Raw genomic sequence first — 144179 nt, forward strand, 5'->3', positions numbered from 1 at the left:
ATACTTCTTGCTTCATCTCATCTTCCCTCCTACTTGTTTAACTTTGGTGGCATCCTCCATTAAGGAGGTTGGTCCCTTCACTGATGTTTCTCAATAGAAAAAAGTTCAACTGGTGTTTATTAATTTACTGTCCTCACACTCACTAACTCCGTCAAACCACAATATCATCATTAGCACTAACTATTTAAACCAAAATATGAAAAAAAATCAATGGAACTAGACGGAAAAGAGTATTACGATTTTAAAGTTAATCGTGATTCTTTGAGAGATTTCTTTTTTTAAAGGGGACATCTTTTGCGTCCAATTTTCTAGCCTTTTCTTTTCTGCTGAAGGTGTTGGGTTATAGTAACACAAGAGCCAACAGCGCTCTGGTATCTCATCCAAGTGACCACCTTTCAGCCGTAAGTCTAGACAGTGGAAATCGTTGCTTAATTAGCTCAGGGAGACAAGGTTTCCCCTGAGCCTGCTGCCACTCTAAGGGCCAAGTGAGAACTGGTGAATAATGAAGAATTAAAAAACTGACCTGTTTAGGTAAACAGTTGACAAGATTCACATTTGCAAAGATCAGAATGGAAGAAATTAATCTGTTGCTTAAGCAACCATAGAAGTGCAACACTGCACGTTAATGAAAGTGACCCTCATTATTAGACACTTAATAGGACAAAAATTGAAGTGTGTTGGGGGACAATTTCAAACACTTAAAAAAAAAGGGTATATGCTTTAACAAGTGTGCATCAACACCAACAGCTTTCACCTTTAACGTGGTAAAAATGTCCCAAGGTGCTCCACAGGAGCGATTATCAAACAAAATTTGACACCGAGCCACATAAAGAGATATCAGGACAGGTGACCAAAAGCTTGGTCAAAGAGGTAGGTTTTAAGGAGCGTCTTAAAGGAAGAGAGAGAGGTAGAGAGGTATAGGAAGGGAATTCCAGAGCTTAGGACCTAGGCAGCTGAAGGCATGGCCGCCAATGGTGGAGCGATTAAAATCTGGGATGCGCAAAAGGCCAGAATTGGAGCGCTGAGATCTAGGAGGGTTGTAGGGCTGAAGGAGGTTACAGAGATAGGGAGGAGTGTATTTACCAAAAGGGCCCTGATCATGGGTAATATGTATTGCTTATCAGGTCAAAACCCCCTATTAGCAAGACATTCACAGAGCCTGGTGGATATCAGGCATGTTGGAACGGAGTTGCAGTTGCTCTGGTAACCCACTGGACTGCTAAAAGCCGCTACATGATTTGCACTACCTGCTAACTGCTCCCCACCCTCAAGCGAGGTATTGAAGTGCAGGCTATTAGAACTGTCTCATAACATAATATTAAATGTAACAAAGTGTCGTGCCTGGATGTGGTTCTACAGGTGCCACTACGTAGGTTTGTCAACCCTCCAGGATTAGAATCATAGAATGGTTACAGCACAGAAGGAGGCCATTCGGCCCATCAAGCCTGTGCCAGCTCTTTGTAAGAGCAATCCAGTTAGACCCATTCTACTGCTCTTTCCCTGTAGGCCTGTAAATTTTTTCCCTTCAAATATTAGTCCAATTCCTTTTTGAAAGCCATGATTGAATCTGCATCTACCACCCTGTCAGGCAGCACATTCCAGATCATAACTACTCGCTGCGTAAAAAAGATTTTCATCACGTCACCTTTGGTTCTTTTGCCAATCACCTTAAATCTGTGTCCTCTGGTTCTTGACCCTTACAACAATGGGAACAGTTTCTCTTTATTTACTTACTTAAGAAGTAAGGAGGATTGTCCTGGAGTCTCCAGGAATTTAAGACTAATCTCCAGGACACTGCTGCAAGCAACCCGGGAGAAAAATCATAGGGGTGTTAAAGAAAATGGTGTTGTTTTTCTCTTCTTCGAAAATTTTCATTTATTAGTTGTAAAAAATATTGGAGATGGGGGGAGAACAAAGGCAGTTTGACCAACAGTCAAGATGAATCCAATTGGGTAATAAAGAGTCTGCTCGCTTTCCAATTGGCCGTTGGAAGGCAGTAGCGTCCTGAGAATAGACCAGTGGCGGGAGTGTGGGGCGGGACGGTTTGAGGCGGGAGGTCATGTGATAAAACCTCCAGGAATATATCCAACCAGAGTTGGCAACCCCTCTACCAAGTAGTCATTCTTTAAGTATGACCATAGACTATGAGAGTTGCCAGGCTATTCACCAGTGATAGCTGTTAAAACCAAGCCCAATGCTGGCTTCACTGGATAGCAATCAGGCTACTGATTCTTCCCTTCCTAGCCCAGGCACACTGAGGCCAATTACAGCACTGAGGCCAATTACAGATCAATAAAAGGCACGGTGAGAGTGGACCTGAGTGTTAAATAAAAAGAGCAGCGAGAGCGGACCTGAGTGGTGAAATCAAGAACAAGACAAAAAGTGATGTCACAGAGAAGCGCTGAGGGTAAGTCAGTGTAAATATTCTTCCTTTACAGTAGGGGACACAAAAAATATACCAGAAATAGTGTGGAACCAAGGGTCTAACAAGAGTGAAGAACTTAAAGTAATTAACATTTAGTAAAGAAAAAGTACTGGAGAAATTAATGGGACTAAAAGCCGACAAATCCCCTGGACCTGATGGCCTACATCCTCGGGTTCAAAAGAGGTGGCTGCAGTGATAGTGGATGCATTGCTTGTGATCTTCCATAATTCCCTAGATTTTAGAATGGTCCCAGTGGATTGGAAGGTAGCAAATTTAACATCACTATTCAGGAAAGGAGGGAGAGAGAAAACAGGGAAGTACAGGCCAGTTAGCCTGACGTCAGTAGTCGGGAAGATGCAGGAATCCATTATTAAGGATATAGTAGCAGGGCACTTAAAAAATCACAATATGATTAGGCAGAGCCAACATGGTTTTATGAAAGGGAAATTGTGTTTGACAAATTTACTGGAGTTTTTTGAGGATGCAACTAACAGGGTAGATAAAGGGGAACCAATGGATGTCGTATATTTGGATTTTCAAAAGGCATTTGATAAAGTGCCACACAAAAGGTTGTTAGACAAGACAAGGGCTCATGGGGTTGGGGATAATATATTAGCATGGATAGAGGATTGATTAACGGACAGAAAACAGATAGTGGGAATAAATGGGTCATTTTCAGGTTGGCAGGCTGTAACTAGTGGGGTGCCGCAAGGAACGGTGCTGGGGCCTCAGCTATTTACAATCTATATTAACGACTTAGACGAAGGGACTGAGTGTAATGTATCCAAGTTTGCTGACGATACAAAGCTAGTGGGAAAGTAAGCTGTGAGGAGGACACAGAGTCTGCAAAGGGATACGAAACACAGAAAGTTAACATGCAGGTACAGCAAGCAATTAGGAAGACAAATGGTATGTTGGCCTTTATTGCAAGGGGGTCAGAGTACAAGAGTAAGGAAGTCTTGCTGCAATTGTACAGAGTTTTGGTGAGTCCACACCTGGAGTACTGTGTACAGTTTTGGTCTCTTTACCTAAGGAAAGATATATTTGCCTTAGAGGGGGTGCAATGAAGGTTCACTAGATTGATTCCTGGGATGAGAGGGTTATCCTATGAGGAGAGATTGAGTAGAATGGGCCTATACTCTCTGGAGTTTGGAAGAATGAGAAGTGAGGTCATTGAAACATATAGGATTCTGAGAGGGCTTGACAGGATAGATGCTGAGAGGCTGTTTCCCCTGGCTGGAGAGTGTCTAGAACTAGGGATCATAGTCTCAAGATAAGGGGTCGGCCATTTAGGACTGAGATGAGGAGGAATTTCTTCACTCAGAAGGTTGTGAATCTTTGGAATTCTCTACTCCAGAGGGCTGTGGATGCTCAGTTGTTGAGTATAATGAAGGCTGAGATCGATAGATTTTTGGACTCTGGGGGAATCAAGGGATATGGGGATCGGGCAGGAAAGTGGAGTTGAGGTTGAAGATCAGCCATGATCTTATTGAATGGCAGAGCAGGCTCGAGGGGCCATATGGCCTACTCCTGCTCCTATTTCTTGTGTTCTTACCTCATTTCTGTGCCAGCTGAGATGAGCTAAATCAGCACAGAACAGGGATCAAACCTGGAATGATCCTGGTCCGTATTGCTCAGTACTCACAGACCAGTATTTTTTTATCACAGGCCTGGTGAGATGGGATGTATAGAAAAATTCATGTATTCTGGTTAAAAATGTCAATATTTAAAGTAAATCAAAAATACAGTGTAAATAGTAAAGAATGGATTAATCACAAAGAAAAGAACATGTATTTATTAAGTACCTTTCATGACCTCAAAATATCCCAAAGTGCAATTAATTAATTATTTTTGAAGTGTGGTCACTATTGTTATGTAGGCAAACATGGCAGCCAATTCACACACAGCAAGGTCCTACATACACCAATGAGGTGTAACCAGATAATCTGTTTTAGCGATGTTGGTTGAGGGATAAATATTGTCCAGGACACCAGGAGAATTCTTATGTTCTTCAAATAATGCCATAGGATCTTTTACAACCAATTGAGAGGGCAGACGTGGTCCCGGTTTAACACCTCATCCGAAAGACAGGACCTCCAACAGTGCAGCACTCCCTCAGTACCGCACTGAAGTGTCAGCCTGGATTATGTGCTCAAGGCTCTGGAGTGGGGCTTGAACTGACAACCTTCTGACTCAGAGGCGAGAGTGCTACCCACTGAGCTAAGGCTGATGCATTATTGAAGTTAGTAATGTAAATGATTACATTCAGACATCCTGGGAGCAAACACGTTGGTGCCTAACCCAGACAGTGGCAGGACATATGGTTCAGTTCTGTGATTTCATCTCAGTTGTTGACCATGGTCCTGCCATCACAGGGCAGTGGTGAGCAGGGCCTGGGCAATAATCTACAAGGAGCTATGAAAAATCACGTGCTTAGGCATCTAGGGCTACTCTTACATGCCTTTGAGTGCCCATCTCAGAGATCTGAGGCAGGTTGGAGAACACGCTAACATGAGAACATTCAGTAGAGCCCCCGTGCCCCCTCCTTTCACTGCTCAATAGGCAAATACACTGTGCCGTACAGACCAGGAAAGTCCCAGGTTCAGTCCCCGGCCTTTGCAGCGTTGTCTCAGCTGCTTGTCAGTGGACACACTACAACTGGCCTCAGTGCCCCTGAACTACGGGGGAGAAAAAAATTGGCATGGGTTTCCGTGCCAAGTGAGGGCAGGGTCTGTCGTCGTGCCTTCCGTGGTCTAATAACCTGCTGACACTCACCATCTTTGGTCAGACATCTTGAGTAAGGTACTGTCACCTGTGGAACCACGAGAGGTTTTGGTAGAGTAGATAGGAAGAAAGTGAATCCACTGGCAGGAGGGTGGGTAACCAAAGGACACAGATTTAAGATAATTCGTAAAAAAGGCAGAGGGGAGATGAGGAGTAAATTTTTTACTTGGCGAGTTGTTATGATCTGGAATGCACTGACTGATAGGGTGGTGGAAGCAGATTCAATAGTAACTTTCAAAAGGGAATTGGATATATACTAAAAAAGGAAAGATTTGGAGTGCTATGGGGAAAGAGCAAGGGAGTGGGACTAATTGGTAGCTCTTTCAGTGAGCTGGCACAGGCACGGTGGGCCGAATGGCCGCCTTCTGTGCCGTATGATTTTATGACCCTTTAGGAGAGAAAGAGAGAAAACCAGTGTGGAAAATAAAGTTTGAATATCTTGCTGTGCCAGGCAAGCAGAAAAAAAAAATCCATTAGACATTAGGGATTTCAAAAAATCATGCTACTACGTCAGAATTTCCTTCAAAGCACAAACTATACTGTAGAACAAGGTATAAATCTGTGTGCTGTCCACAGTGCTGTTGCTCCCAGACGAATGTTTTAGTCGCAAAACACTCTGCTAAAATGATTCCATCAGATTCTTTGTTTTCTTCATTCCAGTGGCTTCAAGCATGACAGAGAGGTTAATAACAGATACAGGACCTAATAAGTTAAAGCCTGGCACCGCAACACATCACAATGTGACAATTAGAAACCCGTGCTGAATACAAATCACCAGCAGCCCGATAGACTTCAAACCAATCCATTGGATTTTGCATTCTCTCTCTCCGACTCATTTATCATTTTCCTGACAGCCTACAAAGCTCACACTGAACATTAGGATCACTTCCTGACTCCACTGTGAATGATCTATGCAATAAGAAAATGGGATAAAATCAGTTCTCCTCCGTTGAATATTTATTACGTGCTTTTTCTCTTGCAGCCTAAGGGCCTTTAAAAGAAGGGGGTTATGAGGGTTATGCTGCGGCTATCTGTCATGCAAGTATGTCTACTGATTGTGTTATTAAGACTGTCCATTTATTGTAAGTCATTTTTTCAAATGCAGATAAAAGAACAGTTTGCTATGCAGGTGATGGTATAAAATTCTCTTGGATATCAACAAAATAATATCACAAAGAAATTGTGAAAGTCGGGGGAACAAAGGAATGAATTATGGATTTTTTAAAAAATCGATCTGATTTTTGGTGTGGGTTTCTCACATTGTTCTCTAAGATGCCATTTTTCAAGCTGCAGTGTTTAAAGTTTCTGTCATGTCTGACACTTGATCTGTCCACCTCGAGAATGATTAAAGAGTGAGCTCGGCCAGGGCAGTAGTTGGGGCACTACAATTGACCTCAGTACCTCCGTGCTAGGATGTGGGGGAGGGGGCAATCAGCCAGGGTGCCTGCTTCTGATCTCTATCCAGTAATCCATGCTGGAAAGTGCACACTTGTGGATGTTGGGTGAGAACAGGATCTGGTTTAGTTGTGATTATCCCTCCCCTCCCCCTGCAATGGGTGAGTTAGCTTCTAACACTCACTGTCTGGACTCACACTTGACGAATTGCCGTTTGGGTAAGGTAGCTGGGATTGCCAGCACCTGTGGACAAATACCTCGGCATAAATCAGTACTTCCAGGACAGGAGGGGAGATGAATGGAAATAAAAGATCCCAAATTCTAGAGCAGCATATTTAAGATGCTATTTATCACACGATGGTATGAAGCTTCGGCCCAGAATATTTGCTGGAGCGGGGCATTTCCTGTTAGTTAGACTTTTTCCCTCACCCTTCAGCTCAAATTTTTTTGGGCTGCAAATTGCTGGAAGTGCGAGCTGATAACGGTGCGGTGAAGGCAACGGGGCATCGGAGACCTCGGTGAACGACAGGACCTACAGTCTATATCCTTAACCAATGAGATTTAAGGATTGAGAAAGAAACAGGAACGACGGAGAAGGAAATGGGTGAATTGGGGTCAAATGAGGCACAAAAAGAGAAATAGAGAGGGAAAGACTAGATTAAGAGAGAAAGAAAAAGTAAGAAAAAAAAAGTTCAATTCAAATTTTAAAAATCTCTAAGAACAATTTACTACTTGCAGGAATGAGACTCTATAGTTTCAATGGTTCCCTTTCTGGGCTGAAGAGGTTGAGTGGCATTGCAGGAACATAAATCTCTCATTACAAAGGTCCTTAAGCTGTTAAGTACCAGCCCTAACTTTCTGCGGCGAGTTTAATTGGCAATTAATGTGCAAATGCAGCAATTTTTTGAAACTCACGGGGTGGTTGCGGGCGAGCTGCAGTTTTTGCAAGGCTAACGGTGGAGTGGTACAAATCGTCCAGCGACTTGTGGCGATTCGCAATTCACAGCGTATCTCTTCCTCGACACAAGTTACTGGACGATTTACACATTAATAATGACATGTGCATTAAATTTACTGTTATTTTGCCAGCAAATTCTGGCCCTTCATGTTGTGCCTAACATTTGATCTGCCTACTTTAGGTGTGATTAAAGATGGGGGTCTTACCAATTGCGACCCTTTAAAAAATAGGATGATTGTTAGCTTCAGCATCTTTTCGGGTTTTTGTGTGTAAATAATTTTGTTATTAATGCAATTTGTTGTTTAAGTAGTGAGAAACGATGACCTCAGTGGGGGAACTCAGTGGGAAAGGACCTACTGAACCCAGTAACACGAGGGACCTGAATTACCTTCAGTAGATGTAGTCATTAAGCCAGGGTGCTTCAGCGATCTTGTCATTTCAACTGTGTGCACGTTAATTCAGCTCTATCATGCTGTCATGCCGTTGGACATTACTGTGAGCCAGTTTCCATGATGATAGCAGTGGTGCTCATGATTTACATTTAAATGTTTTTTTAAAAAATTACATTTAAACAAAAAAATAATTTTAAAAAAAATCAAAGGACAGAAAACGTCGAGAGATTGGAGTGAGCAATTTGTTTTGAATTTGACTTCTGCCCACACAATGTGGCTCAGCCCTAACCTCAGAACATGGTCCTGCTGCACCAGTTCGACATTTTACAATTTCTCAGAGTAAGACACGCAATGTAGTGTCAAATTAGGGGTAGTTCCGTGCTCTAAACCCGTGCCCACTAAGAGGTGGATTGACGCTCCGTTTATACCAACAATCATGTCATTTCAACGGTGTGCAAATTAATTCAGTTTCTTCTAGTTTTTGGAGGCAATAAAACATTCCTGGGTTTTCACTCCCTGCCTCCAACTAAAAGTGCCACAGTCCCGCCTCCCGTAGAGACCATCAATACATGTTCAGCATTGCTGACCTGGATTTCCCTTCTGTCCGCAGCAGTCACTGCCACTCCCGGGGGCCGCCAAGGGGTAGGTGGCAGTTGGCCCTGGGAAGTGGTGGGAACAACCCTGAGTTCCTCTCATGGGACTTGTAGCAGCTTCCTTTCTCTCCAATCTTGCTCCCCACTTACCTTTATTGTGTGGCCGTCGGCTCCTCCGCCCCTTCAGCTGCCTGGCCACTTCTTATAGGAAGTTTGCGGCAGGGCAACGCGGGGTCTCTCTTGGCGGCAGGAATCCCGCCGTGCGTGTGGGATGAACTGGCAGTGACACAGAGGTAGGTGGATGGAAGTCCCAGCCTGCTGGAATAGCACGGCTGGGAGGACAATCCCAGCCTAAGTGTTGACAGGCTATTTTACCATGGAAGGCATCACAGTTTTGCCCAATCCTGCTCTCATCAGATGTCTACATATATGCCTTTTCTAGCAGAAGCCAATGGTAGCAACTAGGAGTGGTAACCCTGATGGATTTATCCCCCTCTCAAACGAGGGACACTGGCATCAATTACAACCAATCCCTCCCGTGCCCGAGATTAGCTAACTCAGTGCAGACCTGGGATTGGATGTGGTCTGAATGGCTCAGTTCCACACCAGTTGGTGCACTTACCAACTGAGCCACTGACCCAGATTTCTGATTCTGAAAGTGGAACATGTTTGGAATCAGAATCCCACAGTCATTCTAAGTGGGATGTAAAGACCCATACAGCCAACAAAATCAGGAAATAGTCATCCCATCATTCTGGGCTGCATTCAATTCCAGGTCACAGATGTAAAAAGACAGGGTTATTTCTGCATAAGTCTTCTCCCAGTTTCATATATATTGAAATAAATTCCTGAGTTGAATTTTCTAGGTGCACGTACCAGACCTGCATCTGCTGGGAAAATAAAGGCAAGATTGGTTTCAGTATTTTCAATGAGCAATAGAAGTTTTATCCATTAAATCCAAGATTGCTGTGGATATTGGTGGCTTGTATTGTATTAACGAATATAAACTGTTCAATCATGGGCAGGAAAGCCTAAGAAACTCTGGGGAAAGACATCCTCATGTGCAAACTTGTTGAGAGTACCATATGAGCAGTCCGAGCCCGCATGCAGCAAGACCTGGACAACATCCAGGCTTGGGCTCATAAGTGGCAAGTAACATTCGCGCCAGATAAGTGCCAGGCAATGACCATCTCCAACAAGAGAGAGTCTAACCACCTCTCCTTGACATTCAACGGCATTACCATCGCCGAATCCCCCACCATCAACATCCTGGGGGTCACCATTGACCAGAAACTTAACTGGACCAGCCATATAAATACTGTGGCTACGAGAGCAGGTCAGAGGCTGGGTAGTCTGTGGCAAGTGACTCACCTCCTGACTCCCCAAAGCCTTTCCACCATCCACAAGGCACAAGTCAGGAGTGTGATGGAATACTCTCCACTTGCCTGGATGAGTGCAGCTCCAACAACACTCAAGAAGCTCGACACCATCCAGGACAAAGCAGCCTGCTTGATTGGCACCCAATCCACCACCCTAAACATTCACTCCCTTCACCACCGGCGCACAGTGGCTGCAGTGTGTACCATCCACAGGATGCACTGCAGCAACTCGCCTAGGCTTCTTCGACAGCTCCTCCCAAACCCGCGACCTCTACCACCTAGAAGGACAAGAGCAGCAGGCACATGGGAACAACACCGCCTGCACGTTCCCCTCCAAGTCACAGACTATCCGGACTTGGAAATGTATCGCCGTTCCTTCATCGACGCTGGGTCAAAATCCTGGAACTCCCTTCCTAACAGCACTGTGGGAGAACCGTCACCACATGGACTGCAGCAGTTCAAGAAGGCGGCTCACCACCACCTTCTCAAGGGCAATTAGGGATGGGCAATAAATGCCGGCCTCGCCAGCGACGCCCACATCCCATGAACGAATAAAAAAATGAAAAAGATATTGTTACAGAAATGTTCTAAAAGGTGAAAAAACAATATTAGACAACGAGAAGGAGAAAGTATGAGGACATCTGAAAAACTAACATTGTCCATCATGTCCAATCCTCACTTTGTGAAGTGTCTTGATGTTTTGTTACACCAAAGATGCTATACAAATACAAGTTGTTGTGGGTTGGGAGATGAAGACCCATGTTCTCCCTAACGTTGAAAAGAAGAAAAAGGAGCCAAGTGTCCCCAAGAGATTATAATCTGCTCTGAGGAACATCCAAAGGTAAAGAAAGATTGAAGCTCCTGGGTTGTCCATCGGTGATGTTGCAAACCAACATTGAATAATGCAGCCCAGAATGATGGGATGACTAATTTCCTGATTTTGTTGGCTGTATGGGTCTTTACATCCCACTTAGAATGACTGTGGGATTCTGATTCCAAACATGTTCCACTTTCAGAATCAGAAATCTGGGTCAGTGGCTCAGTTGGTAAGTGCACCAACTGGTGTGGAACTGAGCCATACAGACCACATCCAATCCTAGGTGACACAGATCTGGTCCACAGATAAGCAACTGTTGGAGTAGCTAAACTAAAAGAAAAATACAAAGCTCCCCCAATGGGCTCTGTTGGCAAGGCGCCATGTAGTTAAGCCAGGAGCTCTCATATTTAATTCTTGGACTGTGCTGAGCTAGTTGATCTCAGTCAGCGTGGCAGTTCGGGTGCTGCAATTCACCTCAATGCCCTCCGCCAGGATTCCTGCTTCTGATCGCTATCCAGCAACCCCAGCTAGAAAGTACTGGATGAACACATGATCAGGTTTATCTGTGATGCCTTCCACTGTTAAATAGTCTGCCAACCACTCGCTGCCTGGCCTCACACATGAAGATTGGTCGCTTTGGCAAAGTGCTGCAGGGAATCGACCACCCATGAAAAGTACCCCAGCAGAAGTTGGGGCTGACTTTTCCCCTCCTGGTCCAAAGGTGCTGAAGCTAATTGTAACATCCCAACCGTTACCCTGGGTGAGATCAGCTAACTTAGCACAGACCAGGGGATGAACCTGGGATCTTCCTGTTGTCTGATTGAGTTTCATGGTGGGAGTTGCACTTCCCAACTCAGCCATCAAGGAAGCAGTTATTGTGGGGAGTTTAAACCCTCCCACGATGGGCAGGAGAGGGTCGGGGGGGAGGGGGGGGGGGGGCGATGGGTCTGAGGGCGTCCGAGTAATCCGCTCTGGAGAGGCGGGTCTGTCATTATAATATGTAAATGAGGCTCCGCTCCAGATATTTTGGCAACCATTTAAATTTAACGCTGGCCGGCTGTGTTTCCCAGAGCTCTGGAAGCCTGGCTGCTAAAGGCAGAGCAGGAGCAGCCGGATCCAGCAGGTAAGTCCTTTTTATAGCACTGCTTGTGGGCCAGGAGGAGCAGGAATGCTCGCTCAGGCCCCTCAAGCAAATCTTCTGCCTCAATCGGCTGGCTCCCTCCCTCTAAACCCACAATGTTTCCTGGTCCTCCTGCCTTCCCGATTGCCGGTCCAATTTCCGCTCCCCTCCCTCCACCAACCCACGATGTTTCCTGGTTCCCCCCTTCCTCCCGATTGCTGCTCCAACTCCCCCCCCCCCACCCCCACACCACCCCCCCGCACCCACCCATCCCCCCTCCCCTGCACCCACCTGCGATGTTTCCCGGTTGCCGGAGACCGTCCCCAATGGACCCCGGCTGCGGCCTTCCACCGATGGCTTTCCCATCTGGCAGCCTGTCAGTCTGGCCGGCTGCTGGTGGGAAACAGAGTACAAAAATGATGACGAGGTTCTGCCGTTAAATTCAGCAAGACCTCCGCGTTCCCGGCATTTCCGGGTTTCCCCCCGGCAAACACTGCTCCCTCCTTGCCTCCCCATAAATATCGGGGCCATTGTCTCCTTAATGTTTTGTCTTAATCTTTCACTGAAAAGTTTGCAGCAGCAAAAAAAGTTTTTGGCATGCAGTTAATATCTGTGCTTACGGATTTTCTAGATCTCCACACAAGACCTCATTAAATGTGATGGCGAGCTTCTCACTGTTTGGTGGAGTTGATAAACATTTTCTTTTTAATAGAACAATCAAATGATGAAACAGCACAAATAACTTGGAGTTTAAAAGGGTATCAATGTTTCTGCTGACCTGGATTTAAATATTATCAAATCTATAGTCTATGCTTCTCCCAGACTAGAAATACACCAATTACATGTTGTTTGTTCCCCTACAGCATCACTGCGTTGAAATCAAATCATCTCACAGTTTTCTACTCCTCCTCATTCTTTTGCAGGAGCACAAAACCATGTAGCTCATTGTTTCTCTCAGAGGTGTTAATTTTAACTTTTGGCGACAGTGTAAAATCGGCCGCCAATTGTACACCTTTTCCGATATTGCTTTCCATTGGAGAGGGTAATCAGGAGATGTGTATAATGAATGGGCAGCCGATCCGATTTCGCCCATTTTACACTATCTCCAAATGTTGAAATTACTCTCAGTAATTCTTTCTGTCCACAATCCTCACACTTCTCAAACCCAAGCTTAGCATCATCTAATCACAATTTTTTAAAATTTATCTCTTTTATATTTGAACCTTGGTGGTGGGGCTCACTATAGGTATTATTGGCCTTTCACTTTGGTTTCTCAATTCAAAAAAAATTACCTCCCGTCTAGTTCAAAACATTGAGTTAAATTCCATAAACTTTGACGCTGTAAACTTCAGGTGAGAGGGTATGTGCAATTTGTAAAGCACATGCAATGGTTTAGTGAGGATTTGCGCCTGCAATCCCCCAGACAGCTAGTTCCCAATCTCAGCCAGGCTGTTAAACGGAATTGGCAAATGATAAGGAAACATGTTGCTGTAGTTAAATGGTGACACTTTTTCTGAAAAATCCATGTTGTAAATCACACCAATTTAGAAGTTGCCCTATGTTTTAACAAAAAGCTAAGATTGCATTAATGCACGAGTCAATTACCTATACTTAGAGAATGTTCAAAATGTGTATGACGATGCAATTCGATTGTATGGTACAATTATATATGAGATTCATGATGGATGCTGGAAACATGCACTGATGTCAGCATTAATTAAATGACAAGGACAAGAAAATAATTGCAGGTTTGAATTGTCACTAGCATCTTATTACAAAATTATGCAAATAACTTTTGGTATAATGTGTAATATGATCCATCTTCACATACATTTTGAATAATTACATATTGCACTACAGAGCTGTACAAGCCAATTTCTTTTGTGATTATTTTTCTCCCCCATTCTCTCTTGCATTATGATATTATTTAGGGTTATTTATTGACTGTTTCCCCACTGGCTCTGTGGGTAGGTGCAAAACCTAGTGTGGAACCGAGCCATGAAGATCAAGAGAGTGCTAGGCTAGCGGTTCTCTGCCAGTGTGTGGAAGAAGCACCACAACTGACCAGTGACTCTTCAATTAGTGAGGTGAAAAACAATCAGCTCCTGATCGCTATTCAATGACCACGGCTGAAAGATGCAGATCTTTGAATGTTAAGTGGGGACAGATTTAGTTCAGATGTTTCTCCCCAAATCTAATAAAAAGAAATACTTGCATTTGGATAGTGCCTTTCATGACCTCAGGGCATCCCAAAGTGCTTTACAGCCAATGAAGTACTTTTTGAAGTGTGGTCACTGTTGTAATGTGGGAAACATTAATACCCTACTGCCATTCACTGTCTAGGCTCAAACATGAAGAATGACTACCAACATGAGGAGGTACATGAGGACTGCTGGCACCCATAGGGGTAATGGGCATAATTCACTGCCTTCAGGATAGACAGGGAAATAATTGGGGAAAGTACATTCTTTTAATTCATATATATATGGCTGAAAATTACGGGTGGGGGCGGAACAGATGTTAACATTCACTGGTTTCATCTCATTTTCATCTCATATTCTTAAAAAGAAGTATTATTGAGGCTACATAATTTTTTATGGAAATAATGAGAGAAAAATTTACAGACCACACCAGATGCTGCCTGCAGGTGTAGGTGAAAGAGGTACATGGACCAAATCTCATGAGACTCTCGCAAAAGACAGGATTTTACAAAATCATGTGGGTCAGCAAGTCTATCAATTTGCAAATTGAATTATTAAAAAGCTGATTAAGGATGATCTAGAGGTGCAGGAATTTATTGGTGAAAACTGGAAATGAAGAACTTTAATTTTTTTAAAAGTTTTTTTGCAATTTTTCGTCCTCATTCCTTTTTTTTATATCTCTTCGCAGTCCTATTATAGGAAAACAGGTAAGTAGTCAGCCTTAAACACTTCCACAGATTCCTACACCAATTCTGCTTTGGGGACTGGGTAAGGTTAGGGTCTGCTGACACAGGGAAAGAAAAGAAAATAATTATTCTCTCTTCCTCCTCGGGTCCCCTCCCACTCCTTGAATACATATCATGAGCACAGCTAATAGTTCAGCTCTGGCTGAAGGTGCATTAAGTGAACTATCATAATTGGGCTGATGCAACAAAAACACTTTGAATGATGGAAATGTGAAATTAAACGAGAAAATGCTGGAACTGCACAGCAAGTTTGTCAGCATCTGAAAGAGCGGCTAACCTTTCATTGGAATTGATGATGGGTCCCATCTGAAACGTTAATCTGCCTGTTCCAATTCAGATTCTGTTGGTCTGTCTGCATTTGCAATATGTTCTATCATTACTGCTGGTTTAAGCCTGTAATTTGAAGTGTTGTGAACCGACCAGGTCCAATTCTGCAGGACCAAATTGATTCTGTCTTTTTAGTGCTTGTCATTTCCTGCTTAATTTCATAGCACTGGGACTGGAGACTTTAATATAATTAAGTCAGTTGTAAAATTAGTCAATCTCCAATGAAATGAGTGGGGGGCAGGGAATCAGTCTTGCCTTACAACCAATTAATACAAACATTTACATTTCCATACTTCTAAATAATATCAGGCAAAACAGAACAAAATATTGAAGCTACTTGCTTTTATATGGGTTTTCGTGGAGATCTACTGCTGCCAACTCCCAACGCACAGGTCCTATGCAGCTGGCAACAAGCCTCGAGTGAACCTGCTGGATGTGCTAAATCCAGTCACAGTCAATGGAAAAAAATTGGGTCTTCCCAATGGTCTTACCATATCAGTAAGTTTACTCTTAGGTTGCTGTGGCTGCGCTAAACTCACATGTTGCGAACCAGTGACACCAATGCCCACTAAAACCAATATAAAAGCACCTGATGAAACACTTTGCAAGTGCAGCAAGCAGGTAGGAAGGCAAATGGTATGTTGGCCTGCATTGCAAGAGGATTTGATTACAGGAGCAAGGATGTCTTACTGCAGTTATACAGGGCCTTGGTGAGACCACACCTGGAGTATTGTGTGAAGTTTAAGAAAGGATATACTTGCCGTAGAGGGACTGCAGTGAAGGTTCACCAGACTGATTCCTGGGGTGGCAGGAGTGTCGTATGAGGAGATATTGGGTCAACTCTGCCTGTATTCACTCGAGTTTAGAAGAATGAGAAGGGATTTCATTGAAACATATAAAATTCTGACAGGGCTAGACCGACTGGAAGCAGGGAGGATGTTTCCCCTGGGAGGTTCAGAACGGGGTCACAGTCTCAGGATACGGGGTAGGACATTTAGGACTGAGATGAGGAGAAATTTCTTCACTCAGAGAGTGGTGAACCTCTGGAATTCTCTGCCACAGAAGGCTGTGGAGGCCAAGTCACTATTTAAGAAGGAGCTAGATAGATTTCTAGACCGAAAAGGCATCAAGGGGTATGGGGAGAGAGCGGGAATATGATATTGAGATAGAGGATCAGCCATGATCGTGTTGAATGGCTGAGCAGGCTCGAAGGGCCGAATGGCCTACTCCTGCTCCTATTTTCTATGTTTCTATGTTTAATTAAGCCACGGTCAACTGCTGGGAAGACTCATTTTTTTTCAGTGGCTCTTACCTAGGTTTGTCAACTCTGGTTGGATGTATTCCTGGAGGTTTCATCATAAGACCTCCCGCCTCAAACCGTCCCACTTTCACACTTCCGCCATTGGTCCATCCTCCAGGCGACGGCCTTCCCATGGCCAATTGGAAAGCAATCAAACACTTTATTATCCAATTGGATTCATCGTGACTGTTGGTCAAACAGCCTTTTTTCCCTCATCTCCAATATTTTTGCAACTAATAAATTAAAATGTTCAAAGAAAATGAGAAAAACACTTTTTTTTTAATGCCTCATGATTTTTCTCCTGAGTTGCTTGCAGCAGGGTCCTGGAGATTAACCTTCAATTCCTGGAGACCCTAGAACAATTCTGGAGGGTAGACAACCCTAGTCTTGCCTATGGCTGGCTTTAGTACATCCAGCAGGTTTTCTCTGGGCTTGCTTCCAGCTCCATGGGACCTGTGCGTTGGGAGTTAGCAGCACTAGATCTCCATGAAAAAGAGGCTACTTTCAATATTTTGTTCTGTTTTGCCTGACATTGTTTAGAAGTATAGGAATGTAAATGTTTGCATTAATGGACTGCTATGCAAGACTGATCCTCCCACTCATTTAATTGGAGATTGAGTAATTTTACAACTTACTTAATTGTGTTAAAGTCTCTAGTTCCAACGCTATGAAGTTAAGCAGGAAATGACAAGCACTAAAAAGACAGAATCAATTTGGCATTGTAGCAATGGACTTGGTTGATTCATAACTCTTCAAATTAATCAATCAATTTTTCATTCTGCATTTTAACTTTTGTATCTCTCAAAATTGTACAGTCAGCTGTCCTAAATCTCATTGATCTGACAGTCAGATCAGAAGAGCAAGCCTATGATAAAGCAGATAAATTTGAAGGTGCATCAATAGGTTATGCACATAATTTATTTAATTCTACAAGTTAGGTTAAATTAATACAAGTAGAAAAATCTGGAATTTAGACTCATGCAATTAAGCAGGAGGGCTGTAGTTTTTATTTTTATTTTTGTAGTTCCTTTTTCTCCTTGCTTTTTTATTTTTCAATAACTTTTCTCTGACTGTTTGGGAGAGTGGGATAACCTGTTATGCTACTTAATGGTTGAACAGCAGGAAGTAAACATGTATGAAGACAGAAATTGTCCAATTGGCCTTTCCAGATTAAAAACCCTGCCGTGGTGGGAAGGCATGATGTGGAGATGCCAGTGATGGACTGGGGTGAACAAATGTAAGGAATCTTACAACACCAGGTTATAGTCCAACAGTTTTATTTGAAAATCCCACACTCACCTGACGAAGGAGAAAGCCTCCGAAAGCTTGTGATTTTCAAATAAAACTGTTGGACTATAACCTGGTGTTGTAAGATTCCTTACAGTGGTGGGAAGAGGGAAGATCCATTCAGTAACCCCTTCAAAAGATGACTACACTTTTTCCCAACAGTAGCGGTTGGTTTAGAGTGACTGGCGGTCATAGAATTTAGACTCTCACCATCAGGCTGAGCACCAGATATTTCATTGTCAGTGCCACAGTTGTAGCCTCAATTCTCTGACTCACACATCCTACCAATGGGTTCCCTGCTGGGAGTGCAGAATTATCCTTGTATTTCTTACTGGTTATCGTGTTTGAATTTTATATTGGAGTTTTGCAAAGCAGTTTTCTGAGTGCCGTTGCCTCAATCGGTGGAGTAAGCCTCCATCGGAACCTGTTACTATCAGCAATGTGGAAATTAATGAGGATATTGGTTCAAACCTTGGTTGTGGCCCCTGAAGCTCCAAAGAATGCACCTACCGAACTAGCATACAGACAAAATGTGAGCACTCCTGGTCTAAGGGTAGGCACCATTCCTCCTGCTACTTTGAAAAATCGAGAATAGTCTCTAGGTGACCTGGAATATTGGTGCTATAATTTATTAGTACATTAAGATTCTTGGGAACAGAAAAAAGATCATTAGGTCTAACAAATCTGTCCCTTTTTGATGAATCAAAACCGCATGCCACTGAATGACGAGACGGGTCATGCTTTCCATTCATAATAAGGGCCTTGAAATGACACCCTGCAATGTACACACAATGCATCTGTATGAAACTCCTTTGTCTGGTATTTTAACTGAGTTGTTAAACCACTCAACATTAACGGATTATTTCCTCCATTAAAATAGCAAAGGAATTACATCTAAATGCATTAAGTATTCGTGCACTAATATTGTGCAGTGTAATTTCAAGGTCATGTAGAATTTCTAATCTAAGTGAAGCCACTGGGAGAGAGTGTACAGTGGAGATAAGCTGCTTCCACCAAAAGGAAGGGGTGAAAATTAGAACTGAAGTTAATTCACTTTACTGTAGCATATCTGCAATCACCAGGCAAAGTGTTGTTGGTAAAGGAGAGTGACTGAGTTGCCTGCCAACTTCTTGTCTTATCAATGGTGTATGTGTTGGAGCATGTTCTAAAAAGAGATGACAGAAGACAAATGAAAATTTAATTGGTATAAATTATATTTTGAAAATTGTGTTGGGTAGTCAGGTCTCGAATGGTTAATATATTGAGACAAGGAAGCAGACCCTTATCTCTCTGAAAAACACATTATCTAACCATCAAATGTTTACTCGGTCCTTGTAACAAATGTGTAATTAGAATAATGTCTTAATTAGGTTGATGCAATGCTTTTATTGCCACCACTAATCTAAAATATAGTGCAGAACCGATGCTATAAATTTACATCTGAGACTCATTATTTTCTATATATTTTAATGCTGACTCAAAGCGTTAACATCAAAAGCAAAATACTGTGGATGCTGGAAATCTGAAAAAAAAACTGGAAATGCTGGAAATACTCAGCAGGTCAGATGGCATCTGTGGAGAGAGAAACAGAGTTAACATTTCAAGTCGATGACCTTTCGTCAACAAGTGTTAACATGTTGGGTTCAGTGCTAATATTTAAACCAGGATCAATAGTCTGACACCAGAAATGTTCAAACTTAGCACCAAGACTCACATTAGTATAATAAAAGGTTTAAAACTACACAGATGTGAGGTGTAATTTTGTGCCTCTTTGTGCCTAGTGCTTTCAGCTGTAACAAATTTAACAGATTTTTAGCCTTATGTTTAAGATGACATTTTGCAAACTCTTCCCTCCAATGGCTCAGCTGATTAAGACAATCAGCAGCAGAGCTGTAGAGAGTAGGAAGATTACAGGCTCAATCACTGGTCTGTGTTGAGTTAGATTATCTCATTCGAAGCAGCAGCTCGGAGACTCCCGATGGCCTTATCACTATACAGTCAGCTTAGCTAGAAATGTTGGGACCATAACCCAGCAAGAATTATTACCTTCAGAAAAGAAAAGAAAAACACAATTTAAGAAAATACTTGAACATTTCCAAATGCTGGACTATTGATCTTATTCAAAATAGCACCACTGTACCAATCTCCAAGAAGCGAGAGGAGAGCAGGTGGCCAAATTTTCAATAATCTCTAAGTGTTATAAATAACACTGCAGGAGGTGGTATGTGGAAGGCTGCTCTTGTGGTTTCCCAGTGGGCAGTTTAAGAGCAGCATTGTTGGAGGACTGAGAGCTGTTCGTTCCCCCCCATATCCAGTGATGGTACACAGTGCAGGGAAACGCACTGTAAAGAAAAATGTTACCCTCAAAAAAATAATACTCCTGAATAGAAACCCTTCTTTGGAGCCTCGAGAGTCCCCCAACTGCTGCCTTGACTAAGATCATCTAACTCAGCAGAGACCAGGGATTGAACCTGTGATCTTCCCAATCTCTATAGTTCTGCTATTCACTGCCTTAATCAGCTAAATTATTGTGGGGTGGGGGGAGGGTTTGCAAAATGTCATCAAGAATAAAATTCTATTAGGTTTATTACAGGTGAAAGCATTAGTTACAAACAGGAACAAAATCACATCTCACATCTGTATATTTTTACATCTTTATTATAATAATGAGTCTTGGTCTAAATTAGAACATTTCTGGTTTCAGACTTCAGAACATGAAATGATGGCACCGGTATTAATGGAAAGGCAGGGAGAGTACAGGGGAGCCGGTAATGGGTGAAGAACCCGGCAAGGCCGGGAATGTGGAGAGCCTGTCAATCTTAACGGCAGGGCCTCGTGTGAATAATTTTGGGCCGACAGCCAGCCCAATTGACTGACTGCCTGGCCGGGGGGCGGGAGCAGTAAGTAGCGGCAAGAGGCTGCAGCCACGGACCCGTGGGGATGTTCCCTGGCAGTCAGCACTGAGGCAAAAGCTCCGTCTGGGGCTGGGGGCTGGGAGACGCCGAAGGCTTCCTTGTGAGGCCTGGAGGTGGGGAGCACTCCTGGCCCACAAGGAGTGCGAGAGGTTGCAGATCTTGTACTTAACCTTAGGCAGTCAGTGCCTCCCGCCTCGGATCTGCTGCCGGACATCCCACAGCATGGGCCTTCCCCTGATGTGGAGTTAAGTTTAAATTGCGGCACCAATTCTGTCATCGGGCCGCGACTTTTGAATGTTAATTAGGCCACCGCCTGCCTTTAGCGGGAGCCTCATTGATGACCTGATTTGGGTTTTTAAAAATTTAATCGGCTGGGAATGGGGTCAGGTTGCTTGATCCTGGTATTTTAACTCCTGACCACCCCCCCGCCGACTCTCTCTTTTCCCACCCGTTGGTTGGAGTGGGGTTGGAGGGAAGGGGGTGAAAATCGAGGCCTCTAACTCTGAACTGACACTACCTTTGCTTATCTCCAAGTTATTTATTACAACTGTGGTAAAATGTAATTTTTTTTGGAGTGTAACAGACTAAACTCCAGTGACGTATGAATTAGAAACAAGTTGGCAGATTTTCACAAATTTTCATCTTCATCTCCCAGCAGATGACAAGAAGAGGAGTGCTCTGGGTAGACACATGGTTTACTTTGGTACTCACACCATCATTTATATATATATATTTTAAAAAACTTGAAGAAACCTCCAACTATACTCCCACACGTCATACTATTTTGACAAGTGCGATGTTAGTTCTCTGAGATCAGAAGGGTTTAGAACATTTAATTTCACCAAAATGTAGTTAGTACGGTTAGCAACATGAAGAAAAGCTTTTTTACACAGCGAGTGGTTATGGTCTGGAATGCACTGCCAGAGTGGGTGGTGGAGGCAGATTCATTCGTGGCTTTCAAAAGGGAATTGGATAAGTACTTGAAGGGAAAAAATTTGCAGGGCTACGGCGACAGGGCGGGGCAGTGGGACTAGCTGGATTGCTCTTGCAGAAAGCCGGCATGGACACGATGGGTCAAATGGCCTCCTTCCATGCTGTAACCTTTCTGCGATTCTAGTTTAAAATGTATTACTAGTGCTGTGCAAATAATGAAAATACAAAGACTACAAGTGTATATTTTTATTAATTTAGGGAACTTTGTCGACATCAATATAAGGGACACCAGTGGTGGGGAACGGAACACATTTCCATTTCAGGCACCCAGTGTCAGCAGCAAGTGCTTGCAGTTCAGGTACATCATAGGTACATCAAACAACCTCTGCTAGGTACCTCAGAAGAGCACCTTCTTTTGCAGCAATCTGATATTTTTCAATTTCCCACACAGCCGCTTTGAGGCTGCCAATTAGTTCACAACCTGCAGCAGTTTTGTGCTATGGGCCCATGCTCACCATGAATTGGGTTAAGACTTTTTTTAAAAAAAAATTCTTGAGACGTCAGCAACAACGAAGGAATAGCAATATATGTCCAAGTCAGGAGGTGATGGTGTTCCCATGATCTTGCTGCTTGTGTCCTTCTCAGTGGTGGAGGTGCTGTCAAAGTAAGTTTGGTGAATTGTTGCAATGCATTCTGTAGCTAGTATATACTGCAGCTAGAGCGCACCGATAGTGGATGGGGTGGAATTGATAGAGTGGTGGGGTGCTGATCAAGTGGATTGTTCTGATCTGGATGGTGTCAAGTTACTTGAAGGTTGTTGCAGCTGCATCAGACCATGTGAGTGGTGAGTATTCCATCGCACTCAGACTTGAGCCTTATAGATGATGGAGAGGCTTTGAGGGGGTTTAGGAGGTGAGACACTCATCACAGGGTCTGCAGTCTCTGCCTTAGTCTTATGGGCATGTTATTGATATGGCTGGTCCAGTTAAGATACTGGTCAATGGTTACACAGTGGTGGTGTTGCTACTGAAGGTTGGGGGGAATGGGGATGTGGTTGGTTGGTATATGGACCTGTTCAATGTATTACTTATATCAAATTATATTTGATCTCTTATCTCTGCCACATTTTGCTTCATCAATATTTGTATGAATATTTTGAAAACGCAAATAAAATTTCAAATAAAAGTTTGAAAACTTTCCTGCTGAGAAATAAACTTTTTGATTTGATCCTCTATTGTCACATGGACATTATAAACTGAGGTGCACTATAACAACCTCAGAGTACAAATTTCCATTTCAAACAACTTTCAGTTATTTGATGAATCTGGTTGCTTCATATTCTCCAGGCCACAGAATGATGCAACATTAAAAAGTACTGCATATATGTTTGCAAATGACTCCCCCGCTTTGTTTTCGAGGTTCTGCTGAATGATGTGTGGACCTCACTGAAGAAGATTGGAGGTGACAAAATCAAAGTTGGACTAGTTCATTAATATACTTAGATGGAAAATACGTTGTCCTGTGATGGCAGCTCCCACTATCAGTACTTAGTTGTGTTTATTGAGGGACACTATGGGGCAATTCTAACACCCCCACGAGGGGCGGGAGAGTGTTTGGGGGGGGTGGTGGGGAGGGCGTTATATTGGTAAATATGTGAAACTTCCGGTTCAACTTCCGGGTTGGGGGGCATCCGGGTAACCTGCTCTGGAGAAGCGGGTCCGTGATGATAATATTTAAATGAGGCTCTGTTCCTCAGATTTTGGGAGCCATTTGAATTTAATGGCTGCAGGCCGGGTTTCCAAGGGGCGCACTGGAAACACGGCAACTACAGGGAGGTAGGAGATGCCGAATCCAGCAGGTAAGGGCTTTTCCAGCACTGCTTGTGGGCCAGGAGGAGCAGGAGTGCTCCCCCCAGGACCCCCAAGTAAATCTTCTGCCACGACTTTCCATCTCTCCTCCGCGATCTGCCTACCCCCACCACTATGCCCTGATATTTCCCTCCCTGCTGTGCTCCGAGCCAACCCCCGCCCTGATCTTTTCCAATTGCAAGGGACCGTCCCCAAGGATCCCCAGCTGTGGCCTTGTACTGCAGATTTTCCCACCCGGCAGCAGGCCAGCCTCTCAATGTGAGTATAAAAATGATGATGAGATCCTGCCGAATCCGCGTTGCCGGCATTTCCGGCCGCAAACACGCGCCCCTGCTTCTCCCCCCTCCCCAGTAAATATCAGGGCCTATATCACTACAGAAAGTACCACTTATTTTTGTGTTGGTGGTCAGATATTTTTCAAAACAGCCTCTTATGGACTTTGTGCTTCTGCTTTTCTGGCCCCAGGGGATGAAGATCCAAGAAAGGCAAGGGCGCTCCCAAACGTTTCAACAAATGTCACTGTAGTTGTTAATGGGTATATGAGCCCTCACTTGGTTTCCCGATTATTTTCAGCCTTTCTTTCAGCTCCTTATCAAGGCAGATTTTTAAAAAAAATTTATTCATTCATGGGATGTGGGTGTTGCTGGCAAGGCCAACATATATTTCCCATCCCTAATTGCCCTTGAGAAGATGGTGGTGAGCAGCCTTCTTGAACCGCTGCAGTCCGTGTGGTGAAGGTTCTCCCACAGCGCTGTTAGGAAGGGAGTTCCAGGATTTTGACCCAGTGACAATGAAGGAACAGTAATATATTTCCAAGTCAGGATGGTGTGTGACTTGGAGGAGAACATGCAGCTGGTGGTGTTCCCATATGCCTGCTGCCCTTGTTCTTCTAGGTGGTAGAGGTCGTGGGTTTGGGAGATGCTGTCGAAGATGCCTTGGCGAGTTGCTGCAGTGCATCTTGTAGATGGTACACACTGCAGCCACGGTGGGCTGGTGGTGGATGGGGTACCAATCAAGAGGGCTGCTTTGTCCTGGATGGTGTTGAGCTTCTTGAGTGTTGTTGGAGCTGCACTCAACCAGGTAAGTGGAGAGTATTCCATCACACTCCTAACTTGTGCCTTGTAGATGGTGGAAAAGCTCTGGGGAGTCAGGAGGTGAGTCACTCGCCACAGAATACCCAGCCTCTGACCTGCTCTTGTAGCCACATTATTTATGTGGCTGGTCCAGTTAAGTTTCTCATCAATGGTAACCCCCAGGATGTTGATGGTGGGGGATTCGGCGATGGTAATGCCGTTGAATGTCAAGGGGAGGTGGTTAGACTCTCTCTTGTTGGAGATAGTCATTGCCTGGCACTTATGTTGCTTGTCATTTATCAGCCCAAGCCTGGATGTTGTCCAGGTCTTGCTGCATGCGGGCACGAACTGCTTCATTATGTGAGGGGTTGCAAATGGAACTGTGTACTGTACAATCATCAGTGAACATCCTCACTTATGACCTTATGATGGAGGGAAGGTCATTGATGAAGCAGCTGAAGATGGTTGGGCCTAGGACACTATCTTGAGGAACTCCTGCAGCAATGTCCTGGGGCTGAGATGATTGGCCTCCAACAACCACTACCATCCTTCTTTGTGGTAGGTATGACTCCAGGCACTGGAGAGTTTTCCCCGATTCCTACTGATTTCAATTTTACTTGGGCTCCTTGATGCCACACTCAGTCAAATGCTGTTAATCTCATGGCGCAGAATACCGTAGCCCAATTTGGCCGAATTTTTTCTCATAAGTCTTATTTGTATTTAAAATGTTTCTATTAGAAAAATAAAGCTTAAAAATTAATCTGTGTATTAAAATAGTGCTGCAATGGAGGGAGCAGCAATTGTTGTGTTGTCACGATAGGGGCAGGTACATTATTGCAGCTGGTGTTGGTGACTGGAGCCCTGGACAACATGGCTCCAGGATCCATCAGAACCAAGCCTTAGAGGAAGAATTGTGGGTCCTGAAGAAAGGCAGCTTTGAAGAAACCTTTAACCCATGTTTCTATGGGAACAGGGTACTGAGTTAGACTATCAGCCATGAAGGGCCCGAAGGGCTGAATGGCCTACTCTTGCTCCTATTTTCTACGTTTCTATGTTAAGAACCACTTTTTTTTTAATGGAATTGTGTCCAGCTAGTCGCAAACGATTACCTTAGAGTAAAATGTGTCAAAATGCTGCAACCCAAATTGTGAGGTACTTAAATCAAATTTATTTCACTGGTGAAATTCCCTTTCCAACCCCTCCAGTTGACTATCACTCACCAAAAACCTCCAGCACTGAAACAGCCCTAGCTAAAGTCATGAATAACAACCTCTACAACTGTTATCATGGTGCATTACCTCTCCTTGTTCTCCTGGACCTAACTACAGCATTTGACATGATTAATTGTGCCATCCTAATCCAATACCTCTCCTCTGTCATCAAACTCCTTTACACCAAGCTAGGGTTTTAAAAGCCTGTAGATTGTAGGAGGAAAGGAAAACTGAGAGAGGTAAGATGTTTCATAGGGAGAAGGACGACTGATGTTTGGTGCATTTAGAGCTTAGGTGGCATAAGAGAGGAATGCTCAAAGGAGCAATTACCATAATAGCATTGATAAAATATCAAGACACAAAAAGGTTGCAAATGAGAGGTTGAGGGACAGCAGAGGAAAATGCTAGAATCTATTATAAAGGATGTGATAACAGGAAACTTAGAAAATAATAATAGGATTTAGCAGAGTCAACATGGATTTATGAAAGGGAAATCATGTTTGACAAACTTATTGGAGTTCTTTGAGGATGTAACTAATAGAATAGATAAGGGGGAACCAGTGGGTGTGTATTTGGATTTTCAGAAGGCTTTTGATAAGGTCCCACACAGGAGGTTGGTGAACAAAGTTACAGCACATGGAATTGGGGGTAATATACTGGCATGGATAGAGAATTGATTAACAGACAGAAAACAGAGAGTAGAAATAAATGGGTCTTTTTCAGGTTGGTAGACTGTGACTCGTGGGGTACAGCAGGGATCGGTGCTTGGGCCCCAATCTATATCAATGATTTGGGGATGATGAGGGGACCAAATGTAATATTTCCAAGTTTGCTGATGACACAAAACTAGATAGGAATGTGAGTTGTGAGGAGGATGCAAAGAGGCTTCAAGGGGATATAGACAGGCTATGTGAGTGGGCAAGAACATAGCAGATGGAACATAATGTGAAAAAATGAGAAGTTATCCACTTTGGTAGGAAAAACAGAAATGCAGAGTATTTTTTAAATGGTGAGAGACTGAGAAATGTTGATGTTCAAAGGGACTCGGGATGGTGGGATCGTCGTATGAGGAGAGATTGAGTAGACTAGGCCTGTATTCTCTAGAGTTTAGAAGAATGAGAGGTGATCTCATTGAAACATTCAAAATTCTTACAGGGCTCGACAGGGTAGATGCAGGGAGAATGTTTCCCCTGGCTGGGGAGTCCAGAACCAGGGGTCACAGTCTCAGAATAAGGGGTAGGCCATTTAGGACTGAGATAAGGCGAAATTTCTTCATTCAGAGGGTGGTGAATCTTTGGAATTCTCTACCCAGAGGGCTGTGGAGACTCAGTCATTGAGTACATTCAAAACAGGGATTGATAGATTTCTGGATATTAAAGGCATTAAGAGATATGGGGATAGTGCAGGAAAATGTCGTTGAGGTAGAAGATCAGCCATGATCTTGTTGAATGGCGGAGCAGGCTTGAGGGGCCAGATGGCCTACTCCTGCTCCTATTTCTTATGTTCTTATGTAAGAGACGTGCCTATCAGACAACAGATCTTGTGGTGTTCATTCTACTTGTCAAGCTGAAAAAGTCACTTATTTGTTGACTTAATGGAGGATACACAGAATGGTTATTAGAATCATAGAAAGTTACGGCACAGAAGGAGGCCATTCGGCCCATCGTGTCCATGCCGGCCGAAAAAGAGCTATGCAGCTTAATCCCACTTTCCAGCACTTGGTCCGTAGCCCTGTAGATTACGGCACTTCAAGTGCACATCCACAAAATTTTTAAATGAGTTGAGGGTTTCTGCCTTTGCCACCCTTTCAGGCAGTGAGTTCCAGACCCCCCACCATCCTCTGGGTGAAAAAATTTCTCCTCAGCTTCCCTCTAATCCTTCTACCAATTACTTTAAATCTATGCCCCTCTGCTAAGGGAAACAGGTCCTCCCTATCCACTCTATCTAGTCCCGTCATAATTTTATATACCTCAATTAAATCTCCCCTTAGCCTCCTTTGTTCCAAAGAAAACAAAGCCTAACCAATCTTTTCTCATAGCTAAAATTCTCCAGCCCTGGCAACATCCTCGTAAATCTCCTCTGTACCCTCTCTAGTGCAATCACATCTTTCTTGTAATGTGGTGACCAGAACTGTATGCAGTACTCAAGCTGTGGCCTAACCAATGTTTTATACAGTTCTAGCATAATCTCCCTGCTCTTATATTCTATGCTTCGGCTAATAAAGGAAAGTATCCTGCATGCCTTTTTAACCACCTTATCTACCTGTCCTGCTACCTTCAGGGATCAGTGGACATGCACTCCAAGGTCCCTTTGTTCCTCTACACCTCTCACCTATTGATACCTATGTTGATTTTTGAGCACTGAACATTGACAATTATTTCACAGAAAGGGCATCATATTTTCTTCAGTGCATCCTGCAGTGAATAAGCAAGTAACTGAGATTTTAATGAGGCTGAATCAGTGCACAGCAGCAACTCCTGCCACGGGTGCTCAGGATGAGAGGGAATCAGAGGAACCTCTGCTTCCTGTTTATTTTCCATCCACTTCTTCATTGCACAAGCTGGCCACAACAGGAAGATATGTAAACTGATATATTGCAACAAGCTGATAACCCAAGCTTCTTAAGATTGACTGCTTGCAGCTCATCTTAACTTATTTTCTTGTGAATACGCTGTTATGGAGCCTGCTGATTTAAATGTTTACACCAGCTTTGTAGAATATGTGTCACTTGGAGGAAACTGCCATTTTGACAATAACTAAAATTGAGCTTTTGATTACCTGTTCTAATATATCCTTATGTGGCTCGGTGTCAAATTTTGTTTGGTGACGCTCCTGTGAAGTGCCTTGGGTCGTTTTACCACGTCAATGGAGCTATATAAATGCAAGTTGTTGTTGCTACTGCCAGAATGGTTACCATCCTTGCTCTGTGCAATTGGTCACATGAGATTTCATTATTCTCTCTCACCACTGTGGACCTTGTCCCTTTCAATCGTTGTCGCTGCCTAACATGCCAGTGACCTTGTTTGGTTGGAATCTGTTCCAACTGGTATGTAGCCATTGCATAACAAGCACGATCACTATGTATGCTAGGTCTTAGCCTGAAATGAGTTCTTTGAGTGAATGGACATCAATCATGTCCAAATAATCCGGTTCCAATGAGTATAAAACTCTAACAATTTCTGGGTAATCTTAAAAGTGTTTTAAATGTTAAGCCAGAACACCAGCAAGACTGAAACAATCCTGTTCAGCTCCTGCCAGACACTTTGTGCCTCAGACACCAATTCCATTTCCCTCTCCAGCTACTTGCTCATATTGAAAGCAAAGGTTTGCAACTTTAGTGTCCTTTTCAACCTTGATCTGAGCTTCAAAGCTCACATCTGGTCCCATGTAATCTCCAACAAATGGGTGTTGCAGCAAACATTAGACAATTACAGCTGGTACAAAATGTTGGCACCAAAAACAACAGCTTAAAAGGCTGCCAACACGGTATATCCATGTGTGTTGTGCAATTTTAGAAATTAATTTTCAGTTCACACGTGATGTAATACAAATGTAGTCTTTGACATGTCACTTCATCATTTATTTATTTTGCGAGGAGGTTTCAACTTGGTAAAATTATTTTAATGAATAGAAATATAAAACCAACTAACCCCCTTGATGACACTATGATAAATGCACCATGTGATCTTGTACTGAGCCAGAAAGTCCTGGAAGGTTGGAGATTCAATGTGCTGAGTTATGTGCTGAGTTAGCCAAATTCGCCTGAGGCAGCAGTTGGAGTTCAACAATTGACTTCAGAAACTCTGGGGTGGGATGAAAAAAATCAACCAGAATCCTTTTTCTTGATTTTTTACCAGTGACCCTTGCTGGAAAATGTCTATCTGTGGAAGCCGGGTGATGACAGGATTGGCTGTGATGCCCTCAATTATCAAATAGAACCCATACCCCAGCAAGGAGGCACACCTTTGCTCCACTGCTCCTAACTACTGACACTAATTACCTGGGCTCACATGGTCACTGAGATGAAGTACAGGAGGGCTAGAGGCATCTATGTAACAGCACCTCTGGAAGAGTCAGTGCCCTCGGTAGAGGAAGGGAGAAAAATTTGAAAAAAAATTATTTAAAAAAAGAAATACAAGACCATTCGATCCACCGTTAAAGGGTTTAATTTCCAAATGTTATTCATTTTGTATATTATTGATCTAGGAATGGGATTCAAATACACATTAAGAATATTTCTTCAAAAAACACTTCTCCTTTCTGTCCAATTCCCTCCCCATTTCTCCTAAAGGTTTTGCCTCTTTGCTGGGATATGGTGCTATGGATTACGGGCACCCTCTAGCCAATGTTCTCTTCGCTTCTCAGGAGATGTTGTGGACAATTGTAGTACCTCTGGGATTAGCTACTCAGCACAGATCAGGTTGGCTCAAATACTCACTGAGCCATCGGGGGACACTCAGAAATATTTCTAATACTGTAACTTATCTCTTGATAATACTATATTACAGATCCAAAACATGGAATACAATCATCCATTTCTTTTGAGTGTCAGCCTTGGCTCAACGGTAGCACTGAGTCAGAAGGTTGTGGGTTCAAGTCCCACACCAGAGGCTTGAGCACATAATCCAGGCTGTACTTCAGTGCAGTACTGAGGGAGCGCTGCACTGTTGGAAGTGCATCTTTTGGATAAGATGTTAAACTGAGTCCCCATCTGCTCTCTCAGGTGGACGTAAAAGATCCCATGACACTATTTGAAGAAGAGCAGGGGAGTTCTCCAACAGATTACAAAAACAGATTATCTGCTTTTGTGTGCAATTTGGCTGCCGCGTTTCCTACATTACATCAGTGACTACACTTCAAGAGTACTTCACTGATTGTAAAACGTCTTGGGACGTCCAGAGGTTGTGAAAGACGCTATATAATTGCAAGTCTTTCTTTCTTCTTTCTTTTCACATTGCTTGCTAATAACTCAAATTATCAAAAGAAAAGAACTTCCATTTAATACATCCTCAGAACATCACAAAGCACCTCACAACTAATGAATTGCTTTTTGAAGTGTAATCAATGTTATGCAGGTGAGCACAACAACTTGCACAGAAGGTTCCACAAAGGGCAAATGAGACGAGGGAATCGGTTAATCTGTTTTCTGTTGAGGGAGGAATGTTGGATAGGACAATTATCTGTTCTTTGAAGAGTGCTGATGGAATCTTAACTTCCACTTGAACAATCAGTTAATGTCTTCATGTCTTTTTTGAAAGATGGCATCTCTGTCTTTAGAGCGCTCCCTCAGTATTGCAGAAACATCAGTCTAGATTATGCGTTTAATTTCTTAACTGGGGCTTGAACCCACAAACTTTTGATTCAGAGGCAAGAGTGATACAATTTAGCGAAACTGATCGTATATTAGTCAGAAAAATGCAGCTTCCAATTTTTTTGGGTTCTATGATACACAAGTAATTTTTTCTAATCCAGCCCATTCAGGCCTGTTACCTGTAATGTTATTTCAGCTCAGTTGAGGTGAGATCTTAAATCAAGGCCTTGTCTGCCTGTTCCAGTGCTACATATAGATGTTAAAGATCCCACCTCACTGTTCTAAGAAAAGCAGAATCTTCTCCCAGTGTCCTGGCCAGCATTTCTTTCTCAACTAACATCATCAAAAACAGATTAACTGATCTTTCATCTCAATGCTATTTGTGGGAACTTGCTGACTGCAAAACAGCTGCTGCTCTTGCCCACATAACAATGGCTGCACTTCAAAGTAATTCATTGCATTTTTAAAAAATTCATTCTCTGAATGGCAGCATCGCTGACAAAGCTAGGTATTTATTATCCATCCTTAGTTGCCCTGAGAAAGTGGTGGCGGGCTGCCTTCTTGAACCATTGCGGTCCGTGTGGTATTCTTTGTAGTGGTTTGACACACTTCAGAGGGCAGATAAGAGTCAACCACGTTGGAGTAGGTCTAGAGTCACATATAAGCCAGCAAGGATGGCAGGTTTCCTTCCCTGCAGGATATTAGTGAATCAGTTGGGTTTTTACAACAATCCGTCAGCTTCATTTTCACTTTTACTAATACCAGCTTTTTATTTCCAATTTAAAAAAAAACTGAATTCGTATTCTCAAACTGCCAGGGTGAGATTTGAATCATGTCCAGTAAAATAACCATTACACTACCGTACCCTGATATGTGAGGTACCTGATAAATTCTTCCAATACCATATGCAAGATGGTATAATTGTAGTTGAAGAACAGCCAAATGCTTCCTGTTTTCTTCTTAAATTCAGAAAAGCTGAACGTTGCTTTTCTTTCTCCACTTTAAATTACATAATATTTAAATAGGCTTCTGGAAATGAAGAGCCATGGTATAGTGGCTTAATTGTAAAAAAAATTGCCAAATACTTACAAGGACAGGTTTTAAGATTCTTAAATTAAGAAACTATGAAGTAATTTCCATTTCCCGCTTTTTTTGAAGTCTGAAAACTAAGGGTTTGGACTTCCATGAAGGATCTCAACAGATAACAGAAGCTGCTTTTATCCTTCGTGGGGCCTGAGCTAGAACAGCTGGTTCCTGGCGTATGGGTTCCGTGCAGCCAGCCACAACTGAGGTAAACCTGCTGGATTGGCAAAGGCATCATGGTTAAAATATGTCTTCCTGACCATTGGCCTCAGCAAATCCTAGCAAGTTTACTTTTGGGTTGCAATTGGCTGAGCAGGACTCATGTGTTGGGAGGCAATGCACAGACCTTGTACAGCATAAAAGCAGCTAAAGAATATAAGAAATAGGAGCAGGAGTAGGCCATACGGCCCTCGAACCTGCTCGGCCATTCAATAAGATCATGGCTAATCTTCTACCTCAACTCCACTTCCCCACCCGATCCCCACATCCCTTGATTCCCTTAGTGTCTAAAAATCTATCACTCTCAGTCTTGAATATATTCAACGACTGAGCATCCACAGCCCTCTGGGGTAGAAAATTCCAAAGATTCACAACCCTCTGAATGAAGAAATTTTTCCTCATCTCGGTCCTAAATGTCCGACCCCTTATCTTGAGACCATGACCCCTAGTTCTAGACTCTCCAGTCAGGGGAAACAGCCTCTCAGCATCTATCCTGTCAAGCCCTCTCAGAATCTTATATGTTTCAATGAGATCACCTCTCATTCTTCTAAACTCCAGAGAATATCGGCCTATTCTACTCAGTCTCTCCTCATAAGACAACCCTCTCGTCCCAGGAATCAATCTAGTGAGTCTACACCATTGAAAGACCATTTGGCCCAACTAGCTCATCTCTTCGTAGAAATGAACAGTACCTCTAGCACCGCATCAATCAGAAATAGTAATCTGCCTTTCCTCTTTGGACCTGGAAGCTCTGGAATTCCCTGCGTTAACCTCTCCATCTCTACCGCTCTCTCCTCCTTAAATCCTACATCTTTGACCAAGCTTTTGGTCACCTGTCCTACTATCTCCTTATGGGGCTCAGTGTCAAATTTTTGTTTGATAATCGCTCCTGTGAAGCGCCTTGGGACTTTTCATTAGGTTAAAGGCACTATATAAATGCAAGTTGCTGTTGACCTGCTTTGCATTTGCAGCTGCAGCAATTTCTGTTTCGTTTTATTTCAGGTTCCCAGCATCTGCAGTTTGTCTTCCCCAAGTTCGATTTCCCCCCCCCCCCCAAAAAAAAAAGCTTTTTTCATTTACTTTTCTCTTTAACTAAAGGCATCATCCTCTGCACAATCTGCAATGTGCACCATGCAAACGCCACCTGCCTGTCTTGTGTTGCTCTCTGCTGTTTAGCAGATGCTGCTGCGCCAAGAGCCACGCGCCGTTGCCATTGGCCAGCCGGGCCGACCACTCATCGGCGTTCGCTCGCGTCACCGACGTGATTGACAGCTGGGCCCAGCGCGCCGGCGCCGCCCCAGCAAGACCATCCCCGAGACCCGATTGGCTGGATTCGCCCTTTCAGGAGCCCGCCCCCTCCCCGCGCCTCCTGTCACTCACACCGGCGCCGCGTGACGCTGCCGTTAGTCAAGTTAGGTCGAGCCGCGGCTTGTACATAAAAACTAAAAAGAAAGCCGAGCGTTGCGTTAACACACGCGCCTTCGAGTCGCGGCTTTCTCCTAGAAATCCACCTTTATATATATATATATATATATTTTAAAAAAGAGCATCCGGCTTCACTGTGATGGATATACAAGCAAGCTAGTGTTTTATTTACATTTCAAGAAAGAAAAACCTTACGTGAGCGCCGAGATAATTTTTTTTTTAAAAAAAGGATTTGTTCTTCGGATTACCTTAGGTTCAGGTAGGCCATTCCGACGGTGTGAATGGGACCGATTACTTTTATTCTCTTGTTATGTTTAACGTCTCCCCTTTTCCCTCCCTCTCTGGACCGGGCCGGCGATCTCGCGCGTCAGCCCGCGGCACAACCGTTGGCCTCAGCGAGTTCCCCCGCCTCTTTCGCCGCCGCCGATTGGCTGGTCCCGGCCACGGTGTCCCTCGTGCGGGTGCTTCCCTGGCTGCTGATTGACTGGTTCGGGTGTCAATCAGCGGGGGCTGCTAGGTTAGGTTGTGCGCGCGCGCTCTCTTTCCTCCTCTTTCTCCCCCCCCCCCCCCCCCCCTCGCCGCATCTCTCTTGTGCCTCTCGCTGCCCGTAGATGTAGTTGGCGAGCGGCTCCTGTCTTACCAGCTTGACCGGGTAGGTGTAGCACGCAGAGTTGTTGGTGGGGGGGCTCGGTGTTGTGCTATTCACATCGTGCCCGCTGTATGGATACCTTGCATTCATTTGTAATCCATTTACATTTGCGCAAAATAATTGTGTGCCGAAAAAATCTTCCAAGTAAAACAAACCCATTTTTTTTGGGTGTCAAAATCAGTGTCTCTGTTGTGGTGACTGGACACATCCTGTGGGACTAAAATGTAAAACGTTTGATTTTTAAAAAAAAAATCACTAAAATCAAGTTCTCTGTAGACTAATGGTTCAAAATGCGCTCTCTCTTGTAATGTTTTTCTTTCCATTCCCCCCCCCCCCTCCCCTGCATGAAATATAGTGGTGAGTATTTAACTGATATGCTTGGTTTACCTAGTGCAGTGGAATTAGATTTTTTTTTTAAGATGGTGCTTGTGGAATAGCAATCTCTCAAGTTCGGAATCGTGCTCCAAAAGATTGGACGGGCACGGACATTTAGTAAGGAAGTAACAGGTATGCATATCGAGGCCATAGCACAAGAATATAATTTTTGTTTTGTTCTTTAATGAAAACTCTCTCGTTTAATTCAAACCAGTGTCATTTGTTTACTATGCCAACTTCACACTTTTTTTTGTGTTACCTCGTCCGATGGTTACTACACGTATTTGGAAATCTGTTCTGAGATAGTTAAAATGGGCAAACTTCTGATCTTGTGTATAACCAAATCTGCTTTGAAAATGTTAGCTTTCTGATAGATTTTGGAAATGTAGTAAGTGGAAGATACACAAATTGCATGCCTCGGTTTTATTCTGCCAGTATGATTCCACACAAGTTGAAGTCCCCCAATTTTCACATTTAAAGATTGGGCACTCAACAGTTGATTTCAATTTCTATAACAGTAACTCCTTTTAACCTATATTGCCTTGGTTTGTTTAAAATAGAATACTGTAAAATCATATCATAAATAGTGTATCAACTTTATTGTGATCTGTGGGATTTGGTAACATTATCTAAGGACTAACTAATGTCATTAGGATTTCAGTAAAGCATAATAATGCATGAGTGAAATTTTTGTACAATTTCCATTTGAACTGTGACAAAACAACCACCAGTACAATTCTAGATTTTGACCTTTCAATCATGAGTTGTAATTGGAATGAGCATTTTGAAATGCATACTATTAGGGTGAGGTGTGGTACATGTTGGTTGCAGGTATCACTGGTGGTGGGAACCATTTGAGATGGTATGTTAGGAGTAATGCAAAAAAAAAGGTATGAGTCCAACATTAAAGCATATTTTCTTAAGTGCAGTTTCTGCTGAAGTATATTGCTACCAATATGCTAAATAAATCTCGTGATAACATTGTTCACAAGTGATAATGGACAGTTGTAGCATGGTATGTAAAATGTCTTCCGTATGGAGATCATTCAGTTAAATTAGACCCCTTTTAACATCACCTTGACTCGAGTGTATTGGGGTATGGACTGGCAAAGGCAGCATTCTGAACTCCTTCATGGGAAAAGAAAAAACCCATTTTGAAGGTTTCTCTTTTGCCTAACCGTTCAACTGTTCTGGGTTCTGCTGGTTTTTAAACTGCGAATGTACTATGCGTGTTTATGTCGTGTGCTTTGGAGAAAGGTGAAAGAAAAGGGAAGAAAGACAATATTTTTGAAGATTGGAAAATGGATAATCAGATGTTTTTCTTGTGGGGAAAGTAATTTTGTTTTTATCTGTGCGTTGTACCACAGGCTGTTACTTTTAATATGAATCTTAACATACACAATCTATTTTCAGTTTCCTCTCTCAAATCTTGCAATAGTACAATGTAACATATTCTTAATTGTATTGGAGACATCTCATTATCATGATTATTTGAAAGCAAGGCATTTGTCATAAGCATTTGAATACTTTTTAAATTAAAATTATATTTAATACTGGCTTAATGGTCTGGATGAAATGCATAATTTGCGAGAAGTGATTTAGATCATTACAACCTCCACTTTCATTCACTTCATTATGGTTTGCCTGACTAAATATTTAGATCTCTAATACCTAACAAAAATGTGCTTGGTTGACATAACTTGAGTGGCAAAGTCTTGAGTGAATTATTCTGTTGCCTATGTTTACTTCATAAATGTATGACTATTTGGGGTTTTGCAAATATTTATCTAAAATTTGGATAATTTTTTGTATTAATGAAGAATACATTAATTTATTGCAATTATAAAGCTGTGCTTTATCAGTATGAGAATGTAAATCACACTAACCAAATAATCAATATAATTATAATGTAGTGTGCCATTAATGAGGTAATATAATCCTATTATTTCAATGAAACTGTAAATTAATTCCAATAGTCTTTTAAATTGTTTTATACCTTGGTTATGCTCAGTTGTATTTGGAGTTTCTTCCTTCTGTTGGTGAAGCTGTCCCATTTGTACACTGCAAGGAGGCTTATCAAATGAGGGAGCTAAAAACATGGCCGTTGCAACGAAAAGCGTTATTGTCTACTTTTTGCTCCTCTTCCTGTTGTGGTTTCACAGAATTTGCTTTGGACAGGTTTCTCTTTACACTGGTCTGAAAACAAGCTTATAGAATGTGGGAAGGAAGAAATAAATTACACCCATCATGCATGGGACAGGCTGCTGTTAAAATTTGTTGGCACCTGTGGCTTAAATTTTTTTTGTTTTGTTCTTTGGACGTGGGTGACACTAATGAGGCAGTATTTATTGGCCATCACTAGGTTCCTTGAGGGCATTGAGTCAACCACGTCATGTGGAACTGGAGTCACGCATCAGTCAGACCAGGTAGGGGTGGCAGGCTCCCTTCCCTGAAGGACATTAGCGAGCCAGTTTTTACGATCATTTGCTGGTGCTGGCACACAAATTACTAGGTTTTTTTTTTCACTGTTGGATTTTTAAACTCCTGACCCCTGGGTTGCTAGTCCAGACCCATAATCACCAGGCTACCGTAACCTACATTCAGTTCCCCTCCCAGCTTTCTTTTAAGCAATTTAGATCTACACATTTCCCAGGTAAGTCGTGTGAAGGGTCAGGAGAGCTGGATCCAAGGTAGGTTTTTGCTGGCCCCTGTAGGTAGGTACAAGGACTGTTATGTACTGATTACATTGTTCGCAGCAAAAATTGTTGCTTTGTTTTAAAAGAACACTGTAATCAGTTTTTAAAATTCTAATTAAATGCACTCAATTTATTGAGACCATCCAAGCATAATGTTCTTCTGATAATGCATTACCCCTTATAGATCTATCTACTGTGAACTCTGCTAACTATCTCGTTATTTTGAATACTGATTATTTACAGACCGATTAAGTCAGATGATGGGGAAACAGAATGCTGCATTGAATTAAGCAGGTTTTTAAATGGAATGTTTTCCTTTGGGCAGTGTTCAACATGATTATACCTGCTTTTAGGTTGATCTGTAGAGACTTGCACTTTTTTTAAGAATCTCAAAAGCATCCAATCCACTCAAGCATGCAGGATCTCCCAACCTACTTTTAGTTTTTTATTTTGCATGTAGCTATTTTACTTTGGAGCTGGAATGTTTTCTGCTTGGAGTTGCAAAGGATTAGATCTGAGGTACGACAACAATTGTGTATGTTTAAAATTATCTTTTGATTTAAAACTTCCCATTGCACTGTTCTGGAACAAAAATAAATGACATCTTGGGTTGTACTTTTTAGAAACGATGTCTCTATTGTACTGTACAGACACAGTGCATTTATTAAAATGCTTGAGGTTAGAGGATGCATTTGATGCACATCATGTGTACAAATATCGAACTTAAGAGGCTGCTACTGAAATATCAAATATGTAACAATTGTGGCACTTCGTGTTTTTTTTTAAAATGCCTTAATGGTATTTCTTATGTGTGGAAGACCTGATGACACTTGTCAAATAACTATTAATTATTCCTATAAACTACAGCAATACAAAATGTATCTTCTTTGGAGGAACTTTATTATTTACAATGAAAGGGCTACCTTGTAATTGCTTGAACGTTCAAACATATTTATGCTAGCTATAAGATGATCAGTTGGCAGTTTAATGCTTTCAAATGTTTGAATATCATGTAAATAGAAATAGGCCTATTTTTAGCTGGGTTCTATAGAAATAACAGGTTGCATTTTTAATGCAGCCTATGCATTTACTGAATTTAGATACTTTAATGAAATGGGTAGTATTGCACAGAGGTTTGAAATTGTTACATGCCAAACAGGAATCCAGTAATGCGGGTGACATTTATAAAATTAAACTTTGTGCCTCTTGAGCAGTTGGTGCACAGATCAATGTTGCAAATGAGTTTGCATGCCATTCAAAATTGGCTTACTTCAGTTAGCTGAGTCTTTTCACAACAGAAGAAACTAATAGAAAGATTGACTGTGACTGTGCAACGGTACTGTGATGTTCAGCATGGTGGAGATAGTGCATTAATTGGGATGGCTTGACATTTTTCCCCCACCCCCCAAAATTGTTAGAAAACAAAATATAGTGCACCATTGGTTTCAATTTTCCAAATGAAACTAAATCTATTTTTGCAGGCATTTGATTGGCTAAACATCTAGCAGTTGCTTCCAGGTATTCCCACAAGATGAGGAAGTAGAAAAAAGAAGCTACTGATGCCACATACTGATGAAATGTTGCAAGGCACTTTTACGGGATGGAGTAATCGAGACCTTACAGGAAGTAAAGAGAGAAAGTTTAGGGTACTGACTGAAGAGGTTTTTAAAGACTGGGTGGGGGGGGGGTGGTAGAGGTAGAAAACCTGAGATTTAGGGAGAAAATTGCACACAGTCAACTCCATGGTGGTGGAGTCGATGGTCTCGCTGTAAGCCAGTCCCAGCTGGGATGTAGTTCTGGAGTAGGCCGTGGCAAAGCCATGGAGGGATTTGAAATCCAGGAGAGAGTGACAGTAGAAGGTGTGGTCATAAGGACAGGGGTGGTGGAAATTTGCATATGTTGGAGTTTGTTTGGGGAAGATGAGACTGGTCAGAGCAGCTTAGGAGAAATTAGGCTTTCAGGTCAAAAGTTGTTGAGAGGTGAGTTAGGGTTTTAAACAGACATTGCTTTGGAGGTAGAAGTGAATGGTCTTGCTAATGGACAGTATGTCACATTTGAAGTTTACTTGGAGTCTGACATGGAATGTATTGTGCTTTTATGGAAGGGAGAAGGAATTGGCTGATGTTAAACTGGCTAAAGTTCAATGTTTTAAAACACTATCAGATGAATTTCAGAAACCACTTGTGTCTGAACTTGTTCATGGCATGCTTAATTGATGCCCAAAGGTTTGCATAGTTTGATCAATCATACTGCATTTCCCCACATCTTGTTTTTTCCTTTTTCATTAAAGCTGTTTTTCTGTATAATATAAATTAAAAATTCTTTATTTTCAAATAATAACATTCCAGAGATAAAGCTGTCTTTTTTTAAGGTGCTTGGTTGAGTCACTACATTGTGTTCCAATATGTTTGCAAGATTGCACATTGGTACATGGAGTTCATTGGCAGATTGGTATTAAGTGGGTGAAAGCAAATTGATGCTGGCCAGATAAGTAATGATCAGACAGCAGGCTGGGGCAGTTGGTGCTTATTTAGAGCTAGTGTGTTTTACTAGGTCATGGGGAGGGGGTTTCAGTGGGAAGGAGTCATTGTGTAAGCCTATAGAAAGTGAGCACCTAGTTGTTGCCTACTATATTTCCAGGTCTGCTAGGAGGCTATTATCCAAAGCTTTTTTTCTCTAAAGCACACAACTTCAAGGGTTGAAAGTGTGAACAATGACTTTAAAAACAAATTGGCAGTAGTTTGCGATCCAGATTTAAAGCTAACGTAAACCCATTTCCTGATGAGCATGGGCCTACAATACAGAAGTAATTGGCAATCTCATGCAGAAAAGGCTGATGTGAAAAGTACAAAATGTTATAGGTGAAGTAGATATCTTCTGAGATTGGGACTGAGGCACATTGTGATAAGAGTAGGGGGGTCTTTAAACTGCCTCCTACAATGCTGCACCTGATCGTGTACTGCTTGATGTCACTAGGTGCCTGAAATGGTTCTTTTTCCCAGTGCTAACATCCCTCACTTTGAACAGAAAATTCACCAAAAAATAAAGGTACTAATGGCAGAGTGTAGGCCAGGATTTCAAAATTTTGTATCCGTACCCCAAACTGACCCTTGCTGCTGAAATCCCAAGCATTTATGCAACTAGCCAGGAATGAATAGTGGAGCTGCTGGAGTAGACTGACAACTGAATGTTGATTTGAATTTTTTAACAAAAAACTTTGTTTTGAGATGATTGCTCATTTAAAACTTTCAAAACATGATCTTTGACTCCTGCAATTGATCTCTTCAGTCTACAGTTATTTGTTTTCATTGAAATTTTATCACATAAGGCCATTTGGCTCATCATTCCTATGCATTTTAATCCCATTTCTCTGCTTTGCTTGTACATTTTATTATTTTTCTCAATGTTGTCATTGACTTGGCCTAAATAACTACTTGTAATGCATTCCATATTTTAATTACTAATCCAGTAAAATATTTCCTTCCTTGGTATTGTCATTTTAGATGCTTGAAATCTTCTGTTTTTTTTAATTCCTTTCCACAGTGCTCTTATTTTTGACATGGTTCTCCCTGTAATGGTGGTAGTTACTATTTTGTAGGCAATTCCTCTGGTGGATGTCTGTTGAATGTGATCAAATGAACATTCAGGATACTGATTATTCTTGGAAGAATTCTGCATACTTGTAAGGATCCCTGAAATTAAATGAAATTCATTGGTGCATAGTAGCACTTCAATTTCATTGAATCCAAATATTAATTATGCATTTCCTTTTAATGTACAAAGGAAAAAAAAGTGGAAATTTTACTATTTTATGGTATTTCAAGTTTAGAGTGGAGTAATGTTGACCCAATGTTTGGGTAGTCTCATTGGGACTGAACTGGCAACTTCACTCTGAGGCACTACAGATGGCTGGAGGGTAGAAACAATTCAGTGATGCAGTCTGGGGTACTTTCTTGGAAGTTGGGGTGAAGTATGGGGAGCTTCACTATATGCATTATATTTAATCTATCGTAATGCTTGCTGCTGACATGGGATACAAACCATAGAAAAGTGTTCCATTCACCAGTGCTAATATCTCTTGCTTTGAGTACAAATAGCTCATCAAAAGTGGAGGACAAAAACACTTCGCTACAGCATGTAAAAGAAAACTTAGTAATGCAATTGTCGTGAAAGTGCTGAATATTGGACAGCAGAGGTTAATCATAACAAATTTTAGAAACCTGGATCAATAATAGATTCTGCTGGCACAAAATCTGGCATATTACATTTTGTATCCCAAGAGTTTTCATACTGTAATGAATAATTTTTTGGGAGCAAGTGGCTTTGGTTTTTGGATTTAGTGTATGGACAAAAGGTATGTACTACAGTACAGTACCTGATGACTTTGACAACTCTGCAGAGCACAGGCGGGAGCCTCAAGAAGACTACTCAAAGGAGAACAGTTGAGAAATTCTTTTTATTGTCTAACAGCAGATTTCTGATTTGCAGGCCCTGAAATTAAGGACAGCAAGAAAGCTAATTGCTTTCTGCTCATAACCAATAACTCAACTATAATCCCTCATTCAAGTGCTAAATTTTGCACTTGCACAAATTGGACTTTTAAAGACACTAACACTTAGCTCTGTAGATTCTCTCCCTAGTCCTACTTCATGCTGTCAGCTGAAGAATCTTAAGGAGGTAGAGTTCGAAATCCTGTCAATTCAAACCCTGTTGATGTATACAGTTAGATTTCATTTGAATCGTGTAAATCTGAAATTAATTTGTTTTACAGGATGTTTTGTTTTCTTTTTGATGTGTACTAAACTATATCATATTGCAGATTTGACATGTGATATGGTATACTATAGGATAGAGCTGAGCAGGAATTTGAATTGGACTGTATGCAGAATTGGTAAATCTAGCTTGATATCTACATTCCTAGATTTCAAAGGAATACAATTTGAATTTAATGGATGACTTGTATGGCAGCATTTATAGTATAGTGTTCAAAGCTACGCAATGAATGGCTTTTGCCCTCTGGTACAGCTGCCTATATCATTTGGCTGTACTTTTTTTTTTCTCCTCTTTTCTCACACACGTACTCTAGTTTAGGTCAATGTTGAAAACAACATGCATTTATAAAGAAATTGACATGCAAGAGGATGGCCAGTGCTTTACGCTGAGCAGAAGTAGGACTAGGGGAATGAAGAGGTTAAATTCACTGTTGAAGAGGTAAGGTTTTTGAAGGCAGGAAAGAAGGTAACAAAGTAAAGTTTTTCAGAGAATTCCAGAAGGGAATGGTATAATGGCAGAGCAGAGGGAAGTGGGGAATGGACATGGATCAGCAGAGTAAAGGGTGCACACTCAGACTTGTAACTAGAGAAAAGTACTTCAATAAGTAGAGTAAGAACATGGATTGATTTTGAAGTTTAGGTTGTTGAATTTGATTTGCAGGGGCACAGTAAGCCATGGAGCTTATCCACGATAGGGGTGGGTGTATTGGAGAGGATTTGGGCAGTAGATTGGCTGAAGTTTTTGAAGGAGAGGCGATCAAGGATATTGATTTCTCAAAGTTTATTGTAGTTACAAAAATGCAAATTTAGCTTTCAACAGCATTTGACCAATAATGTTTGGATTCCCTGTGTTGTTCCATATTCCCTAAGCAAGCCATTTCCAGCCTCTAGTTAGTGCTGGCCTTTCAATGGCTATTAAGAAGCCTATGGGTTTTTGTGGTCTGTCCTTTCTCTTGCCTGCTTTTCTTTGCTCATGCCCCTCTCTCTTCTGTTTCAGACACACTTAACAACTTTTCAGTTTGGGAACTTGCTCTGTGAGGATTTGTAAAAATGTACCCAATTGCTGCTGCTCGAGCGCACTGGTTCATTGCATCATGAGCTGCTATCTATTTTTTAATGTTAAAATTTGACTTTTTTTGCTGGGCTAAAGATATGTAGTTGATTTTAAATGCAGCACTAGTAATATCAAAAAGACTTGTGGAAAGAAATTAGATTTGAAGGATTTGTTTTGTAGGCTGTATTTTAAGTGATCGGTGGTACTCAACTGCTACTGTATGTGAGTGAAAAATGGCAATTCACATGTGAATATCTCTGCTAGAAATTTTTTGAGGTATTCAAGATTTTGCCAGATGGAGCATGCCTGTGGAATGAATGAGTTGTTTCTCACCAGTGTCAAGTTTCAAGCATTTTTTTCTGTTGTACTGTAATTCATTTTCAACTTGTAGAATAATGGGCCTTTCTCATCTGTGAACTACCATAACTCAGGCTACAAAGCAAAATGATTGGTAGCTTTATCAAGGTTATCATTCTGAATTGTCAGATCTTTATGAATTTTTGTTATGAAACTATTTCCCATAGTTTTGCTTTTAAAATCTCTTCCATGTAGTCCCATCCCTGTTGTCATTGCAGAATTAGAAAAAGCAGGTTCAAGCAAGAAACAAAGCTTTGAGCATTATTAAAGCTACTTCGCATTGAGTGTCCACTAACACTCTTGCATTAGCTGGAGTTATTGTAGGTATTAGTAGTGATGAAATGCAGTAAATCTCACTTGGTGCAATAGATTTTCTGTTCAGTGTGCTGCGCCATAGTGTGGTAAGAGACCAAATTATGTCTGCCTGCAGCCTTCTCAGAGTTGCTGCTCTTGGATTTGCTATTGGCACAATGCAGAGTTGCAGGCCAGTTGCTTTGCTGCATAGGAATCAAAAATCAAAGTTAGAATGGGTTGCCAGGAAGGCAGGTTGAGGCCATGACACTGGACACATTTAAGAAACCGATAGATGCTGTTAACTGGAAGTTGATGGGATTAGTACTCTGGATGGCTGAAATCAAATGAGCTGATCGGCTTTAATTATCTGAAGCTCTCTTGTACTCCATATTTTCATATAACCTGAGGCATTTCTAATGCACCTTCCATTTAAAGCTAGGATGTCCACACTCCAGCATGTGGGCTAAATGCAGCCCACAAGCTCTGGCATTCTGGCCACAAAGCCCCGACAACTTCAACAATAGCTTTTATATTTGTTTGTGACTCCGTTTCCTGAAACATGGGTCTCTTGCAACTAGCAGCAGCAATTGAATGCAAACTTGCCTGATTCTCTAAGGCATTGGCTAGGAAAGCTAGATTAAAAATGCATCTTCCTGGATGCTAGCATTAGCGGATATGGCAAGTTTGCAGTGAGGTTGCCGTTGGCTAAGTGCGACTGTGCTTTAAGAACCTGCAGTACACTCACCCTGCTGACGCCTTTATAATTCTACTTGTGCTTATTTCTTGCTGTTTTTGTTCTATTGAATGTTGTGGACCTAGAGGTTTGGAAAAGGGAGTTCTTGGACTGTAAACTTGTTGATGCTGAAGTAAATTTCTTTTGCACGTGAAACTAGTTATTCATACAAGTTCTTCAAATTGTCTACAAACCATGGATGATGCAAGCCAGGAGGCAGCCATTTCCAGTGGTATTTAAAAGGATCCTCACCTGCATTCAGCTAAAATACTGCAAAGTATTGGGAGACATTTCGCTTGAATTACATTATAGTTTTTTGCTACTTGGACTATTTGAAAGTGCATGTAGTGGCTATACAATGTTTTAAACTCTTAAGGGACGTCTGGCAGCACAGTTTTTTCATCATGAGGGTCCTTCTTGCAGTTTCACTCTGGCTAGAGGCAGAGGAGCAAGGAGCAAACAAAATTACAGCTACAGGGAAATCAAATAGATGGAGGGATGCTTGTAGGAATCCTGATCCCCTCAACAGAACATAGAGATCCAGGACAATATTCCTGCAGTTCTGAGGAGTAGCGCATAAGAAGGCTGTGTTTCTCAAGGGAGGCTGTCAGAGTTGTCGCCTCCTGCACCAAGACCTGCAGCCAACTGCCACAGCTGATGCAACATTGCCTGTTGCAGTCGGGGTCACAGCAACCCTCAACTTTGGCCGCCTGGAAGGAGGTTGAGGTACTGGGGATATCAGCGACATCAGTGTCTGCAGTTCATTCTTGTGTTAAGCAGGTAACTGATGCCATGTTTGCTGGACCAAGAACTTTTATCATATTTCCCATGGACAACCAGAAGCAGCAGGATAGGGCTCCGGGGTTCCCACAGATTGTAGGCTTTCCCCTAGTCTAGGGCCTCATTGACTGCGGGCTCCTTCAAATAGCCCCACTGCCTTCATGAATCTCCAGGGCTTCCACTCTATTAATGTGCAACTGGTGTATGATCTGCAGTGCTTCATCCAGGTCCGTACCCCCTTTCTGGTACCTGCAGTTGCTATTATGCTTTTATATTCTTCAAGAAGCAGTAAGTGTGGCCAAGAAGGGGAAATAATTGTGAGGGTAATAACAGGCCTTGGTGCAAGTGCAAGCAGAAGGAGGTATAATGAAGTATCCTGTTGTGATTGGAGGAGAGGCATAGGAAGTGGGGGAGGGAAGGATTGCTGGGGCTAAAGTAGGGTGGTGAAGGGCATTCTTGCCTTGGTAGTCTTAGTGAAGTCATTAAATTTCTTCCTGCACTGCAATCATGTTCTGGCATTGGCTTGCTCTGCCACCTCTCCTTTGCTATTGATTCATTTGATGGGAGCCCTCATCGATTTGAGGGAAAGAAGCCCACCATCTCATTCCTTGGTTTATGAGCACCATCTTGGCTGCATCTGAGAATTAGATCTGGACAACCTCGTGCTGCTTGCTGTTTCAGAAAATTGCTTTCTACTGATCACTTGAAAACTGTACCTCCCCTTTGAGACAATCGGCTACCTTGAAGTAGTCGGCAGCCCACCAAATTTTCCACCATCCCAATCGGCCTGCTGCCTACAGAGAGCAGGATTAAATCTAGAACCTCACCAATTTCAATTTAAGTGAGGCCCAAAATGAAAATCAACCTCTACTCTCACTGACTGCATTGGGTTGGTGGAGTAGACACCCCGCGTGATGAAAGCCGCTAGGAAAATTGTTCTCCTGTATGTCTGCCAGGGTCACATGAGGAGTTCTTCCCCCCCCCCCCCCCCCCCCCCCCCAAATGGAGAATGCCTGAATTGCACTTTTTCTGGCACAGCTGAGATTAACAGTACAGTGTGAAACCATACCTCCTCTCCAGTTTAAACTATTACAAAATATTTTGATTTTAAACAGTTTAAATGTTACCTTTTCATTAGTAGGAATGCATTTCAATAATAAATGTGTAGCCAAAACTGGTCAATTTCTGATTTTGAAATCTAGCACTGACCGTGAGGAAATGTCAAAGTACTGCCACAGGGCCTCCTAGTTTGAAATCTCCCTTTTAAAAAGTGTGTGTTGAAAATGGTACTTATCTAGGGTGGAGTATTCTTCTGTTTGTTCCCTCTTTTTCAAATTGCTTCAGTTCTGGTCAATGTAAAATGATTTGAATTGCTCAAAGCTCTTTGGAACAGAACAAAATGTGTGCGTGTGACATTGAACAAAAACAACTATGTAGGATCTGAAGTTAGAAGGAATAACAACCTGTCCATTTAACGTTGTCCAGGTTCCGGGCCCTATGAATGAACCTCCTGTAGATATTGAGATAAAATAGCTTCATGTTTCTTTGTGTGACCAAAGGCTCTGGTAGTGGTAATTTACTCATCTGTGAAAAGTTAAGTGTTTTGTAGTGGGGAAAAAAAGCATTAGGCATCAAAATTTGGATGTTTGCAAATTGATTCTTACTGCTGATGCATATATATTTTCAAGAAGAAACCATCAATAATGAGTGTAAGGCAGGCAGAGTTCCTGGAATAATCTAGGTTGAAGTTTATGTTTGCTTGTAGTCCTAGTTAAGTTGTGCTGCAACAGATGCTATGACTGCTCTACAGTGAATTTCAGCAACTTGGTGTACATATGGGGGTGGGGGGAGGTCATGGTTTTCTGTTTAAACTGTTGGTACCTCTTGTATTTATCTGTCTGGTTCTGGTTCAGGAGTGCTGCATTAAATAATTGTCTTCATATCAGATATGTGGGTCATGATATGTATTAAATTCTGAGGTTGTGTTGGCTCCATTGTTGAGCCAGCTATTTTGTAGGCCTTGCAGACAGGGCAACTGAATTAAAGTAATGATGTGGAGATGCTGGTGATGGACTGGGGTTGACAATTGTAAACAATTCTATAATACCAAGTTATAGTCCAACAAATTTATTTTAAATTCCACAAGCTTTTGGAGGCTTCCTCCTTCCTCAGGTGAACGGTGTGGGGGGGGAAAAATTTTTTTTTTCCACACCGTTCACCTGAGGAAGGAGGAAGCCTCCGAAAGCTTGTGGAATTTAAAATAAATTTGTTGGACTATAACTTGGTGTTGTAGAATTAAAGTAAGAGTAAGCTACAATGCTATAATTTAATCATGCACTCAACCTTAAAAACCTGCTTTTCCCCATTAAATGCAACACGGTTGGTTTCCAGTAAAATAATGCCTTGGCTTTTATCTGTCATGGAGCGGCTGCACTGCATTCTGGAGGGGGAGGGTGAACAGCCAGTAGTCGTGGTCCATATTGGTACCAATGACATAGGTTTAAAAAAAAAAGGGATGAGTTTCTTCAAGGTGAATTTAAGGAGTTAGGAAATAAATTAAAAAGCAGGACCTCAAAGGAAGTGATCTCAGGATTACTACCAGTACCACGTGCTAGTGAGTATAGGAACAGGAGAATAGACCAGATGAATGTGTGGCTGCAGCGATTGTGTAGGAGGGAGGGATTTAGATTCCTGGGACATTGGGACCAGTTCTGGGGAAGGTGGGACCTGTACAAGCGGGACGGGTTACACCCAAGCAGGACCGGGACCGATGTCCTCACGGTGGTGTTTGCTATTGCTGTTGGGGAAGGTTTAAATTAGAATGGCAGGGGGATGGAAACCTGAGCAGGGAGACAGGAGGGGGAAACGAGGATAGAAACAAAAGGCAGAAAGGGAAGAAGCAATAGTGGAAGGCAGAGAAAACAAGGGTGAAAAACAAATAGGGCCATAATGCAAAATAAAACTAAGATGACTAGCAGTCTAAAGGCATTGTGTCTTAATGCACAGAGCATTCTCAATAATGAGATGAATTAACAGCGCAGATAGATATTAACAGTTATGATATAGTTGTGATTACGGAGACATGGCTGCAGGGTGACCAAGGATGGGAACTGAAAATCCAGGGGTATTCAATATTTAGGAAGGACAGGCAAAAAGGAAAGGAGGTGGGGTAGCGTTGTTAGTAAAGGAGGAAATCAATGTAATAGTGAGGAAGGATATTGGCTCAGAAAATCATGATATGGAATCTGTATTGGTGGAGCTAAGAAACACCAAGGGGCAGAAAATGTTGGCAGGCGTTGTCTATAGGCCCCCAAACAGTAGTGGAGATATAGGGAGGGTATTAAACAGGAAATTAGAGACTCATGCAAGAAGGGTGCAACTATAATCATAGGTGACTTTAATCTACATATAGATTGGTCAAACCAAATTAGCAATAATACTGTGGGGGAGGAATTCCTGGAGTATGTATGTGATGGCAGAACAATTAAACACATACTTTGGTTCTGTCTTCACAAAGGAGGACACAAATAACCTCCTAGAAATGTTAGGGAACCAAGGGGCTAGTGAGGGAGGAACTGAAGGAAACCAGTATTAGTAAAAAAAAAAAATAGTGCTAGGGAAATTAATGGGGCTAAAGGCTGGCAAATCCCCAGGGCCTGATAATCTACATCCCAGAGCACTAAAGGAAGTGGCCCTGGAAATAGTGGATGCATTGGTGATCATCTTCCCAAATTCTATAGACTCTGGAGCAGTTCCTACCGATTGGAAGGTGGCAAACGTAACCCCACTATCTTTTTAAAAAGAGAAAAAACAGGGAATTACAGACCAGTTAGCCTAACATCCATAGTGGGGAAAATGCTAGAGTATTATAAAAGATGTGATAACAGAACACTTGGAGGGCATTAACAGGATTGGACAAAGTCAGCATGGGTTTATGAAAGGGAAATCATGCTTAACAAATCTACTGGAGTTTTTTTGAGGATGTAACTAGTAGAATAGATAGGGGAGAACCAGTGGATGTGGTGTACTTGGATTTTCAGAAGGCTTTTGATAAGGTCCCACACAAGAGGTTATTGTGCAAAATTAAAGCACATGGGATTGGGGGGAATATACTGGCATGGATTGAGAATTGGTTGACAGACAGGAAACAGAGTAGGAATAAACAGATCTTTTTCCGGGTGACAGGGATCAGTGCTTGGGCCCCAGCTATTCACAATATATATCAATGATTTGGATGAGGGAACAGAATGTAACATTTCCCAGTTTGCAGACGAGACAAAGCTGGGGTGGAATGTGAGCTGTGAGGAAGATGCAGAGAGGCTCCAATGTGATGTAGACAAGTTGGGTGAGTGGGCAGGAACATGACAGATGCAGTATAACGTGGATAAATGTGCGGCTATCCACTTTGGTTGTAAAAACAGAAAGGCAGATTATTATCTGAATGGTGATAGATTGGGAAAAGGGGAGGTGCAAGAGACCTGGGTGTCCTTGTACACCAGTCGTGGAAGTGAGCATTCAGGTGCAGCAAGCAGTTAGGAAGGCGAATAGTATGTTGGCCTTCATTGCAAGAGGATTTGAGTACAGGAGCAGGGATGTCTTACTGCAGTTATACAGGGCCTTGGTGAGTCCACAGCTGGAGTATTGTGTGCAGCTTTGATCTCCTTATCTGAGGAAGGATGTCCTTGCCATGGAGGGAGTGCAAAGAAGGTTTACCAGACTGATTCCTGGGATGGCAGGACTGACTTATGAGGAGAGATTGGGTCGACTTGGCCTATATTTGTTAGAGTTTAGAAGAATGAGAGGTGATCTCATCAAAACATATAAAATTCTAACAGGGCTGGACAGACTAGATGCAGGGAGGATGTTCCTGATGGCTAGGGAGTCCAGAACCAGGGGTCACAGTCTCAGGATACGGGGTATGCCATTTAGAACAGAGATGAGGAGAAATTTCTTCACTCGGAGGATGGTGAATCTGTGGAATTCTCTACCACAGAAGGCAGTGGAGGCCAAGTCATTAGATGTATTCAAGAAGGAGATAGATATATTTCTTAATGCTAAAGGGATCAAGGGATATGGGGAAAAAGCAGGAACAGGGTACTGAGTTAGACGATCAGCCATGATCGGTTTGCATGGCAGAGCAGGGCCAAATGGCCTACTCTTGCTCCTATTTTCTATGTTTCTATCTCTTACGGAAGTAATCAAAATTTCGTTTTGAATTATCAGTCGACCGCATACATTTTTGTATCAGTTTTTCTTAAATTATCCAGTACTTTGAATTAAGAGGTGTACTCTACAGATTTGTTTTCACTGAGGTTTTCTGTGCTGTTCTTAAGTCAAGTAAAATAAGTTTAAACTAGTCATGGTTTTAAACGTGTACTGTCTTGTGGAGCATTCAATAAGCAGAATGATTACATTTCTCACTATTTAATCAGTTTGAAAAGATGCTACAACATATTTTGACCTTGAATGTAAAAGTCAAGATGCAACTTCATGTTTTTCCTTATTTTACTTTTTTACATAAAACAAAGCTGTTTTATTTAAAAACTCCCAAAATTTGAATTGGGACATCACTTAATGCTTTGAAGTATATCCAGCAGATTTCATAGGGGCTTTTAAGATAATGCTTCAACTAATCTCTTGTTGGATATCTGTTTAATAGTTCTTTGACAAAAGATGGTCAATATTTGAACGATTGGGACAAAAAGGACGTTTTGCTGATGAGACACCCTTCCTCTTTTTAATGGCATCCTACATTTATTACTGTGGGTAGGTGACCTCCTAGTAGTGCTGCTCTGAAATCAGCTACTAACAAGTATGATAGCAGATTAGGATAATGTATGAGGCTTTGTATTTTGTCTGTAGTTTTGTTACATGATCTCTAATCAGTTATCCAACAAGACTGTAACTTGCAATAATAACGGGTGTAGGTGTGACCATGTCTAGCTGTTTGTGATATCGGGGCGCTCTGCTTAAATGGAAATGAGCAGGAGAATGAAATTAGGGACCAAATGCTGTCCACGTTTACCCATATTTGTGAAACCTTTTTTCGTGTGTGATCTCGCACTTGCTGTTGTGTTAAAATTGCACACGTCCTTTTGAGATTCAATCTAAGCAGTGACTTGCTAAATTGTCATGGTTTCCTTATTACACCTGTTTTTAATGTGTGCTTTGCACAACTTTTATAAACGTGTTAAACAATATTTTATTTTCGTGTGTACAGGTGAGACAACTCTGTGGTGCAGCAACTATTTTAATACTGTGTGGAAGGAGTTGCTTTAAAATAACTTCTTGGTCATTTATGTTTGGTTCAGAACGGCTATGTAAAAGTACTTTGTTTTCTTAATAAATTTTTCAGGTGAGGTGTGGGGGAAGAGAAAGAAGACCATTCAGTGCCATATTTCTCCTCTCATGAAAGAAACTAACATGCCATTTTTTGGCACAAAGCTGAAAAAACAATGCAAATCCTGCCTGGCACCGTTCTAATAGTTGCTGTAATGCATCTTGCAAAGCAAAAGGATGTCAGTTACTTGTTAGTGCTGTTGAGGATTTTTAAAGTTTCTGCTTCTGATGTAAAACAACTGGACTGCTAGAAGTTAAGACTGCTCAGATCAACAATCCCGTTTGCTTCCAGTAAAAACTTGTAGATTATTTTGGGCCTTGATAAGAGAAATTGGGCAGACATTGGAATGTTTTGCTTTTTACAGAATTGAAAGTTCAATTAAAGCTCAAAACTGTTGGATTGCTAGTGATTCAGAATTTTAAATGACTGCATCTGCCCCAATATTTTTTTAATCACGTGTTTCTTGGTCTATATCTCGCTATCCCATTTCTCTCCAAATTAGGTGCCTATTAGAACTAGTGCCATCTCTAATTCAAAGCTGGTAATGATTCCACTGTGGTTTGGATCATCATTGTACTATTGGGGGATTATTTTTGTGTTTAAATTATTTTATTGCAAACTTCTGAGTAGAAGTCTACATGACTGAGCAAGAAGCATAATTTTCATGAAGGTTGTACACCTGAAATGTTGTTAAACTCAGGTCAGACAGTATTTTTTATCATTTTCAAGAACTGCACATTTGGAGCCCTCATTTTATTCCTTTCCTCCCCGCACCCTAACCCAATTGATGACAAAAGTTTGGGGAAAATATCTGTTATGCGGTATCTTTGTCAAGCTACAGACTGAGTGCTAAAAGGCAATGAATTTCATACCCTGTTAGTGTATGTTACGCAATGGCCTATATCAAGTTACAGCAGTAGGAATCCAGTACAGAATTTCTTTTCCAAATCTTGTGGGTTTTTTTCCTCCCACTTCCAGATATAGGCCATGCTGGGCAACACCCCACCTGCAGATGAGTGTTTGGCAACTTCTCCAGAATCCAGACTTTGGTACAATTTTTTTTTATTTTATAAAAGCATATTTGCAATGCCAGTTTGACTCATTTTTTCTGGTTTATTTAAAATGACTTAAGACTATACATGATTCTCCACTTGAAGAATGTAATGCCTTTAGCATGAAAGCAGCTTTATTACACCAGCTTTATGCAAATATTTGAATTTTGCTTTGGGAAAATGTCCAAAATTCTAAATATCCACCTTTTATGACCGAGATGGAAAAATGTGTGGGTGCTGAACCTCAGATGTGGAATTTTCTTCCAGCATCAGGTGGATGTTTGAGAGTTAATTTTATAGAATGTAATAAGTTTGAATAATTGTGAACTGTATAGTCTTTTTGAAAATATTTTGTTGAATAGTAGGGGAGGAAACATTTGTCCCTTTTTTATAGGATCGATGTATGTGTTTTTGGTGGGGGCGATTGCATACTTTGAAGAAGGCATTTTTGAAATCAACTGACAAATTAGATCCATCTTCATGCAAATATTTGCTCCAATAATTGCACAGTAATTTTAAGCAGAGTTGTCGTTGCCTAGTCATGTATAACTTGACAAAATATCTTTATCTTTGTGAACTTAGTGTTTTATAATGCTATATGTAATTTAAAATGTGTCTTTGAAAAGGATAACACTGGATTCTACAAACTCAGTTTCTTTTAATGATTTTAAGGAAGGGCTACCTGTTGGCAGTATCAACAGTAGTTGTGGAGGAAAGAATAGTTTGAGTTTTCTGAGCATGGCGTCTCAAATCCTAGGACTAGTACTGACTTGACTTGTATTGCTTTTTTTTTTCAAATATAAGCTAGCTATAAAGAAGAAAACATTTTTATTCTATTTCTGTAGCAAAGTTGGTCAGAAAAGCTCGAATATATAGGAAGAAAAATCAATGAATACTGTTTTGGAGAAAAACCTATGAAAACTCTTTATTTTAGAGTTTCAATTTGGTTTTGTTCACTAGCATTCTTGCAGTTTACATACACAAATTATTTTGCTCATTTTTCAATCGATAGAACGATTGAAGCCATAAGGCTGTATGGCTCATTTATAAGATTTGCTTCATTACCTTGTACTGTTTCATTAGATACAAATTGAAACAAAAGTGCATTTTAGCAAGATTCCTTGCCATTGTTAATAAATTATGTATTCTATTAATGTAAACCATATGTTCCACATTAGAAAAAAGGGTTGAAATAACCATTTATTTAATTGACAGAAATAGAGAACACGAAAGTGTCTTCCACACATACTTGCACTCTAATGAAAGCAGTACAGCTCATATTGCATCATAGATTAAAACTGTAAGCCATTGGACTATTCATTTGGCACAGATGGCTGTGTTGGACTACAGTAATGTACAAATGATTACAGCACATTTAAATCACAGGTTAGGTTTTTCCTCATTTAGTGGTGAGGGTGAATACACATAATTCAGCAGTCTGGGGCCAAAAAAACTTTTTTAAAAAAGTGTGGAAAGAGACACTTAGAGAGCATGCATGAGGTGTACAGAGGTGAACAAGGGACTTTCAGAAATGGGGAGAGAAAATTGGCGATATGGAGATAACCATCTGAAAGTACACAGGGGCCACTTGTAATGGGACATGAACTTATGGACTGTGGGTTGCTAATCCAGTGCCAGTCTGTGTGTCTGTACGAGCACAAGATAAACACACAAACATAGGGAGAGAAATTTATAGACACATTGGGAGATACGTATGCATTTCTCCCTTTTTAATGTCTGTATATTTCTCTCCGTGTCCGTCCCCGGCCACAGTGTTGTAAAAACCCAGCTGGTTCACATGTCGTTCAGGGGAAGGAGCCTTGCCACCCCCTCCTGATCTGGCTTACATGCGAGTCCAGTCCTATGCTATGTCGTTGGTTGACTTAATGCCCTCAGAGCAACTTGACATGAGCAGTAAATGCTGCATTGCCAATGTCACCCATGTCCAAAGAACAAGTTTTTTTTAAAAAAATGCACACAAGCAAAGAAGTAGAAAGTGGGATAGAAGCAGAGACAATTTTTAAAATAAAATTCTCTGAACAATTAACTGGAAAATCAGCTAATGCTATAAAAGATCTCTACCAAATAGAAAAACGGTCAGTAATATTATAGCATCAGCTCATTGAGAAGTAGTAGAAAATGAAAGTTTTTAAAATGATCTTTTTCTCTCTCAAATAATTAACACATCACAACATCTATGTTTAAATGCCTCAGTTTGAGATGTTGAAGGGGAAGAATCAGCAGTGCCCATGTCTCATCATTTTTGGATCTTTCCTGTAGCCCTAGCATTCTAGGCTTTAGTACATAAATGGGTCAAAACCATGCTGCAACATGAATAGATCTTAACCCTGTGCATTGTTTCCTGGACTCTTATGCAAATATCACATTTGTTCCCATGATATAACATTCTAGTACTCAGTTGCCAGAAAGGGATGCCATCACTATTTCCTTGGGTCCGGTCATTTTGGAAGTTTGCCTGGCAACAGATTGTTATCTTTTCAGCTTAACAAAACTAGCTTTCTGTGGACGTGGCATAAGTATTGCAAATAATTGGCGTTCCTCATCCTATATAGTTTGCAACTTGCCTGAATGACTTGTGAGAGAGATCTGCAATGGGTGTGAAGAACTGAGATTTCCAGGTTATTTGCTCCTCTTGTTGAGATTTCAGGACAATTTTTTTGAGGGGGATCTTTTGTTTCATTATGGTACTCCCCACCCCTTGCTAGTGTTTCCATGCTGAGATTAGTTCTCTAAAAGGTTGCATAATCTGTCTCTGTTTACCCTTGCTTGTCTGCTTTAACCAGTTACTTGATCTAGTGATTATTGTCTGCTTTTTTTGTTTTACTGGCACTGTTTAATAAAGTGCCTTTTTAAAAGAAATCACTCACATTTTCCCTATGTGGTGTTCAAGGTGAGTTGGGGATATGTTGATTTACCTCCATAATTTAGAATATATTAGTGCAAATAATTACATTTTCCTTGCACAGTATTGTGGGAGCATTGATATTTTCATGTTGAATTCCATGATTGTAGTGTAAAATAGTCACTTATTATATTCATTTCAATATGTAGTTAATTTTATCCTTTTCAAAGCTGAGGGTGCAGAGAAAGATTATGTTGTTCCAGGATACAGAGTGGGGATGATATTCAAGTGTTGGAACAGTGGGAAAGGGCTGGTGGGATATGGAAGGACTAGAGAAATATCATTGTCTGCGAGCAGAGAGGCGGTGGAATTGGTGAGAGTGGTGGTTCTGGAGTGTAATCTTGGGTTTGGTGCATGGGACCATTTAAGGCTATGAAGAGATATGGAGTTGAGGTACACATCAGTTGTGATGTAATTGAGCGGAACATGCTCGAGGGGCTAAATGGCCTACTCCTGTTCCTGTGTTCTTAGGAGTGGGGTGGGGAGCAATGGTGGCAGTGATCTTGGTGCATGGCATTACTGGGATCGTATGGTGTGAAAGTAGAGGTCTGGAGTATTGTTTCGGGGTGTGGTAGTGGTACGGGGGTTTTGAAGTGTGGCAGTGGTGGGAGGCTGGTGTTGGGGTGTGATGTGCTGGGAGTACTGGAGAGGGGAATCTTGGATATGGTAGTACTGGGCAGATGGGTATGGGAGCGTTGGAGGTAGGTTATGGCAGGTGAGTATCTGGGAGCAGGAGGTGGGGAGTGGGGCACTGTGTTTGAGAGCACTAGACAGGGAATTTTGAGGTCTTGAAGCCTGGGAAAGAGGAGTCAGGCTATGAGACTGTCGGGCAGGGGGAGAATGGAACCCTCAGGATGTCAGTCATGGAAGGACTAGGATGGCAGTGGCAAATTATTGGAGAGGTGGTTGGGCAGGAAAAGGTGGCAGAAGGGTACAGGAAGGGGAGAAAGGGCACAAGTTTGTGAGAGCTGGGGGGCAGATTGGTGAAAGAGAATCCATTCCCCAGGACGTGTGATGTACTAAAGGCTTTTACAGTAGTCACCTACTTCAACAGCTTTTGCAGAGGACTCCTCAGCTGGTGCGGATGCCACCTAACTTGGAGGTGGAGCTGAGAGCCCTGACTTAATTAGGCAGAAATGTGACCAAGCTTGGAGGGCCCAGAGGTTTGTGAAATATGAATTCAAGCATGTTAGAAAAATGATGGTGTTACAGAAAGTAAGTATTACATTTACAGGCAGTGCATGTGATGAGCAAGACTTTTGGATTGTTTATTATGGAGGAGTCTGTGGTATACATTATGCCATTTTTTTTTGTTAAACTTTCTATTTTGTTTTCACCTCACTAATTTGTCATGTGGATCTAGGATTCCCATGACTGGGGAATTGTACTGGGGGGGGGGGGAAATAAAATTGGAGATAATAGCTTTTGAAACTATATAAATATGTTTGATAGAAATTGATGCAGAATTCTACAATTTCTTTTTCTTTTTTCTATTTTTTTTCTGTTCATCTCTGTTTGATGGTAACCTAATTAGTTGTAAACACTGGGGCCACCTCATTAAAGATGTTCAGTCTCTCTTTTCTACTTCTGATGTTTCTTTTGCCACCATGTGGGTTTTTTTGCTTGGAATGATACTTAGATATTCACTAAATGCTTTCCACTCCCTCTAGATATCCTGCTAGAGGGCTTATGTTTTTTAAAATTAATAACTTGCTTAAAAATTGTGCTTTTGAAAATTGCAGTCACCAGGCAATTGAGTAAATGGTCACCAAACTTGATTCCCCTGCCTTTTTTGAATCTTTTATGCAGAAATCTATGGTTGAATTAATTCAAAATCGTAAGTTTCTCTGATGGCCTAAATGTGAAAAAATTGTAGGTTGGTCTTGTATGTAACGTTATTCCTTAGAAGTCTCTCTTCAAAAACTGAGAATAAGGTGAGATTTGAGATGAACTATTTTTTATTCCTAACTTTACCTTTTGAACTGTTTTTAGTCAAATGTAGTAAGTGGCTTTCTATTATTTAAAAAAAAATCTATCTTTGGATGTGGGATTTGAAGGGATAAACTAGGAAATGGCTGTCTGGGCCCATTGCACTTCAAGTAATCATTTATATGACTTTAATAGTGGATAAGTTGCTGATGCTGTTTCCCACAGTACTCATTTTAAAAACTTGTACTCTAGAATTTGTCAATTTGAAACTGTGCTTTCATTTTAATCTCTAATAAAGTTTTTGTTAAGTAATTTCCTCTGCTCCCAAAATGCCGTGTAGCTACTTGACTTTTTTTTTAAAGAAAGCACTAGTCATAGTCAATCTCACGTAGTTTCACGCATATTAGACAAAGGAAATGGTATGTCTTTTTAGCCTTGTTTGTTGTAAGAGGTTGCGAGAAGTTACTGCTCCAATGATGGAGCAATCAAGGATAACAGCTAATAGCACCATCCCGTGGAAGAACCAAGAATATCAGGAGTTAATATTACAGCATTAGCCATGGGGGCGTTACTGTGTCACTAATTCAAAGATTTTATCTAAATATTCAATAATTAATTGAGCTGATTGAATTAAAAGGCTAAAGTTGGGCTTAAGATTATCACTGAACTAGCAGCAGTGCTGTTGGACATTGGGGACAATGATTTCTGTTTCTTCTTCTTCTCCTCCCCCCCCCCCCCCCCCCCCCAATCCCCTCCCCTCATCATTTTTTTTGATTTGAGGCATAGCTCTGTATGCCCCCAGCCCTGTTTTTGGCTCTGGAATTACTTGCCTATGAGATGTGGGCTCCCCTGCTTCTGCTGGGCCTACTGCAGCAGGAGAAAGAGGTGGCTAGCAAGCTGCCTGTTTGAAAATGAAAATTCCCTTCCAAAAATCTTTACTTTTATTAATGGGGTATTGTGCGTGGCAGTGCTCTGAAAGTGCATGCATGGGCCCCCCTCCAGTTTTTGAACTGAGGTGTTCTCCAATCATCTCTGAATGCTGCACGCTCAGGCCTAATAGGTGCAAATGGTTGGGATCATGATGGAGGTAATCTTTCCCTCATTTGCAGTCAGTTAACATACACCTGATGACATACGGGATGGTGCAGTTTGCCCTGATGGAACTCACTCCCAAAACACATCGGAGAAGCAAGAACACAGTGGGCCATGCCGTGCACCCAGGTTGCTTTTTGCCAGTTCTGTTGAAAAATTTGGGGGTGGGGGGTGGATTTTTGAATTTGAGTTGTTTAAAAATTGGGTATATCAAAGTATAATGCTTCAAAGTTTTGTATACTTATTTGCATGGAGCATCTGTTATGTGGTTTAAATGTTACTCCAGAAGCAATCTTGGAGGTTGGATGGGGAGAAAAGACTTGAAATTACTAGACACAGCATTGTGCCAGTCTTATTTTATTCTCTTTCTATGTTGAAACTTCTGAACCATGTATTGGTCAGTGGCATTTACCACTAGCATGTTAACAGTGTAGCATGTGCAATGGTACACAATAAAAATTGTAAAAGGACAGTACAATTTCAGCATTCTTCACTTTACATCACTTTGATACTCCTGGCTGACTTGAAGCTATGTTATTGGCCTCAGCTTATTCTTCCTGTGACAGCTTTTCTAAAATTCAAATATACAGGAAACCAAGCCTTAAAATCTAGTAAAACATTGTTTTTCAAACTTGTTTGTGGGATCTTCTGCAAATTTTGTCTCACTTCTTGCTAATCCTATATTCTGAAAGACCGTAACATGCAATTAATTAACACATACAGGAGGGGGGTGGTGAAACAAAAAACATAGAATATAATTTTTTTGAGGTACTGTGCTCAGCTCTACCCCTGATCGACAGAAAACTGATGACCTTGCAGACCCATTTGAAAACCTGTATAGTAAAAATAATTTGTTACACTACGGATTTAAATAGCTAAAGTTTATTTGCCTGAAAGGGAGGGTGGGGAGGAATTGGATAACTGCTTTGTGGGGGGGAGGGGAGGAAACTTCACTAATAAAGGTTTGCTGTTACCTACACTATTTTCTATACTACCTAAAAGTCATATTCTGTTAATGTGTTCCTCTGTTTGTGAGTGCTCATTAGCTTTTTTTTCCCCCAGAACCTTCATATAAGGGCTACAGTTTATATCATGGAGTTTGTTGCATAACACAAGATAGTTATAGTAGTAGTTTGTGCAGCTTACTTGCATAGTCACTTTAAGGACCATATCAATTTCTTGAAACCATTTTTTTCCACTCAAAGCTTGATGAGTGAATTCCTTTGTTCAGCCCTTTTTGAAAATTGATGCCCTAGAGAAAGGTATAACTATGGAATTGTTTTATGGTTTACATATAGGGAGAAAAGCTTTTGAATTTTAATCAGATCGTCAATTTTCCACTTCAAGAAGGGGACCACTTTTGTCTGACCAAGTGTGAGAGGAGGTATTGCCAGCTAAAACAAAGACTTATAATATATAACTGCCATTATCTTGCGACATAGATTTGATCACTTTTTTTCTCTACCAAGAAGTTCTTAGTTCGAACAGTTGAGATTTATGGTTGTATTGTATCAGGACAATTAAAATAGCATGTGTATTCTTGAAGCCCAGAAAAGTGAGAGTGGGGGACATGTTAAGAGAAGGCTTACATATCGGTACTTTTCACATTTTGGTTTTCATTCTAGTTTAACTTTATTTTAAAAATGTGTTGATTGTGAGATGAGAGAGTAATTGTCTGCTATGTGTATTAATAGACTTAGCTAAGAAAATTGTGTTGAAACTTAATTGAGCAACTTAATGTTGCAGAAAACTGCATTGAAAAAAGGATCTTTGGAAATTTAAATATATGCAAAGCCCAAGTGAAGCTGCACCATTTACCGACTACTAGCTGAAAGCTTCTGACAGGCATATCGTCTCTGCCTAGTAACATCTGAATTATTAAAGCTGGCTTTGTTCATTAAGTTGAGCCACCAATAAGCTGGCTGCACATAAATTAGGGTGGGGACAGGAAGAAAATGTGGTTGTAGTGTTGGTAATCCTTTGAGTGCAAAAGGTCTCTTGCTGCCAATCAATGATGGCATACCATTTGACTTGATTAAAATTGGAAAATTGAAAGCCCGTTAGTTGCAGCAAGTCAGGGACTATGTATTTATTTTAGCAACTTTTTTTTCAGCAATAGTCTATTTTGTTCAGTAGTCCAGTTGTACTACCTAACATTTTTACATTGTAAAACCTTCCTTTACAAAATTCTTCTGTAGTATAATTATATTGTTACTGTTTCATCATCTACCAGAGAAAAGTAGTTGTGTACTGCTGACTCCTTTTTTATGACTGCAATTCAGGCCTACCTTTTGTATTATCCTCTGTTACCCAAGCAATCTGGCCATTAGGAGTTTCCTTATTTGAGTTGGAAACCAATTGAAGCTGATTTGATTTTCTAGTTCTTAGAAGTGACCAAAATCATAACTTGTGGCTTTTAGTTATCGGAACAGTCTCCAGGAGCTGGGGCTATTTTATTTCAAGCAACGCAAGCTAAGAGGTTATCACAGCACGGTATAACTGTGTCTGAAGTTTTCCAAGCCCAAATGCATAACACTGCACTTGTCCACATTGATACATATCTGCCACATATGGACTCAGTCCCCTAACTTATCTAAATGGCACTGCAAACTGCTAATTTAGTCCCCACCTATGCAAATGTTTATCTGCAAATTTGTGAACGGTTTCATTAATGCCTCCGTGACATTGGTGATTGCTATAGTACTGCAGCATTCTTTCTGTCTTTTGATCACAATCTTTAACATTTTTTAAATTAAAAAAGGGCATGTACTTGAACCTGTGTAGGAGGAGGGAAAAGACTGGTTGTTTAGAGAACTGATGTAGTAATTTGGTGAAAAGCTGCAATTTATCTTCATCTTCCTCACTTACTGGTTATTTATTCAACTATTTAATTGCAAACTCGAATAATTTACACCAGTGGTGACAAAAGGTTGTTAATTTTTTTTGTGCTCATTACTGTTATAGTCTAATGTGTCAGAAGTTGTAGGGTTTCACTGTAGTTATTAAATATAATTCAACTCCAATTCTTTTTACTTTGAAGCATAGGTTGACTTTTTTTTCCTTTGGGCGAGAAACCATTGCTTATTGAATGTGTGCAACTGGTGATAAAGTTGAAAGAGCTGTTACCTTTTTTAAAAATATTTTTCTTTTTTTTTGTTTTACTTCTGGAGCCCAGTAGTGCCTTTTTACTTTTTTAAGTGTTTTCATTCAGAGTTCTTCTATTATCTGGCTCAATAACTACTTCAAGCTAGTTTCCCCAATAATCAATACTTATGTAGGGCAGAAATAAAAGTATGTTAAACTTGAGTTTTTAATACATGCTAGGAGATGAAACTGTTCTCTGCTTCTGGTATCTGGGGAGTTTATGCCATGGACTCGTACCCTTAAGGAACTTTTATTGAGGCTGCCCAAACTCATTTAATTTGAGCCCTAATGCACTGCTAATGAGAATTTGACGGTGACACAATTGAGCAGACACTGATGTGATCAGTTATCAAAGGAGTAAAGTACCTGATTTTACAGCAAAAAAGTCAAATATTTTTTTCAGTGACACGGCTGGATCCTTTTATAGTTCTGAGCCTTTACTATTTTAGCCAATTTCCAGAAGATGATATTTTTCAGTCAGAGGCCAATTTTTGACCCCATTTAATGTATGACTCCACTAGTGATTTATAATTATGATTAAGCTATATATACTTGTCACGCTGGGTGCTACCTGGTATTGCACTGGGTAATTGAGATTAGGAAGATCCATTGAATGGTGCAACTGCACCATATTGGAGACATATCCAAATATGGAATTTATGGTTGGGGGGGGGGGGGGGGGTGGGGAGAGGGAGGGAGGAGGCTTTTTATATTGGAGTATATTCTTCATGTGCCTTGAGTGGACGGTAAGTCGATATTTCAGAAATTTCATGTGGGGGAAAGAAAAAAGAAACTGGTGAATAATATACATGTGGTATCTTGTAAACTGTATTATTGCTTAGTTTTATTTTAAAGGAATCCATCTCTGAGAACCCTGCCATTGATTAAGTGAGTATCGTTGCTACAGATTTTGAAACTGCCACAATTTCTCCCCATGAATTCTGAAAGGAAACAAGATTATTTTTTTGTCTGGATAAATAGTGCAGAATAGTGGCATTGATGTGAATCATCCTGTTGCAAAGCTGCTGGACAGTGATTGAGCTTCCAGGCGGATCTGCTGTAGTGTCTTGGTGGAAGAGTGTACAGAATAAGCAGAGGTTTTTATGGCTCTATAATATGACAACATTTACCCTGAATTTTGAAGCCTGATGGATATGAGGACATTCATTTGTAGCTATTGGTTGGAGGGCTGTAAATTGTCCTTTTGGGTGGGATTTTTTTTTGGGTAGGGGGGCGGAAGTTACGTACATTGTACCTTGTTAAGGCTTAAGGCACTTACCAGTACATGTAGAGAAAACTGAATTCCCCATTTTGGAATCCTTGCATTTAAAGTGTTCATTTTGTTATAAAGCAGAGAAGCGGGATAATGCCTTGAGAATTAGTACAGCTGTTTTAGCTAAACATTTAAAATGATTTTATTTGAAAACTTCCTTTCTGAAAATAATTAGATTAACATTTGATTTAAACCAATTGCATGTTACAGTATTTTCCTCTTTACAATGATGCAGCTGTTTTTTTCTTTGTTTCCCTAAAATTACTTTTTTTAGGACAATGTGCAGAGAAATGAAAAGCCACGCTAGCAGTCGAAGAACAATACAAATCAAAAAGCCCCAGACTCAATTTCTGGCCTGCGGCTGAGATCAGCTAATTCAACAGGGTAGCAGTTGGAGTGCTACAAGTGGTTTTGACACCCCTGCGACAGGAAGGGGAAAGATCAGCCAGGGTTTCCACTCCCAGTTGTTATTTAGTGACTCCTATGGGGAAAATGCAGATGTATGGACATCAATTGAGCATTTGATCAAGCCTGCCCTGTGATTCATTACATTGTTGGACAAACTGGTGGTTGTTCACCATCCAGACTCAAATATGTTCACTTGGATAAGGTAACAAAAGAACAACTGTTAGTGCTTGTGGAAGTATATACTAGCAAGAAATGGGCTCCGATGTTAACAGGGAGGTGGGAAGGGTCGGGGCAGCCCAATAGCCAGCGAAGAACCCGGCAAGACGGGATGTGGATCGGCAAGGCCTCATTTCAGTAATTCTGTGCCAACTCCTGCCCGAAAGCCTGCCATATTGACTGTTTAGTGGCAGGTAGCTGCACCCAGGGACCAGTGGGAACAGTCCCAGTGGTCAGTGGTGGTGATGGGCTCAGACTGCAATCGGGAGAGCGGGGATGCTAAGCTGATGGCAGCAATTGGGCGTTGGGGCAGAGGCCGGGGCTAGGGAGGCTGAAGGCTTGCTTGTGAGGCCTGGGGGGAGCATTCCTGCTCCAACTGGCCCACAAGGAGCTTAAAACCAGGCAAAGTTTGAAAACTTACCTGGGAGTATTCTCACCAGTCGGTTCCTCCTGGACAGCAGACAGCGCGGGACTCCCCCTCTGTTAAGGTTAAAGACAAGTCGCTGCCCATGACTTTTGCACGTTAATTAGGCGCTTTTAGCGGGCGCCTCGTTCCAGGACCTGAATCACTGCCGTAAATAGTATGAAGGTTGGGGTCGGTTTGCTCGATTCCGATACTTTAACCTAAGGTGTGGTTGGGGGGGGAAGAGAGGGAGGGAGAGAGAGTAGAATTGAGGCCATAATTTCTTGGGTGAGGTGGATTTTGGCACTCAAGTTTCAGCAAAAGAGATTATCTACTTGAATTTCCTGGAGTGGGAAAAGTGGTTTCTCACTTCAGATCTTTTTTAAACCCAATCCTCAAACTTTATGCTACTGAGCATTTAAATACAATTTAATTTTTGTTTTAAAAACGGCACAATTTTTTTTTAGAAGAAAACAATGAGTTTTTTTGATTAACTTTCATTATCAGTGACTTATGATGACTAGTCGGAAAATATGAATGCTAAATTCACACCACCTCTCTTCCTTGGAGCAGTTTAAAGCACTAGCCAAATGCAATTGCTGGTAGCTTTTGCATTTTGCCAGTGTGGCTTTATAAGTACATGAACCATCCAGATCTTGTTTGTTGTTCACAAACCCAGTTCCTCAAACTGGCTGTAAGAAAACATTTTTAAGTACATGAAAGATGATACTTTCTGCATCTCTCAGCTGACCTTAGTTACTGATGGTAACAGAAAACTGCCCATCACGATTGTAACCCTCTTCTCTCCACTCTAGGGACTTGAGCACAAAATCTAGCCTGACACTTCAGTGCAATACTGAGGGAGTGCTGCACTGTCGGAGGTGCCGTCTTTTGGATGAGCTGTTAAACCGAGGCCCTGTCTGCCCCCTCAGGTGGACGTAAAAGATCCCATGGCACTATTTCGAACAAGAGCAGGGGAGTTCTCCCTAGTGTCCTGGCCAATATTTAATCCCTTAACCAACACCTCAAAACAGATTATCTGGTCATTATCACATTGCTGTTTATGGAACCTTGCTATGTGCAAATTGGTACTGCATTTCCTATATTACACCACTGACTACACTTCAGAAGTACTTCATTGGCTGTGAAGTGCTTTGGGACGTCCTGAGGACATGAAAGGTGCTATGTAAATGCAAGTCTTTCTCTTCTTTCTCTCCCTTGATCTGAATGAATCTCTCAACATCACTCAATCACTCAATCACCGCAAGGAACCGTATCACAAGAATTAGTATCTTGTAGATCAGCCAACCTCTGCAACAATAAACCTGTTCTAACTATAACACTTTGGCAAATTTTATAGGGAATTTAATTGTAGGAATGTGATCAACAACTGGACTAATAACTAGCTTGAATTAGCCACCTTACAGGTTTAGTGTATAATTCAATACATACCTATGTTAAACTTGCACAACTTTGGTTGTTAACCATGCCTTGGATGAACTGGAATGTCTGGCTTTAGCACACTTGACCCAATGGTATAGGATATCGTTTCCCTTTGAACAATAATGACGTGTGCATCCTCCAAACACCATGGGAGCAGACTGGCCCTGGGCCACAATTAAAATGCGTAAGGATAATTTCCACTTCAATGCTGCACTGTCGGTGCTGTTTTTTGGATGAAATGTTAGTGAGGCCCCATCTGCACACTCTGGTGCACGTAAAAGATCCCATGGTGCTATTTGCAGAAGAGCAGGGGACTTCTCTCAGATATTCTGATCAATATTTATACCTCAACCAACATCATTAAAACAGATCATCTGGCCATGTATCTCCTTGCTGTTTGTGGGGTCTTGCAGTGCACAAGTTGGCTGCTGCATTTCCCTATATTACAACAGTGACTACACTTCAAAAGTATTTAATTGGCTGTAAAGTGCTTTGGGTTGTTCTGAGGACATAAAAGGTGCTATATAAATGCAATTCTTTCTCCTTTCCTTTCCGGTATTTTGTAATGTCCTGTTGCCTGAGGCATCCCCATATGTCCATTAAACTCAAGTTATAATGGGCGCAGTACATTTTTGATGAAATGTAAAGTTTCAGATAGCTATTTAAAGTGCTTTGTCGATAAAGCATTGTGAAAATGATCGATTGAGTTCCATTTGTAGTTTGATTTAACACACTTTATCTTAATGACCCTTATTGTTATTGCCTACAGTAACTTTTTGCGGGGGATGAAGATTGCTAAATACTGAATAGCAAGGGTTTCTTTATTATATCACTGTTAGGAATACTGTATTGCTGGATAGGTGTGACAGTGTCTTAAAGAATGTTAAATATGTATTGTCACTCCCTATTATTTGTGGTCTTAGTGTTTGCAAGTTAAGCTTTTAATTTTACTTTTTAATGCAAATCTATAATATTGCAAAGACAATTCCAGTAACCACCTCCATAATTTAATATCTTATGAAGCCAGTACATGTGTTTCTGCGTGGTTGCATGATGTATCAAATAACTTGGAATGTGTGACTGTATTGGTGTTTATAATCAAATTACTGTGTGTGAATTCAAATCATGATGAATTAGCCAGCATGCTAGATTATAGGTCTGACAAATTGACTACACAACTGCTTTTATGAAATAATTACTCTTTGCAGTTGGTATGTATGATTTATGTGCGATGGTGTTTTATGCCACTAATAATGTTGTGGTGTTATACTGATAATTATAGAGTTCATTAAATGGGATTTGATTGTGCTAATGGCATCTGAACTTTTTTCTGACTTGCATCATGAAAATATTCTGGTTTTCCTGTCTTTTTTCCCCCTTCCCCACCAACCAAATCCAGGGCCTTTGAAATGCCACTGGATCCAGGAATAATTGCAGTTCTTTAAAACTATTAAGCATGTCACCCTTTGGTTGTGCTCCAGCCAATGCCTAGGCTTAGATCAACTAACTTAGGAAATTTTTTGAGAAGAAAATTTATTCCAGTATTAATTGGTACATTCATAGTATAAAACACACCAGTGAACATTTGAATGCAGGAAATGTTGATTTCTTTTTGGTTTGATGCCATTGTTAGGAGTACTGTGAGCAGTTCTGAGCACCGCACCTTCGGAAGGACATATTGGCCTTGGAGGGAGTGCAGCGCAGGTTTACTAGAATGATACCCGGACTTCAAGGGCTAAGTTACGAGGAGAGATTACACAAATTGGGGTTGTATTCTCTGGAGTTTCGAAGGTTAAGGGGTGATCTGATTGAAGTTTATAAGATATTAAGGGGAACAGATAGGGTGGATAGAGAGAAACTATTTCTGCTGGTTGCGGATTCCAGGAGTATGGGGCACAGTCTTAAAAATTAGAGCCAGACCTTTCAGAGCAAGATTAGAAAACATTTCTACACACACAGGGTGGTAGAAGTTTGGAACTCTCTTCCACAAACGGCAACTGATACTAGCTCAATTGCTAAATTTAAATCTGAGATAGATAGCTTTTTGGCAACCAAAGGTATTAAGGGATATGGAGTTAGATCACAGATCAACCATGATCTTATCAAATGGCGGAGCAGGCACGAGGGGCTGAATGGCCTACTCCTGTTCCTATGTTCCTATAAAGAAAGAGGACTTTTCATTCTGAAATATCAAACACAATCTAAATTGTTAACTGAATTTTTTTTTATTCGTGTTCAACTGTAGGACATCAAGATACTAAACCAAGTTCAGATATCCTTTTTCTGCAATAGAAGATGAATATTGCTTCAGTGTAGCTTAATGACTATTTATGGAGCTGATCTATCATTAAAGTGAAAAAGGTGAGTTCAGGTTTGCAACTCCCCTAATCTCTAGCATAAAGCTACTACAGAAAAAAGTTGGTAGAATATTGAGTTTATAAATACCCCTCATTGTAATTTGGCAAACTCTTGATTCAAGGTGGAATAAGAGAACCATACAATATAAATGTAACAGTATGAGACTTAAATAGACTGTGTACAGTAGTATAATTCTAAACTTGGCAGACCTTCATAAGACTGAGTACAGACTGGATTTTCATATTTATATCTCAACTTTGTACATGGATTGAATATGATCCAGAGACAACAGTCTAAGCAGTGAGGTGGTCATTGAAGGGAAGGAATTTATTGAGTTGTGGAGGAAAAAAAACTGAAGGCATGGTTTTGGAAGTCTTTGAAGGCAGGAAGCGAGGCAGTACGGTGAAATTAGAGCATAGTAATCAAATGACTGGTCTCCAATAGTGGAAGAATCGAGCTGTAAAGCAGAGTTGAATTTGTGCACGTGTGACTTGGAACAGTTGCTCAGATAGGTTGGAGCAAAGCCATAGAAGAATTTGATCATGAAGACTAGGATCTTTAAGTTTAAGATCTTTGAGGAACTGGGTGATGCAGAGGACATATGCTGCAAATTTCTTGGGTAGCTGACATTTGAAAACTGGGAGGGTGGCAAAGGGACTGTTATAAAAATCAAATCAAAATACAGCCTATGTTGATGCTTCAGGCCATTGGCCCTTCCTCAAGATTAGTCTAGACTAACAGCCAAAGGCCTGAAACGTTGACTGCTGATGCTGCCTGACTTGCTGAGTGTTTCCAGCCTTTTCTGTTTTAAAAATGAATCTTTTCTATTTTAAAAATGAAAAGAAGCAATGATGGTGTGATTTTAGGATTTCAGCAGTGGCACAGGAGAGGTAGGGGTGTAAGAGGGCAGTGTTTCAGAGATGGAAAAATTACATTTTGACGATTGGCCTTATGTGAAGTAAAAAGCTCAGGTCGAACTGGTCATTACAGTTGTACCACACTAAATTTGATCCAGGGAAGCCAGAGAGGTTAATGGAATCAAGGTTAGAAGCACATAGATGATTGTGAGAGCTAAAAAGGATGGATTGGTAGTGCTCAACAACCTGGAGGGAATTTTGACTAGTCCTAATTTGATATTTACCAAGTAGTTTAATGTCAGGCAGATGGTTAAAGCATTACTGGAGTTTATGGTGGTGGCAGCAGAAGAGTAAAGTTGGGTGTAGCCATTGTACGTATGGAAACTGACCCCATGCTTGTGGATGATGTATATAAATGTGAATGAGGGCCATGGATGGGCCCCTACCAGAGATGACTGTCAACAGATATAGTTGCTGCATTGGGACAACTGATGAATGCAAACATGAGCATATTGTTGCAGAGATGGATTGTGAAGGAGAATAGAGTGGTCAACGTGCCTATGATGGCGGAAAAGGGACAGTGAGCCACAATCAGTCTTGCAGGCTATCATTGGTGAATTTGACCAGGGTGGCCTGTGCTGTGGGTGGGGTAGCAACTGGATGGAACTGGGAATGGTGAGCGGGTTTGATGGCAGCCACTTATTCAAGGACCTTGGAGAGACATTTATACTTTAAATAAAGTAGAGACTTTGAGGGTGTGCCTTTTAAGAAAGTGGCTGGTAGTTTTTAAAAGTGAGGAATGCCAGAGTATAGGGAGCAGTTTATGTTGGTTGATATGGGGTTAAAAAGTGAATAGATTAAGTGAATGAAATCCGTTTGCCCAATGTAGATAAGTGTGAGGTCATCCACTTTGGACCGAAAAAGGATAGATCAGAGTACTTTCTAAATGGTGAAAAGCTTGAAACACTGGAGGTCCAAAGAGAATTAGGGGTCCTTGTACATAGATAATTAAAATGTCATGGACAAGTACAGAAAATAATCAAAAAGGCTAATGGAATGCTGGCCTTTATATCTAGAGGACTAGAATACAAGGGGTAGAAGTTATGCTACAGCTATACAAAGCCCTGGTTAGACCATGCCTCAAGTCCTGTGTTCAGTCCTAGGCACTGCACCTTAGGAAAGATATATATTTACCCTGTAGAGAGTGCATTCACTAGAATGATGCCTGGACTCCAAGGGTTAAATTATGAGGTGAGATTACACTAACTAGGATTGTATTCCCTGGAATTTAGAAGATTTAAGGGGTGATTTGATCAAAGTTTTCACGATATTAAGGGGAACTGATGGGGTAGAAAGAGAAACTATTTCCACTAGTTGGGAAGTCTAGGATTAGGGGACATAGCCTAAAAATTAGAGCCAGGACTTTCAGGAGTGAAATTGGGAAACACTTCTACACACAAAGGGTGGTAGAAGTTTGGAACTCTCATCCGCAAACATCAGTTGATGCGAGCTCAGTTGTTAATTTTAAATCTGAGATTGATAGATTTTTATTAACCAAAGGTATTAAGGGATATGGGGCTATGGCAGGTATATGGAGTTGGGTCACAGAGCAGCCATGATATGGTTGAAAGGCAGAACAGGCTTGAGGGGCTAAATAGCTTATTCCTGTTCCTATGAAAGTTGGGTAGTCGAGTGCTGGGTTGGAGGTGTGTCCAGGGAGCAAGTGGAGTGGGGGGTTTGTGGAGGAGATGGGTTTAGAGATGGGGAAAGATGAGAGGGAAGCTGCAGAGCATAAGAGGTTGGGAGGCGAGGGCAGAGGCAGCCTTGCAGATGGCTTCAATTTTGAAGACCAGTCAAAGCTCTTCACATTTAGTGCAGGGCAGGGTGTTTTTTTTAAATATTAGTGTTGCAATAATTGGAAAGCTGCTTGATTTAGGGTGGTGAGAGACTTGAAAGACCCCACCCTACATCAGATCCCCTATCACTCTAATTTCTCTTATCTTCCCCACGCTCCTTCCTCAAGCTCATTTCTTCCATGAAGTCCGCTTCTTTCTCTGATTCCCTCTCTTGGCCCCAGTGCATTGCTAATAGATCCTTTTGCTCAAGCACTTGCCCTTTTCAAACCATAATCACTTTCTCCCATCCCCCTCAAAACACCTACTTTTGGACCCATCCATTCTCTCCAACTACCATCATACCTCTAACCTTATTTTTTGCTCAAGTTCCCAACACATGTCATCTCCTCCCAGCTCCATGAAACCTTGATGTAAACCTTGATGTCATCCTTGGCTCAATGGTAGCATTCTCTCCTCTGAGTCAGAGGGTTGTGGGTCTAAGTCCCACTCCAAATAATCCAGTCTGGCACTTCTGACCGTGCAGTGCTGAGGGAGTGCTGCACTGTCCGAAGTGCCGTCTTTCAGATGAGACGTTAAACAGAGTCCCCGTCTGCCCCCTCGAGTGGATGTAAAAAAAAATCCTATGGCATTATTTGAAGAACAGTTCTGCCCAGTACCCTGACCAATATTTGTCCCTCAACCAACATCACTAAAACAGATGATTTGGCCATTATCTCATTTCTGTTTGTGGGGGCCTTGCTGTGTGGAAATTAACTACCATGTTGCCTACATTTCAACGCTTCAAAAAGTACTTCATTGGCTGTAAAGTGCTTTGGGGCATCTTGAGGTCGTGAAAGACACTATACAAGTGCAAGTTCATTCTTGTACTGTTTGAACCAGCGCTGAGCTTCCATCATCTAGATTACTTATTTCCACAACATGGTCTGCCTCTACCACTACTTTATTTCCCCGCCACCTCTGAAACCTTTAGATTCATTCTCCAGCATCGTCCTTGTCAGCCTTCCATCTTTCACAATCCATCAGCTCCCAACTTGTTCAAAAACTCAGCCACACATCAAGTCCTGCTCACCTCTCACCAGTGTCCTTGCTAATCTACATTGCTATCCTGCCCTTCAGTACATTAATAGTTAAAATCTTTTATCTGCAAAGCCTTCCAACAACCTTTTGCGACCTGCTGCTTTGTGTTCTCTCCTGTACCCTCCAGCCCTCTGACTCTGCCACCTGTGTATTCCCCTCAAATGCTCCTCCTTTGCTTTTTGCCCAACAGTTGATGTCAGCACTTTCAGCTGCCTCAGTCCCATACTCCCTCCCTAAACCCTAGCCCCTTTTTTATATTTTTTTTAAAAACCTCAAAGGTCATCTCTCTTTGGTGCTGTTTTCAGTCACCTCTCCAGACTCTCCTATCTTGGCTTGGTGTCTGTTCCTTTTATTCCCTTTTTAATCACTTTTTTTCTTCTCTTTTCCCCTTTCCTTCCTACCTCAGTAAAGCTGCTTGGAACATTTTCCTACCTCAGTAAAGCTGCTTGGAACATTTAAAGGCACTACATAAATTCAAGTTTTAATTGTAGTTTTTGATTTTTGTGGGGGTTGATTGTACAGTGGGTGGATTTAACGGTACTTTCACCATCCAAATTATTTTTTAAAACTGAAGCGTGTGCTACTACAAAAATTGTAGTCTTAGGAAATATTACCAGCTTTTACTTGGGTTTTACAGCAGTTTGCAGTATAGTTCTTCCAAGCCTATTTTACAGTTTTTTCTTCATTTTTATTACCAATAAGTAAACTGTACATTTATCTTCTCAGCTGAACTGTTGCCACAGGTAAAACCTTTTTGAGTCAGATCATCACTTCAGAGTGAAATGTCAGTGAGCAATTCAGTCTGGTAATAAATTGAAGTGCAGAGGTTTGTGATGGCAAAGGATAATGCTTTTTGTGTAGGATGCTTTACAGAGGGTACAAAATCTGCTGCTTCAACACTGTTTTCTGTAGCTGTTTGCAGAGTTTAATCTGTTCTGAGCATTCCTTTATAAGAAAAAAAAATCCAGTTTGGCAGATACCTGGTTTCAATTCTTCCGTAATTGTAGAACAACAAATTCGCAATTGATTGTGTTGTAAAGCAGTAATCTGATTGAGGTGTTCAGATGGCAACATAAAACACAAAGACAAAGCTATAACAATTTATGAATGTCACCTGAATCTAGATAAGATTACTGTCTTGAAATCCCTACCTTTTTGATTTTATAATATATGCTTGACATTGCTTATCTTTCCATTTCCAGCTGTGGACTTGCATCTTAAGATATTGAGAAATATCTTCATGTTAGCAAAATGAAAACTCTTGTGGTTATACCCAGGAATTCCATTCTTGGCTATGCTGTTGGATAGGTACTGCTTAGAGGCCATAAGAGGAAAACATTAAGAATTATTCTGAAATAAAAACTGAAAATGCATTTCAGGGTTAACCCTGTTTCTCTCTCCACAGATGTTGCCTGACCTGCTGAGTGTTTCTAGCATTTTCTGTTTCTATTTCAGATTTCCAGCATCTGCTGTATTTCAATTCTTGAATTATTCTGGCCTGTTATGCACACAACCTCGCAACTGGTAAGAGTTGGCTGCAGCTGGCCACCTAACTACAGTCCTGGCATATGGTACAAGGGTTAAATTGTGAATTGCAATTGTACAACTGTTTAGTTTACTTCATGAAAGGTGTATGAGATGGGATATCTTAAAACATTAGTTGCTTTGCTTTCCACTGGTAGTATTGTTGCTTGGCAAAGCAATGCAGTGGTGCACAGTAGAAGGAATATTTTTTGGGATTTTAGTGTGATCCATTGATCCTTTTTTAAGAAGCACCACAAGTATGTCTAAATCCTTTCAGCACATTGTTACTGGCCACCTCAACTCACTAATACAGATTAGATGGCAAGAATGACATCAGGTGGCATCTGTCAGTAAGAGTGACATCAGCACTAACCCTGTAGTATTAGCACTAGGAAGAATATTGAAGTGCTGGAGAATGGAAGAGGACAATGGTGATCGGTTTCCCCTTCAAGTCTTAACTGGGAAAACAATGTAAACTTGGCAGAAAATTAGGATTAAACATTAAAAAATGAAGTGAAGTCACATTCTGTAAAAAGCGATAGACATGGAAAGTGCAATGGTTAAATCTAAATTAGTTACCAAAAGCTTTCTGGCATAATTGTAGCATTAGTAGAGGGTGAGAAAACTTGTAAGGGTGTTGGTAGCAAAGATCTGAATCACCTTTTTTAATTTCTGTTTTACAAGTGGGTTCTCTAAAAGTTTCAAAACCTAGTTACTTAGAACCATGGTTCAGTCTAAATTGTTCTTGTTAATCTGTTTGATAAATTGCATACAGAATTTATCACTAATACTAATTCCATAATGTACATTAAGGACTATTTTACATGTGCTTTTGACCAGAAAATCACCAAAACATTGATTTTAAATGTGTATGGTGCTAGATATGCTAATAGAATTTACATGGTGTGCATCATCCTGTGAACAGGGAAGCACCATCACAGAAGTTGTGGACATGCATATTGTGCAAGTCTCCAGTTAGAAATGCACTTCCAGTGGACCTACAAGAGCAATGACAGCAAGCTAAACTGAGGAGAGCAACACATCTTGTGGGTTTCCATTTAAGTTCTGCACTCTCTGGGCTGAAGGAGTTGAAAGTGCTTCTACATCCTGTTGTGAGTTGGGTTTGGACCCAGGTCTTGGAGATGAAAGATCAGTATAAAGTTTTTGTTATGATGTTAGGAAGAACATTTTAATGAAAGTGGCACAAGACAGCTAGAGTTCTTGTAGGCCTCACCTGAATTGATACTTTAATCAAACTTCTCATCTGGTCTGATGGCAAACAGTATCAATATACAATAATGTTTAGTTGACTTTTTTTCTTTGGCTAATTTGGTGTGGCTGTGTGTGTGGCTTCCAAGGCATTAGTGAGTCTACAGTAAATCAAATCCAATCTGTGTATATAAAGTACTTTAGACAAAATACAGTCCCTTGATACATTGACTTACATTTTCTGCAGGATTCCCCAACTCAGGCAGAGTACAACTAGTGTGTATATCGTGTTCTCTCGGGATTTTAAATGGATTTAATTGAATTCTGAATCTGAGCTCTGCGTATTAGGGTAGAGAACAAGCTTACAGTGATCTATAATTTACTGTAAATGTAGAGAAACTTTAGAAACTGCACATGTATTCACAGAACATTCTGCAAAACATAGCATTCAGGTTCATTAAAATTAACCTGTTTAAACACAATACATTTTTAAAAGCTGTTACCTTTTTAACCACCTTCTCCCTTCCAAGGGTACTGACGTGTTGAGATACAGTTCCAAGGACTCTTACGATACCTTTTATGACCTCCTCTTTGCATGTCAGCAGACTATTAATCTGTGGAGAACATCTCAGCTGAGCCAATAACCTGTTTTCCTGCAATCTGGCAGCTCAGGTTTGACTCCCACAACCGTAAGATATTATGGCCCACATTGCAATAAATTTTCACTCCAGGGTGCATTGGCCACCTCCAGGTTTTTTCCTGTCAGTAATTTTACCTAGAATGACCTGAAGGTGAAGAGAGTCACAGTGGTGGGTCATTTCAATCTCTTCAGCCATCTAGGCCTCACACTCTGGAATTCACTCCCTAAACCTCTCCACCTCCCTCTCCTCTAAAACCCTCCTTTTAAACACATCTCGTGACCAAGCTTTTCATTTCCCCCCTCCTAATATCTGCTTCTTTGGCTTGACCATCTATTTTTGTCTGATTACACCTCTGTGAAGCACTTTGGTACGTTTTTCTATTGAAAGGTGCTATATAAATGCAAGTTGTTGGTTGAAATGTGTGAGCAGGGAGGGTGATACAAAAAAGCAGGATGGTACTAGCCTGAGTTAGAGGGAGGGCTCTGCTTTCAACTTGCTCTACTCTATGATCTTCTAGGCAAGGATGTCAAAGGTAGCTTCCCCCCATGGGAGTCATGAACTTGTATTTCTGGGCCCACCTCTAGTTTGGACCTTCTCCCCTGTATGATGTGCTATCGTGAATTGCAGGTTGAAGAAATATTCATAGTGAAAGACAAACAGCAATGCATCCTGTGTGTCAGTAGCTAAACATGCAGGTAAGTTGTGTTGCAGTGATAATGCTGTGCAAAACCATGAGAACATAAGGAATAGGAGTAGGCCATACGGCTCCTCGAGCCTGCTCCGCCATTCAATAATATCATGGCTGATCTTCTACCTCAACTCCACTTTCCCACTGTATCCCCATATCCCTTAATTCCCTTAGTATCAGAAAATCTATCAATCTCAATCTTGAATATATTCAACAACAGAACATCCACAGCCCTCTGGGCTAGAGAATGCCAAAGATTCACAACCCTGAGTGAAGAAATTTTTCCTCCTCTCAGTCCTAAATGGCTGACCCCTTATCTTGAGACTATGACCCCTAGACCTAGAGTCTCCATTTTAAGATACAGCCTTAACCGGGCAGCTTTCTTGGGTACTGCCATCATCTTCTGCATCTCTTCTGAGATCCTGCAGGTAGTGGCCACATAGACCCTGATCACAAATTCCTACAAGGCAAACTGCTTATTTTCCTCTGGGAAGGATGCCCTATAGTGCCAACAAGAGAACCCACCTCCCCCAAGTCCCCATTTTCTATCCATCAAATGGGAGGGAGAGAAACTGTTTTGCAGCTCCATCACTTTGGTGCCTCTTAATTTTTCTTCCTCCACAAAAGGTCCCTTGCTTTTTGTTGTGTATATATCAATGATTTAGACTTAAATGTAGGGGGCATGATTAAGAAGTTTGCTGATGATACAATAATTGACCACGTGGTTAATAAATGGGAGGATATTGAGAGGTGTAGAGGAACAGAGGGACCTTGGACTTCGTGTCCACAGATCCCTGAAGGTAGCAGGACAGGTAGATCAGGTGATTAAGAAGGCATACGGGATACTTTCCTTTATTAGCCGAGGCATAGAATACAAGAGCAGGGAGGTTATGCTCGAACTGTATAAAACTCGTTAGGCCACAGCTAGAGTACTGCGTACAGTTCTGATCACATTACAGGAAAGATAGGATTACACTAGAGAGGGTACAGAGGAGCTTTACAAGGATATTGCCAGGACTGGAGAATTTTAGCTATGAGAAAAGATTGAATAGACTGGGGTTGTTTTCTTTGGAACTGAGGCGGCTGAGGGGCGATTTAATTGAAGTGTATAAAATTATGAGGCCAAGATAGAGTGGATAGTAAGGGCCTATTTTCCTTAGAAAAGAAGTTAATAACCAGGGGGCATAGATTTAAAGTAATTGGTAGAAGGATTAAGGGGGAGCTGAGGAGAAATGTTTTCACCCGGAGAGTGGTGGGGAGTCTGTAACTCACTGCCTGAAAGGGTGGTAGAGGCAGAAACCCTCGTTGCATTTAAGAAGTACTTGGATATGCACTTGAAATGCCATAACCTATTGTGATGTGGAGATGCCGGTGATGGACTGGGGTTGACAATTGTAAACAATTTTACAACACCAAGTTATAGTCCAGCAATTTTATTTTAAATTCACAAGCTTTCGGAGATTTTCTCCTTCCTCAGGCAAATGTTTCAAGATCTTGAAACATTTGCCTGAGGAAGGAGAAAATCTCCGAAAGCTTGTGAATTTAAAATAAAATTGCTGGACTATAACTTGGTGTTGTAAAATTGTTTACAATAACCTATTGTGCTATGGGCCAAGAGGTGGGAAGTGGGATTAGGCTGGATAGCTCTTTTTCGGCTAGCACAGACATGATGGGCCAAATGGCCTCCTTCAGTTTCTATGATTCTATATCTTTTTTTCCCTTGTCTTTCAAAGAGTTCTGCCAGCCTTTGTTTTTTCAATCCTTATTATTTTGGCTGCCAACAATCTTTTGCCCTTCATGTGGATCATTTTCCCCATTAAATAGATATTGCAGACCTTTTACGTGAAGGCAGTAGTGCTACATTGTCTCTTCTCCTCTTCCGCACCCATTCCCATATCTCTCGCCATGTAAATAATTGGCCCAGCCCTGGAATTTATAGCAAGTGTTCAGCAAGTAGGCAGGTGCAAAGCGCACAGCTTGCTGGTTCAGTAGCCAGAGCATCAAGACTGAGCAAATGTACAGATGTATATGGCCCTGAGGCTCCATGACATCCATATAGATGGCCCTTGAAGACCAAAAGCTTACGTACTCTAGATGGATCATGGTTGAATGTGATAGCTAGCTGTTGCTGCCCTGTTGATTGCTACACTATAGCAAGTTGAGTTGGGCAAACATGACTGTTTTGGATAAAAGATTTATGTTTTTGAAAGAAATTCAAAACTGTACAACCTACAGTCATGTGGATTTGAATTTAAATGAAGTTTGTTCCAATTAGAAAAGTGCAAGAATATATAATTTGAAGTTAAATCCACTATAATTTGAGACCTGATACAAAAGTGCAGGCAAAGTACTTTTGGTAGGAAATGGTTCACTCTCCTCCCTACCACCCTCCCGGCTTTTTAAAAAAAAATGTCTACATAAGCGGCATAGCGTAACTCAGTTCATGGGGAAACTTTATTGTTGATCTCAAGAAAAAATTATAACATTGACACCATCTCTTGACAAGGTAGTAGATAATTATTTGAAATTTTATGTTTGGTCGAGTACTATACTTTATACTGAAATTTCACTCCTTTATACTTAAAGGAAAATTAAAGATCTTTTAGTACTGATATTGAAGCAGACATTTGCAATGCTCATCAAACTAATTTTATAGCTCAGAATTTAAAATATTTTCAGGTTGCATCCATTTTGTTCATATTTGGAAAATGTTGCCCCAAGATACTAATTTAAAAGCTACATTCCCCTACAATTTGTCTTCAGTGCTCTCATAAAGGGCCCACAAAATTCCCAGGAGCAAAATCGTTAAGGCATTTGAAAAATTAAAATGAATCTCATTCCCACTGCTGATGTAAATTCTTTTTAAATGCAAATTGTTGTCACACTTGTGGGCAGTGTATTTAACAGTCCCAAACTGGCATTGATTTTCCTTGAATAAAATTCCCAATAAATAGTGCATCCAATAGTTAGTATACATACTTATATATTTAAGTATGCATCAAATGTGAGTGACAAAATTAAATTAATGATGCTGTGGCTTAGTATTCTGACTCATCCAAGAAAAAACTATGGAGGGGTGAAGGGTGCAAAGAAAGGGTAGATATAATTGTAGGTCTTTGGTTATTTAATTCCTGGTTGCTGCACTAATTGAAATGTGAGAATGGGCACACACCACAGACGGGTGTTAATAACATGGGCATGCTCGCAAGACTTGCTGTTGACTAGGTGTCCTTGGCTGTGAGGAGTCCGTAGTGACTTTAAAACTTGAGAGGTTTATGAATGATGTTAGATAAAGGAGCTTGACTGACTTGGGAGAAAAGTGAAATATTCCTTCTGCTCATAACATTGGTTGTGATAACCTGACATTTATATGTGGTAATATTCAAGCACAAGGCTAAACAATAGAAAGTGTAATTTAAAAGGTATAGTTGAATCATATAGTCAGTAGCTTTGGATTAAAATTGTAAGAATTAAGACTTCAGTACAAAGCAACCCTGTTTTTATAAGATATATAAAATAATTTTATGTCGGCTATGCTCCAGCAAGCTTCCACAATAACGATCACTCAATTGCAGGGCACTGGTTGAAAAAATGTTATTGCACACTTGTCAGCAGCTGCCACAGTTTGAAGTTATTATTTGTGCCATTAGCAAAGATTTTAATAACGGTACCCATCTGGTGATTAGTTAGATTTATTGGACCATACCTTAAATGGACTTGTAATTATGACAGCAATTTTCACAGAGGCTGTTCACTGTTTGAGTGATGTGCCAAATAACTAGCTGTGGGAAACAAACTGAATCCCATGAAATTCGTTCACTGTTAGAACTCTTAATTGTCAGTAAAAGCCATATGGTGGCAGACCACTACATTTTGGTTTGGCATTTTATGAATAATTGCAGGGCTTGTTTGAGGCCTACAATATTGTACTTGTTCACAATCCAATTTAGTAAGTAAAGTCACAGAGCTTGGGTGTATATGCAAGACATACGTTAACAAAAAACGGGTTGGATGACCAACATCTTGCTTCATATAACAAAATGTGACAATTATGTCTCCTCATCCTGTGCTTCCAAATCTTGGGCTAAATCCATGATTTGTTCTTCGACTTTATGTATAGTAGAGTAAACAAAGATGTTATAAGACGTACCAGGGAAAATGATTGAGCAGTTTTATAATAGTGCATATACTGTGCAAGGGACTAATTTCAGACATTATAGCTGTTTCAGAAAGCAAAATCTCAAAAATACTTAATTGTTGGGACCATGGCTTCATAACGATAAGGCCTATTTCATTTTTTGCCTTGAATATTTGGCTCATTAATGAAAATCATCCCTGACCTAAACAAACCAATAAAAGTGGTACTAATGTTCTGTCACTGGAGGTCAACAGCACATTTAGGAAATGCTAATTCTGTTTAAAACTCTGCTGAAGGTTGCTAGATGCAGGATATCATTAGTGCATGGTTCTCTCCATGTTGATATCTCTGTCCGGTATCCTACTATTGAAGATTCGGCTTTGAAATTGAGTATTTGGATTAGAATCCTAGATCAGCTTGTGCAATGCAGTCATTAAAGATATTTGACAATTTAGTGCATCGTTAATTCTGTCTTTTATTGCTGACATTAAAGCTGCATCATTTCACAATTCTCTTGAAGTACTTTGTAAAATAACCCTAAAATAAATCCACTTGCATTCGGTGACTGAGAGGTGAACATTTATGTTCAGTTGTATTTTTCCATTTAGAAATGACAAGCAAACAGTATGGGATTGGCACATGGGATTGGAGCTTGTGATCCTAGTTATGATTATGGGATGGAGCATTCCAATAACTCCAAAACTAGGAGTCATGAATATAAAATAGTTAGTAATAATTCCAATAAGGAATTCAGGAGAAACTTCTTTACCCAGAGTGGTGAGAATATGGAACTCACCACCCCGTGGAGTGGTTGAGGCAAATGGCGTAGATGCATTTTAAAGGGAAGCTAGGGTGGGAGGAGGCTCGTGTGGAGCATAAACATCAGCGTAGACCAGTTCGGTTGAATGGCCTGTTTCTGTGCTGTATAATTCTATGTAAAATGAGAAAAATTCAACTTTTCTTTTACTTCTGCATATCGTGGTGAATTGTTTTTCAAACTGCAGTTATTTTGAATTTTAAAAAAAACTGTTCCTTCTTGCAGACATTGACTGCTTGCTATAGTTCCACAGACATCAGTTGGCTTCTGGTACCTTCCTCAAGTATCCACGTGTGAATCTTGGCAGAGTGCAACAGGCTAATTGAATGTAGAGGGCATCACAGCAAAGCCCAATTCTGCATGAAACCAGAATAACGGTAGTCATTTGGATGACATTCATTATTCAACTGTACAATCAATAGTTTAGCAGCTGTCACCCAAGAACGTGTTTCTTCAGCTAGTGACAGATTGAAAATAAAAGGGCTGCTGCACTTGAGGTGAAGGCAAATAGATATTCCATTGTACCATGGTATCCTCTAGAATTTAAGTATCGTTTTTTTAAACTTACACTTCCACCAGCTCAAAGGAAATCTCCCAAGCCAGCTGACTTTAGGCTTTAGTTTATACACTGATGCTAATATTACAGTATTAATTTTATTGGTTTTAAGATTATTATAATAAAGTAATATTTTTATATATAGAAAGTTTGCTGTAATATCCTTAGACTAAAATAAACAATTGAAAATACAATTTTAATTTGAAACTTTAAAAAAAAATTCTATCTGTTGTTTCATCCCCATTTTTTTCAACTTGTTTGCAGCCCTAACATTTTTTCACCTAGTTTATTTTTTTTCAATGCATAATTTTTCTAAGAAAAAACAAATTTAAACCCTCTTCCTTTTTTATTTTACTGTTTTATTTTGGAAATGAGCAACTATTTTTAATTATTTTTCATTGGTTAAACACTAGCTTTAAATGACTTTTTCAGACAGTTAAGCACAATGTTCAATACAGGATGTGTAAAACTCATCAAATGCAAAAACCGCTGTACTGAGAATACTTATTGCTAGGTGGCCCCCAGAACCTGACAGTATCTGTCAAAACAAACTAAAGCTGTAGCATAACAAGAATTAAAAATGAGTCCTATAAATTCACTTTAAAGCTGGAGTGGGGCAGAGGGCTGTAACATGCACTGAATCCAGAGAATGAATTGCAGTCCCTTGAACTCACTACCCAACTCTTGTTGCATGCAATGAATTTTAAAACTTACTTTTTCTTAGTAATTTCTGGGAATGGGTGAAGGGGTAATACTGGTTATTTTGAACATATGATCTGTCGTGATTGATGCTGTCACATTTGTTTCTCCTCCACTACTAATTGTTTAGCAATTTGTAAACTAATTTTATGTGGACAGTAATGGACAACTGGCTGTAATCAGAGGGGTTCAGATAACATCCTAAATTTTAAGAACAAAGCTAAAGTATTTTAAATCATTTTCCTACTTTAAAATAATTCCCATTTTCATGATTCATTCTGTGGAGTGTATGAGTGGTTTATTTGTAGGCTTTCTTAATTCTTCAACATAGATGTAATGAACAGGATACTTGCCACCAAAGGCTTTAAGTTTGAGTGGTAATTCACAGTTGATTATTGGAATATAATAGTTCATGTACATTAAAATGTTAGAAGTCCTGACAAATTTAGTGAAGGCATTGTAGATGGGAAGTATGAATTGCCCTGAGCAACTGCAAGGCAGTAATCAATTGAGTAACTTGGACGATGCCCTAAACTGAGCATGAAGCTCAAGTCACTTATGCTTTACATCTCTTAAAATGAAGTGCAATGATCATCTAATTTTAACTAGTAACATGAAGCCTTCTGTATCCTATTTATGATTATGTAGAATGGAGCTGCCGTTTAGCATGCAGCTGAACTACCTCTTTGTTCATAACTTCTCATTACTTGGGTCAGTGCCCCGAGTTGGATTATAGATTGCATTGCTTGGCATATCAATGTGTTGTGTTGATCGGATTGAATGAGTGAAATAATATATAAATTTTAATTGAGAACTAAAGTAATTGCCTGATTGCAGTGATTCCCATCTATAATATATTAGGAATTGCATCAGGATGCAAGGTTTTTGTCAGTTTTTTGCCATTGTAAATTCTTGTCCACTTTATAGTGGAAACTGCCTGGGTAAACTTGTCACACTGTAATTACACTCTTTCACCACTCTAGTGCTACAGCACCTCAGTTTTGTGTTTCCCAGCTTCCCTGTCTGCATTGCAGAGAAAATGCTATGTTCCAACCAACTCCAATTCTCTGCTTCCCACATTGCCATAAGTATTTATATTTAAATATAAATAATGACATAAAATCAAGTTATATATAAAAGACATAATCTATGACCTTAATCAACAGTAACAACTTGCAATTATATAGCACCTTTAACGTAGCCAAAAGTCCCAAGGCACTTCACTGGTGTGTTATCAAACAAAATTTGACACCAAGCCACATAAGGAGGTATTAGGACAGGTGACCAAAAGCTTGGTCAAAGAGGTAGGTTTTAAGGAGCATCTTCAAAAAGGAGAGAAAGGTAGAGAGGCAGGTAGGGGGGGAATTCCAGGGCTTAGGACCTTGACAGCTGAAGGCACGGCTGCCAATGGTGGAGCGATTTTAAAATCGGGGATGCGCAAGAGGAAGAATTGGAGGAGAGCAGAGATCTAGGAGGGTTGTAGGGCTGGAGGAGGTTAGAGATTGGGAAGGGCGAGGCCATGAAAGGATGGTGAGACTTTTAAAATCGAGACATTGCTGGACCATGGGCCAATGTAGGTCTGCGAGCACAGGGGTGATAGGAGAACGGGACTTGGTGCGAGTTAGGAAACTGGCAGCAGAGTTTTGGATGAGCTCAAGTTTATGGAGTGGAAGATGGGAAGCCAGCCAGAAGAGCATTGGAATAGTCCAGTCTGGAGGTAACAAAGGCATGGACGAGGGTTTCAGCACCAGATGAGCTGAGGCAGGGACCGAGACGGGCAATGCTACGGAGGTGAAAATAGGCAGTCTTGGTGATGGAGCAGATATGTGGTTGGAAGATGCTCTCGGGGTCAAATAGGATACCAAGGTTGCGAACGGTATTTAGCCTCAGACAGTGGCCAGGAAGAGGGATGGAGTTGGTGGCTAGAAAACGGAGTTTGCGATGGGTACAGTGGCTTCGGTCTCCCCAATGTTTAGTTGCAGGAAATTTTTGCTTATCCAGCACTGGATGTCAGACAAGCAATGTGACAAATGAGACAGTGGAGTGGTCGAGGGAGGTGGTTGTAAGGTAGAGCTGGGTGTCGTCAGCGTACGTGTGGAATCTGATATGTTTCGGATGATGTCACCGAGGGACATTATGTAGATGAGAAATAGGAGGGGGCCAAGGATAGATCCTTGGGGGGTCTCCAGCGGTAACTGGGAGTCAGGAAGAGAAGCTATTGCAGGTGATTCGTTGGTTATGACTGAATAGATAAGAATGGAACCAGGCGGATGTAGTCACACTCAGCTGGACATTGGAGGAGGATGGTGTGGTCAACCGTGTCAAAGGCTGCAGACAGGTCGAGAAGGATGAGGAGGGATAGTTTACCATTGTCACAGTCACATAGGATGTCATTTGTGACTTGTGACTTTGATAAAGGCCGTTTCAGTACTGTGGCAGGGGCGGAAACCCAATTAGAGGGATTCAAATATGGAGTTGAGAAAGATAGGCACGGATTTGGGAGGAAAGGGAGGTTGGAGATGGGGCGATAGTTTGCAAGGACAGAGGGGTGAAGGATGGGTTTTTTGAGGAGGGGTGTGATGACGGCAGATTTGAAGGGGAAAATACCTGAGGAGAGGGAACAGTTAACAATATCAGCTAACATGGGAGCCAGGAATGAAGTTGGGGAGTCAGCAGTTTAGTGGGAATAGGGTTGAGGGAGCAGGAGGTGGGTCTCATGGTCAAGATGAGCTCAGAGGGCATGAGTGGAGATAGTAGAGAAAGATGCGAGTTCAGGGCTAGGGCAGGGGGGAACCGTAGGGGAAATTTGGCTTGGTGGCCATGGGGAAGAGAGGGCAGAGGCAGCTGAATGGATGGTCTCAAGCTTGGTGACAAAGAAGCCCATGAGGTCTTTGCACTTTTTGTTGGAGGTGAGAATGGAGGGGGCAGAGGAGAGGGGTTTAAGAAGACTGTTTGTAGTGGAGAAAAGAAGCCAGGGGTTATCTTTGCATTCCTGGATGATTCTGGACTAGTGAGCAGTTCGATGACTGAATTACTTTTGTGTTCACCTGCAGACTACACTTGGTCTTGACGCACCCCATGTGTGATGCCATGGGCAATCGATTAATGGATAAGAAAAATAAACATGTTTTGAACTGACTAAAATAACCATCTGTCTTTTTTTTAAAAACCTGCCAGATGCTGAAAAAATTCATGAGTTACATCACTTTGCAATTAAATATATCACATATGAATGTAACTTCTCTCAATCACAACCTTACATGGACAATGCAGTATAACTAGCATATTTTACCCATCACTTGCTCATTAATTATGTAATTGTGTAGCTTTCTGTTTCAATGATTTACATGGGATTGAAGAACACACTTTTTTTGTATGTCTGAAAAAGGCAGTTGGACCTGTGGAAAATTTTAACAGATGTTATAGTAGATCACATGTTGGAGTTTCTGCTTTCTGCCACTAGAGGACCCCACCAGGAGTAAAAAGCAAAATACTGCAGATGCTGGAAATCTGAAATAAAAACAGAAAATGCTGGAAATACTCAGCAAGTCAGGCAGCATCTTGGAGAAAGAAACAGTTAATGTTTCAGGTCGATGACCCTTCGTCTGGCGAATTTCTAGCATTTTCTGTTTATCTCGCAGGAGTAGTTTGGTGTGTAGCTTTTACAACCAGGGTCCTTTTTAGTGTTATCAGATTTCTACATGTCTGAACCCAGGCAGACCATGCGCCGCAAACATAGTATGTTGTAATGTGTCTTTCCTGTGCTTGCTGACTAACACATTGTTTCTATTGCTATATAATAATTTTCTGTTACGGTGGCACCATATTACTTTGGATAGCTGAATTCCTTTTGAAAGTTAGGATGGGGAGAGGGGCTTTGCAGGCACTGTCACTACTTGCCAATTCACCCTACCAATATTTTTAAAAAACAGGTCTGGTGACTGAAATCCAGTACTGCAGTTGTTTGTTCCAGTAGTGGGTGACTTGAGGTAAATCAGGACAGACTCAAATTTATATCGTGTGTTGTTGATTAGGTGCCAGTTTTGCTGGCCATGTATTCACACATCCTGATTTGAATTGTGTACATGAATGGATTCCTGTTGTAAGTAGGCTTCCGATATGAATAATGTCACTCAGTGATGTAGTTAGATAGTGATATACTATTTTAAAAACTGTTTCTAATTGCTACGATACCTGAAAATGTTAGTGTAAAATGGGTCATCCTACACAACAGTTGATCTTATCTAACTTGTTTACTCTAGTTTCCAAACCAGTTTGTGCTAGGAATGGGAAGTGCTGTAAAGGGATAGATAAGCAAGATGTGTTTCCTTTCAGGAGTTGAGTTGCACTTTAAAGTCATGGATCAGTATGCCCATAGAAAGACAATTAACAAATATAAGTGATGTACGTACCTGTGTACAGAGGAGTGTTTGATCTGCCTCTCCCAGAAATGTGACCATTGCAGAACTGTTTAGCACTTTAATTTGCTTTTAAAAGCATTTTGTCTACTACTTTTGAGTGTTTTTGAAGATAACTTTATTTAATTTGGCGAAACACTCAATTATTGAGCCTGACAGCTTGAAGGAGGGTAGTTAACACCTGTTGGGTATCATCGTTGATCCAAGGTGCTGTGTTGTCATCTCCATGCTCAAATCGTTAAGTTCTTTCTATGTCACTTCACATTTTCAACAAAAATAGAAAAATAAAATGTATTGAAAAGTACTGATTCCTTTATTTAAAAAAAATTAGTTATACCAAATTTCACTACAGTATTGAGTTAATCACCTTTCCCCCCCCCACCCCCAAATTACACCAAGACATGTGGCAAAAAATAAGGCTTTTTAAATTTGTAAAAACGAATTGTTTTTATAGTCGATGTGATCTTGCAGAGCTTTGACTGTTTTTGTGGACATTTGGAAGAAGGTTTAATGCACTAGCACACTGTTTAAGAATTACATGATAGTTCAGAGCTGTTCTGTGAATGCTCATTTATATAAACTTAATGACATAGATATTGCAATGGACTTAAGATAAATTAGTGGTACAAAATTGTGCTTTGCAAACATTAAAAACCGTTATTTAATAAAGATATTATCTGAATAGGCAACTGTCAGTTTTGTAGACGTATAGTACAGTATATAGAATCATAGAAATCGCAACACAGAAGGAGGCCATTTGGCACATTACTTTTTTGCCAGTATAAGGTCTTGAAATGCTAGCTCTTCTACTTTAATCTCATTTCCTTGCCCTTTCTCCATATCCTGTTCTTCCTTTTCAAGTACTTTTCCAATTTTTTAAAATGATGTCATAGTTCTGCTTCAAGAGCTATGTGTTATTAACCTGAATTATTTTTTAAGTGATGTATTTGGTGCTTTGATTTGACACACCGTATGTGTTCCAGGCTAGCCAAGGGTTTTGGTATAATGTATAGTTTATTGTGCTCGCTTGACAGAGATTAATTTCTTGTACATGTGCTTTGGACTTTACAGATCGGAATTTGCTTCCTTGGAGGTTTTTGCAGTTAAACTTTGCTTTCTCTTCAATGAATCTTTCTAGAACACTGCTCCAAAACATGAGTAAGCCAAGATTGCATTACAGTACCTGGGTGTGACTGAAATTAAACTGCAGAAGTAGAACATGGGGACATAGGTTCAAACTAGTAAAATGTAATTTTAGGACTGATGTCAAGCAATACTTCACGCACAAAAATAAACTTCCAAATAGTGTTGGAGGCAAAAACCCTGGAATCATCGAAGAAACAGTCCGATGCTACAAGAAGAGGATGTTAGGATCTCCCTGAATGGATGAATTAAAATAAACTGAATGGCTGCCCTCATTTGTAATCCTCTTATGATCTTGAAAAGGGAACTGCCAAACTGGGAGAATGATCAGTATTTATTTTCCTGTCAGGCAAGCTATATGCATGGAACTGTTGGTCAATACCACCATCAGATATTCCAGCTGAGGTGCCTGCCCCAACAGGCTCTTATCTCCTGGTAGGTTAGCAATCCCAAAGGATGTGCTTTGACTCCTTGTAGCCAGTGATCAAGTTTTTTTTTTATTACTCTATTTAATTGGCTTCTCAAGGAACATTAATACATATTTTATGAAGCCTTTACACATTTTGATTGCATGGTGCTTGTGGGGAGGAATGCATTCATCCATTCAAACAGTTTTTTCAAACAATTATATCTTTCTGGACAAGCTTTTTTAAAATAAAGCATCTATTGGTTCTATAATCCCTTAACTGATTTAAATGCCAGTTCAAGCAGTCTAGCTTGCTGGTTGTAGCTACTTCTGTGTCCATTCTCCTGCAAACAATAAGATGAAAAAGTTTCATCCTTCTGTAGTTTGTTTATATCCATGCACTTTCTCCTTGCATGTAATTAGACATCAAGGAAGAAAAGGAATCAAAGTCACACTCTTATAGCTATGACCAAGAGATGGTAGGAATTCTGATTTGATGTGTGTATTCCATTGAGACTGGCTTCTCTAGCCATTCAGTAACCAAACTGAAGAGGCAGTGTAACTGACCTGCTAAAATGCCCATTAAGAAATATTAAAAATAATCTTTAATTCATTTGTTTCATTTATTTCTTACAAATTTCCATTTTTTTAAAAAACAAAATGTTAAATTACACTTTTTATATAGTGATTTGCCAGTTTTTTCTTTGAACCTTTGACTCATTGCAGGGCTGTAATTCCTTGGGTACTGGTTGCCCTCAATACTTTGCACAAGTTGCCTTTAATTCATGTATGTGCCAGCTATTTGGCTGCAAGTGGCTTTATTGCCAGCCTGATCATGTCTACTTTTCCTCCAATGCCCATAAGCACATATTTCCAATAGGAGGCACTGGACAGCAAGCACAAATCACTGATTATTTCTCACCCCTAATATTGAGGCACTGAGGCCAATTTTAGCATCCCTATCACAACACCAGCTGAGATTAAATAACTCAACATAGATTGATGATCGAAGTTGGGATTTTCCTGTTGCTGTCTGTAAGCTTCTAAAGCAAAATTCTGATACTTCATACATTGAAGTTCTGTATCACTAACTTTCATAACACAGAATTCCAGAAAAGTATGGCAGCATTGTGTACTGAAGCACTGTACATATTCCTACCAGTGTTTATTGAATACATATAAGTGTTCAGTGATCCATTTCTTCTGAGTAAGGGTGGTGCGAGCTGATAAAATGGTGATTGTTCTAATCAAGAACCCTGTTTTTGTGCAGGGATTTGTATATGTTTAAACTTGTAGTGTCTTGTTGAGATAATTGTAAGCTTTAATCACAGTTAGTAGAAACAGTTCAAATCCTTGCTTTTGTAATTCAAATTGTGGCATCCAGATATTTGAAGAAACTGCATCAGTATTGCTGGCATCCATAATTTGCATGGTTTGTGTCCTATCAGGAAGAATGCTTAATCAGGTTCCAGGAAGAATAATTGGCAGATGTCCACTGTTTTGGTTTGAATTATAAGAACTTGTGTTTGTTGTATAAGCTGAAGCTATTGACAAAATATTTGACAATTACCAACAATGGAATTATCCCCATATCTGTCTGCAGTGTACATCTTGTATCTAATTTTAATGCAAGATTTTTTAAACTCACCAAGCCTGCAAGCTGTAAGGGTCCAACATAAAATGAGATTTTCATTGATTTTAATCCCAATCCCTAGTGAACTTGAGGATACAACTCAAATCGCTCAAAATGTACTAAATTGGTCGGCTTGCATAGAGCCCATAAGGATGGCTGGTGGGGAGAAAGGGGGAAAATTCCTCAGTGGATGGAATAGAGGTTGAGCTTTTGAGGCATGTGGTTGGGGCAAAGTAGAGTTTTATGTTACATGTGGCAATACAATCACCACCAACCCCAGACATCTCATTGAGATGACCAATCAGGCTGCCATCTGACCAGCACTTTTTGAAACTTGGTGCAGAAATGTGACACTTCATTTGGCTTGGGTCCTAACACCTATATCTCACTGCTGATTGTTTTCTATTGAAAAATGGGGTAGTGTTGAGCACCAAGTCCATGCAGTAATATTCTGTTTGTGCCCAGCTTCAGAAAATGTAGAGATGATTTTGTAGATGAACACATTATTATACAAACCCCCATTATGTTGAATATGCAAGCCTATTAAGTAGTTGTTCAATTCTGAAACACTAGGTTGATATTGGATCAGCTGATTGTATTTTGTTTTTTTTTTATATAGGTATGATGTGAATATGCGTTGCTTGGCAGCTCGAGTTAACTACAAGACCCTCATTATCATCTGTGCTCTCTTTACACTGGTAACTGTACTTTTGTGGAACAAGTGCTCCAGTGATAAAGCAATTCAATTTCCAAGAGACCTTGAGGATCTCTTCAGGGGAGATGGTTTGGAAAAGCGTGATGTTGACTCTGAAAGTATCAACGATGCAAGTAGCCTTTTACAAGTGGGAAAGTTTCCACCAAAGCAGCCGTCAGCAGACGCATCCCACCAAGAACAGCAGAAAGCTCCTCCTGTAGCCAGTCTTTTAAATAACAATGCCAACAAACTGTTGGGTCTTAAATACGAGGAGATGGATTGCTTAATAAATGACGACTACACAATAAAAGGGCGGAGTGAAGGCAATGAAGTTTATCTGCCTTTCACCTGGATTGAGAAATATTTTGAGGTTTATGGAAAGATTGCCCAGTATGACGGCTATGACAGGTTTGAGTTTTCCCACAGTTATTCAAAAGTATATATCCCGCGGGGTACTTATCGGCCAGATGGGGTATTCATGTCCTTTGAAGGATATAATGTGGAAGTCAGAGACCGTGTGAAGTGCATCAGTGGTGTTGAAGGTTGGTCTTGTTATACATAATCATTTACACTAACTTTGCTTCTCTTTCCACCCCCACCCCCCCCCAACCCAACCAACCCTGAATAGAAATTCCACCCATTTGTCACCAGTTATGCCTCCAGTTCAGAGTACTCAAGTTTTTTTTTTAAAATTTTAATATAATCTAGCCGGCTTGCCAGAATGACAAGTGGATCCACTCTGATTTTTAACACTAATAAACTGTAGACCAAAGACTGCTTGCGTACTTGGAAAGAAACATTTCTCCCACCCCTATTTTTCTTAAAACATTGGACTTTTTGTATGCTCAGTACTGCAGTGTTGCAGGCAAACTTAATTTAACATACTTTTGTAGTTTTTATGTAATTTTCTTTTAAAATTACAGAATTTTGAATGTTCTACTTGTCAATTTCAGCTCCAATGTTTTGCTTTTATTGCAAAATTTTGAATATTTGCAAGTATGCAATTGGTGTGACACCTGCAGAGTATAGCTTCAAAAGGCTGTTATATTTGAGTAAGTTCTATTTATGGCTCAGATATATTTCTTGATTCTACACGATCGCTTGTGTGATCAGGAAATTGGTTTTACATATATAATAGCGGATGGCTGGAATGTGTCTAACAGAGTTGGTGGCTCTAGAAAAAGAAAGAAAGGACTTGCATTTATATAATGCCTTTTATGACCTCAGGGCATCCCAAAGTGCTTTACAGCCAATTAAGTACTTTTGAAATGTAGTCAGTGTTATAATGTAGGAAAATGCAGCAGCAAATTTATGCAGCCTCTGAAGTGATGCCCACATATGATAGTAATATCCTCTGAATCATAAGATTGGAGTGCAACGTTCCAGCATGCTTCCAAACACTTGACATTTTGATAGCATTTAGAATGTGATTGGGAGATAGAAGTCTTTATCTAATACAACAGGAAATGATTGCTAGCCTAAGTTCTTCATGCATGAAATCCTCCAATGAGATGTTTACACTTGAACAATTCAAATATTGTGATGAAAGCACTTGCAAAATGACAGGAAGAAAATGCATATTTTTCATAGTAATAATGCTGTCTAAATTTTTGTGAAAGTTATTCTCTATTGTATGTTTGTCGTGGATCAAATCATCTGGCTTGTTTCTCCCCCCCCCCCCCCCCCCCCCCAACCTTCTAATTGCCTTCCTTCATTTTCTAACAGTGTTAAGTCCTTGTTGGGGTAGTGCGCTACAACTGCCAGTTGCCCTCCAATACCTTGCCCTAATGACCATTATTCATGTGTGAGCCTTGACAGCAAGTTTCAGCAGGCTATAGAACAGATATGAGTAACCATCATAAATGTTTGGAATAATCCTCCAGGCAGGGTAATTGAGGGCTTCTTATAAGTTACTGTGCCATATTTTGTAATACACACAAGTGTATTAAGCTAACCTGCAGATGGGGTCACTTAAATTGTCTTTGTAAAACCTATTGTAAATAAACAAATATTGTACCATTTTTCACTCCAAAAAGGGGATGCAGCATACATGATGGAGGAAATACATGTCATGTGTAATGCATGCAAAAAAAAAAGTTACCAAGTTATCGTGAACATTTAGTTTGGCAGGTTATGTAGGACATAGGGAGCCATTTATAACTGCTTTGAATGCAGTGCTACATTTAATTATAGAAAAGAAATCGGGTTTCCCCATTTCTAAATGCATTTCTCCCTCCATCTTTATTCACACTATCACCCTTCAGGAGCAAGCCTTTTCTGCAGCTTGCTGTAATGCTGCTTGATGCTTTTTTTTTGGGTTGGAATAGGTTTATTTATGTTTTTAATCTCTGCTCCAAAGTGAGCAATGATTTTTCAGGTCTTAAGACTGGTTATGCTGGCTAGAGTACTACTGAGCTTTGTTTAATGTCTGTATAATGAATGTTCCCATTCCAAGAATAATGTAGAGTACACTTCTTTGTAAGTTCTGGAATGTAAAAGTTGGAGTAAATGAACTATCAGGTGAATTGTTGAGTGCATAGTACAAACATGACAACTGCAGTAAAGTACTTGCTCTTAAAATGGATATGATATTTTCTTCACGCAAAACAGTTCCATACTGCATGAAAACATGAATATTAAGTAGTGGAGGAATGTGTAAATTGCAATTTATAATGGTATCAACTAAATTTTGTTGGCATTGATTCAAAAATATTTGTTGTGGTAGAGGATGTATTTTTCAACGTGTTTCACTAGCATTTCTTCCATGCAGGGCTCCCTGAGGTACCATTTACTTCTGAAGTAGTAATGTGATTAGATAAATCTGAAATTGCAGAACTCACTGACTATAATCACTTCAATTAAGGTTTGCCTTTGGGTTGTTGTGGTGCTGTGATGACATTGCTCCCTTAATTAGAAAACATGAATGTTAATTATTTTAAAGAAATTAGCATTTTGGGCTCAATGAAAAGTACCCATCATTCTAAAACATTGGAAGTATTTTTGTTTATGGTTGCCCAGCTTCAAAGTTGGAGATGCATATTGCTTCAACTGTGAGGATCTGGGTTGCATAGTCCTCAAAATTCTGCACAGTATAAACCAGTCATTTAAAATTTTTAATTTGTGTATTAGGGTATTGTTTTTTGTTGAAAAGTTAGCTTAGAAGAATATAGTAGGACACAAGCAGAACTTCCCTCATGGCTCTTAAGTATTGGCACTACATGTCATAATGCTCAACCATATTGATCAGCAAGTGCATTCTTGTGTTTTAACATGTAATGTAATTGTAAAAGATGAATGTGATTTCCTTTGTTACTGGTTGAACTTAAGAAGATGCAAAATATGTGTTGGACTTCTTGCTCGAGTTCATCGGTTCTGACTGAGACTGTTTAATAGGAGCTGGAGAGTCTGTGGGTCCAACAAAAATGCACCTATATATTGTGTTATAACTTTGATCCAAGTCTAATCTTGATGAAGGGTCATGCTATTTGTTTTTATATCGAGGAGGTGTAGGAAATGTTCTATGAACTACTATATTGTTTATTGGTGCTGGTTTTTTAATAAGCCTGTTCCACAGTTCATAGCCTAATCTGTGGTCTGATGGCGTATTTATTCTACTGCTTCCCTAAATCTAAGAGACCTATCCAGTAAGCTAAATATGATTAGCATGTGTTCAGGCTCACTACATTGCCAGATATGGTGTGCCTAAAGTAACATTGGTTCTTAGTAGCGAGGCCTTGCTTACAGGAATAGCCTTTTGCATTAAGCACAAGAAAATCTTTTCATGGTATGTAGGTGTGTACTTCAGTGCCATTCATCAAAATAGCTTCCATTTTTAAAACAAAATGTGTGATTAGCACTTGTAATGAGTATCGTTTGGCAAATCTATTGACTGGATAGTTGGTTAGCTCCTTTGTATGTTGCAAAAGCATCTGGCTAAAGACTGTATAGTATTTGAACACTTCAGATCAACTCTGTGTGTATCTCCATGGAAAGGGTACAGTCAAGATTCACGAGAAGGATGCAAGGAATTAGAGGTTATATTTATGAATAAATGCTTGATATGCTTTTTCATTGGAGGGAATAAAGGTTAAGAGGGCTCTAAAGTTTTCAGAATTGAGGGTAAATGGTGAAAGACTGTTTCTGCTGGTTTGCAAATTGGTAGCAAAGGGGCATAAACTAGAAGAACAATGGGGAAATTGGAAGATTTTATTTGGACGTGGAATGCTTTACCACAAGTGGCTATTGAGACAGAGATTAGAACATAATTTGAAAGGAAATTGGATAAGTATTTGAAAAGATGGATATAAAAAGATATGAGGAAATGGGATTAAAGTAGATGGCCCCAATTAAAGAACTGGCACAGATATGATGTCCTCTTCTTGTGATGTAATTTTTATGACTACAGATCCTGCTCTCTTGGGACTATAAGAATGTAATCAGTCAGTGCAACGTTACAATCTGTTATTCAGTTCCGACATCCTTTTATTAACTTTGGGATTTGGGAAGAATTTTGATTTTCTGAAATCTTCGTTGTAATTATTCACACCACTCAGATTAAATAAATTAGGAAGAGTCGTAATCATCTGAACTAATGGCTCTAAGGAGGACAGTGAGCTAAATGGTCTTGTTCCATACTTGTATTACTCGCTGATACTGGTAATCCTGTCACTAGCAATTTACAAGTCAATTGGGGCTATCCATAATTTTTGTTACTTGAGTATGCTTCATATTTCTTGCTTACCTCTGAAAAGTTACTTTTTTAAAAAAAAGTTCAAAAGGAGAGGTTGTGCATGGCTGTTTTTTGCGGATTGTACAGGCCAAAAAATAAAACTTGCCACTGAAAATGTCATGCTGGTTCAAATATTCGTTAAGGATTGAGTTGCTGCATAACATCTACGTAGCCATCCTTCTCTGTGCCAGCTCCACTGCATTGATCAGTGACAGCTTTTCCTCCCAAGTTTACTGTTGGACTTGACAGTGAACTTGACCTTTGATTTCTGCATACACTCAGTAGCAGAAAAATTCATTTGGAGTGAGCAACTTTTAATGTTGGAGGAGGAGAAAGGGACTGCACTTAAGATCCCAGCTGCTCTACCTGTTGGGTTAAGCCCTTGCATTGTTTTGACTACTGTTCTTTGCAGCTGAATTCACCAACAATTTCAGTCTCAGTGGCTTAAAAATGTGCATGAAATGGCCATGTTTAGGGGGGAGAAAGTAGCTTTGGTTAAAGATGCAGAAATATGAATTGTTTTAATACAGCTGTCCAGTTGATTTACTGAATTGTCAGATGTAAGAGCTGAGCACAGGTGAGTTTTAATGTTTGTGTTTTGGCTTGTGATGGACAGACTGGTGTTTCCACTTTCTATAAAGAAACTCTCGACTTCAACAGAATCTATTTTTGGGGAGTTGAATTAAGTGGATGAGCAATGCTATAGAAACCCTTTATACTTTTTCATGGATTAATATAATCCTATTTAGACGTGAGGTAAAGTTTCCTGTACAGTGCTCCAGCCTTGAGTGCCCCCACACATGTCACACCTCTGATCATAAATTCTCTTCATAGGTCTTGTTTGTGTTGGATTGGACCCATCTAGTGCTGATGCCAATTAGGAAAAATGTGCTAGTATATACTGGAAAAAGTCACTGATCCAATGTGATTCCTTATTGGAATTAATGGCAGTTAAAATTTTAACATTTAAACTACCCTATTTTTTTTAAAGCACCCGAATCCTGCCTGCTGTTTTTTAAACTTGTGTGAGGGATTTAACTCTGTTTTCACTCATTTATTGGATGAGGTTACTTTTTGTTTTTAAATGAGGCAAACTCTTGATTTTTAAACCATCCTGTTAGCTCGGAGTCAGGATATTCGTGGGTCCAAGTCCCACACCAGCACTTCAGTGCAAAATCTAGACTGGCACTCCAGATCTGTGGGAGTGCTGCATTGTCAAGTGCTATCTGGATGAGATGTTAAACTGAGGTACTGTCCAGGAGGATGTTAAAAGCTATAATGTTGGATTGGTGCTCTGGAAGGATGAGATCAAATTCTCATCTGAATCAATATTATCCAGCAAACATCGGAGGAAGACGAAGTAGCAATATTCCCAGTTACAATGCTGGATAGTGCAAAATGTAATGTGTGGTTCAGAAGACTAGGTACATTTTCAGTTCATCGTCTTTAAAATGGTAGTTTTCCTCTTCAAATACTGCAGTGTTAACCAAACAAGTGTGTGGTGTCCGGAGGCTATTGAGTGTGTTTCTTACTGCCAGGCTGAATGATGTACTGTTTCATTTGTGAGGTTGTGCATTCACATGGTGCTGTGTGCTTATCGCATTTGAAGATAAATGACTGCATTGACCGTGGACTGGGTTTCATTTATTCTTCTTTTCACTGCTCTGAGTACTTACCTTGAGCTGTCTTGTAGATAAATGGCAGCAGAGTCTTGTAAAATGTTTCAACTTGCAAATTACAACCAGTATTGTGTTGTTGAAAGCCAAAGTTCAACAACTGGATGAACGTCTGAAACGGGGCTGTTTGCTGCATCAAGCCCATTTCTTTCCCTGAACTTTGTAAAATTAACAATGTTTGTGAAGGAGGTGAATAACAGTCATCCCTGTTCCCTAAAGGTAATCGGGCAAAAACTCCCACAGTTGTTTCTTTTTTTGAAGTTTCCCAAAGCTCAATTAAAACAAAAAAAAGACGCATCTACTTGTACTGATCTTAGTGAAATTTGACCCAATCAGAAAAGTGAGACATATTTTGCACTGCACCCACATTTGGAGTGCAACAGTATTATTCACAAGACATTTAATATAGATTAGCTGATAATGACAAGTTGGAGCATACCTGGTTTTATAAAGGATGTTATGCCTTGTAACATCTAAAGCATTATGACAGTCACTGATCTTATAGTGAATGAATAAATCAGTTTTTTTTAATATATTGCATGGTATTTCACTGGGGTTTTGGGGATTGAATTCACTGATTGCTAACCATTTTTTTCCCTGTGAAAACTAAGTCAGTGGCTTTGATATTATACGTTCTGTTACCTAAGTACTCGTTTTTTTTATTTCTTGCCATTTTTCAACGCCCAGGGCCCAACGACCAGAAACTTAACTGGACCAGCCATATAAATACTGTGGCTACGAGAGCAGGTCAGAGGCTGGGTATTCTGCAGCGAGTGACTCACCTCCTGACTCCCCAAAGCCTTTCCACCATCTACAAGGCACAAGTCAGGAGTGTGATGGAATACTCTCCACTTGCCTGGATGAGTGCAGCTCCAACAACACTCAAGAAGCTCGACACCATCCAGGACAAAGCAGCCCGTTTGATTGGCACCCCATCCACCACCCTAAACATTCACACCCTTCACCACCGGCGCACTGTGGCTGCAGTGTGCACCATCCACAGGATACACTGCAGCAACTCGCCAAGGCTTCTTCGACAGCACCTCCCAAACCCGTGACCTCTACCACCTAGAAGGACAAGAGCAGCAGGCGCATGGGAACAACACCACCTGCACGTTCCCCTCCAAGTCACACACCATCCCGACTTGGAAATATATCGCCGTTCCTTCATCGTCGCTGGGTCAAAATCCTGGAACTCCCTTCCTAACAGCACTGTGGGAGAACAGTCACCACACGGACTGCAGCGGTTCAAGAAGGCGGCTCACCACCACCTTCTCGAGGGCAATTAGGGATGGGCAATAAATGCCGGCCTTGCCAGCAACACCCACATCCCGTGAACGAATAAAAAAAAATAATGAGATGTATGAGATTGGAGATAGGAATCCGGATCAGCCACGGAGAAGCTATCCTGGATGTAAATTTTTTTTTAAAATGTTTTTCTCCTTGTCCTCCAGCCAGAATGCTCTAATGGCGTGCAATTGTACTAGAATTTCTCCCTACACCCTTGCTAGGTCCTGCCAAGGGAGACACACCTGTGCTTGGGGTGTCATCTGAACAGGAACTGTACACTTCAGGTATGTTGCTCTTGTCCAGTGCCCGGGAGTGGAGTGCCAAAAAATTTGACCCCATTGTCTCCAGCCCCCACACAGCCATGGTCTCAGCCTGCACCATACCATTCACAGTCTGGACATCCTGTTCGACCCTGAGCTGAACTTCAAACTACACATCCTATCCATCACCATGACCACTACTTCCATCTGACATTTTTTTGCATTTGACCCTACCTCAGCCCTGCTGCTGCTGAAATCTGTATACATGTGTTTGTCACCTCCAGACTCATCTACCCTTAATTCTTTCCTTGCTGTTCTCATACATAAAATGGGCTCAGACACTTCCACTTAGTAATGAGAATTGCAGCCCAGGAAGAAATTAGCTCCAATTCCCTGCTCCCTCCAATCCAGTTGTGCTTCTGGTGTCCCAGTGTTCATGACGTGGTTGTTGTGGTCTGTTATGTTTAGAATATGAATTCAGGTGAAGGTGGCCCAGAATTTTGTATGAATTTTGTGACGCAGGAAGTGTTTTCAGACAATAGGAAATGTGTACAGTCATGCAGTTTTTATTAAATCCATTTCAGGTCTTTGGAAGATGTTCTCACCGCTCACTTCTGTAAATAGACCTTGCGCCCCTACAATCTGGAGAGTACCTTTTACTGCCTGATATCTAGTTAAACAGTAGTGACCTGGGGATTGTAACAATACGACTCCTTGTGTGCCCTGGATATTGTAATTTTTCACGGGCCATGTGTGTTCTACCTTTTGGGGGACTCGAGAGGTAATGTTGTGAATGTTAATAATTAATACAAGCCACCACTTTTTTCTGAAGTTAAACATAATTTTAAGTTGCAGCTTATAGGCAAGTTAATTTACTTTTTCCAGAGAGTTGGGGGTCTATATGCAGGGTGGTCTATATGCATGTCCATGCTGTATTTGGGACACCAATGCTCCTTGTTATGTATGCTACAGTATTTATATTGCATGTTGTACAAATGTTTGGAATCTTAATATTTTACTTAGTTAGAACTTGTATATTGTTGCAGAGGCTGGCTAGTTGGTGACATAATACAGGTGTTTTCTTGCGATGAGGCCACTTGCAATACTCGTGTGCTGTAACCATATTGGACAGTGAGGGTACAAATTAGCTGATTTTAACTGATTAAATTAAGCTTAAACTGGGAAATCCAGATTTTCCCTTTTGGAGGGAATAGAATGGAGTTGGACTACCAATTTGTGGGTTGTTGATACTTGTGTAGATCATAGGTGAGCTCATCTCAAGGAAAAATAGTCCTGGTAAAGAAGCAAAACACATCTAAGTGTGCCTTAATTTACTGTAGGCTGTCCAACCAATCTGCACTATTGTGAAATGGGGTATCTCTAAAATATTCTACATCTAGGATTCATCTTTGTACCCTTCCTCCTTCTGAGGAATGTTGAGATTGCACTATTTTGTAATTACAGGGTTATGGTATTTTTGATTCTCTAAAGAAGGATCGAGTATTTTAAATTGTCTCTAATAGAAGTCCTAGGGCATCCAAACTTAATCTTTTTTTCCTATTTTAGCTGAATTGTTCAAATCTAGTTTAGAATTTATGCTCTTGTATGTAGTTCAATTCAATTTTGATATTCTAGAATCTTGAACATGGGGCTGGAAGTAACTTGACTGTACAATTAAATTGTTAAACCAAACTGTCCCAACTTGTTTCCCACAAATGAGTATAACATCAAAGCAACTTTTTTTTAAAAAACACTTTTTTTAACAATTCTATACGATTCAAGTAACTTCAGTAACTGGCCTCCTGGAATATTTTTTTCAGAAAGTCAGATTAATCGAATAGCTTCTGACTGTGTATTCTTAATACTCAGTTTAAACTGAAGCCTGCAGATTAGTGCCTTTAGTGTAGTGCCTTTATAAACTTTGGTGTGAAACTGTTACTGTAGAAACATTTTGCATTCACTGCTGATTGTCTGGTGCTGTGATGCAGGAGACCATCCTTTGGTTGGATGTGGTAAACCATTTTATGGATTTCAGTTGCTAATCAAAAATTGCTGCATTTGTCAGGCAGTAATTGGTACTTTCAGGCAAGGAAACTGCACTTTTGCTTTGCTTAATGTATCTCATCATGTTAATCACATTTCCTTGTGTGTGACAAGCATAAGAAAAGTCAGGGTTGAGAAAAGGCTATTCCTCCCATAGAAACTTGTCTCTTATTCTATTTCTAGCTCAACTCCTGTATTCTCAAAGCAATAGATTGCTCAGTTAGTGCCAAATTATTAAAAGCTACAAATAGGCAAAAATGCACATCACAACTTTATTTAAGTCTCATCAGTCATGAACTGGCAGGACTTCACCAGAAAATGTGGTAATGCTCTTGAAATAAGGCAACTTTTTGTGTAAGCCTTATGACTGGGTGCATGTAGTATGGGTTGTCAGACTCCAAATTGCATATGATCTCTTTTGGTGTGCTACTGTAAACTTGGCTGTGCAAACACTCAGTGTCCTGAAACTGTGTTACAGCAACTTTTAATATGTATGGAGGTTGATGCATTAATTGTCATAAAATTAATCCATAAACTTCAATACTACCTACATTAGTAGTTGTGCACTTAGTGAAGATTATGGCTCCTTATGTTTTCAAAATTTTTAAATAATAAATTATTAGCTTTGTATCGAGTTGACCTAGTAAGAGATCAATACAACAAAGATATCTGTCCTTGTTGAGCAAGGAAGGTGTTATGTAGAGGTTTATTAGCATTCAGATTAAAAATAGCCCAAAAAGTGACCTCAGTTAATATTAAGGTTATGGAATATATGGTCACAAGCTCTTGAGATCATAAGATTGGGATAGAAGGAAATTAAGATCTTGATGTACATTAATTTTAAAGTAATTGATAGAAGAACAAGAGGGGAGCTGAAGAGAATTTTTTTCACCCAGAAGGAACTCACTGCCTGAAAGGGTGGTGGAGGTAGAAACCCTAATCACATTTAAAAAGCGCTTGGATATGCACTTGAACTGCTGCAACCTACAAGGCTACAGACCAAGAGCTGGAAAGTGGGATTAGGCTGGATAGCTCTTTTTTGGCCGGCACAGACACTGAGCCAAATGGCCTCCTTCTGTGCCGTAAATTTCTGATTCTAATATTGCACCTTCCATCACTGCTGTCTGTTATTTACACTGTGCAAACTTACGGGCAATCCATAATCTTATCCCACCCACAAAGTACAGTGTGGTTTTTTAAAAAAAAAATTCTGCAGTATTCGGATCAGCCATTCATCAGGGGAAAAATCAAAGGAGCAGTATCCCTATGGTCTTGCATGAGCCCCAAACCAGTCCTCAGTGTATCTTTTTCCTGTCAGCTGCACTATTGTCTGGCCAAAGTCACCTGTTCCTTCTACACTTACCATATGGCATGTCTCAAATTACTCATATACCATATCCCAAAATGTTATTTTCTGACAGAAATCCATCACCAAAAACTGATTAACTGGCCATTCATCTCTTACCTTTTGTGTGGCCTTTATGTACACAAATTTGCTGCCATGTTTTCTTTCATAACAGTGACTGCAATTCAAAATCATTCTTTGGATGTGACTTTGAGCTATCCTGAGGTTGGGTTAAGGAGCTTTATATATGCAAGTTTTTTTTATAGAAGTTTTGAATTTGCAATATTAATAAACATGAGTTTGAGTTAAGCATTATAGTAGTATCTTGCATGTAGCTTTATATGACCGGTTGATTAACAAATCTGATCAATTCTCAGTAAGGTATATCCTGAGTCATGGATAGTGCCAACATTAGCTAATCTTTCAGGTAATATTTTAATTCTGCATGTGTCCCATGTCCCTGAGCTACTATTAGACTATTTTTAAGTTAGATTAGTTATTCCATCTAAAACATGTTCCCTGTATAAGAAATTTCAAAGAGCTATGACTCTGAACTCAATACATTTTATAATAGCTGAATTTGAAAATAAGTGCATTTTTTAAAATAATTAAAGCAATCTATTTTTCAATCCATTCTTATCCTGTTTTAATGACTCTAGTCAATGCTTTATAGAACTCTTATGTTGCACAATTCAGAATGTTAACATTTTAAAGCATAGAAAGGAATAATTTGGCATTAACTAATGAATTGGTTCATATCCATAGGGATGTTGAGCATGCTTGATATAAAAATGGAGCAGTTTTGCTCAACAGGTTGAAACTTTGAGCAAATCCCAAAAGACAAGAGCGAAATACTTACTAAGGGAAATTCTCTATGCCAACATCTTGAATTCAATTACTATTAGCCATTTAAACAAATAAATCAGAATAATTGACAAGATTTTTTCTAAATCCAATCTAGAAAAATTTAAATTTTGAAAATGCTGGAAAAAAGTATAAATTACTTTTTTAAAAACTGTTGACAGAAACTTAGTTGAGCTTTAAGGATTGATTTCTTCTGATTAAATAGTATTAAAATGCATTGCATCACTACCCCTCCTTTGGGCTCCTTTTCTACACTGAAAGGTGCAACAGATCTTAAAAGGCATGATCCAACAGGAAGCCTAGTGAGCAACAGTGAAAGAAAAATAGAAAATGCTGTTAATGCTCAGCAGGTCAGTCAGCATCTGAAAACATTTCAGCAGAACCCTTCTTCCAAACTTTAAAAAAAAAATGATAGAAACATGAAAACTGAAATGCTGGAACTCCAATGAAAGCTGGGAAATGACATTTAGCGCACTGACGTGCATGCAAACATGTTTGCCATTTTTTTTAGCATGCCGAAGCTGTAAAGGCTTGCACAATTGCCCATAGAAAATTAAGTGAGAAAAATCCACAATTCCTATTCATATTTTCATGGGTGTTTTTTTTTGCCCTCACTTTGAGCATTTAGATTTATTTTCAGGGTAAATGGAATTACTAGGCAAGATAATAAAGCTGAGGGGTCTTTCTGGAAGAATAGTCATTAGTGTGTTAAAGGCCTGAATTTATTGAACAAATGTAGTTGCCTGTTTGTTGCTGACCCTGGGGTGATCACGTGTATTCAAATGATCTGCATTTTTAAATGTCTGCTCCCAGCAGAGGATTTTGTGAATGGTAAGCCTTTTATAAAGAAACTGATCTACCAATGTGTTTAAACTGGATCTCAACCATCATTTTTGTAATTTGGAGCATATTGCAAGTACTACAGCTGTTAAGTTAGCTCTGACTGATTTGTGTAAATATTAGTGTTTTACTAATGATGCAGCATGCAGTTGCAATATGGTCTACATGTTGCATTGTCCCAATTACCATGAAATTGAAGAATAGCAACAAATTTATTGTGTAGGCTTGTTTCAATTGTCCAATGGTGGGAGATGGGTTGGTTTGTTATACAAGGCAGGTTTTTTAAATAACTTGTTTCCCAAAAATTCTTATCTTCCATTGACTTGGCCAGTATGTGTGTTATTGGGCACCAGTTGAATGGAGCATCCTGGGTACTGATGCTCGCCATGACACTCTGCAGTAGGGGGTAAGTAGGCTTCTGACCAGCAACAATGGAAAACCACTGGAACTTCACTCTTATGTTCAATGACTTCTGAACCCTCTTTAATTATGTAATTTCTCTCTCTCTCTCTCTCTCTCTCTCTCTCTCTCTCTCTCAACCATCCATTATTTATTTATGCTGTAAATCAAGGATTTTTCTAAACTAAATTCTGAAGTGGCCAAACCTAGCTAAGATTTATTGACAGAAAATGGTTATAATGATGGTAATTGATCAACAGGCAGATGTTTCATCATTGTTTGGTTTCTTGTACAAATCAAACACCAATTCCAGAACTAGATCAGCTACATCGGTTGGCAAATCTGTGGCCAGAATCTTCATAAGTTGACAAAACTGTTGACCCCATGATGTCAGTGAACATATCAATTACACAGACATGCTAAACATTTGAATCTAGTCAGTCAAGTAGGATAAACTATGATTTTGAAGTAATCAGAAAAGGAACACATTTATATAATTTTATTGAACTATAGTGTAGAATGCATTTCCAATATTTGCTGTGATAGCTGTGGAGAGTAAACTAGCATTTATTACAGTGTACAGATGGGCTTAGCATTTAATTTCAAAAAATATTTGTACACTTTTTTTAAACATACAAGCAATCCACATATCCATGGAAGCAAGCTTAGGGTGCCAACAAGTAGAATTGCAAGGGAGTTTTGCCTTTGATGTTTGTGATTTCTGATGTCAGGTCATTGCCCATATGTATGTTGTAGGCTGTTCTTCACCCTCTAACCTCTTTTAGGTGCTGCTCTCTTTAGGTGTTGTTCACCCCCATTGGCAAAGAAAGTGCCATTTTCATTGTTTTTGATCTGCCTGATCTAATATTAGAGGTCACTAGTATGTGCATTTATTAAGTCCTATATTCTGTTCAACTGACAAAGTGCAGCAATTCTTAAGGCAAACCACGTTTCTATATAGACATTTTCTCTTCTTATTCTATGATTCCAAAATTAAGGCTCCTGAACTTTGGACATTAAAATCTGAATAAATTCTCATTTTAGAATCCTGCACCCAACATTGAGTGCCACCACCTCTTGGCTCCTCTGTATTTATTAAATAGTAATTTAATTCACTGGAGCAGGGCTGTTTCTCATGTATAATTGCTTGTTGTGGCTAATGATAAAACAGATTGACTGACTGAAAAATGCAGGAGTGTTCTGTGAAAGTGCTGTAATAAATATAATTGAGTTTGGAATTAGTGTTATGAAATGAAGCTACTGATTTAGGCCCGGTTAGATCCTCTTGGAGGTTTACATACTGTTTAACTATGAAAGGTAGAGCAGTATGAAAGTACTATTGAAGTTGTTGGTTCATTTATTAATACAGAAATGAGAGAAAGATGCTTACTCCATTCTGTGTTTTGACAAGTTCTGCCAAGTGCCATTCATTATAAAAATGTTAGAGTATACCACAGTAGTCAACACCAGGAACATGCAGTTGGTGTACTCATGGATTTATTTGTGACATACTTCCATGAATACATGTATTTATGTGTTCTTGTATCTAACATCTACAGCAAATACTTCAATATAATTAATAGTACCAGAAAAAAATAACTGGACTTCAGTCTTGCCTATATGTCAAAAGAAATTGATGGGTAGGTACTACTCTGACAGACTCTTCTGAATTACAAGCATGATAGCATTATTTACTCTCAATCTAATGCTTCAGATCAGGCAGCACAAGTAGTTTTGAATGGCTCTTTGAAGTCCTGCTGCATTATCTACTCCAATCTTTAGCTTCAGTTCGCCAACTCTGATATTGACATCAGCCCGAGAGGACAAGCCATCACAAACACAGTTGCTGCATGACTGGGTACAACTATGAGCTGCCTTAGATGTTTTTAAAATTCTCATTTGTTTTCAAATCCTGCTATGGCCTCACCCCTCCCTATCTCCTGTAACCTCCAGCCTTATAACCCTCCAAGACCGCTGCGCTCCTCCAATTCTTGCCTCTTGCGCATCCCCAATTTTTAACTGCTCCACCATTGGTGGCTGTGCGATCAGCTGACTAGGCCCTAAGCTCTGGAATTCCCTCCCTACACACACACACACACACCCCCCTTCCTTTTAAGACGCTTCTTAAAACCTACCTCTTTGACCAAGCTTTTAGTCATCTGACTGATATCTCCTTATGTGGCTCTGTGTCAAATTTTGTTTGATAATGCTCCTGTGTAGCTCCTTGGAACACTTTGGGGCCGATTTTCGGGTGGCCGAGTGGGGGCGGGGGGCTCCGAAAATGGCAGAATCCCGGAACGGGTTCAGAGCCCGGCTCCAACCTGCTCCCTTCCGGGTTCCCCAATGATGCGTTCGGGTGCGCACGCAGCTCCTGCATGCGGGACTCCCACCGGCAATTAAAGCCGGCGGGATGATAATTTAGATACTTATTTAGCTATTTGAAGTACTTGACAGACCTCATTGAGTGGAGATTTTGGCAGGGGTGCAATTTTGAAGGATCCTCAGCGTGTTTCCCGTGCTGTGGGAAACACTCCGTTGGAGCAGACGTGTTTCAGCCAACAGCCAGTGGGAGATGCAAAGGATTTTTTGACCGTGGAAATACCTCATTTATTGCAGCAGGGCACTTTGTCACTTCAGATAAACTGCAACGCCTTTGTCTTTCCACTCAAAATTATTAATTTATACCCTAAACTCTGCTGTACAAACACATTTACCTACTTTGCAGACCCCCTCAAACTCAACGTCAGGATGTGGGGCGTCATAGCTGCATTCATCACTTCGAGGACGAGTAACGTCACCAGGCACGCTGTCCACCTCCGCCACGTGGCGCTCCACAAGAGTGCTGTGCCACAGGCACCTGCACAAAATAGTCGTGCAACTACATATACATCCACTGTAGGGTGACCCAATGGGTGGCATCAAGTGTGGGTGTTCGTGGTGAACCTAATGAAAGGGACTTATTACACAAGCCAGTCAAGAATGGCCAAGATATAGCAGTAGTGGTGACGATAATATTTAATATGCCATTAACAAAAATCAGATATAAATAAAAACATGACAAACCATCAAACACCTTTGTGCTCACAAAACCTTTGCCTTATGCTTCCGACTACTCCTACGTGGTGCTTCCCCTGTGGCTGCAGCAGAGGTAGTGGCAGGTTGCTCTTTGTCATGCCCTGACTGATTAGATGCTTTGGGCCCTCTGGGTATCGGTGCCCATGAGGGCCCCTCCAAAGACTGCTCTACCTGCACCACCTGGAGAGGTAGCATTTGCGGGTACTAGTTGAGGGGGAGGGGGCCAACGGGTGAGACGTGGGAGCGCTTTGAGTGGCGTCCCCACTTCCATGTCCCCTTTCGCCATCATCCCTTTCCTGGGCTAGGCCCACATCACTACTCCCACCCTGCTGGATGATAGTTTGGAGGACATGTGTGAAGCCTTGTAAGGCCAGTGCTAGTGTATCTGCCCGCCTGTTTAAGGCAGCAGAAAGTTGCTCACCGAGTCCGAAGGGCTCATTGGTGAGCCGTGCTTGAAGCTCGATGGAGGCTAGCCTTCCCTCCATCGCAGACATTCCCGCACTTACCCGTGACACTATCTCAGAGATGCCCTCACGTTCCTGTGACAGTATCTGAGATTCCCTCCTGTGCCCTTGCCACCATTCCACTCATGAAGGAGTTGGATTCCTCCATCCTCTGTGCGATTGTGGAGAGTGCACGTGGTACCTCTCCCAGCACCTCTCAAATGTGCTGCTGCCCCTTGATCATTCTCCTTTTAAAAGATGGCCCCCAGCGTTCAGTATTTGTGTCCAGCTGAGCAGAGCCTGGAGAAGAGTGCTCCCGACGACGCGGACTCTCCACGGCTGCCCCTGCCACCAGTGTCTGTTCGTGCTCACGTGTGTGGTGACTCACTGTGCGACCCCAACTAAGTGAGGACGGGGACCCACCGAGGCGTTTATATCTGCGCTGGTGGATGGCTCGCTCAGATATGAAGGTGCCCCCTCAGAGGCTGGCGGGTCCTCTGAGGAATCACCCTCCGCCATCACGGCGGTTGCTGAAGGCCCTGTAAGAGAACAGAAGGCAATGTCCAGTATTATGACAGATGTTGAGGTGCCGAAGATGGCAAGGCATGTTAACATCATTTGCTATTGAGTGCTGAATGTTAAAGTTCTGTCACCAGTCGTTTCAGGTGGCAGTCTCGGCATCCCCGACAGACAGGCACTCGAGGGTGCGGTTCACTTGAAGAGCCTCTTGCTCCGCGTCCATGCGGAAGTCCTGATGTTGTGGCCCCCCTCCGGTCTTCGCCCTCTCCCGTGCATTCTGGTCTGGTCTCCTCTCCTATAAGGGGAGAAAGTAGAGAGGAGTGAGTGAGGGATGGTGACATGGCCAACTGCTGAATGCATTGGTTTGGGTGAGGCTGACTGTAAGATACATCATAGGGTGAGTATGAGATAGAGCCATGACACTGTATGAGGATTGGGTTGAGTGGTGGTGGTGGGATGAGTACTGGGGAGGTGAGTAAGTGCAGGTAAATTAAGGATGAGCTTTGAGTGGGTGTGAAGAGTGATGTGATAGAGTAGTGTTGGCATGTACAGAATGAGTTGGGGGGTGGGGGCAGTGATGTGGAAGACTGAGTGTAGGAGAATGAGTAAGTGTACTCACTTTGGCTGACCTAGGTCATTGAAGTGCTTCCTGCACTGGATGCATGCGCGGGAGACATTGCTGCTGCTGGTGACCTCCTCTGCCACCTCGAGCCAGGCCTTCTTGGTGGCAGAGACAGGCCACTTCCTACCGTAGGAAATTTTCCCCCTCCTCCTCCTCACCCCATCCAGTAAGACTTGGAGTGAGGCATCAGTAAATCTGGGAGCAGCCTTTCCCCTGGGCTGCTCCATTCTATAATTTTGGTTCTTTGCTGCAAGAGCAGCATTGCATGTCTGCCTCTTTTAAGAGGAGCTCCTCTGGCTTGACTGCCTGTGATGCGGGTGCGCAGTCTGCCCACTGCGCAGGTTTCCGACTGCTTCAATTTACCCGCAATCAGATGGGGAACGGACGGATTTCACTGGTCGGGTTGCCCAGTCAGCCCCCCACCCCGGCTGCCATCCCACCTCCCTGATAATATCAGGGCCTTTACTACGTTAAAGGTGCTATATAAATGCAAGTTGTTGTGTGAACACGTGTTCTGTAGTAATAAAAAATCATTGAGTTTGGAATTATTGCTGTGAAATGAAGCTACTGATTTTAGGCCCAGTTCCAATTGTCGGATAGCACTTGGAACTTCAAAATCATTTTTTTTAGGTGAGTAATGTAAACAAGGTTCCAGCACTCGTGAGTTCAAAGAATACCATATGTTGTACAATGTCAGTAGAGATTTTTAGAAGGGGTGAAATAATATTGCATATAATTTTCATGTGACAGCTATTTATTTTGAAAATCAGCTTAAATTATTTATTGCAAAATATATTACAATAGTTTTGTTTCACAGCATATTGCAGTCAGTGCTCATCAGTTTAGCTTTTTTTTAATCATAGTTTAGTTTTTTTTTCTTCCTCCATATTTTTGTCAATTTTCTCCTTCAGTCCAGGAAGCATTAACCCTCCTGCTGGTGTTTGGTTCCTGCAAGCACTGGGAGCCCTCCAGTTCTTCCACCAAAGTGGCCATTCTTCACATGTGAGGCAGTGATTGCCAACAGGCTATTACATTGCAGTCAAGCCCACTGCTGTTCTCATCCAATGTCCACACATGCATTTACAGCAAGGAGTGATATAGTGATTAGGAGTTGGAACCTGGGATTATCTTTGCCCTGCATATTCCTAACATGGATATTAGGCAATGGTAACTTTCCTCCTGCCACAACAGCTGGGATCAACTAACCAACTGTAGACCAGAGACCATGGCTCAGCTACTCATTGCCTAACCAGCTTGAGCCATTGAGGGATTCCTTACTTCAGATAACTTCAACAAAGCTGGTAAATATCTACAGCTGTTATTTCTTGTCCTAATCCACTGGTTCTTAATTCCATAGAACATTGTCAGTAGGATTTTAATAAAGCACAGTGTGATTATTTTTTTTGTGTTTTTCACAGTTGTAGTGGAAAAGTTAATCAGCATTACAGTTACGGATTTTGAGCTTCCAAATCCTGGGGTTGTGTCTGGCAAGAGCGTTTTAAGGTGTATAATGCTGGTGTGATCTACTGTTGGTTACAAATCTGTCACTGCTGGTGGGAGCAATTTTGAGATGATGAATTAAGGGCAAGAACAACTCTCCTTGTTTGTCCCAAGGCTCTAATCCTGTCAACTCTCGATACCTTGTACCTACATTACAACAGTTGTTGGCTTTGAAACATTTTGGGACATCCTGAGGTTGTGAAAATCACTATACAAATTCAAGCTCTTTATTTAATAAAATGTACTAAACTCTGAGGCCTCACTGTGTGTAACTGAAAGTACCATATAATGTAACCTGTAATATGTTGCAGCCCAGGAAGCTTTACGGAGTACATTAATCTAAGAAATCTCAAAGTAAATCGCACATTAAAGCTGTGCATTTTTTTCATGTTAAGTAATGGTACCAACACTCTTTGTGATCATATTAATCGAATTATGGCCTGCCTCTGGATTAAGTAGCCAGCCTTAATCTCCATTTTGATTGCTATACAGAATGATACAATTGGTTGTAGAGTAATGAAGTGTCACAGGCATCTGATTCTGGCAACTAGTTTCTGTTGACTACATGTCCATCTACTAAATAGACATTAAGATTTTGTATGAAGTTAATCAAGCTGGGAGAAAAAAATTAACTATACTATCAAAACGTAGGATACTTGTCATGTGGCGCAGCATGCCAAGTTGATGCATGTGGTTTCCCTGTAATAATCTCTGTAATCTTGGCAGTACCAATAGAAGGGTTGAGAGTGGCACTTTTGCCCCCATCAGAGGGGGAGGGGTGGAGAACTGAGGACAAGTTAGCCGAACATGCTTGCACACCCAGTGAATGACTTAGTGACATTGCAGCTTGAAGGCTTATAAAAGGGAGAAAATTAAAATAACCTTAAATGGGTCATTTTTAAAAAAAAACCTTGTTTGACCTTTTGAAGTACTCCATATTTAACTGACACCAACAATTGAGGAAAAATTGTACTTTTTTGCATTTTATTTTTTTCTTTTAATGTCAACTTGCGTTCACCTAATGTAAGTATATTGAGTGTGTAAAGTGTGTTAAAGGCTTCAAGTAGATGCAGAAGGGCCCAGTATGTTCAGGTCCTTTTTGACTTTCCTATTTCAAAAAGCAATTTTTTGTATCACTTTTTTTGTTGTCCTTGAGTTATTTTAAACTTTAAACCTAATCATTTTTTCCTCCTTTAGGTGTTCCTTTGTCCACTCAATGGGGACCTCAAGGTTATTTCTACCCTATTCAGATAGCACAATATGGGCTAAGTCACTACAGTAAAAACCTTACTGAAAAACCACCACATGCCGAAGTGTATGAAATTGCAGAGAAGAGAGACAAAGGCACTCGGCAAAATGACTGGGTTGCGCCTAAGGGTTGTACAGTCTCTACAGTCTTTGACAAAACAAGATCCAGCAATGTAAAGCAGTTCACCACCTCAGGTATTTTATCTCACTGATCAATACTTGTTAGAATTAACGTGTCTGTTACTGAAGAAAGACAATGAAGTAATTATTGTCAGCACCAAAGTCTCAGATCTTTGTAGGAAAGCTGTGAAAAGGCTTCCAGCTTTTGACATTGTAGAGAGGGAGGACAAACTATGTTATGAAGTCTCTAATGTATTCCAGACTCTTATTGATGGCAAAGTAATTTCCAGACCCCATAGGCCACAGGCAAATCCACTTATACTTAGAATGTCTTAACTAATGGATTTACAAGTGATTTATGCATTGATTTCTTTTTTAAAAAAGAAATTAAAAGAAAATTTTAAGACCAATTCCCTTGTTGGCCAACATCTCAAATCTACCTGACCTGAAAAACTTCAGATTTTAAAAAAAATGCAAATAATTTCCAACTGTATGCCTTAAATTCACAATGAATCGTGCAGCAAATTTTGGGTTGGAATCTGTTGCAAGGCTGTAATGCAGTAAATAGGTTATTTCCATTGCCATAAATTATGAAAGCTGGAATAGTTTGATAAAGTAGGGTCTCAGACAGTATTTGAGATTTGGATGATCTAGTATTTGAAATTGGAATCCCCCACATTGAAAATTGGCTCGGTGTTTAAAGATTAAAAAATAATTTTAAATGCCAGGCATCTACAAAATCCTACATCTCACTGATCTAACTCTAGAGAAAGCCCTATAAACAGAGCATTGCAATTAATGTTAAGCCTTCTAATACATTCCAATTTGTCTGTTGTAATGTGCAGTGATTCGGCTATGTATATTCTTAGTGAAGGTGGTGTAAAATGTGGCATAGGTATGGCATCTGCTGTGGTAGTTTTCTGAAGATAGGAGTGATTTGTTAAGAGTAGAACTGGTGTAAATATTTTTCACATCTAATTTTACTTTCCAATAGAAAGCCAGCTGCTGCGCTCTTTATTTTGTCACACTTCCAGTATTATACAAAAGTTTCAGCTTAATACTAAATCTATTTGTTTTTCTTTTCAGAATCATCGGAAGGAGTTTTTCTGATGCTAGGAAATGCGAAAGATTTCATAATTTCATTTGATATTAAATTCTTAACAAATGGGAGTGTTTCAGTGGTACTGGAGACAACTGAAAAGAGCCAGCTGTTTACAATTCACTATGTCACAAACACACAACTTATAGCCTTCAAAGACAAAGACATTTACTATGGCATAGGCCCACGGACTAGCTGGAGTACTATTACTAGAGATCTGGTAACTGACCTGAAGAAAGGAGTTGGCTTGTCCAACACTAAGGCTGTAAAGCAGACTAAAATAATGCCCAAGAAAGTCATAAAGTTGGTTGCCAAGGGAAAAGGCTTCATTGACAACATCACAATAGCAACCACGGCGCACATGCCTGCCTTCTTTGCTGCCAGCGATTGGCTGGTAAGAAATCAAGATGAAAAGGGTGGCTGGCCAATTATGGTGACACGTAAGCTAGGTGAGGGTTTTAAGTCTTTGGAACCTGGCTGGTATTCAGCCATGGCACAAGGTCAAGCCATGTCTACACTTGTAAGAGCCTATCTGCTTACAAAGGAACAGGTGTACCTCAATTCAGCCTTACGGGCGGTAGTGCCCTATACCCTCAAGTCAGAGGATCATGGGGTAAAAGCTGTGTTTATGAATAAATATGATTGGTATGAAGAGTACCCAACTGTTCCCAGCTCTTTTGTTCTGAATGGTTTCATATACTCTCTACTGGGTCTATATGACCTGAAAGAAACTGCAGGGGAGAAACTAGGACAAGAAGCTAAAAAACTGTATGAGCGAGGCATGGAGTCTTTGAAAGCCATGCTTCCATTGTATGACACTGGCTCAGGTACAATCTATGATCTTCGCCATTTCATGCTTGGTACAGCTCCAAACTTGGCACGTTGGGACTACCACACCACCCACATCAACCAGCTACAACTGCTGAGCACAGTCGATGATGCACCTATCTTTAAGGAATTTGTAAAGAGATGGAAGTCCTATTTAAAAGGAGGGAGGGCAAAGCACAACTAGAGCTGAAAGCCAAATTATAATCTTATGAATCATTACATATAATATATAAGGGAAGGTTCCTTAATTTAAACATTTTTATAAGTGTACAAATAATACCTTTTTGTATCTGTCATCTTCCTAAAGAATACTTTGACTGTAACAATCAGTAACTATGTTTTTAAAAAAAATCAAATGGTTGCGAAGAATTATCCCTGTCTAATCATCCTTTTGTTTGTCTGTCTTTTTGTAAGTGGAGACACTGTCATTAACTGGAGGTGTTTAAGCTTTCAATTGTGCGTGCTAATTTATCTCCCTAACACAGACAGGCTCTTTCAGCGCCTTTCCCACAGTTCATCCATGTCATCAGCACTCACTGCTTTACAGGTATGTTTTTATTTCTGCCTTTATGATTTTTTTTGTTTGTTTTTGCAACCGTTTGATTATATCATCAAATCATGTATCTTTCAAAAGTAGAAAAAGCACTGTTGCTTTTTTTATTAAAAAAAATTAACACCCACTTCATATTCCTAGTGCTACCAGTCTCGACGCATCTTTTCTGTTCAGAGACTCTATCCTTGTCTATCTCCTCAGTCCCAGCACCCAACCAACGTATTGTTTTCTACGCTTAATGAAATGTTGAAAATTGTGAATGACCCCTAAGGTGGTTTGTGGGCATGTTTTTATTTTATTTTCTGTTTAGGGGTGAGGCTGTTCGAAGAATTACATTGAATAGCACGAACTTTGTAAAATTTATCCTGTTCATCTGTAACTAGCACAGAATATTTTTCCATTGTATATTTAAAAAAAAAAGTCCTTCAAAGCTTATTGCTCATTTTAGCTTTTGATGCACATGGCAAAGCACAACACACAAAATAGGTAAAATGTAACTGCACAAGTATATTAATATATATGTATAGTGGATCTTGTAATACAGTGCAAGGGGTGAATTCGGTTTCGAATGGAATCAGTAAGTTCCAAATGGTGGTTCTTGCCACTTCCACCCTCCTTTGCCTCCCCACCACTTTTTATCCCACCCCCTTCATTCATTAAAAACTGTGGCTGATTTGTGTAGTAGCATCCTAGGATCGAACCTTTTTTTGAAGGCACGTTGTAATAATTACTGTGATTATGTTCGTACAATTAGGCCTTTTTTTAAAAAGTCTTTTTTGATTACAATTAATTTGTTTGTATGATTTTGGGCATTGCTTCCCTCCTGCACCCACGTTAACCAATGTGATAAAAGAATCTTATAATGGAATGTTAATTTAAGGAGCCAACTGTATGGAACCTAGTCCACTTTTTGCAGTTTGCGAACATTCACAGCCTGGATTATAAACAGAAAATGCTGGAAATGCACAGAGTGAGTCAGCATCCATAAAGAGAAAAGACAGGTTATTGACACTTCGGGTGAGTCCCTTTCGTTGGTTTTGATCGATTACTGACCCACCTGTCTTTGCAGATGCTGACTGACCTGTTTGTATTTCCAGTATATTATGTTCATATTTGCGTATGTTCTATTTTTCAAAGCCTGGACTGCTGGAATATAAACAGCATGGGGCAGAGGAGGGGGGTTTAAGTTGTATTGTTACTGTATTTTAAAGTAGTATGCGCCCACAAATAAAAGATCACCAGCCCAGAAATGGATTTGAATGCCAAAATCATTTGGATGATGTGAAAGGCACCTAAGGATATTTTCACAACTATTCTGGTTGCCAGAGTATCTCCATGTTCAAAACAAATGACTTTTTTCTTGTGTTTATCATCTATTATGGCTGCCTCCAAATGGACCCAAAATAGTTACTGGGGGCAGGGGGGGGGGAGGAAATACATTGAATTTAGAATCAAGGCAACTACCTGACTTGGGTTTCCTTACCATTTTGCCATTCAGTAGTCTAGGAAACAAAGGACTATTAAACAAAGATAGTGGAAAACATGCCCAATTTCCTTTTTATACCTAATTTGCACAGTCTTTTTTCATATGGGACCAAACTGATGTTTGGATGTTATGAGCATTGATGTGTAGAATGAAGAGCTTGCTTCAGTGGTGATGTGGCCATTTGATAAGGTCACCATGTCCACATGATTCAATCACAGATGAGGTTGTTTGGAAGTCGCACCTTCCAACTCCTAATATTTTGCCAAATCCTATTTATGGCCATGAAAAGAGTAGGCTTTATAAGATCTGATTTTGCTATTGCTGAGTAATTATAGTTGATCCTTATTGGTTCACTGATTTTGGAACAAACCTCTGTATAGATAATGGCTGAGTTAAAAGAAACTAGACAATCTCCTCTTCTCCCCACCCTCCCTTATTGACCTTTCCCTGATAAGGATTATCCAACCTTCATATAGAAGTATGGAAGTCAGTGGCCAAAAATACAAAGGCTGATGTTAATAAGATCAGCCTGCAATATTTATAGGTATATTGCTCAAATCATATTCTTATTTAAAAGGAAAAACATCTGGAAACCTAATTTGCAAGTCGGGCTACAGGTTATGTTGGACAGTATGTTGTCTAACAGTGTAATTTTTTTTTCTCTACGAAACTGATAAACCATTTAGTCAGATCGAATAGATATATTTGAGGTGCTCACTTTGGCAATTACATGGGAATAGAAATATTAATGGGCAATATTTTGTAATTTGTTATCCAAGCTTTTCTGTTGCTGAAATGTTCTCTGTATGCCGAATCACATTTTCTTTTTCCTTTTCCCCCCATGGTTCAATTCCCTATTTGTAGAGAAATTGGTGACTGTGTTGTATTAAAAATGTATTGTTCTGTGTTTTTCTTCCTCTTCATGTTGGGGAATTCTGTTTATAGCTCTAAATCATCTTTTCTTCTGAGCTTAAGTGTTGTCAATACCAAAGCATTTAAAAAAAAAAAAAAATTTTTTAGACTGCTCTGCACTTGAGCAGATCTTGTTGAGAACTTAATATTTCAAATCATTCTGGTCATTAGAATGTAAGATGCAGGTGGGTATATGCAAACAGATGACACATAAGCACAATAGTAGACTTTGTGCCAATGTACCCTGTCTGGACAATGTGCAAGACTTTCACTGAAAGCTGCTATTTTCATTCACACTGTATTTTTTATCATTTAACTTGTATTTTTACACGTGGATTTGAACCATATGTTGGATATGCAATAAACTGTTTACTGAACACTGTTGCCTGTTGACAGGGCGAGGCAGTGTTGTAGAGCTGTACCGATTTGCATTTGTTAAGCACAATGTGCACACAGTAGTACAGCTTTGCCATTTTGTACACGGCAAAAATTCATAATTTTTTCAAATAAAGTGACTATATACTACTATGTTTATATAAAAATATTGATTGGATCAATCTTTGCTGTGCTGAGTATCTTTGCTTACTGAAGTTGTACAATAAAACATTTTCTAAAAAGATGCTTCCTAGTTCTATGTTTTGTTAATCCACTGTTGTATGAAAGTAGAGTGTTCTCACTGCTGTTAAATCTGAGGTTACAGACCTACTTCATTTTCCTGAACAAAGCATCCAAGTCTTACTCCAGTACCTACCAAAGTTCTATATTCATTGTCCTCTGGCAGTAACCTTCAGTTTCCTAAATGTTTAGTCAAAATGTTACTAGCACAAATATTATTGCAGAAAAATAGCACCTTCAGCCTTGCCACTTTCCAGAAATGTTTCCACAATATAAACAGGTCACAGGATGATTACTGGTCTTCAATCCATTTTCATGCAAAAGGATCTAAGAATCTTGAGTTATATTCTCGCACACGCACAGTGCTGTAAATGCAGAAAGGTAATGCATCAGGACATTTGGACAAACCAATAATGTTCAGAGAAACCAATCTGTCTTTTAACACACTGGGTTTGGACAGACTGTTTTCTGTTTACCTGATTGGGCAACCAATGTTTGCCAACTGGAGCCCACTATATTTAAAGTAACAAGGCATATCTATAATTGAATAATAAATGTGATGCAGTATTATAAATAGCATTGAATGCAGCACCATGGGTGTAATGTAACTGGCATCATGGTGATTAAAATGGCACACTGTGTTTTTCTGACCGTCTCCTTTTCTGTGGAAAATTTGTTCTGCCAAATGCTCTTTTTTTTAAATCAAGGTAGAGCAGCCTTTTAGCTTGCACTGAATTTAAGTGCTACAGACTGCTTCCCCCAGTGGTTTAAATGCTCTGCCCAGAGTGAAACTGAGGCAGATCAGGAAAGACCCAGGTTTCAAACTCTGAGCTGCAATTGACCACCTCACACCCTGACTAGGGAGGATAAAATCTGCTAAGAGATTTTGCTCCTGACCGCTGTCTAGTGATTCCTGTTGGAAAGTGGGCATTTCAGGTGAGATCAGTATCGAGCTTAGCTATGATGTCTGCCGATGCTTGCTGCCCAGCTGCTTCTTCAGATGCTGGGGGTGGCTGACACCAATGAAACGGCAAGGGCTCAATTTTGAAATGGTGGCAGGATGGCAGCAGCGGGGGTGGGGGGGGGGGGGGGTGAAGGTGCACGTGGCAAGCCCAAATTTATTTTTTTTAAAAACACCTTTTCGGGCTCAATCGTGATATAATTGATGGCGATTAAAGTTGTTTGAGTTTCGCACCTGATTGACAGGCTGGCCGCTGACAGGAGCTGCAACGCTGAGTGGGGGTGATGGGGAAAGAGAAAGAGACATCATCCGACGCTGGGACAGAGTGGAGGGCACTGAAGATTGGGGGGGGGAAGATTGGCGCGGGACATCGGGGGGGGGGGGGGGGGGGGGGCGAGGAGAAATGGAGAGATCGGAGAGGGCGACATCAAAGCCATTGCACAAAGTTTTTTTTAAAAAACCTACCTTTCCACTGGTTTTTAATTTATTTTGTTTAATTTTTGTCTGATCCGGCCCTTCACTCCTGGTGAATCGGAAGCCGCCCAGGTAAGTTTTAAAATTATTTCAACTATCTACTACATCAGAAATAAAGTACCTTAAGTACCTCCAATGAGGTACATTTGGTTCTTTAACTATCATCCCGCCAGCTTTAATTGCCAGCGGGACTTCCGGATTCATGAAGCACACGCCTGCACACGGGCGTGTCTGTGGGGAACCTGGATGTCAGCGGATTGGAACCTGCTCAGGATTTTCGCAGCCCCCTGGCCCCCAACACACCCACTATTTGATTTTAAAATTGAGCCCCAAGAGTCTGCAACTTCGAGATGAGGCGAAGGGGGAAAAACACAGCTAGCTAAATAATCTTTTTCTCTGCTCATTATACGTTTGTGTTATAATTGGTGGTGCCCGGTTGCTCAGCTAACGATGTAAAATTTCTCATTACCACAATAATCAGACATTATAATGTGGATGGAAGCATTTTAAGAACAAATTTGCATTTAAAATGTCACCAATAGTATTTATTGGACATCCCAAAGTGCTTCAGCCAATGGATTACATTTGAAGTACAGTTGCTCATGTTCTGTAAGCAAATTGACAACCAAGGCTTTATTCTTTAGAGGATGGAGAAACTGTAACTAGGTACCTAATGTATGCTGTATAGTAAGAGCAACTTCAGCAAAACACCTCAGAACTGAACAAGAGGACCTGTAAGAAGACAGAAAAGTGATAGTGCATTCCCTCTGAGTTATAGCCCTATGAAGTAAAATAAAATTGTAACTTTTTTTGACTCTGGAAAGCAGCATGTCATTGCTCATTGCTCAGTGCTATGTAGGGGGAAAAAAATTACTTAATACAAGCAACATGGCTGCATTTCTAGTGCTGTGAAGCCAGCAGGAAAATGAATGCTGCACTTTGTTCTCCAGTGATAGATGTCTTTTGGAAACCAAGAACAAATGTTGCTGCCTCACTTGCTGAGCTTTTCCAGCATTTTCTGTTTTTATTTAAGAACAAATGTTGATTTGTTCGTTTTTTTATTTCACTTTTTTTTCCCCTTCCGCAGTGGCATTTGTTTACATTGTCTGAGTTAAGCCAGGAAAAAATAGTAAAAGTTGTCTTGGTGATAAATTTGAAATTTCAGTTGCATAATTTGTGACTGAAATCAGTTTTTGTGATGTCTTTGAGACTCATCTCTTCTTGGATTTAAATGGCAATTTTTTTTTTCAAACAGGTCTGAAATCCTCCTTTGCCGTATTTTTCTGAATGTTTGGGATGCGAGTTTACAACTTCAACTGTTTGTTTTAGTTGCATAAAGCTCCCATAAAGCTCCCTAATCAAGGAATAAGCCTGATTCAATCTGTAATGGCTGCTTTTCTAACTACATTTCTATTGCTTTTGACATTCTAGTGTTCCAACAATAGCTTCAGATAACAACTGGAACCTTCAGTACTGATACTGAGTAGAAATATTGATTCTATGCCTTGGGGCAGTCTCATACTGAAGGGAAATCTTAATCAACCCATTATTTCCTTTTGGTCAGTTGCAGATGCAAATTTGGGCACCAATACCCAAGTTGTTTTCTGGTCCAATGCAGAAAATCATCAATTTGGCTTGAATTGCTTGTGCCAGGGAAGAGTGAATTAGATGTGTACCAGGCAGCTCCTGGGGCTATTTGTCCGCCTCCCTGTTTCCACACACACACACTTTTCCATCACAATTGAGTTTAGGATAATCCCTATCCTTTACTCTTAACATAGGCATGTGGACTCGAACTAGAGACATCTGATAATCTTTATTGATATGTACACTAATACAGTCCACTACATGCAGTGCTTATGAGATTAATGTCAATTATACACATGAACAAAAAACTCATCGGGGGTTTGCAAGCTGCATCCTCTGGCCACTCATGCTAGACCTATTCAAGACTGGGTAGAGTTCCTAAAATGCACAGTACGTACAGTTTGTGTAAGCAGGTTCCTGTTGCAGACTAACCGTACATAAGATTAATACGCAAGTGTGGCAGTAGTCACATAGACCAATTCTTAATAGAGACATTAATAAGCTTGCACACTATCTGTGAAAAATGTCCAGAGAACAATAAACAACTACAATTGTCCTTCACTCCTTTTAAATATTTATTAGAGAGACTTATTCTCCTTTCACGCCTCCCTCCTGATTCCCTGGCGCTCGTCGAGCAACTAACATTCTATTCTCGCATTAGCTTACACTTCACTGCTGAGCGAGTGTCTGGAGTATGATCTCATCTCATTTAAACCTTATTACTATTCAGGCCTAGCCATCTACACAATAGTAACAATTCTACCTGGCTTACTTTTACAAGCACCACCATACAGCTGAAACAAGGAGCTGAGTAAAAGCAGATCATGGTGATTTTCTCTCTGAACATTTTTTTTTCCCCCCACCCGTGGTTAAGGGCTTGACCTTTTCTTTGCATGTCCTTCCAATGGGATGACTGAGAAGAAGAACTGACCATGTAGTGAAACATGGGCTGAAACCCACCTCATTCCATTCCATACTGAGTTCCAATGTACCAAGCTGCTATACTACCCTTTTAAAAAAAAATCTAACCTTTCACCACCATCTACAATCACCTGAATTTTCAGTCTACACAATTTTCATTCAGATGTGTTTTACTCTAATCATTTTGAGTAGGTATGAAATCAATGCAAGCTCTTTAGGCTTCTTCAAAGTCTTCTAACAGCAACTGCAAAATGACTGCACATTATACAGACCCATTTAGTATGCCAGATAAGGCCTCGCTGCCGTTAGTTCCATATGCACTCATGCAAAACCTTATCTCAAAACCCCTGCTTTCTTATAATATGCCTGTCAGTTATTCACAGAAGCCTTGACTTACCCATGCATTTTCAATAGGAATGAACACAGGGGGCATGATCATTGGCTTACTTTTGTGCAGCCTAGAAAATACTATAACTGTGCCGGGAGAAATGGGTTTTTTATTCAGGAGAGGTTCTGAATACGTGTCAATAACATAACCCCAGGGTGTAGGAGACAGGCTGAAAAGGCCATGTAAAGATTTTATATTTGTTATAATTTTCAACTACACCACCTCTCAACGTACCAAAGCACTTCACAGATTTTAAGGAGGGTCTTGGAGGTGGAGCGACGGGGGTTTCAGGGACAGAATGCCAGCATGTGGGGTTGAGCTTATGCATTTGGCTGCCACTCTGGACCTGAGTCCATTACTTCTGTCTCCTCCCCTTCTTGTTGCCCAGTCATTCTTCATTTCTTTTCTCCTCTCTTGGACGCTTTGCCTCCCACAATCCCTACCCCGATCCATCACTATTCCTCTGCCTTCCTACTCTCTTAATACAGTTCCAGGCTTGAAGCCCTCTTGGATTAGCCTACAGCTACCCTCTGCCCCTCTCTGCATTCTCCTAAGGACTCATCAAGGCACCCCCTTGCTGCCTTCTTACAAGCAGCAACCCCAACTGCCTGATCTTCCTCTCTTGCTGACCTTCCCACTCGGCAGCTACTGGGGCTAACCTTGCCAACCTCCTAGTGCCACTCACCCTACCCATCACTGCCACTCTGCCAGCAGATGAACCATCACCCCTCTCCGCATTTCCCTCCAGAATGCCCATTCAGTTGTGAACAAGGCCCTTGATGTCCACAACCTTATTGTGGATGATTGCATTGACTGAAAGCTTGTGGGTGAGGACGCCTTGTCCTTACTGAACTGAACATAATACTCCAAGTGCAACCATAGCAAGGCCTGGCACAGTAAGTACAGTATTTTTGATATTGTATTGACTTAGCAATGCAACCCAAAACTGTATTTGCCTTCCTAATGCTCTCATCACCCTTGCTTGTGGACCTACAGCTTGCAACCAGTTTCCTACCCAGCATAATATCTGCCCACCCATCCCAAATGGTGAAATCATTTTCCAATAGCTATCTAAGTGGCACTTCATCAAAGGCTTTCTGGAAGTCAAGGTGCATCATGTTTACTGGACTGCTATCATCCACTAATTTTGTCACTTCCTCAAAAACCTCAATCGGTTGAGTGAGGTGGGACCTCCATTGCCTAAAGCCATGCTGGGGTCTGCTAATAACTGCTGAACTCTCCAGATGATCGCATATTACATCCATTCTAATGTCTTTCAGAAACTTCCCTTCAACTGACATGAAACTAACAGGCCTCTAATTCCCGGGGTCCGATTTCTTCATATTCACACCATATTTTCTAATATTTTCTTGGCTCATTTGAAATGCTAATTTTGCATAAGAGAACTCGAGACTGCAAAAGCTGTGCTGCACGGTATTTGACAGGGGTGCCTGAGGTCTTCCTTATTTCATGACCTGCTATCACCACGGCAGCAGGTCAACATAACACAGGCTGGAAGTCGTTGGGTCTTTGCTCGTCCACTGCTGTCTGCCTGTAAAACTCACAGCAGAGTCAACAACTGTGGAAGTCCAACAAAAAAACATTTTTACCTGACGTATTTATTTTCAGGATTCACTTGTCTGATCGTGAAGTCAGACAAAAATTCCCTATATCAGGAGCAGGAAATGCTGGAAACAGTCAGCAGGCCAAGTCAGCATCTGTGGAGAGAACAGGCAAGTTGATGTTTCGCGTATGGACTCTTCTTTCGAAGTGTGCATAGAAGGGTCCGCACCAGAATCATCAACTTGTCCCTTCTCTCCACAGATGCTGACTGGTCTGCTGAGTGCTTCCAGCATTTTCTGTTTCGAACATATAAAAATGATGGGCAGAAAAAAGACCAGCTGGCCCATCAAGTCTGCGCCGCACTCATGATGGCTGGAGAATCATGACCAACACTTCCTACCTCCCTTCCCGTCCGCCCCGCAGCAGAAGGAGGTGTAAAAAGCCAGAAAAAAATCCAGGGCCAATAGGGGGGGAAAATTCCTCTCTGACCCGCCCACCTGCAGGCAATCGAAACCAGTCCAGATCACATTGACCATGTCTACATTATCTGTTCAACCACTTACCTTCTGTATGAAATAAAAACAGAAAATGCTGGAGAAGCTCAGCAAGTGAGGCAGCATCTGTGGAGAAAGAAACAGAGTTAACGTTTCAGGTCGAAATTATGTTGCGATCGCTGTCCCGGCCAAGAACCGGTCCAGCTCCCTCTTGAAGGTGTGGAGAGAGTCAGCTCCCATCACACCAGCCGGAAACGCAGTCCAGAGGCTCACTATTCTCTGGGAAAAGAAGAACCGCCTAACGTCTAGCCTATTCCTACTTTTGCGTAGTTTAAAGGCATATCCTCCCCAAAATGTCAAACTGAAATAATCTATCGATAGGCATGGAATCCAACCCATTCATTATTTTATATACCTCTATTAGGTTGCCTCTGTCTACACCGCTCGAGAGTAAATTGAGCCAGCTCTTTAAGCCTGTCTGAGCAACTAAGGTTCCTTAGGTGAGGAATCATTCTCGTAGCCCTCCTCTGAATCTTTTCCAAGGCCATTATATCACCCGCCATGTGAGGGGACCAAAACTGGGTGCAGTACTCCTGGTGCGATCTAACCAACAACCTGTATCATGGCAGAATGGTGCCCTTTGATTTGTACTGAATGGCTCTATTAATACAACCAATTACCCTGTTTGCTTTGGCTACAACCTCTACATATTCTGTTTCGTTTCAGATTTCCAGAATCTACAGTTTTTGTGCTTTCAGTTGAAACATTTCTAATATCAGATTGAATATTTTAAACCAAAAAGGAAGTTCTCTGCTGTCTATGCTGTGTCACTGCGGGAGCAGAAAGAAGAGTGTGTGCTGTTCAGGCGGAATTATTCAAGTGTGATAACTTTTCTACGGCTTACACATGACTAAAGCAAGTAACTGACTAGGCGGTTCTGTGGATATCAATTAGGTCAACAATCAGAAGAAATGGGTGCAGCCAATGGCTGCAGCAAAGCTGCATGAAAGAGGGTTTAAGATAGCAATGCTTTAAGAACATAAGAAATAGGAGCAGGGATAGGCCATACGACCCCTAGAGCCTGCTCCGCCATTCAATAAGATCATGGCTGATCTTCGACCTCCATTCCACTTTCCCGCCCGATCCCCATATCCCTTGATTCCCTTAGTGTCCAAAAATCTATTGATCTCAATCTTGAATATACTCAACGAATGAGCATCCACAGCCCTCTGGGGTAGAGAATTCCAAAGATTCACAACGTTCTGAGTGAAGAAATTTCTCCTCATCTCAGTCCTAAATGGCCGACCCCTTATCCTGAGACTATGCCCCCTAGTTCTAGACTCTCCAGCCAGGGGAAACAGCCTCTCAGCATCCACCCTGTCAAGCCCTCTCAGAATCTTATATGTTTCAATGAGATCACCTCTCATTCTTCTAACTCCGGAGAGTATAGGCCCATTCTACTCAATCTCTCCTCATAGGACAACCCTCTCATCCCAGGAAATAATCTAGTGAACCTTCGTTGCAATGCCTCCAAGGCAAATATATCCTTCCTTAGGTAAGGAGACCAAAACTGTACACAGTACTCCAGGTGTGGATTCACCAAAGCCCTGTACAATTGCAGCAAGACTTCCTTACTCTTGTACTCCAACCCGCTTGCAATCAAGGCCAACATACTATTTGCCTTCCTAATTGCTTGCTGTACCTGCATGTTAAATTTCTGTGTTTTGTGTACAAGGACACCCAAATCCCTTTGAACACCAACATTTAATAGTTTCTCACCATTTAAAAAATATTCTGTTTTTCTATTCTTCCTACCAAAGTGAATAACCTCACAGTTCTCCACATTATACTGCATCTGCCACCTTCTTGTCCACTCACTTAACCTGTCTATATCCCTTTGTGGACTCTTTGTGTCCTCCTCACAGCTTACTTTCCCACCTAGCTTTGTATCATCAGCAAACTTGGATACATTACACTTGGTCTCATCATCTAAGTCATTAATATAGATTGTAAATAGCTGAGGCCCAAGCACTGATCCTTACAGCACCCCACTAGTTACAGCCTGCCAACCTGTAAATGACTCGACACTCTGTTTTCTATCTGTTAACCAGTCCTCTATCCATGCTACGCCCATGCCATTCATATTACCCCCAACCCCATGAGCCCTTATCTTGTATAACAACCTTTTATGTGGCACCTTATCGAATGCCTTTTGAAAATCCAAATATACTACATCCACTGGTTCCCCTTTATCTACCCTGCTAGTTACATCCTCAAAAAACTAATAGATTTGTCAAACACGATTTCCCTTTCATAAAACCATGTTGACTCTGCCTAATCATATTATGATTTTCTAAGTGCCCCGTTACCATGTCCTTAATAATGGATTCCAGAATTTCCCAACTATTGATGTCAGGCTAACTGGCCTGTAGTTCCCTGTTTTCTCTCTCCCTCCTTTCTTGAATAGCAGTGTTATATTCGCTGCCTTCCAATCCACTGGGACCGTTCTAGAATTTAGAGAATTTTGGAAGATCACAACCAATGCATCCACTATCACTGCAGCCACCACTTTTAGAACCCTAGGATGTAGGCCATCAGGTCCAGGGGATTTGTCGTCTTATAGTCCCATTAATTTCTCCAGTACTTTTTCTTTACTAATATTAATTACTTTAAGTTCCTCACTCTCATTAAACCCTTGGTTCCCCACTATTTCTGGTATTTTTTTATGTCTTCTACTGTGAAGACAGATACAAAATACTTGTTTAACATCTCTGCCTTTTCCTTATTCCCCATTATAATTTCTCCTGTCTCAGCCTCGAAAGCACCCAGGTTTACTAAATATTGTTAAATATGTTTTAGGAAAATCACACAGCTTATTTTCTGTTTATAAGTCTTTGAATGAAACATAGATTGGAGTTTTTATAGAACCAAATCACACAGTTGTCAGATTAATTATGTTACAAGGCATAATAGCACCATACCGTGTCTCTGTTCCTCTCTGCACCATTAATTGCTATTCTCTCATGTCCTTAGTTCATCAATCTCCCTTGTTTCTCACCACCTCTTTGAGTTTGATGGTTACTAATGCAGTAATTAAAACACAACTCCAATGCACACTTTTTTTTATCAAGAGGGCCAAGAAAAATTAAGGTGTGTATGTGAGGAAAATAGCATTTTCTGTCAATTTAGGTTCGTCTGTGGATGTTTAATACTTTAAAGTTATCCTAACCCATATTTAATATGCATTGCTTGTCCTTAAACCTAAAATGGTGTCCATCATCAGAGATTGACTGGAATGTTGCTAAGAGAACTTGCTTTGATGTGTATTTAACAGATTACAAATTGCTAATTGCTATTGTCTGCTATAATATAAATAGCCTTGTCACTGTTAGATTGGTTAAGTACCCTTTTGATTGGTATCCATCTGAGCCCTTTGTCAATTGAATTAACTTCAGTAGATATTGGCTGTTGCAAGTGTGAATACTGTCTGTCAGATGATGTAAGTAGCATCTGTAGAGGGAGTTTTATTAATGCTTTCATTATGTATATCAATAGCCATTGAATTTCAATATTAATTTAATCAAACTTGATATAATGCCCTAACTTCAAAGGAAAAATATGCAGGCAGGATCCTTGATTTGGAAAGCAAAATACTGCAGATGCTGGAAATCTGAAATAAAAGCAGAAAATGCTGGAAAAGCTCAGCAATGAGGCAGCAGCTGCGGAGAAAGAAACAGAACGTTAACTCTGTTTCTTGCTCCGCAGATGCTGCCTGACTTGCTGAGCTTCTCCAGCATTTTCTGTTTTTATTCCTTGATTTAGAATCTGAGCGAGAGAGAGATCTGTGAGGTTCTAAGAAATCAAACCCTGTACAGTTATTTTTCGGAGATTCTGTTTTTAAACTAGACTGTATTTCTGCTGGAGAAAAAAAAGTGGTTATAACGGATCTTTAGTGCACTTGCCTTGTGATTATAGTATTTTGCCTACTTTGTTAGCTTCCATATATTCTTTAATGTGTAAATAAATACTGTAGTTATTTTAGCCTGTACCAACCTGGTCCTTTGTGTGGTGTTTCAGTTTCGTAGGAATCCCAAATAAATTTAGTGTAGATGGGTTAATTATTAGACCTGTAGTGGAAAGCTTGTAATCAAGAGCGTGTGAGGGAGAAGCACATTCCTATCCGGTGGGGAGGGTCTGCTTGGAGGAAGCACTGTATGACCATTGAAAAGAAAATGTTTAAAACGCCAAACCCTAACAACATAACTGACACTTGTAGCGTTTGTTTTCTTCTGTTAGTTAGTGTCAGCAACGATTCTCTACCCATCCCCATGATCCCATTAATACTGTGGCAAGCATTTACACTCTTTTCCCCCCTTCCCCCATTGAAATCATATTGAACCTGGAGTCATTACCATGTATAGCAAATTCCAAAGTTAAATTACTGTCTTGCTTGTTTCATTTGAGTACCTTAATGACTAGGAAGACATTTTAGCTAGTTTTCTAATCTTGGAAGTTTCTCTATGGTCATGCAGACTCTCAATAGATTAATCAAACTGGGGAGAGTTCATGAACGGACGATTTGTAAATGGTCTTTTGGGTGGAGCGAGTTTGATGGTCTTTCCATGTTTTACTTTTTTTGCTGGTGTAAAAGGGGCTTAATTTATTTTTTTTACGATGAACCTTGTGATAGAAATTGTGAGACTCCAGCAGTGGGATTTCCTATTGTGTCCTACTGCCAGCTTTTTCAGTAAAATTGTTGGCTGGTTGTTCATCCACTGCCCTTTCTTTCTGAAGTTTCAGTATCTTCTAATAAAACATCCATCACTATGTTCACTTCTGTTGAAAAGCTGCACTGTGCAGAAATCTAATACAAAAATCTACTAAACACAGAACTACAAGGGAAGGAGGGAGGGAGGAAGAAGGTTACTCGCCTACTCTACTTATCGCCCAAAATATGTCGTCTCCACACACCGTAGTGTCATGATGTAATACTAAACATCTCATCCAGGGCAGCTGTTAAAATTGCCCTCAGGCTTCCGAGGGGAAAAATCAGCCAGGGTTCCAGCTCTTGATCACTATCCAAAGTCTCCTACCGGATAGTGTGGGTGTGTGAATGTCGGGATCAGCTTTGCTGTGATGCCATCATGGTCGAACTGCCACTTGGGTAAAATACAGGAGGGTGACTGGCGCCTGTGAAATCGTATCTCAGCAACGTTTTCGGGACAGGAGGGGGAAGAACTGGTGATGGGGGGGGGGGGATTAAAATGAGAGTCACCATCATTGTCCACATCGACTGTTTGCAAGGAATTCTCACTAAAACCCTGCAATTTGCTTTCTATTTCTGCTGATCTTATTTGAATATTTCTGACTAAATGCTGATGGCACCATCGTTGGAACCAGCTCGGAGGAGTTACTGAGTCTATTAGAGAGTTGAATTAACATGCACAATTACAGCTGAGGCATCTTCAGTTAATTAGCGTATCTCTACTGTTGCTAATTTGCCCCTCCGGCACTGACAGGCCCAGTAACCCCTCTGAGTCAGGTCCTGCGATGATAATATCAGCATTCACTGATTAAACCAGAACTTTCAAAAATCCGACAGAAACACAGAGGAATGTCGCAGGGCATATTAATGCATTCAGAGAGCTTTCTAGCAGGCTCATTTCTTGTGTCATTCAAAACAGCCCCCCTTTGAAAACCATTTCCACACCTCAAACGCTGGCTGCCAGGGATATATTGGAGTGGTTGCAGTGTAATCTGTTGTGAAGTGGTTTTCATGGAGAATATTTTATTTAAAAGGTAATAGTTCCCCTGTGCCAGGTTAAATCAGAGAAATGTACTGTTTTATAATGACGGGGGCATGATACCATGGAGCAAACAAGGTATTATATAGTGTGGTGAATATTTGCATCTCAATAACTCTTTACTCGTTGGTGAAATGGGACTACTTTGACAAAAGCTGTTTACTGCTGAGATGGAGCTGCGATTGATTTCACCTGTCCCTTTAAGGCCACAAATTCTATTGACTGCAAGTAGGCATATCCTGAGGTCAATCCGAGACTGGCTGCTGCTGGGGAAAGCCGAGCTGTTTGTAAATCTCTGTCTGCTCCCTCTGGGGAGAGCCCAGTTGACCAAGGTCAGGCAAAACTAGCAGGAAATGAATGCCTTCTTGTATCTCCAAGCAACTGATTTAAAGTAACATTGGAGGAGGCAAGGGTGCCAACGTCCCATTTGTGGGAGCTTGCTGTGCTGCGTTTCCTACATTACAACAGTGACTACACTTCAAAAAGTACTTCATTGGCTGTAAAGCGCTTTGGGATGTCCTGAGGTCATGAAAGGCGCTATATAAATGCAAGTCTTTCTTTCTTTCCTTACCACCACAGACAGTCTCAGTCTGCAACTTTCTATCCCTAATAGTTTCAACCAAGGCAAAGCTTTCCAACCTCTACAAAAAATAGGGAGTGGATGTGATTGATATTAAAGATTAACTTGCCTGATTGAAAAGCACATTGACTAATAGTAAATACTCCAACACCAGTCAAGGGCAAAATTATTTTGTTGTGAATGCAGCTCTTTGGGATTACTTTGGGATTCTGATCCATATATTGCACAAACTAATCTTATGAGGCACTCTAAAATATTAATATACATCTTCTCTTCCGAGGCTCAATTTGTGCAATGTTGCTCTTAAGTTGCTGTGACAAAAGGGCAACAGTGTGCAATTTCATTCTGGAAATCAGGCTTTGGGAGTTTATGATGTTAAATTGGAAAGCTAAGAGAAATTGGCTTTTTAGAAAGATCATTTTAAAGGTGCAGTCAAAAAGAGAGCTCTCCATTTATAATGTGTCTTATCACATCATTGAAACAACTCGAACCACTTGGTAGGGTAAATTAATTCTGCTGTGCGCAGTCTTTATGTAATCTGGAAATCTTGTTTGTTGTTCAAAGCCTCAGGGTCGACTTTCTGCCGCAGTTATTGGGCACAGCATCAAGTGTAGGCCAAGTGTGCTTCAGGCAGTGGGAGAGAGGGGGTGGAGGGGAAAGTGGAGGTCCCGTCTCAGGACTCACAACAGTGCTCCCCCATTATGGCAGTGTGAAATAGGAATTGACCCAATTCTAGCCCCCGCTTTACTGATTTCAGTGGCAGTTCTGCAAATGAGCTGCCAAGGCCCCCCTGAAGAGGCGGTATTTGTTGGTTCCATTAGAGGCAGTGCCATCTCCAATGGTGAATGTAAGCATAGTCTCCAGAGGCAGGAAGCCAACTTTTATGATCCCAGGCAAGTTAAGCAATCAACCCACTCAAGTCCGCACTTTGCCACTGTATAGCTATCAGGAGTGGAAGAGTGGCCGATTTTTCCTTTCCCAAGCCCCAGGATATTGGTTCCTACATTTTGATATAGTGAACTCATACGAGGTGTAACATTAATTATTCACTATTCACCCTACTTGTCCACTGCCTAACCTACAGGATCGATTTTAATCGCTCCACCACTGGCGGCCGTGCCTTCAGCTGCCTAGGCCTTAAGTTCTGGAATTCCCTCCCTAAACCTCTCCGCCTCTCTACCTCTCTCTCCTCCTTTAAGACGCTCCTTAAAACCTACCTCTTTGACCAAGCTTTTGATCACCTGTCTTAATATCTCCTTATGTGGCTCGGTGTCAAATTTTGTTTGGTAATCGCTCCTGTGAAGCAGCTTGGGACGTTTTACTACGTTAAAGGCGCTGTATAAATTCAAGTTGTTGTTGTTTTGGTGGTGTGGAGGGAGAAAAGGACCAACGACAGACAGAGTAAGAACCTTTATTGCTGATGAATAACTCTTCAACTGACAACGCTAATCTCATTCGTTCCTTGCTGATCTTCTACTTATGTCCTCCCAGAAGTTACGTGTAACAAATAATTTCTTTCTGCTTAAACATTAATACCAAACCATTACCTGCATAGCAATGCTTCTGTAAAATTTAGTGCAATGGCAGTGTGAGAAATGACTGCAATAACCACTGAGTTACAGCAGGGAACCTTTCAAAATCGTAGAGCGTTCCCGTTTGCATGCTTGGCATTTAATCAACTCTCAGCAGAATCATGTCACTGTTATAATTATTCTCCATAAATTATACGTAAAATTTAAATGGATTAACTTTTTGAGTACTGAAAAGAAGTTGCCAAATTTTTTGCATCTTTTTCTCTCTGCAAGTACATAGATTTTTGTAAAGTTGTGTTCCACCCCCAACCTCCTTTTATCTCTAGTCCCGACTGACTGCCCTTCAGTACCTCAAACATCCATTCTTCATGTGTGAGCCTGAACAAGGAGTGGCGACAGGCTCTTCCACCATGGGGGGAGGGCAGGTCAAAGCTCAGCCCCAGCCCGTCCTCGCCTGATGTCCATCCACGTAGGGTTTGTAGCAGGTAGCTAGCGGGAACCGTCCAGGCGCACGAAGGGGCGAGGGGTGTGCGGGGTGTGGAAGTGCTCCTGATCACTATCCTGCCGGATTGAAATCTTGTTACGTTTTCAATTTTGACACATGCTAATAGATGCAATCCTGAAAGGGTTAATTGACTTCTCAACAACAAGAACTTGCATTTGTATAGCGCCTTTAACATAGTAAAACGTCCTAAGATACTCCATGAAGAAAAAGCTTAGAATCATAAAATGTTACAGTGCAGAAGGAGGCCATTGGGCCCATCTTTGAAAGAGCTATCCAATCAGTCCCACTCCCCTGCTTTTTCCCCATTGCCCTGAAAATTTTTCCTTTTCAAGCTTACATCCAATTCCCTTTTGAAAGTCACCATTAAATCTGCTTCCACCGCCCTTTCAGGCATTGCATTCCAGATCATCATAACTCGCTGCGTTAAAAAAATTCCCATCTCTCTCCTGGTTCTTTTGCCAATTATCTTAAATCTGTGTGTTCTGGTTACTGACCCTCCTGCCAGTGGGAACAGCTTGTGCCTTGTCTCCTAGCCATCCAATTGAGGAGGAGGAGTTGCTATGCACTTGGAATTTTCTCGCTGACCCTCTCACAAAACAAATGTAGAAGATGCAAATTTGCCTTTAAAGTGACATCGTTCCATTTTGCCTGTGCTGCCTCTACATTTAAATCAAACCTATTGCAACAATCCACTGATCGCCACGGTAATGCAGTGGTTAAAATACCTCAGCTTTTCTGCTGTTGTGTTCAGAGTCCCCAGGAATCACTGATCTGCAAGGACTCTGTACACTGTCTTAATGTTTACAGCCAGACCTCAGCTCAGTCTGTGAGTTTCATCTTAAATCTCTTCGCCTCTCCTTCCAATCCCCCACACAACCCCCACTCCATCTTCACAACCGAAACTAAATTCTTCATTACGGCTGACAAATTCAATCAAAATCATCTGAGAGAGATTCATTTGCAAAAAAAACAAAAAGGGATTTCATGCTTGGTTTTGGTAAGGAATCCGAGCAGGACTTTTCCTGACAATAACAAAATCGAAAAGTGCTTTCTAAAAATGAAATGCAACAAACTCTTTAAATCAATATTTTAGTTTTATTTTATAGGGCTGGACATAGCTTTGCCTGTTTAAATATCAGATTATCACTAAATTGCAGCCAATAATATTTGTTCCAGATCCAAATTCTTCTAACAAGATTCCAGACTCACCTAACACTAGGCTGGTAATGGTTAAAACGGTATTGACGTAGCTCTCTGGTGACTCAGTTGGTAGACATACTACCCAGTGTGAAACTGAACTATACACGTTTGATCCCTAGTCAACAACAACAACTACTTGCATTTATATAGCGCCTTTAACGTAGGAAAACCTCCCAAGTCAATTCACAGGCAAAAATTGACACCGGATCAAAAAAGGATTCAGGTGACCAAATGCTTAGTCGAAGAGGTAGGTTTTAAGCAGCGTCTTAAAGGAGGAGAGAGAGTTAGAGAGGTTTGGGGAGAGAATTCCAGAACTTAGGGCCTAGGCAGCTGAAGGCACGGCCGCCAATGGTGGGGCGCGAGAAGTGGGGGATGCGCAAGTGACTGGAATTGGAGGAAAGCAGAGTTCTTGGAGGGTTGTAGGGCTGGAGGAGGAGGTTACAGAGATAGGGAGGAGTGAGGCCCTGGAGGGATTTGAACAAGAGGATCAGAATTTTAAATTTGAGGCGTTGGTGGATCGGGAGCCAATGTAGGTCAGTGAGCATAGGGGTGATGGGTGAACAGGACTCGGTCTGTGCTGAGTTAGATGATCTCAGCTGGGGCAGGGGGAAAGCCCCACTCATGACTCCTATCCTGAAAGTGTTTGCTCATGCTGATGTATAGTCACCTTCTCATACCTTGCTCAAATAAGACCCCGCTCTTGTTCTCACTCGAGATCTGCACATACACACTTTCCAGCAGGGGTCTGAAGTAGGAACCCTAGCTGATTTTACATGTAAGCTATGTGTTTGCAAATGGCCCCTTGCATCACCCCTCCTCCTCCACCTTCAATCCAATTGCCTGTCTGACATTGAGCTCTAAGTGAGTCTTAACTTCCTACAGTTCAATGTCAGTAAAATCAAAACTCATCTGCTGCTGAAACCCTCATCTGTGCCTTTGTTACCTCTAGACTCGACCATTCCAATGGTCTCCTGGTCGGCCTCCCATCTTCCACCCTCCATAAACTTGAGCTCATCCAAAACTCTGCTGCCCGTATCCTAACTCGCACCAAGTCCCATTCACCATCACCCCTGTGCTCGCTGACCTACATTAGCTCCCGATCCGGCAAAACCTCGATTTTAAAATTCTCATCCTTCTTTTCAATTCCCTCCCTATCTCTGTAACCTTCTCCAGCCCTACAACCCTCCGAGATCTCTGCGCTCCTCCAATTCTGGCCTCTTGCGCAGCCCTGATTTTCATCGCTCCACTATTGGTGGTCGTGCCTTCAGCTGCCTAGGTGCTAAGCTCTGGAATTCCCTCCCTAAACCTCTCTGCCTCTCTCCCTCTCTCTCCTACTTTAAGACACTCCTTAAAACCTACCTCTGTGACTGTTACCTGTCCTAATACCTCCTTATGTGGCTCGGTGTCAAATTTTGTTTGATGCCACACCTGTGAAGTCCCTTGGGACATTTTACTATGTTAAAGGTGCTATATAAATGCAAGTTGTTGTTGTTCTTGTTGTTATTGTCTTTGGCTTCCAGCAGCACCTCTGTGCCACTGATCTGACTCCATCAATCTCACCAGCTGCTATCTTGAGGTTAGCCTGGAGGTGTAAAGACCTGGTATCTTGCTTGATCCTGAGCTGAACTTCCTTTGGGGAAGCTGGATGCTGATCAACAACAACAACAGCTTGCATTCATATAGCGCCTTTCACATAGTATAACGTCCCAAGGCACTTCACAGGACAGTAATCAAACAAAACTTGACATTGCTAAGACTGCTTTCTTCCACTTCCAAAATAATACCCAACTCCAACTCCAACTCCTCCTCTTCTCCAGTGCTGCTGGGACCCCAGTCAATGTCTTCATCACCTCAAAGATTGACATCGCAAATGCTTGCCAGCCTTCTTGCTTCCATCCACCACAAACAGATTACCTAGGATGACCTGGACTATTTTCTCCCGCACAAAACCTCACGTCCCCAAATACCTGCCCTTGCCAAGCTCCAATGGCATTCTGTATCTCAATGGATCCACGATACGACTCTCGTGTTCAAATCCCTCTATGATTATATCGCATCCTAACTCGATGACCTCCTCCAATGATATGTCCCCGCCCTCACCCACCACTCCTTAAACACTGGTCTACCCCTTCCTCACCCTTCCGCTCTGCCATTGTCAGCCATTCCTTCAGCCACCATGCCTCCAAGCTCTCGAACTTCCTTCCACCTTTCCACCTCCCTTCCTGCTTTCAAACGCCTCCGTACAATCCATCTCTATGACTGTGCCTTCACTTTCCCTCTCTATTCCCTGTTTTCCCCTCTTTCCTTTCCCTCTCCTGCTCACTGAGTTTTTTTTTTGAAGTGCTCTAAGACAATGTTCAATTCCACGCCAGCCAGGGCCGGACTCCCCCGATAGGGTGCGGGATTCTCGCGGGAAAAGGGGGCGTCAATAATCCAGTGCTTTGGATCCATTCTTGGGTGCGGGGGGCACTCGATTATTTCAGATGGCCAGTCTGCCCCTGATGTCAGTTTGACTCAGTTGGTAACACCTGCCTCTGGGTCACTGGGTTGTGTGGGGAGGGATCAAGCTTCCTTGCAGCCAGCACGTACTGGGAAAGTCACCTCCTTCTGTTCCAACTGAGCCCGAATTCACAGAGGAGCCAAAAGACTTACGAATAGCCCAAGGACTTTTGGGGTGAACTAAACGATTAAGAAATGAGACTGTGATACGATGGTTGACTTTCCTATCCAGGGTGCCAAGGAAGGCTCAGCTCCCAACTGCAAAGTTTTTCTCCATCTGTACAATGCCTGGGGATCTCCAGGTTCTTCCCGGGAATGGGAGGGGGGGGGGGAATTCTTGTATCTGCTGCAGGTGGAAACAAAAGGCAGGGATTTTCCTCCCGAAACACCGAAAGGGCATCATTTTGAAGGATGTGTTTCAAATCCATCCCTAGCCATTTGGGTCTCAACGACACTGATAGAGGAAAGTATAGACTGTGATATTTAAGCCTATGTTATGTGATTGCTATGCATAGAGTAGAGAGAGTAGGTAAAGCCATCATTGATTGGCTGAGATGTAGAGGATCAGCAGTTTGCAAGGTGGCTGCTGAAACAGGCTACCAATAGACAGTGGTCTTGTAAAAATAATTCAGTCAGGAAGCATTTCTTCACACAAAGGGTAGGAGAAATCTAGAACTCTCTCCCACAAAAGACTGTGGATGCTGGGGTCAATAGAAAATGTTCAATAGATTTTTGTTCGGTAAAGGTAACAAGGGATATGGGGCTGAGGTAGAGATCAGCTATGATCTAATAGAATGGTGCAGCAGGCTCAAGGGGCTGAATGGCCCTCCTCCCTGATCCTATGTTCCTACAATTGCAATTCAAGTTGAATTGAACTCAGTTCTACAGGCACAACTTTAACTGACCCTCAACCAGTCCTCATCCAACATCCAAACACGCACGTTCCAAACAAGGATACTGCTCAGGAGTGGGGATCTTTCTTGTCTGTAGACCAGGGGTGTTGAGATCATTTGCTTACTGCGACCCCAGGTGAGATCAGCTATTTAATACAACCAGGTATTGATCCTAGGCCACTTCGGGCCTGTTAGTCTCCGTTCCCACACTTGGCAGTGTAAGTAGGTACGTGGATGTTGGGTGAGGGCTGGCCCAGGCTTGGTTGCGATGCCCTCCATAGGCGAATAGCCCACCAACACACAGCGCCTGGGCTCACCCTTTAAAGAATGGTCAGTTGGGCAAGATGTCGGCAGGTGGCTTGACTCGTACTCCAGCACGTTCTTGCTGGGGTGGGGGGGTGAGGACAAAAAACAAAAAAACAATCCAGCTGCCCCACTTTGGCTGTGCCTGTTAGAAGCCAGACACGGAGTAGCGGTGAACGTTGGTGTAACTGACATAGTCTGCATTGAGACACTCTGCCCTTCCAGCTACAGGTTATAAAAGTGGGGCTGAGGAGAGAAAATCCAGGAAATGAGCAGGAAAATTCAAGGGGAATAATAACAATAATTTTAACGGGAATATTTGGGAAAATTTTTTTATTTAATTTCCTGGCACTTCAGCGCCACCTGGAGGATGGCCCTGCACTATCCGTAGAATCTAATCTCAATACACTCAAAAACTTACCTGTGCTTATTCAGGAACACACTGTTCATTAACGATAAACTGTGAAAAATTCTGCTTTCATGACAGCTTTTTTCTTCTGGATTTTTTTCTCCCACCCTTTCAACTTCCCAGACCGCACTACTTCGAGGAAGAGCAGGGGAATTCTCCCCGGTGTCCTGGTCACTATTCATCCCTCATTACATCATCACCAAAAACAGATGATTTGGTCATTTATCTCATTGCTGTTTGTGGGATCTTGCTGTGCGCAAATCGGCTGCTGCGTTTCTTACATTACAACAGTGACTATACTTCAAAAGTACTTCATTGGCTGTAAAGCACTTCGGGGTGTCCTGAGGTTGTGAAAGGTGCTATATAAATGCAAGCCTTTCTTTCTTTAATTCACCTGTCAGTGGGACAGGCTGGCAAATCTAATTCCAGGTTTCTGCTAGTGTAGCTGTTCTGTACCTCCTGGCATGAAGTGCAAGAGATCACCGTAGGCTATTTCAGCCTCTTACTGTTTCCTCTTTTCTCTCCCCCCTTCTCTTTTTCTGCCCCTTTTTATTTCCCTCTCTGTCTCCCTCTCCTCTCCCTTCTCCTATTCTCTCCCTCTCTCCTATCTCTCGCCCTCTCTATCCCCTACTCTGTCTCCCACTCTGTCCCTCTCTCCTGTCTCACTTTCTTCCTCATCCTCTTTCTCTGCTTTTCCTGTCGCTCTCTCTCTCTCTCTCTCCCCTTCTCCCTCTCTTTATCTCGCCTTCACTCTGCTCTCTATCTTTCATTTCCCTCTCCCTTTCTCCCCTTCCCCCTTTCTCTTCCTCTCTTGCTCTTTCTGTCTTATCCCTTTCTCCTCTCAGTCTCCCTCTTTTTACCCTCTCTGTCTTCCTTCTGCTCTCTCGCTCCCCTCCCCCCTCTCTCATGTACAATCATAAATATAATTTCAGCCTTTAATGGATCCTTTTCCTTAAAAAATGGAGAAAATGAATCGCAGCACATTGCTGGAGGGAGAGGAGAATTTTTCCTTGTGCAAAAAGTTCCCGTGGCCAGATTATAATCAAACAGTTGAAGTATTCGTACAAGGAGGGGAGCCCCAATGAAGTAACAAATTTTCATTAAAGTTTTTCCTATGGCTAAGTGGGAAAATGCACCAACCAGTGTGGAACTGAGCCTTTCAAATCAGGAAGATTCCAGTTTCATACCTGGTCTGTGCTGAGTTAGCTGATTTTGGACAGGAGCCTACAATTGGCCTCAGTGCCCATGGGCTACAGAAGCGAAAAAATCAGCCAGGATGCTACTCCGGCTATCTAACGGCCCCTGCTGGACACGTGCGTGTGTGTAGACATCAGATGAAGACAGGATTAAGGTTCAGCTGTGACACTCCCCCCACCCACTGTCGGATAACTTGCTGACATTCACTGTCTTAAGACCATACCTATTGAATGTTCCTTTGGGTGAGATACCAGGGTGCTACTGGCTTCCGTGAAACCGTACCCCAACAAGTACCAGGAAAGGATGGGAGAAGATTGGGGAGGGGCCAAGGACGGATGCATCAGAGAAACCCGGAGCTTCTCATTCTCTTAGTTGAAGGAGGAAATCCAATGGTATCAAAGCAGAAGAATAACTAATAAGTGGGGTAAAATGTGTATGGATGACATTTTAGGTGCTAAATTTAATAATCTGAAGTTAATTGGGGTTCATTCCCAGTTGTTGAAGGGTCTAGCTGCTTTGTCTCCTCTCTAGAACACCTATCCCCTGGTCAATATTTATCCCTCAACCAACATCACTAAAAAACAGATTATCAGGTCATTCTAACATTGCTGTTTGTGGGAGCTTGCTGTGTGCAAATTGGCTGTTGCGTTTCCTACATTACAACAGAGACTACACTTCAAAAAGTACTTCATTGGCTGTAAAGCGCTTTGGGACGTCCTGAGGTTGTGAAAGGCGCTATATAAATGCAAATCTTTCTTTTCTTTCTGAAGGTCATTATTAGTTTAAGTTCCCAGGGTATCGGGTTCTTGAGCCCGTGTGCTTCAGATGAATGAGCTTTATCTCAGCTTGACCAGACTGATAGTATGGTGCTGAAACAAGGCAATCTATCTCACAGAAGGAAGGAAGAAAAATTAACACTGTCTGCATTGTTTTGCTTGAAAATGCCTCCTGCCAAATCGTCTGTTCCTCCTGAATGGTGGCCAGCTGCCCAGAGTTAATTGACATACAATTATCTCTACAGAGGGAGAAACGGCTATTTGTGCCATGTTGTGAATGTCAAATGGTGGCATGAGAATTTGTTGAGTTCTTTTTTTCTTTTGGGGCATAAGCATTATCTTTGGGAGGCCCTAAGAGTTGGATATTTGGAAAGCAAAACCCAACCCCAATATTGGCACACGTGGACAAGGGGGCACTCCAGACCATTAAGACTGCCGCAGAGACACAGATCCATCACCGCCATTGGAATGTATGGAAATCAGAGGATGTATTTACCAATTGGCGCTGTTAAAATAACATGGACAGGAATATGGTATGAGTGTTTGTACCACAACAGTGCCATTTGGCCAATATACCCTTCCAAGCCCTTGTGAGACCCACTGAAATCACTTTCAAGCTCCAACATGCACTCAAAGCTACCTTAGAAATTGGAAAGAAAATATGTCAAGTGTAACAAGGGGATAAGGGTGGGAGAATAAACACCCAACAGGAGACCCAATTGAAAACCGGGGATAAGAAGCCTCCCCATTAGACCATCAAGTAGAATTATTTTTAAATTAAAAGATTAAAATGAAACCTTTTGGCCTCCAGCATGAAATGCCAACCCCTCACTTATACAACAACAAAGTATGGAGCAATGTGGAAAATAACATCATGCCCCATTGGAGGGGACACAACGTTGTCGCTTCATTACAGGAACGGACACATCTTGGTCCAAAGAGACATGTTGGGCCTCTTATTGCACCTGGGCGCATCACATAGAGGAGAATGGGGGAAGGAGAATCACGTGTGCACAACAGGGAGTGCCTGATTTTCCACCCATTATTTTAGATAGAAGGGAAATCAGCTGGGTTCCCTTATGGTCTTCCTGCCAACCCTATATTTCCGTTATTTGCTGTGCCTAGGCGCTCCCCTACGCCCAAGTGCAATAAAGCAGAATTTGCCCGGTTATTTCTTAAGACCTGCGATTTGTTATTGTTCGGCTCGGCTCAGAACCCAGCCTTCTTGTACCTCCTAAAGGACTTCATGCAAAATTGTGCTGGTCGGGCGCTAAACCTTGGTAGGAAGGTTTTAAAATTGAAAAATTCTCATCCTTGTATTCAAATCCATTCATTACCTTACCCCGATCCTTATCTCTGTGACCTCCTCCAGCCCTACAACCCTCCGAGATCTCTGCACTCCTCCAATTCTGGCCTCTTGCACATCTTATTGCTTCTTATTGCTCCACCATTGGCGGCCGTGCCTTCAGCTGCCTAGGCCCTGAGCTCTGGAATTCCCTCCCTAAACCTCTCCGCCTCTCTACCTCTCTCTCTTCCTTTAAGACGCTCCTTAGAACCTCTGACCAAGCTTTTGGTCACCTGTCCAAATGTCTCCATATGTGGCTTGGTGTCAAATTTTGTCTGATAGACGCTCCTGTGAAGCATCTTGGGACGTTTTACTACGTTAAAGGCATGATATAAATGCAAGTTATTGAAATGCAAACGTTTCTTAAATTATCTAGATTTTTGTGCTTGTCTAGGGAGAGAGCCCTCCATGCATCAGTCTCCTCCTATGACATTTGGTCAGGGACAAGTGTTGTGGGGTTCCGCTGTGGAATATGGAGATCCAACTGCTCAGCCATCGAAAGGTGGGGGGAACTGACTCATGCAAACATTCGGGCAGGAAAAGACCATCTGGTCCATCAAGCCTGCCCCTCACTCATGATGGCTGGAGCATTGTGGCTGGACACTTCCTCCCCTCCCACAGCCATGTAATCTCCTGGGAGAGGCAAAAAAAGAAACAAAAGGAGGAAAAGAAACTCTGGAAAATTCCACTGCGACCCCTTCAGGTGATCAAAGCCAATCCAGGAGATCACATTGATCATGTGTACGTTACCAGTTAATCCACTTACCTTCGATATGATACGATCTCTTCCCACGTTCACTTTCATTTATCTGGCTCTCTTAAACCAAAAACAAAATTTGTAGCCCCGTATTTTCCTGGACTGCCATGCTATCTGTTGTTCCCTGAGTTCAGGGTCATCTACATTATGACCTGAAGCCAATGCGTGAAGACCCATGTGTGTCCCATCGACTGCAGCCTTGTAATATAAAAGTACCTTCTGGAAATTCGCAGGATTTGTTGCAAAATATCTCACGGTCACTTGATCTAGTTACCTCCAAATAAAGCCCAAATGATGCAATGCAGGTTTACAAATCTATAAATTGGAGACCCATTTTATATTTTGCTTGTGAAAAATAATATCTGCTCAGAGTTCCTCATTTTAGCAGCAACGTTCTCAGTGTAAAGTATGCTTTGTACAGTGGAATCTTAATCTGGATTAAGACGGTGTGGATTCCCATTATAATTATTCTTAATTCATTAGAAAAGGTAGGTTACAAATACCGATCTCAGCCAGGTTGGCATTGGGAACGTTACAATCACCTGCAATACACCTCGACCAGGGACCAGAAAATCATTGACCGCTACCCAGTGACCTGTACTGGAAAGTGCAAACATGCAGAAATCTGGGGAGGAGATCATTGCTTTGCCCAACAGCCTTACCACACGTGGTTTACATCGCCTACGCTCATACAGGAAGAAAGGCCAGTCAGCCAAGATATCGGAGGGCCCTGGAACTGTACCCCGCCATGAATGAACCTCTTTGGGAAAGGTGGGGCGTCGGCGGTGTTGATATTGGAAAGAAACAAAATCTTCATCAACTAGTCACGACTGCAGCATCGGAATATTCAGTAACAGCAATGTAAGAAACAAAGTACATATTAAAAAAAAGAAATGTGACGATAACCAGAGTCATAATGCAGCCGTAATTGTTTTATTATGTGCTAGTTACTGTTGATTGCTGGCATGTTGCATTACGCTAGTTGTGATTCTCCCTGAGTTCCGATACTGCGCCAACACACTGACGACCCCCACCCCTGCATAATGGATATGATGCTCCCCTTAGCAGATTATTGGCAGAAAGTGACCTTGCAAAGAAACACTAATGCAGTCCAAAGGGATTAAGTTGCTAAGAACTGAGATTTGACTTTTAAAAACAGGTTGTGCAGAAAAATTATAAAAATTGCCTTTGAAACAAGACTGATCTTGGTGCAGTTAGGAAGGAGATCGTTATTCCGAAGATCTCCTGGCCAGCCTCCCATCTTCCACGTCCTTGAGCTCATCCAAAACCCTGCTGCCCGAATCCTAACTCGGACCAAGTCCTATTCATCCATCACCCCCGTGCCCGCTGACCAACATTGGCTCCCGGTCCAGCAACACCTCAACTTTAAAATTCTCATCCTCATGTTCAAATCCCTCCATGGCCTCTCCCCTCCCTATCTCTGTAACCTCCCCCAGCCCGACAACCCTCCCAGATCTCTGCTCTCCTCCAACTTTGGCTTCTTGTGCATCCCCTACTTCCTTTGCCTCACCATTGGCGGCTGTGCCTTCAGCAGTCTAGGCCTTAAGCTCTGGAATTCCCTCCCTAAACCTCTCCACCTCTCTCTCCTCCTGTAAGACGCTCCTTAAGACCCACCTCTTTGACCAAACGTTTGGTCACCTGTCCTAATGTCTCCTTCTTTGGCTCGGTGACAATTTTTGTCTGATTATGCTGCCATGAAGTGCTGTGGGATGTTTTACTACGTTAAAGACGCTAGTTGTTCTTGTTGTCACAGATTACTTACGACAGCTGCAAAACAGGGGCAATGTCTCCAGATTCCTGGAGTATAGAAGGGCTGGTGACTCACTCCTGGTGTGGTGCTGTATACGACAGTACATCCATCTTTTATTGCTTTTTTTGTTTTTGTGCTCATCAAAGTGATGGATGTCAGCGCTGTGGAATGAAACTCTCTCCATTGTGAGCACCCGGAGTCAGCAGCAAGCAGTCCCAGCTCAGGCTTAGCTCTCTCAGATGAAAGGTAAAACTCCATCTACTCTACCCCGACAGCTTGCCTCAGTCCCAGTCTCAGAAGAGCACGAGTGTGGCACTTCTCCTTTTCCTACACCAGCCTGTCTTTGTGCGATTGCCAGTTTAGAATCACAGAATGTTTTTAACCCTAGTGGTTAGGGCGCTAGACATGCATCCCAGAGGTTGTGAGTTCACACACGAACACATGAAAATGACGGACAGGTAAAGACTCACTGGTCCATCTAGCCTGTCTCATATAGTTGTGATGCCTTGACCACAATACAGACACTCCCCACCCACCCAGAGCCATGTAATCTCCTGAGAGAGGCGAAAAAACAGATAAAAACTCAGGCCAATTAGGGAAAAGTAATCTGGTAAATGCCTCTCCAAACCCTTAAGAAGATTGAAACTAGTCCAAGAGACCACATTGATTGATATTACAGTATCACCACCATGTGAACTTGAATTCAATAAATCTCGTAAATTGTAGGCTAGCATTGGAAAAATTACCATAACTGCGACTGGATTGTAAAAACCCAACTGGTTTAGGGAAGGGAACATGCCTCCCTTGCCTGGTACAGTCCCATGCTTTGGCTGCAGCACATAACATAGATGATCCTTCCAGTTAGCAGCCAGCAGAAAAGGGAGATAACAACAACTTGCATTTATACAACGTAGTAAAACATCCCAAGGCGTTCGACAGGAGTGTAATCAGACAAAAATTGACACTGAGCCAAAGAAGGAGACAACCTGGCTGGTGTCCTGAACTAGGGGTCTTAGCCCATTCACCTTCAGATCCTCAACAACACAACAAAGTATTTATTCCTTGGAGTAGAGAGAGAACAGAAATATGGATTTACCATAAGTTCTCCAATTTTGTTAAATTGGTAGATATCTCGTTGGGGAGGAGAATGTGACACTGGGGACTGGAGCTGCTGAACCTTAATGGATTAGAACCTGCAAATTGTTTTTCAAAATCAGGTTGTTTGTTTCATGCCTCTGTGTTTGAGTCATACATCCCTGCCTACCCCACTCCCCAAGGATCTCTTGTATTTAGCTTCTAGCAGTTTGCACCAACACCATATGAGAGCATCAGTCTTTCAAGTTAC

General features: G+C 41.1%; 1 protein-coding gene and 1 long non-coding RNA gene across 4 annotated transcripts; one reads left to right on the forward strand and one right to left on the reverse strand.

The window, feature by feature from the left end:
• Positions 1 to 19134: 19134 nt before the first annotated feature.
• On the reverse strand, positions 19135 to 34163 carry LOC137301745 (uncharacterized). The gene is made up of 3 exons (XR_010958353.1): positions 34011 to 34163; positions 22088 to 22228; positions 19135 to 19296 (listed from the first exon to the last, which is right to left on the reverse strand). It is a non-coding gene; the product is annotated as an uncharacterized lncRNA (long non-coding RNA).
• Positions 33929 to 116877, forward strand: LOC137301743 (D-glucuronyl C5-epimerase-like). 3 transcript variants are annotated; one of them, XM_067971361.1, is made up of 5 exons: positions 33944 to 34021; positions 87605 to 87691; positions 90335 to 90951; positions 111212 to 111457; positions 112469 to 116877. In XM_067971361.1, the coding sequence occupies exons 3-5, from the start codon at positions 90348 to 90350 to the stop codon at positions 113491 to 113493; spliced, it is 1875 nt and encodes a 624-aa protein (XP_067827462.1). In that variant the 5' UTR covers positions 33944 to 34021; positions 87605 to 87691; positions 90335 to 90347; the 3' UTR covers positions 113494 to 116877. The 3 variants fall into 3 exon arrangements, with proteins under 3 accessions (XP_067827464.1, XP_067827462.1, XP_067827463.1); XM_067971363.1 differs by lacking the exon at positions 87605 to 87691 and having other exon boundaries at positions 33929 to 34021; XM_067971362.1 differs by lacking the exons at positions 33944 to 34021; positions 87605 to 87691 and adding an exon at positions 34360 to 34414.
• Positions 116878 to 144179: the final 27302 nt, after the last annotated feature.

The sequence above is a fragment of the Heptranchias perlo genome, chromosome 34 (genome assembly GCF_035084215.1).
Source record: "Heptranchias perlo isolate sHepPer1 chromosome 34, sHepPer1.hap1, whole genome shotgun sequence".
Lineage (NCBI taxonomy): Eukaryota > Metazoa > Chordata > Chondrichthyes > Hexanchiformes > Hexanchidae > Heptranchias > Heptranchias perlo.

What these genes read in the sequence shown, in the direction of transcription:
- LOC137301743 (XM_067971363.1), top strand. Translation starts at nt 90,348, where the DNA reads ATGCGTTGCTTGGCAGCTCGAGTTAACTACAAGACCCTCATTATCATC. An exon ending in GTGCATCAGTGGTGTTGAAG is followed by an intron (nt 90,952 to 111,211) that starts GTTGGTCTTGTT and finishes TTCCTCCTTTAG; the next exon opens with GTGTTCCTTTGTCCACTCAA. An exon ending in AAAGCAGTTCACCACCTCAG is followed by an intron (nt 111,458 to 112,468) that starts GTATTTTATCTC and finishes TTTTCTTTTCAG; the next exon opens with AATCATCGGAAGGAGTTTTT.